This window comes from Lethenteron reissneri, chromosome 50, assembly GCF_015708825.2.
Source record: "Lethenteron reissneri isolate LAM-NWPU_2019-01 chromosome 50, ASM1570882v1, whole genome shotgun sequence".
NCBI classification, from domain to species: domain Eukaryota; kingdom Metazoa; phylum Chordata; class Hyperoartia; order Petromyzontiformes; family Petromyzontidae; genus Lethenteron; species Lethenteron reissneri.
In genome coordinates this window covers 7,411,923-7,556,101 of record NC_083828.1, presented here as the reverse complement: position 1 = coordinate 7,556,101, position 144,179 = coordinate 7,411,923, and the positions used below count along the sequence as shown (strand labels likewise).

The 144,179-nt window shown below is 48.9% G+C and overlaps 3 protein-coding genes and 2 non-coding genes across 5 annotated transcripts; 3 read left to right on the top strand and 2 right to left on the bottom strand.

Annotated features, from left to right (window-relative positions):
* The first annotated feature begins 12,423 nt into the window (after positions 1-12,423).
* On the top strand, positions 12,424-36,393 carry CPLX4 (complexin 4). The gene is made up of 3 exons (XM_061572485.1): positions 12,424-14,068; positions 21,749-21,836; positions 35,402-36,393. Exons 1-3 carry the CDS (start codon positions 13,899-13,901, stop codon positions 35,630-35,632), a joined length of 489 nt encoding a protein of 162 aa, XP_061428469.1. The 5' UTR covers positions 12,424-13,898; the 3' UTR covers positions 35,633-36,393.
* An 18,953-nt stretch (positions 36,394-55,346) lies between these two features.
* LOC133355157 (CBP80/20-dependent translation initiation factor-like) lies at positions 55,347-90,222 on the bottom strand. The gene is made up of 15 exons (XM_061572487.1): positions 89,751-90,222; positions 80,011-80,310; positions 72,644-72,742; positions 72,280-72,339; positions 71,626-71,684; positions 69,599-69,697; positions 68,937-69,006; positions 64,464-64,528; positions 63,694-64,136; positions 62,901-63,103; positions 61,897-61,986; positions 61,460-61,693; positions 60,232-60,387; positions 59,378-59,431; positions 55,347-59,200 (listed from the first exon to the last, which is right to left on the bottom strand). Exons 1-15 carry the CDS (start codon positions 89,787-89,789, stop codon positions 58,982-58,984), a joined length of 2,190 nt encoding a protein of 729 aa, XP_061428471.1. The 5' UTR covers positions 89,790-90,222; the 3' UTR covers positions 55,347-58,981.
* Positions 90,223-93,867: 3,645 nt separating this feature from the next.
* On the bottom strand, positions 93,868-109,514 carry LOC133355144 (alpha- and gamma-adaptin-binding protein p34-like). Its single transcript, XM_061572469.1, has 10 exons — positions 109,321-109,514; positions 106,456-106,649; positions 105,356-105,452; positions 103,899-103,988; positions 103,216-103,296; positions 101,576-101,655; positions 100,887-101,031; positions 100,658-100,765; positions 98,760-98,809; positions 93,868-98,217 (listed from the first exon to the last, which is right to left on the bottom strand). The coding sequence occupies exons 1-10, from the start codon at positions 109,385-109,387 to the stop codon at positions 98,143-98,145; spliced, it is 987 nt and encodes a 328-aa protein (XP_061428453.1). The 5' UTR covers positions 109,388-109,514; the 3' UTR covers positions 93,868-98,142.
* Positions 109,515-111,118: 1,604 nt separating this feature from the next.
* On the top strand, positions 111,119-111,210 carry TRNAY-GUA (transfer RNA tyrosine (anticodon GUA)). The gene is given in 2 exon segments: positions 111,119-111,155; positions 111,175-111,210. It is a non-coding gene; the product is annotated as a tRNA-Tyr (tRNA).
* Positions 111,211-129,314: 18,104 nt separating this feature from the next.
* On the top strand, positions 129,315-129,406 carry TRNAY-GUA (transfer RNA tyrosine (anticodon GUA)). The gene is given in 2 exon segments: positions 129,315-129,351; positions 129,371-129,406. It is a non-coding gene; the product is annotated as a tRNA-Tyr (tRNA).
* Positions 129,407-144,179: the final 14,773 nt, after the last annotated feature.

Here is a 144,179-nt window from a genome sequence, read left to right as displayed (position 1 = left end):
TGCCTTTTAGCGAGCACCTATGAAGGTGCCGGCACGGCACACGACGAGGTGGGTGGCCAGCACCACGCCCGGCCGCCTTTGTCTCCCCCGGTGGAGACGTTTTCACATCACAGCAGTAACTCGCGTAAGGCTGAGTCGACCTAGGGGAAGCTCATGAGCGGATCGGATATTCGTCACCGATGTTGGCCGTGAGCGAGAATCGAACTCGACATCGCCGGGGCTCGTACGGTGCGTAAGAAGTCCAACGTGCATTGCGTACCTCCACAGCGCAGTGCGCTAACCACTGCGCCACCGCTCCGCCACACCGACACACCCTCTACAGCTGTTTACGCGCCGTACCAAGCAAAGGCACGCGGTGTTACCACAGGTGACCTGCTGTTGCTGCTGCTGCTGCTTCTTCCCCCTCTGGGCCAAATTTCTGAGCCGTGTGTCGCATGGCCATTGTTTATAGAAGGAAGGTGGAGCTGTGTGTACGTGTGTACGCGTGTGTGTGTATCTGTGTGTGTGTGTATCTGTGTGTGTGTGTAGGTGTGTGTATCTGTGTGTGTGTAGGTGTGTGTGTATGTGTGTGTGTGTGTATCTGTGTGTGTGTGTGTATTTGTGTGTGTGTAGGTGTGTGTGTATCTGTGTGTGTGTATCTGTGTGTGTGTAGGTGTGTGTGTGTGTATCTGTGTGTGTGTAGGTGTGTGTGTGTGTATCTGTGTGTGTGTGTATCTGTGTGTGTAGGTGTGTGTGTGTGTATCTGTGTGTGTGTAGGTGTGTGTGTGTGTATCTGTGTGTGTGTGTATCTGTGTGTGTGTAGGTGTGTGTATCTGTGTGTGTGTAGGTGTGTGTGTGTGTATCTGTGTGTGTGTGTGTATCTGTGTGTGTGTAGGTGTGTGTGTATCTGTGTGTGTGTGTGTATCTCTCTGTGTGTGTAGGTGTGTGTGTATGTATGTGTGGGTGGGCCTGGTCGCTGGGGAGCGGTGGTGTAGCGGTTAGCGCGCTGCGCAAAGAACCTGGCCGACCCGGGTTCGATTCCCGCTCATGGCAACCACTCGTGGGCCTCCCCTAGGACTACTCAGCCTCAAATGAGTACCCGATGCGGTGTGTAAATATCGTCACTGGGGAGACAAAGGCGGCCGGGCGTGGTGTTGGCCACCCACTCCCTCGTGTGCCGTGCCGGCCTTCATATGTGCTCGCTAACAGCACTTGTCCCAACAGTCTGTTAAGGCTATACGGGGGATCATTGCCTTTGTGTTTTGTATATATATGTGTGTGTGTCAGCGATTTTGTGTGTGTGTGTTGTGGGTGCAAGTGTGGGTGTGTCTGTCTTTCTGTGTGTGTGTGTGGGGAGCAGTGGCGCAGTGATTAGCGCACTTGCACAACGATACCCGGCCACCTGGGTTTGATTCCCACTCACGGCCAACAACAGTGACCGGTCCTGCCGGTCCTGGGCCTCCCCTAGGTCGACTGAGCCTCAAATGACTGTCTGAGTCGGTGTAAACATCGCCACTGGGGAGACAAAGGCGGCCGGGCGTGGTGCTGGCCACCCACCACCACCACTCACACCACCACCACCACTCACACCTCCTCCTCTGGGTTCTCCCCCCCTCCCCCAGCCCCCCCCCCTCTCCCTCTCCCAGCCCCCCCCCTCTCCCTCTCCCAGCCCCCCCTCTCCCTCCCTCCCCCAGCCCCCCCTCCCCCCCCCTCCCCCAGCCCCCCCCCTCTCCCTCTCCCAGACCCCCCTCTCCCTCCCCCAGCCCCCCCTCTCTCTCCCCCAGCCCCCCCTCTCCCTCCCCCAACCCCCCCCTCCTCTCCCCCAGCCCCCCCCTCCTCTCCCCCAGCCCCCCCTCTCCCTCCCCCAGCCCCCCCTCTCCCTCCCCCAGCCCCCCCCTCCTCTCCCCCAGCCCCCCCTCTCCCTCCCCCAGCCCCCCCTCTCCCTCCCCCAGCCCCCCTCTCCCTCCCCCAACCCCCCCCCTCTTCTCTCTCCCCCAGCCCCCCCCCTCTCCCTCCGCAAGCCACGCCTGGAGCTCCGTCAAGAGACGCCTTTCATCCGCCGCCTCCTCGTAAGGGGATTTTTTTGTTGCCGGCATCATCAATGTACGGAACGCGGAGAACTGTGCGCACGCTATTGTTTGAAGAGTGTGTGTCTGTCGGCGTGTGTGTGTCAGTGTGTGTGTGTCAGTGTGTGTCAGTGTGTGTGTGTGTCTGTCAGTGTGTGTGTCAGTGTGTGTGTGTCAGTGTGTCTGTCGGCGTGTGTGTCAGTGTGTGTGTGTCTATCGGCGTGTGTGTCAGTGTGTGTGTGTGTCAGTGTGTGTGTCAGTGTGTGTGTGTCAGTGTGTGTGTGTCAGTGTGTCTGTCGGCGTGTGTGTCAGTGTGTGTGTCAGTGTGTATGTCAGTGTGTGTGTGTGTGTCAGTGTGTGTCTGTCGGCGTGTGTGTCAGTGTGTGTGTGTCAGTGTGTGTGTCAGTGTGTGTGTCAGTGTGTGTGTGTCAGTGTGTGTTGTCAGCGCGTGTGTCAGTGTGTGTGTGTCAGTGTGTGTGTTAGGACGTAGGGGAGCGGTGGTGTGGTGCTTAGCGCGCTGCCCTACGAACCTGGCGACCCAGTGACGATTATTTGAACCGGTCCTGGGTCTCCCCTAGGTCGACTCAGCCTCAAATGAGTACCTGGTGCGGTATGTAGTAAACATCAGTTCTGGGGATACAAAGGTGGTCTGGCGTGGCGCTGGAAACCCATCCCCTTATTTGTCGTTCCGGCCTTCATAGGTGCTGCTCGCTAACAGCACTTGCCCCCATACGGACCGGTGTGTAAACATCAACATCGGGGACACAAAGGCGGACCGGCGTGTACCGCGCCGGCCTTCATAGGTGATCAGCTAAAGCAGCACTTGCCACAACGGTCTGTTGATGCTATTCGGGGGGTCTTTGTATATGTCACGTGGTGAATCTGCCAGTCAATCTCGCTCGATGTTGTGCCCGCAAGCCAGCAGCTGCTGTTGATAGATTAACAACTTAAACGACGATTTTATATCGCGTGAAAGATGATCCGGGCGCAGCCCTGCAATTGCACGCTCACGGCCACTGCCGATGGAAGGGCCTCCACCGGGGTGATCTCTGGGCAGGATATTTGAGGCCAACTCTTCCACGATAGCCAGACGTCTCGAAAGCGTCAAGGAGGTAAAACCCAGTGCCGAATGATCGTAGTAGAAAAAGTAGCTACATATGTAGCTACGGGCCCCGCACTTTCAAGGGCCCCGCGCTAAATGCTTTCAAGCTATCAATTCCGGTTCAGTGATTCTGCACTTGCTCTATTACTATAGTACTATACTGCCTTCAACTTTTATGAACGACTGGGTGTTCAAGGTTAGCGACTTGTCGTATTATCTGGCCGTATGGCAATTGAAAAAAATAACAATATCTTTACCGTGCAATTTATAAATTGGTGTTTTAATATTTGTGTTTTTTTTTTAAATCCTTTATATTAAGTTCACTTGCTTGCTTGCTTGCGCGCTTACGACCGTGCAAATCTTTCGGTCGTTTTTTAACCCACTTCCCGTGATCCAATCGAGCTGACATTTTTCACACAGACTCGTTGTGCGTGACAATTTATTTTCGTGAAAAAATGTTTCCAAAATTTTCCACTTTTTAGAAAAAATAATTTTCATATTTAATTTAAAATACCAATGTGATAAAAATGAAACTCTTACTCAAGAAAAACAGAAATGAATAATAAAATAAAACCGATGCCACGCATATAAAGGATTTATAGTGAAAAACTTTGTTTTTACGGGTTAATTTTTTTTCATTTAGGGCCCCTTCATAACATATGCGCATATAGGCCCGGCACTAACGCTGGGAAAACCCCACACGTTTACCTCACCGCACCTTTGCCCCACCTCTGCCGGCCGATCGGCCTCCTCTGTGCGGTTGAACCCGTGGACGGATTAGAGAGACTCGAATAATCGTTTCACCCACCGCGCCTGGAGATCGAACCACGACAGCATCCCTGATGAATGTTAACATTCAATTACAGTAATTTACCTGGGAGCAGGTGGGGGGTGGGGGGTCACGTGACCTGCGGATGTGACGTCACTCACGTTTGTTTTTATGACAAATCTGTGCGCGTGCCAATCAGTGAGGTCACATGCCGCCAAATATTAATAATTTTGTTACATAACAAGGAACATTGCCTTCTTGCCACGTGATGTATTTCCAAGTTGCACCCGCACCAGTGTCTTGCTTTGTGGCAGATGATTTTAGTTCACGTTGGCCAACCCCCTCGCTATCTCTTCCTTCTTTCCCCTCTGCTCGATATCACAGCTTGGTTTTTTGTTGACATCTGACTTTAATTCACAGTCGCCTCCTCCTCCTCATCATCGTAAATCTTCACCACCATAATCACAAGCGTCTGGCTTTAGGTTTTCTCAACTTTTTTGGCCATCGACCTCTGTGGGCTACTACACTGCCCGTCTCAGTGACCTCACCTCCTCATCCACTCTGCACACCACGAGTCCCACCCATCGCCACCTCCTCCTCCTCCTGATGATGATGATACAGCAAATAACAACGCTGTCCCGCCACGCTCGATTCCCAACCTACAAGTGTCTTACCCCATCCGCACATACCAGCACGGACACACACATACCAGCACGGACACACACACACATACCAGCACGGACACACATACACCTGCATGAACACACACACACAACACGGACACACAGACACCAGCACGGGCACACACATACACCAGCACACACACACCAGCACGGACACACACATACACCAGCACACGCACACACACCAGCACACACGCCAGCACGGACACACATACACCTGCATGGGCACACACACACAGCACGGGCACACAGACACCAGCACGGGCACACACATACACCAGCACACACATACACCAGCACACACACACCAGCACGGACACACACATACACCAGCACACGCACACACACCAGCACACACGCCAGCACGGACACACACACATATATACCAGCACGGACACACACACATACACCAGCATGGACATACACACACGTACCAGCACGGACACACACACCAGCATGGATATACACACACACATACTAGCACGGACACGCACATACATAACAGCAGGGACACACATATGCCTCCCCACAGAGACACACACACCAGCACACACACACACACCAGCACGGGCACACACAAACATACCTCCCCACAGATAGATACACACACGGACACACATCAATCCACCTCTTAAAACGTCCGCGATCCGGATGCAAACTTTTAAATTAGGCCAGGCGAGTTAAGAGAGGAACGCATTTTTGCCCCGCGGCGGGTTTGCCAAAAATACCATCAGAGCTCGTATTTTTAGCAGCAGGAGCGGTGACATCAAAGAGCCTCCCCTCGCAGAATGGATGTCCATGGACACGCGAGGTACAATCGGTAAGAGGGTTCGGATTTCTTCCTCCTCTCCTGCGAGGAAGGAAGCGTCGTCAGTCAAGCGGAACGTGCGGTCAGGTGTCACGCTTCTGCCATACTACTACGCAGACCGCATGTTCAACTTCTTTCGCATCGTACGTAGCCAACCGCGCCGATCGGAGGTGCGGTGGCGGGGGGGAGGAGAGGGTAAAGACGACGAATCTAAAGCACAAAAAGCGGTTCTAAAGAAATGAGTTGTCAATCTGAAATGCCTTGCAGCGCCGCAAGTATTACAATCAAAAAAAGTTTTGCTGGCTGGCTGGCTTCTTGTTTCGTGCGGCTGCTGGTGTGCAAGCAGAGCAACGACGACAACTTTCACATTGCAGGTTGGTCAAAGCCAGCAAGATAAGCACTGCGCCAGGAGTGACGGCAGTGTCGTCGTTGCTGATGCCTCTCATCTTCGCATTTGTGGATCGGGGCATTGTGTCTTCGGACGCACGAGTGGCTGTCGTGAATACTCAACGGAAGATGAAGGGACGCAGCGCTGCAGTTTCTTTCTCATAGATCACTGCCGGCGGGAGGGCCGCCACTAGCGGGAGCTGGCTAGACGACTTGGGAAGAGTGGTGGCAAGTACCCACACTTTATCCCACCACGAGCAACTATCGACTAAACTGGGGGTTCAATTTGTGCTGCTGGGTGGTATGCAATGGGAGGGGATGGGGGGGAATTGAATGGATTTTAAAAAACGTGCCCCATTGTTTCAACTGCCGCGCCGGGAAATCGAATATAAGTGTGCGAACCGTCACACAACAACATCAGCAGCAACAACATCAACGTGAACAACTAAGTAAACCCGTAAAAACAAAGTTTTTCACTATAAATCCTTTATATGCGTGGCGGCTAGAGTCCTCTCGTCCTCTGGCTTGAGATGGCTGCCACCTATGGGTCAGATGATTGTCTGCCACCATTAAGCAATTGGTAATTAAATATTTAATTTGTTTTCCCTAAACAGTGTAAAATTTTGGAATTTTTTTTTCACGAAAATTAATCGTCACACACAACGAGTCTGTGTGGAAAATGTCAGCTCGATTGGATCACGGGAAGTGGGTTAAAAAACGAGCGAAAGATTTGCACGGTCGTAAGCAAGCAAGCAAGCACGCAAGCAAGCAAGCAAGCACGCAAGCAAGCGAACTTAATATAAAGGATTTAAAAACATCAACAAACATCAACAGCAGTTTGTCAATCGTTACGATACGAAAAAAAACATCAAACTATTTTTTATTTTACCAGGTAGGGCCCAGTGAGCTATGTGGCTCTTTATCAGAAGCGACCTGTCTGTCACGAATGATAGCTCAACGAAGTAGTGGCTCGTCATCACGTGACAATTTATAGCAGCAGCCAAATGCTCTCAGCGCATGATGTTGATTTTAAATTGGAAGAGGGAAAACCCCGAGGGACCCGGAGAAAAAGTCCACACGACCACAGGGAGAGAGAAAGAAAGACGCAGACTCCAAATATACAGCAGCAGACGTCAGGATCAGGATCGAACCCACGACCTCCTGTATACCAGGCGAGGTAGTTAACATCTCTACAGGGAGATAGAGAGAGGGATATGCAAACTCCGAATATACATCAGGCGTCAGGGTCGAAATCGAAGTCACGACCTTCTGTATATCAGGCGAGGTAGTTAACATCTCTACAGGAAGAGAGAGAGAGAAGGGACACGCAAACTCCAAATATACAGCAGCAGGCGTCAGGGTCGGAACGAACCCACGACCTCCTGTATACCAGGCGAGGTAGTTTACATATCTACAGGGAGAGAGAGAGGGACACGCAAACTCCAAATATACAACAGGCGTCAGGGTCGGGATCGAACTCACGACCTTCTGTATACCAGGCGAGGTAGTTTATATATCTACAGGGAGATAGAAAGACACGCAAACTCCAAATATACAGCAGCAGGCGTCAAGGTCAGGATAGAACCCACGACCTCCTGAATACCAGGCGAGATAGTTAACATCTCTACAGGGAGAGAGAGAGAGGGATATGCAAACTCCGAATATACATCAGGCGTCAGGGTCGAAATCGAACCCGCGACCTTCTGTATATCAGGCGAGGTAGTTAACATCTCTACAGGGAGAGAGAGAGAGATATGCAAACTCCGAATATACATCAGGCGTCAGGGTCGAAATCGAACCCACGACCTTCTGTATACCAGGCGAGGTATTTAACATCTCTACAGGGAGATAGAGAGAGGGATATGCAAACTCCGAATATACATCAGGCGTCAGGGTCGAAATCGAAGTCACGACCTTCTGTATATCAGGCGAGGTAGTTAACATCTCTACAGGGAGAGAGAGAGAGAGATAAGGGACACGCAAACTCCAAATATACAGCAGCAGGCGTCAAGGTCAGGATAGAACCCACGACCTTCTGTATACCAGGCGAGGTAGTTAACATCTCTACAGGGAGAGAGAGAGGGATATGCAAACTCCAAATATACAGCAGCAGGCGTCAGGGTCAGGATCGAACCCACGACCTCCTGCATACCATGGGAGGTAGTTAACATCTCGCCAACACGTGTTAATAATAAAATGCAAAGGGGAAACGAGCGGGAGAGGGAAGGGAGGCCGGGATTGAATTCCCCAACCACCAAGACGGACAGAGAGGAGGAGGGCACATCTCAAGATGAGCGGCGGGGGGGGAGGAGGCAGGAGGAGCGCCGGGCGGGGATGGGAGGGAGGGGGGCGACCTCCTGTATACCAGGAAAGAGAGTCAACGACAGCAGCTTGTGCCAGGCTGGTGCCAACGCGCGCACGCAATTGCACAGCTGCCAGGAATCAACATCACTGATTGACAGCTCGTCTCATCCTCGCACACCACCGCCGCCTCCCACTCAACCGCCCAGATAACTCGATAAGTTGATAGCAGTGTCAGATTTCTCGCTGTTTAGCAACGGGCGTAGCAGCAAGTGTCTGTGTGCATTGTTCCATCCCAAATGTAAACACTCAGGCGGGACCCGCTGCCAGATGACAATAGTTCTGAAGGGTGCGTGTGTGGAGTGAGGAGCGGTGGCGCAGTGGTTAGCGACGCTGCACTACGATCCCGGCCACCCAGGTTCGATTCCCGCTTACGTCCAACAGCAGTGACGATTATCTGAACTCCCCTAGGTCGACTCAGCTTCAAATTAGTACCTGGTGCGGTGTGCAAACATTGCTACGATGGAGACAAAGGAGGTCGGGCGTGGTGCTGGCCACCCACCCTCTCTCGTATACCTTAATAGGTGCTCGCTAACAACCCTTGCTCCTACAGTCTGCTAAGCCTATAGTTAGCGACGCTACGCTACAATCCCGGATACCTGAGTTTGATTCCCGCTCACAGATGCAGTAACATCGGTGCCGATTGTCAGAGTCGGTCCCCTCATAAGTCAAGAGGTGGGTGGGTGAGTGGGGGGGGGGGAGTTCGGCAACAGAAATAACAAGTTAATCTTTTTTCGAATTTGGTAAAAAATAACACTCAATATTTCAAGAGCCACAATGCCATTAAAGAGCCGCACGTGGCTACAGAGCCGCGGGTTTTTCCTACTCCTGCCCGAAGTCCACTCAGCCTCAAATGAGTACCTGGTGCGGTGTGGAAGCATCCGTACTGGGGATACAAAGGCGGTCGGGCGTGGTGTTGTCCACCCACCCCTCCCCCCCCCCCCTAAAATCTTGACTTAAAGCTTTCGTGACTGCAGGAATTCATATTCTTTGGGTGGTCTTTCGGTAAAGTCACGTAGATAGGTTCAAATAAAATAACAACACAAAGCTATACTCTTAGTTCTTTCGGTAAAGTCACGTAGGTAAAAAATGAAATTAAAATTAATAAAAAATAAAAACAATAAAATCACAACGTTTCGGAGGCGACACAAGCTTCCGTCTTCCGAAACGTCGTGATTTTTATTTTTTTATTTTGTTATTAATTTAAATTTCATTTTTTACCTACGTGACTTTACCGAAAGAACTAAGAGTATGAATCCTTGCAGTCACGAAAGCTTCAAATCTAGAACACAAAACTACGACGTTTCGATCGCAACACAAGCGTCCTGATGACGAACGCTCGTGAAGAGGATATTCGACAGAACATCGCGGATGGTTCGTGCAGACGTAGAGCTTTAGCGTCCCCCTGTGGACGTGAACTTGCGCGTGAAATGGCCTGGGGCCGGCAGTTTGTTCGCGCGGTTCGATTACAGCGGGCCGGGCCTGCCGGCCGCCCTCGTAAATACTGCGGGTTGTTGTTTTGACCGCGACGACGGCACGCGCACGCGGTTTCACGGCGAAGGTCGAAAAATTTCCGCGACGTCAAAAAATGTCCTTCGCAGGAGCGGTGCCAGTGCAGGAATTTGTTAAACCGTTTAACAAATTACACCGCAAATTACCCTTTGATTTAAAGCTTTCGTGACTGCATGGATTCATATTCTTGGTTCTTTCGGTAAAGTCACGTAGAAGGAAAATAATAAAATAATATAAATATAAAACAATCTGGCAAACTGCCAAATCGCTGTCCGTGGTGCTGACGTTAGGAAAAACCACCACTTTTCCAAATTTTCTTTGCTGTGAATTTCACACCTGACGATGATTGCTTGTGTTGCAGTCGAAACGTCGTGAGAATTTTTATTGTTTTCTATTTAGATTATTTCCCTTCTACGTGCCTTTACCGAAAGAACCAAGAATACGCAAATTACTCGTTTGGCATTGAGCAGCAGCTGCAGCAGCAGCAAGCATCGCACCGCAATTGTACGAACGCTCAACAGAGAGAGAGAGCTCTCCTGCAAACGGAGTGATGAGACACAGCGAGGATTTCCTGCATGGGTATTAATCCACACGTCTCTCTCTAAATCAGCTCAAGCATATCGCACTTCACGCTACTCCCGTGTAGCCACCCTCAGCCCACCCCACACACACACTCCTCTCTCACCACTACTGGGAAGACAAAGGCGGCCGGGCGTGGTGCTAGCCACGCCACGGCAATCGTCTGTCTCGTAGCTCTTCATCAGTGCTCGTTGACAGCACTTATCCCAGCAAATCTATGTGTTTGTATGTTGCAGCAAAACCCAGATCTACGCCTCCCCCCCCCCCCCTCTTCATTTTAAGTCGTTTCGCAAACGCGTCGCCGCTTTAGTTACACCGCTACTCGATTCGCGTCGCCTCAACCCCACACATACGCCGCTGACAGCATCATCATCTGTCCCTTTCGCGTCATCCGTCGCCTCTCATCAGCATTCGTCTCCATCCACCACCACCACCTACCGACTTACCACGCGAATCGCTTCGATTTGACGTCGTTTCGATATTCAGGAACGCATCACCGACGTAAAGCGGGGTTTCTAAGGTACGATATGATGTTTATGTACATGCATGTATACCACATGGGCGGAATTTGGGGGTGGGGGGCATGGGGCGTCAATACCCCCTCCCCCCCAAATTAGAAACATTTATTAAATTTATTTTCAGTAGTTTACAATTCATGTTACAAATAAATACGGAAATAATATCATACCGTGTCAACCCATACGGTTCAACCCGTTACAGTATTCTTGTACAGGGGAAATTGAGTTTTCAGGTCCATACGATGTACAGCCGTTTCAATGCGGGCAAAAAAAAAATGTCTCTTTGTGTGTTTCTCTCCTTGTGATGGGATTTTGTAGGATGAACGTTGAGAATTATAAAGGGCACGGGGTGACCAATAAGGTCCGAATTGGTTTGTAGTAAGGTAGGGCACTGACAAGGGGTTGACAGGAATGTTTTCTGCATCCGCGATTCCTAATGCGAGGGACAAAACGAACCCCCACCCACCCCCAAGGTATAAAATACGCGCGTGCACATGGATACAGTTGCATGCGTACGGTGCGAAAGAAGTGCAACGTGCACACACAGCCAACACCAGTGACGATTATCTGAACTGGTCCCGGGCCTCCCCTAGGTCGACTCAGCCTCAAATGAGTACCTGGTGCGGTGTGTAAACATCGCCACTGGGGAGACAAAGGCGGTCGGGCGTGGTGCTGGCCACCCACCCCCTCGTGTACCGTTCCGGCCTTTATAGGTGCTACTCGCTAACAGCACTTGCCCCTACAGTCTGTTAAGGCTATATGGGGGATCTTTGTGTGCGTGTGTGTGTGCACGTGTGTGTGCGCACGTGTGTGTGTGTGCGTGTGTGTGTGTGCGTGTGTGTGTGGGTGTGTGCGTGTGTGTGCGTGTGTGCGAGTGTGCATGTGTGCGTGTGTGCGCGTGTGTGTGCGGGAGCGGTAGTGTAGCGGTTAGCGCGCTGCGCTATGAACCTGGCGACCCGGGTTCGATTCCCGCTCACGGCTAACACCAGTGACGATTATCTGAACCGGTCCTGGGCCTCCCCTAGGTCGACTCAGCCTTAAATGAGTACCTGGTGCGGTGTGTAAACATCGCCACTAGGGAGACAAAGGCGGTAGGGCGTGGTGCTGGCCACCCACCCCCTCGTGTACCGTTCCGGCCTTCATAGGTGCTCGCTAACAGCACTTGCCCCTACAGTCTGTTCAGGCTATACGGGGGATCTTTGTATCTTTTTGTGTGTGCGTGTGTGTGCGTGTGTGCGAGTGTGCGTGTGTGCGCGTGTGCGTGTGTGCCTGTGTGTGCGCGAGTGTGCATGTGCGTGTGTGTGTGCGTGTGTGTGCGTGTGTGTGTGCGTGTGTGTGCGCGTGTGCGTGTGTGCATGTGTGCGTGCGCCGCGTGTGAGTGTGCGTGTGTGTGTGTGCGTGTGTGTGCGCGTGCGTGTGCGCATGTGCGTGTGTGCGTGTGTCGTGTGTGCGTGTGCGTGCGTGCGCGTGTGCATGTGCGTGCATGTGTGTGCGCGTGTGTGTGTCGCGAGTGTTCAGCCCTGTCCGAGAGGGAGAACCCCCCCCCCCCCCCACCAGAAAATCGGATTAAGCCGCAAATCCTTCCCTTAAACAGTTCTAATTTTACCCGACCGTTGATGGTATTACTGGAAACACAACCCATCCTGCGCAGAGCCACACGGAGCCACACGTGGAGAGACACGGAGAGACACACATAGAGAGACACGGAGATACACGGAACCACACATAGAAAGACACACAGAGACACACATAGAGACACACAGAGCAGCACGTAGAGAGACACAGAGACCGTGCAAGAGACAGCCACACAGAGCCACAGAGACAAGATAGAACGACACAAAAAGAGACACACGGAGCTACGCAGAGACACCAAGAGACACACAGAGACACACAGACACACGGATACACACAGAGACACGGAGACACACGCAGAGACACGGAGACAGACACACATAGAGACACAGAGACACACACATAGACACATAGAGACACACGGAGACACGCACAGAGACACACACACAGAGACACACCCTCAGAGACACACACAGACACATAGAGACACATAGACACACACAGACACACACACAGAGACACACAGAGACACACAGAGACACACCATAGAGACACAGACACACACAGACACATATAGACACACACACAGAGACACACAGAGACACACAGAGACACACACACAGAGACACACATAGACACACACACACAGAGACACACAAAGACACGGAGACACACACAGAGACACACACAGACACACACAGACACATAGAGACACATAGACACACACAAACACATAGAGACACACACACAGAGACACACAGAGACACACCATAGAGACACAGACACACACAGACACATAGAGACACACACACAGAGACACACAGAGACACACAGACACACACACAGAGACACACACAGACACGGAGAAACACACACAGACACGGAGACACACACAGACACACACAGACACATAGACACACACAACAACAATACACGTGTATAAACTCGACGGCAAGGTTGTGCAACCTCACAAGTTTGTGAGTTATAACGCGACACAGGAGAAACAACAACAACAACAACAAAAGTCGGAAGAAAATCAACGCGGATCGACTGACTTCGAATCGCATCAACAACAACAACAAACAAACAACAACACACAAACGACAACAACAACCAAACAACAAACAAACGACAACAACAAACAAACCACAACAACAAACAAACGACAACAACAAACAACAAACAAACAACAAACAGACAACAACAAACAACAACAAACGACAACAAACAACTAGAAAAAAGAACAACCAACCGACATCAAACAGACAACAACGAACAGACAACAACAAACAACAAAACCACAAACAAACAACAACCGACAAACAAACCACAACAACAAACAAACAACAAACAACAACAAACGACAACAAACAACAAGAAAAAACAACAACCAACCGATAACAAACAAACAGACAACAACAAACAGACAACAACAAACAAACAACAAGCAACACCAACAAACAACAACAAACAACAAACAAACAACAACAAACAAACAACCAACAAACAAACAACAAACCTCGTCGTCGGTGTTCCATCTTCCTCGCCGTCGGCCCCCTGCGATGGCGTTCATGATCAAGTCGATGGTTGGAGGGCAGCTGAAGAACCTCACGGGGGGAGGAGGCGGCGGCGAGGAGGCGGCCGCCTCCGAGGGAGCCGCGACTCCGGCAGAGGCGCAGGGGATGACGCGGGAGGAGTTCGAGGAGTACCAGAAGCAGGTGGTGGAGGAGAAGTGAGTGAGGGGAGGGTGGTGAGGGGAGGGTGGTGAGTGAGTGAGTGAGGGGAGGGTGGTGGTGAGGGAGGGTGGTGAGGGGAGGGTGGTGAGTGAGTGAGTGAGGGGAGGGTGGTGGTGAGGGAGGGTGGTGAGGAGTGAGTGAGGGGATGGTGGTGAGGGGAGGTGGTGAGGGGAAGTTGGTGAGTAGAAGTGAGTGAGGGGGAGGTGGTGAGGGGAGGTTGGTGAGTGAGAGGAGTACCAGAAGCAGGTGGTGGAGGAGAAGTGAGTGAGGGGAGGGTGGTGAGGGGAGGTGGTGAGGAGTGAGTGAGTGAGTGAGAGGAGTACCAGAAGCAGGTGGTGGAGGAGAAGTGAGTGAGGGGAGGGTGGTGAGGGGAGGTGGTGAGGAGTGAGTGAGTGAGAGGAGTACCAGAAGCAGGTGGTGGAGGAGAAGTGAGTGAGGGGAGGGTGGAGAGGGGAGGGTGGTGAGGAGTGAGTGAGTGAGGGGAGGTGGTGAGGGGAGGTGGTGAGGGGAGGGTGGTGAGGAGTGAGTGAGTGAGTGAGAGGAGTACCAGAAGCAGGTGGTGGAGAAGTGAGTGAGGGGAGGGTGGTGAGGGGAGGTGGTGAGGGGAGGGTGGTGAGGGGAGGTGGTGAGGAGTGAGTGAGAGGAGGTGGTGAGAGGAGTGAGTGAGAGGAGGTGGTGAGGGGAGGTGGTGAGGGGAGGTGGTGAGGAGAGGTTGGTGAGGGGAGGGTGAGTGAGTAGTGAGTGAGGGGGAGGTGGTGAGGAGTGAGTGAGAAGTTGGTGAGGGGAAGTTGGTGAGTGAGAGGAGTACCAGAAGCAGGTGGTGGAGGAGAAGTGAGTGAGGGGAGGGTGGTGGTGAGGGGAGGGTGGTGAGGAGTGAGTGAGAGGAGGTGGTGAGGGGAGGGTGAGTGAGGAGTGAGTGAGGGGGAGGTGGTGAGGGGAGGTGGTGAGGAGTGAGTGAGAAGTTGGTGAGGGGGAGTTGGTGAGTGAGAGGAGTACCAGAAGCAGGTGGTGGAGGAGAAGTGAGTGAGGGGAGGGTGGTGGTGAGGGGAGGGTGGTGAGGAGTGAGTGAGGGGGAGGTGGTGAGGGGAGGTGGTGAGGAGTGAGTGAGAAGTTGGTGAGGGGGAGTTGGTGAGTGAGAGGAGTACCAGAAGCAGGTGGTGGAGGAGAAGTGAGTGAGGGGAGGGTGGTGAGGGAGGGTGGTGAGGGGAGGAGAAGTGAGTGAGAGGAGGTGGTGAGAGGAGTGAGTGAGGGGGAGGTGGTGAGGGGAGGTGGTGAGGAGAGGTTGGTGAGGGGAGGGTGAGTGAGGAGTGAGTGAGGGGGAGGTGGTGAGGGGAGGTGGTGAGGGGAGAAGTGAGTGAGGGGAGGGTGGTGAGGGGAGGTGGTGAGGGAGGGTGGTGAGGAGTGAGTGAGTGAGGGGAGGGTGGTGGTGAGGGGTGGTGGTGAGGGGAGGTGGTGAGGGGAGGGTGGTGAGGAGTGAGTGAGTGAGAGGAGTACCAGAAGCAGGTGGTGGAGGAGAAGTGAGTGAGGGGAGGGTGGTGAGTGAGTGAGTGAGAGAAGGTGGTGAGGGGAGTGAGTGAGAGGGAGGTGGTGAGGGGAGGTGGTGAGGAGTGAGTGAGAAGTTGGTGAGTGAGAGGAGTACCAGAAGCAGGTGGTGGAGAAGTGAGTGAGGGGAGGGTGGTGAGGGGAGGGTGGTGAGGAGTGAGTGAGGGGAGGTTGGTGAGGAGTGAGGGGAAGGTGGTGAGGGGAGTTGGTGAGAAGTGAGTGAGAGGTGGTGAGGGGAGGGTGGTGAGGGGTGAGTGAGGGGAGGTTGGTGAGGAGTGAGGGGAAGGTGGTGAGGGGAGTTGGTGAGGAGTGAATGAGTGAGAAGTTGGTGAGAAGTTGGTGAGGGGGAGGAGTACCAGAAGCAGGTGGTGGAGGAGAAGTGAGTGAGGGGGAAGTGGTGAGGGGAGGGTGGTGAGGAGTGAGTGAGGGGGAAGTGGTGAGGGGAGGGTGGTGAGGAGTGAGTGAGAAGTTGGTGAGGGGGAGGAGGACCAGAAGCAGGTGGTGGAGGAGAAGTGAGTGAGGGGAGGTGGTGAGGAGTAAGTGAGGGGAAGTTGGTGAGAAGTTGGTGAGGGGAGGTGGTGAGGGGAGGGTGAGTGAGTGAGTGAGAAGTTGGTGAGGAGAAGTGAGTGAGGGGGAGGTGGTGAGGGGAGATGGTGAGGGGAGGTTGGTGAGTAGAAGTGAGTGAGAAGTGAGTGAGGGGGAGGTGATGAGGGGAGGTTGGTGAGGAGTGAGGGGAAGGTGGTGAGGAGAGGTTGGTGAGGGGAAGTTGGTGAGGGGAGGTTGGTGAGGAGAGGGTGGTTAGGGGAGGTTGGTGAGTAGAAGTGAGTGAGAAGTGAGTGAGGGGGAGGTGGTGAGGGGGAGGTGGTGAGGGGAGGGGGAGTGAGTGAGGGGAGGTTGGTGAGGAGAGGGTGGTGAGTGAGAAGTTGGTGAGAAGTTGGTGAGGAAAGGTGGTGAGGGGGAGGTGGTGAGTGAGCAGTTGGTGAAGAGAAGGTGGTGAGTGAGAAATTGGTGAGGGGAGGTTGGTGAGGGAGAGGTCGTGAGGGGAAGTTGGTGAGGAGAGGTGGTGAGGGGGAGGTGGTGAGTGAGCAGTTGGTGAGGAGAAGGTGGTGAGGGGAGGTTGGTGAGGGGGAGTGAGTGAGGGGGAGGTGGTGAGGGTAGGTTGGTGAGGGGAAGTTGGTGAGGAGAGGTGGTGAGGGGGAGGTGGTGAGTGAGAAGTTGGTGAAGAGAAGGTGGTAAGTGAGAAATTGGTGAGGGGAGGTTGGTGAGGGGAAGGTGGTGAGGAGAAGTTGGTGAGGGGGAGTGAGTGAGGGGGAGGTCGTGAGGGGAAGTTGGTGAGGAGAGGTGGTGAGGGGGAGGTGGTGAGTGAGCAGTTGGTGAGGAGAAGGTGGTGAGGGGAGGTTAGTGAGGGGGAGTGAGTGAGGGGGAGGTGGTGAGGGTAGGTTGGTGAGGGGAAGTTGGTGAGGGGGAGTGAGTGAGGGGGAGGTGGTGAGTGAGCAGTTGGTGAGGAGAAGGTGGTGAGGGGAGGTTAGTGAGGGGGAGTGAGTGAGGGGGGGTGGTGAGGGGAGGTTGGTGAGGGGAGGTGGTGAGGGGGAGGTGGTGAGTGAGAAGTTGGTGAGGGGAGGTTGGTGAGGAGAGGTGGTGAGGGGGAGGTGGTGAGTGAGAAGTTGGTGAGGGGAAGTTGGTGAGGAGAGGTGGTGAGGGGGAGGTGGTGAGTGAGAAGTTGGTGAAGAGAAGGTGGTAAGTGAGAAATTGGTGAGGGGAGGTTGGTGAGGGGAAGGTGGTGAGGAGAGGTTAGTGAGGGGGAGTGAGTGAGGGGGGGGGGGTGGTGAGGGGAGGTTGGTGAGGGGAAGTTGGTGAGGGGGAGGTGGTGAGTGAGAAGTTGGTGAAGAGAAGGTGGTGAGTGAGAAATTGGTGAGGGGAGGTTGGTGAGGGGAAGGTGGTGAGGAAAAGTTGGTGAGGGGGAGGTGGTGAGTGAGAAGTTGGTGAAGAGAAGGTGGTGAGTGAGAAATTGGTGAGGGGAGGTTGGTGAGGGGAAGGTGGTGAGGAGAAGTTGGTGAGGGGGAGGTGGTGAGTGAGAAGTTGGTGAAGAGAAGGTGGTGAGTGAGAAATTGGTGAGGGGAGGTTGGTGAGGGGAAGGTGGTGAGGAGAAGTTGGTGAGGGGGAGGTGGTGAGTGAGAAGTTGGTGAAGAGAAGGTGGTGAGTGAGAAATTGGTGAGGGGAGGTTGGTGAGGGGAAGGTGGTGAGGCGAGGGTTGGTGGATGTTCTGAGGAGGAGCCGTAGCCCCTGGCTCGCTAGGTAGAAGGCAGTAACAGAGTGTGTGGATCTTCTTGGTTCTTTCGGTAAAGTAACGTAGAAGGGAAATAATAAAATAATAAAAATAAAACATAACAAAATAATTCTCACGACGTTTCGGCTGCAACGCAAGCAGCCGTCCTCAGGTGAAGAAGTGAGTGAGTAGAAGTTTCTAGTAGTTCACAGATGCCCATACGCACACACACAGATCCACTTGTCTTGCAGAGCTGACTTGACCTCACATACACTGACACTGTCTGGGGTGGCCACAGCTCATTGCCCCCCTCCCCCCCATTCAATGTACAAACTACTCATGAGATTATTAAAGACGAGAAGCAGACAAGAGACAGAGGTGTAGCGAGAAGAGAGAGATGCGGAGGAGAAGAGGTGGGGGTGCAGTGAGTTGAAATAAGATGTTTGGATGATACGCAGATGTCGTCACGTGACAGAAGAGAGACGCAGACAATATTTATAGATGAGATTGATTTTCTGGGTTTTTTTTGTTTGTTAATTATATTGTAATGTTAATTCGAATCAAAATTTTTGACTATATCTGGTCCACACCTATCGGTATTGTGAATCATTCTCCCCATCTTAAGCTACTGGGCATCCTACGCTTTTGCTTTTGAGCCATATATGGCTCGCGAGCCATATATGGCTCTTCCGGTGACGGCATATGGCTCCCAGACAATTTTGAGTTGAAAAAAATAAAATAAAAAATCAGTTTGGAACTGATTTTAAAATACTTGTGATATTGCTTAATAATACTGTGTCATTTTAAAGTAAACAGAAATTAGTTTTGAACATAAATTTCACGGGTCACGGGGCCTCAACGCCTGCACGAAGCTCAACCTCACCACGTACGAACCAGACTACAAGGCCATCAGCAAAACCACGCGGCACCAGAAGTCGCATTAAAAGTAATACACATTTAATTTATTATACTATTAAAATACTATATGGCTCTCAATGCAATACATTTAGAAATATTTGGCTTTTATGGCTCTCCCAGTCAAAAAGGTTCCCGACCCCTGGTCTAGCGCCACGGCTGCACGCTCTCACGCTCACAGTCTTGCACTCATTCACACAGTCTCACACTCACCCAGTAGCACACTCACAAAGACAAAGACCCCCCGCATAGCCTGTAACAGACTGTTGGGGCAAGTGCTGTGAGCGAGTAGCACCTATGAAGGCCGGCACGGCGCACTAGGGGGGTGGGTGACCAGCACCACGACAGTCTAACACTCATTCAGAATCAGAAGATTTATTTATACTGAAAGAATCCGATGAGCTATAAACTCATTGTTACAGATATCCAGTCGGGGGGGGGAGGGTCAGAAAGTTACAACAACAATACAAAATCACGATAGGAGCGCAAAGTTTAGCAAAGGTAAGCAAATCACTTTAAAAAATAAATATTACCAGGTCAAGTCCACTGAGCTATTAAGTTATTTTTCAGAAGCGATCTGGCCACAAATGATAGCTCAACAAAGTGGCTTATCATGTGGAAATGTATAGCAGCGACACGCACTCATACGCTCACTCACACTCTCACTCAATGTCACAGGCTTACACACGCACACACACACACAGGGTTGAGTCACGGAGAAAATCCGATGAATTCTTAGCCCTGAAGAGCATTACATGGCATTAGGGCGTTTGTACAGCATCGCCATCATCATCAGCAGCAGCAGCAGAATACTCATCAGCAGACGCATCATCAGCAGAAGGATAATCATCAGCAGCAGAAGCATCATCATCAGTAGCACAATCATCATCATCAGTAGCACAATCATCATCATCATCATCAGTAGCACAATCATCATCATCAGTAGCACAATCATCATCATCAGCCCCGCCTACTTTTACACAGCCACGCCCAAAGGGTCTAACCACTGGACAACCATTGTTTAAATTCCCGCAAAGTGCTATTGTATAGACTAGGTTGTTGCCAGCAACCACTGTTGGCATGGGCTCTCCCTCAGGGCAGCAGTGAGCAGAGCACGGCTCTCCCTCAGGGCAGCAGTGGACAGAGCATGGCTCTCCCTCAGGGCAGCAATGGACAGAGCATGGCTCTCCCTCAGGGCAGCAGTGGACAGAGCATGGCTCTCCCTCAGGGCAGCAATGGACAGAGCACGGCTTTGCCTTACTCTCACTCACCCGTCACTTGCTCGCGGTCACGTGACGCACTTCAACCAATCCGGGGGCGTACATGTTTGGGAAGGGCGCACCTCTGGTTGGCTGCTTGCTCGCGGTCACGTGACGCACTTCAACCAATCCGTGCCGCGTTAATCACAGAATCACAGAGTCACAGAGCTGGGTGTTCATATATTAGTATTTTCTCGACCCCCGTGGGATGATGGGCTGAGTAACCCCCCCCCCCCTTCCTTCCAACTAGACTTTAAAGTCGCAAGCTTCCGATTACGAACCGATTGCTCTACCGCTGAGCCACCGGGCAGAAATGAATCTGAATTTAAATTAAAACTCAACAAAACTATTTCTATGCTACCAGGTAAGGTTCGCTGAGTTATGTAGCTCTTTTTTCAGAAGCGACGTGGCTATCACAAATTATAGCTCAACGAAAGTGGCTTATCACGTGGACATTATAGCAGCCAAATACTCTAAACGCGTGAAGTTGATTCTAAATGTGGAGGGGAAACCCGAAGGACCCGGGAAAAAATCAGAGAGAGAGACACACAAACTCCAAATATACAGCAGGCGTCGTGGTCGAACCCACAACCTCCTGCATACCAGGCGAGGTACAGGAGTTAACATCTCCTAGCCACCGTGGCAACTGAACCCCAATTGACCGCGTCGACACTGACAGCTGCTGGTGCACTCTGGCGCGATGTATTTAAGCGCTTAGCCTGTGTGGTGGTGGTGGGGCTACGCTGCACGTGGCGGTCTGTAATCCAGCACTGGTGGAGGAAGAAGCAGCAGCAGCGGGGGCTAGTGGATCACACACAGATGCTATTGTGGAACTCCTCTTCCTCGTGGGTGGACGGCCAGGAGAAGGCGCTATGGCAAAGTGTGGGCCACTGTCATGTCAGCTGGCCCTTGGGTAGGATGGGATGGAGTGTTGCTCCCTCCCACGCGTGTAATAAACACTCGTTAATTTGATTGGTTCTTTCGGTAAAGTCACGTAGAAGGGAAATAATAAAATGATAAAAATTCAACATACTAAAATACAATTATGGTATTTTTATTATTTTAGTATTTCCCTTCTACGTGACTTTACCGAAATAACCAAGAAGATGAATCCCTGCAGTCACGAAACCTTTAAATCGAAATTTAACTCATTAATTTGCTGAAAGCACTCACTCATTCACCCACCCACTCACTCACCCGCTCACTTACCCGCTCACCCACTCATTCACCTATTCACCCACTAATTCACCCATTCACCCACCCATTCACCCACTCGCTCACCCACTCGCTCGCTCATCCACTCATTCACCCACTCGCTCGCTCACCCACTCATTCTTGGAATTATTGCCTGGTGAAACCAAATCAACATTGAAACGTGAACACAGTTCAAAACCAAACAGTCCGGTGGAAAACTGGGCAGTTGACAACCACGCGTGGTGGATGCTGTGTGGTGATGCTGTGTATTGGATGCTGCGTGATGGATGTTGTGTTGTTGATGGTTATGCTGTGTGTTGATGGTTATGCTGTATGGTGGATGTTGTGTGTTGATTGTTATGCTGTATGGTGGATCTTGTGTGTTTATGGTTATGCTGTGTGGTGCATGCTGTGTGTTGATGGTTATGCTGTATGGTGTATGCTGTGTGTTGATGGTTATGCTGAGTGTTGATGGTTATGCTGTGTGGTGGTGAATGCAGGATGGAGAGGGACGCGATGTATGCGTCCAAGAAGGCTGGGAGGGCGACGGTTCGGGTGGAGCTCCGGAAGAAATACAGACTGCCCAAGGTATAAATACAGACTGCCCAAGGTATAAATACAGACTGCCCAAGGTATAAATACAGACTGCCCAAGGTATAAATACAGACTGCCCAAGGTATAAATACAGACTGCCCAAGGTATAAATACAGACTCCCCAAGGTATAAATACAGACTGCCCAAGGTATAAATACAGACTGCCCAAGGGATAAATACAGACTGCCCAAGGGATAAATACAGACTGCCCAAGGGATAAATACAGACTGCCCAAGGTATAAATACAGACTGCCCAAGGTATAAATACAGACTGCCCAAGGTATAAATACAGACTGCCCAAGGGATAAATACAGACTGCCCAAGGTATAAATACAGACTCCCCAAGGTATAAATACAGACTGCCCAAGGGATAAATACAGACTGCCCAAGGTATAAATACAGACTGCCCAAAGTATAAATACAGACTGCCCAAAGTATAAATACAGACTCCCCAAGGTATAAATACAGACTGCCCAAAGTATAAATACAGACTCCCCAAGGTATAAATACAGACTGCCCAAGGGATAAATACAGACTGCCCAAGGTATAAATACAGACTCCCCAAGGTATAAATACAGACTGCCCAAGGGATAAATACAGACTGCCCAAGGTATAAATACAGACTGCCCAAAGTATAAATACAGACTGCCCAAAGTATAAATACAGACTCCCCAAGGTATAAATACAGACTGCCCAAAGTATAAATACAGACTCCCCAAGGTATAAATACAGACTGCCCAAAGTATAAATACAGACTCCCCAAGGTATAAATACAGACTGCCCAAAGTATAAATACAGACTCCCCAAGGTATAAATACAGACTGCCCAAGGGATAAATACAGACTCCCCAAGGTATAAATACAGACTGCCCAAGGTATAAATACAGACTGCCCAAGGTATAAATACAGACTGCCCAAGGTATAAATACAGACTGCCCAAGGGATAAATACAGACTGCCCAAGGTATAAATACAGACTGCCCAAGGTATAAATACAGACTGCCCAAAGTATAAATACAGACTGCCCAAGGTATAAATACAGACTGCCCAAGGTATAAATACAGACTGCCCAAGGTATAAATACAGACTGCCCAAGGTATAAATACAGACTGCCCAAGGTATAAATACAGACTGCCCAAGGTATAAATACAGACTGCCCAAGGGATAAATACAGACTGCCCAAGGTATAAATACAGACTGCCCAAGGGATAAATACAGACTGCCCAAGGGATAAATACAGACTGCCCAAGGGATAAATACAGACTGCCCAAGGGATAAATACAGACTGCCCAAGGTATAAATACAGACTGCCCAAGGTATAAATACAGACTGCCCAAGGGATAAATACAGACTGCCCAAGGTATAAATACAGACTGCCCAAGGTATAAATACAGACTGCCCAAGGTATAAATACAGACTGCCCAAGGTATAAATACAGACTGCCCAAGGTATAAATACAGACTGCCCAAGGTATAAATACAGACTGCCCAAGGGATAAATACAGACTGCCCAAGGTATAAATACAGACTCCCCAAGGTATAAATACAGACTGCCCAAGGGATAAATACAGACTGCCCAAGGGATATATACAGACTGCCCAAGGTATAAATACAGACTGCCCAAGGTATAAATACAGACTGCCCAAGGTATAAATACAGACTGCCCAAGGTATAAATACAGACTCCCCAAGGTATAAATACAGACTCCCCAAGGTATAAATACAGACTGCCCAAGGGATAAATACAGACTCCCCAATGTATAAATACAGACTCCCCAAGGTATAAATACAGACTCCCCAAGGTATAAATACAGACTGCCCAAGGGATAAATACAGACTGCCCAAGGTATAAATACAGACTGCCCAAGGTATAAATACAGACTGCCCAAAAGATAAATACAGACTGCCCAAGGTATAAATACAGACTGCCCAAGGGATAAATACAGACTCCCCAAGGTATAAATACAGACTGCCCAAGGTATAAATACAGACTCCCCAAGGTATAAATACAGACTGCCCAAGGTATAAATACAGACTGCCCAAGGTATAAATACAGACTGCCCAAGGTATAAATACAGACTGCCCAAAGTATAAATACAGACTCCCCAAGGTATAAATACAGACTGCCCAAGGTATAAATACAGACTGCCCAAAGTATAAATACAGACTCCCCAAGGTATAAATACAGACTGCCCAAGGTATAAATACAGACTGCCCAAAGTATAAATACAGACTGCCCAAGGGATAAATACAGACTGCCCAAGGTATAAATACAGACTGCCCAAGGTATAAATACAGACTGCCCAAGGTATAAATACAGACTCCCCAAGGTATAAATACAGACTGCCCAAGGTATAAATACAGACTGCCCAAAGTATAAATACAGACTGCCCAAGGGATAAATACAGACTGCCCAAGGTATAAATACAGACTGCCCAAGGTATAAATACAGACTGCCCAAGGTATAAATACAGACTGCCCAAGGTATAAATACAGACTGCCCAAGGTATAAATACAGACTCCCCAAGGTATAAATACAGACTCCCCAAGGTATAAATACAGACTGCCCAAGGTATAAATACAGACTGCCCAAGGTATAAATACAGACTCCCCAAGGGATAAATACAGACTGCCCAAAGTATAAATACAGACTGCCCAAGGTATAAATACAGACTGCCCAAAGTATAAATACAGACTGCCCAAGGTATAAATACAGACTGCCCAAAGTATAAATACAGACTCCCCAAGGTATAAATACAGACTGCCCAAGGTATAAATACAGACTGCCCAAAGTATAAATACAGACTGCCCAAGGGATAAATACAGACTGCCCAAGGTATAAATACAGACTGCCCAAGGTATAAATACAGACTGCCCAAGGTATAAATACAGACTGCCCAAGGTATAAATACAGACTGCCCAAGGTATAAATACAGACTGCCCAAGGTATAAATACAGACTCCCCAAGGTATAAATACAGACTGCCTAAGGTATAAATACAGACTGCCCAAGGTATAAATACAGACTCCCCAAGGTATAAATACAGACTGCCCAAGGTATAAATACAGACTGCCCAAGGTATAAATACAGACTGCCCAAGGTACAAATACAGACTGCCCAAGGTATAAATACAGACTGCCCAAGGTATAAATACAGACTGCCCAAGGTATAAATACAGACTGCCCAAGGTATAAATACAGACTCCCCAAGGTATAAATACAGACTGCCCAAGGTATAAATACAGACTGCCCAAGGTATAAATACAGACTGCCCAAGGTACAAATACAGACTGCCCAAGGTATAAATACAGACTGCCCAAGGTATAAATACAGACTGCCCAAGGTATAAATACAGACTGCCCAAGGTATAAATACAGACTGCCCAAGGGATAAATACAGACTGCCCAAGGTATAAATACAGACTGCCCAAGGTATAAATACAGACTCCCCAAGGTATAAATACAGACTGCCCAAGGGATAAATACAGACTGCCCAAGGTATAAATACAGACTGCCCAAGGGATAAATACAGACTCCCCAAGGTATAAATACAGACTGCCCAAGGTATAAATACAGACTCCCCAAGGTATAAATACAGACTGCCCAAGGTATAAATACAGACTGCCCAAGGTATAAATACAGACTGCCCAAGGTATAAATACAGACTGCCCAAGGTATAAATACAGACTGCCCAATGTATAAATACAGACTGCCCAAGGTATAAATACAGACTGCCCAAGGTATAAATACAGACTGCCCAAGGTATAAATACAGACTGCCCAAGGTATAAATACAGACTGCCCAATGTATAAATACAGACTGCCCAAGGGATAAATACAGACTGCCCAAGGGATAAATACAGACTGCCCAAGGGATAAATACAGACTGCCCAAGGTATAAATACAGACTCCCCAAGGTATAAATACAGACTGCCCAAGGGATAAATACAGACTGCCCAAGGTATAAATACAGACTGCCCAAAGTATAAATACAGACTGCCCAAGGGATAAATACAGACTGCCCAAGGGATAAATACAGACTGCCCAAGGGATAAATACAGACTGCCCAAGGGATAAATACAGACTGCCCAAGGTATAAATACAGACTCCCCAAGGTATAAATACAGACTGCCCAAGGGATAAATACAGACTGCCCAAGGTAGAGGTGAAAAGGGGGAGAGAGGAGATTTGGCGGTGGTGGCAGTGATGTTGTGGTGGTGGTCGTTTGGATGTTGGTGGTGCTGATCTTGGTGGTGGTGGTTGTTTGGATGGTGATGGAGGCAGTGATGTTGTGGTCATGGGAATGACAACAGGACCTACTGCGGACCTCTTCTGCCCACTATCGGCTTGCCATCTGTAAGACACCTCTGTGCCATTCTTTCACCGCGGTGATGGGCATCCAACCTAGAACCCCCGCTTATAAACCCACAATGCCCTCGTCTCAGCCTGCTGATGTAAGTTGCAAGAGAGAATGTCATCATCGCTTGCAGCTGGGGTTGGCACCGTCCCCCCATCTCCGCCCTCTCGATGCCGATGAGAAATGGGTGAGGTTCACGTCTGTAGCTCATGCAGCTGCTATGTAAGTACGTATAACTTGTGTCGCATCATACGTAGCAAATCGTGCTAATCGGAGGGGCGGGTTCTCCGGATAGGCATTGGGCCTACCCAGAGAACCCTGGCTGGTGCAGGAGGTGTTCCAACAATCTCATTCTTACTGTCTACAACTTGATGAATCACTGCTGCTGATGCTGATGATGATGTCGCCAACATCCCAACCAAGACTGGATTATGGACCGGGCCAGTGGGCCCAGTGCCTCGGGGCCTCGGACTGCCAGGGGGCATCCAAGCCTCAGGCCGCGTGCGGTGCGTGGCCCAAGACTTACGAGGGAAGTTGAACGCCAGGGCCCTCAGTGCGCACAGCGCAAGCTGACCACTAGGCCCCCTGGGTGCTTATAGCGTGAGCTAACCACTAGGGCCCCTGGGACCCCTCAGTGCTTATGTAGTGGGTTCGAATTAGGTGCACACACACGCAGCTTGGAGGCAACACTATTTAGTAAACGGTAAGTAATATAACACTGTACATGAGGTGGTGACCACCTTCCTCAACTCACTAACACTCTGGGACACGACACAGACTGGACCAGGCAGGCAACGGGCTGCCTGGTCCAGGATGACGACCCAGGAGTTGAGGACCGATGATGTCGTCTTCACTTCGGAGTTCAACAGCCTCGCACTGCGTTCACACCCCGCTTATATCCCCTTCCCAGGCCACGCCTCCCTTCCCCCACCTCACGGGAGGTCTGGGTCCCTCGACCATGTGACCTCCCAGGCACCCCCTTGGGGCCCCCAGCCCTTGTACGGGCCGACACAGTAGTGACGTCCTTTGTCACTACACTTACAATGTGAGGGCCCACGGGCCCCTTGGTGTTTAAAACATAAGCTGACCACTAGGGCCCCCAGTCCCCGCAGCGCTTACAATGTGAGGCCCCTCGGTGCTTAAAGTATGAGCTGACCACTCGGGCCCCCAGGCCCCTCGGTACATTCATCGAGCGTAACACCTGGGGGCCCCTTGGTACACACAGTGCATGCTTAAAACGAAAGCCTCTTGGAGAGTGCAATGCTTCTGTACAACTGAGCCACTGGTTGGTTGACACGCTACAAGATGCTGTGACATGATACAATATTCACCAGCAAGTCAGTTCATTCTGCATAACATGACAGTTTGAAGGGCTTCATATTATGGCAAACCGTTCGTTTGCTTGGTTCTTTCGGTAAAGTAACGTAGAAGGGAAGTAATAAAATAAAATAAAAAAAATGTATTATGATGTTTTATTTTTATTATTTTATGACTTCCCTTCTACGTGACTTTACCGAAAGAACCAAGAAGATGAATCCCTGCAGTCACGAAAGCTTTAAATCGAAATTTAAACCGTTCGTTATTTGACTTACCGTAACTCGCTATCCCTTTATTTAGCTAGCTGCCCAATTTTCCCGAACTAGCTGCCCACGTGATTCAGCTTGTTAACAGAAATTAGTTGGCTAGCTGCCATTTTGAATCCTTTATTAAATCCTTTATATTAAGTTCACGTGCTTGCTTGCTTGCTTAGGACCGTGCAAATCTTTCGGTCGTTTTTTAACCCACTTCCCGTGATCCAATCGAGCTGACATTTTCCACACAGACTCGTTGTGCCAGACAATTATTGTTCGTGAAAAAAAATTCCCAAAATGTTACACTTTTTAGGCAAAAAAAATATATTTTACATATATTCAAATAGAACGCATTCATGGCTTTGGCTGAACGTCAGAGTGTAAGAGCCCAGAGCGTAACCCCTCCACAGGCCGTGGCGGAGTAACGCAGTTGGCAGCGCCCTCGCTTCCCATGCCAAAGGTCGCGGGATCGATCCCCCCGTCCTCCACAGGCGAATATATTTTTTAATCCTTTATATTAAGTTCGCCGCCACGCATATAAAGGATTTATAGTGAAAAACGTTGTTTTTACGGGTTTACTTGTATTAAGTTCGCTTGCTTGCTTAGGACCGTGCAAATCTTTCGGTCGTTTTTTAACCCACTTCCCGTGATCCAATCGAGCTGACATTTTGCATACAGACTCTTTGTGCGTGACAATGCATTTTCGTGAAAAATGTTTTCCAAAATTTGACACTGTTTAGGGAATTTTTTAAAAATATTTAATTACCAATTGTTTAATGCTGCCAGACAATCATCTGACCCATAGGTGGCAGCCATCTCAAGCCAGAGGACGAGAGGACTCGAGCCGCCACGCATATAAAGGATTTATAGTGAAAAACTTTGTTTTTACGGGTTAATTTTTTGCCAGCTAGCTGCCCATACAACCAAGTTAGCTGCACTAAAAAGCCAGCTAGTGAGACCGAGGGCTCATCGTTTGTTGAGAGCTTAGATAATCGTTGCCAAATCAATTATTAAAAATACACCGCGGTTTTGTGAAACATAAAAAAGCTATATTTTTTCATACACTAACGTATATATAAGAGACCCATTACATACTTAAAGATTAAGGAAAACCCCATTAATTTTTCCATAGACTGTTTTTAGATCCATGGAAGTAGATAATGCTAACATTGACTTGCAAATTGTTGACAGCTCTTACGAAATAATTTTTCCCCTCCCCATCGATGGGGTGTGGTCTATGTGCATCATCTCCACCAAGTCATTTCACCGACTTATCAAAAACCTTTGTTGGTTGAATTTCAAGCAATATAATTCTCTCTGTGTCAGGCACGTATACAAGACATTTCTTGGTAGGAAAAGCCACAGGCAGAGATTCTTGTTTTCTTGTTTGGTATGCCACAGTAATATATTCGGAGACTTTTTCATTTTTTTTCTAAAACAGCAGCCTTTTTAAAGGCTATTTCAACAATCCCTCCTAAGGGCTATTTTATGACAGCCTTATTAAAGTGTTAGGGTTATTTTCTTTTACGTGCTTTTCTATTTTTTCTTTAATCTACTCAAAGCTGCCTTTAGGTACAAGTAGACTATAAAATACTACCACTTGATTGTATTTTCCAACAACAGTATTTGAAGGGTGTTGTCATTATTATATATATTCAATTATTACGTAATAAGTATTCATACAAATCGCATACTAGTTCTGAAATATGGACCACAAACATTGGAATAGTGGTGCTTCCAAAAGGAAAGCCAAAAAAGAAAAGGAGGCAAGAGAGGCAGTTTTGCTTCAAAGTGTTCCACTCATTGCCAACTTCTTTCAAAAACCCTCTGCTAATAATAATGATGACAACAGCATTATTGTCAGCTGTGAGCAGAGGTCGCAACCAGGTACCCGATACCCGTACCCTATCCGATACCCGGCTACCCGTACCCGGCCGGGTACGGGTACCCGTTTGCGACCCTGGTGCGGCCGGGTACGGGTACGGGTAGGCCGTGAGTCACTGGTGAGTAACCGCTTGTCACTCATTTCGGGTAGGGAACGGGTACCCGTACCCGGCCGTACCCGGCCGTACCCGTACCCGGCCGGGTACGGGTAAGGAATCAAAACCTGTTTTGCGACCTCTGGCTGTGAGGAAGAAACTAGCACTGGTTCAGTTTCCAGTAATGTTGTCACTCCCCTAGAGCCATTCTTTGAAGGCAAACCCTCAACAGCTGATGGTATACAAGAACCTTCATTTCCACCTCAGGAGCAGTTGGGCAGTTCACAAGAATCAAATCATTAACCAAGCCATTCCTGGTGCTATGAGGTCACTGACCCTGCATCATGGCAAAGCACTTCCAGTGACATTGTTAAGTCGGTGCTTCTTGAAAGAGGAGCAGTCCCCTTACAAAACCGAAATGAAAAATATCTAGCTTCAGTCCGAGATAGAGCGCTTGTTGGAAAGACTAGAAGTTTCAACAATTAACTTCTGTCCTGATTTGAAGCTTTCGTGACTGCAGGAATCCATACTCTTTGGTTCTTTCGGTAAAGTCACGTGGGTAGAAAATAAATCACGACGTTTCGGGCACAACACAAGCGTCCGTCATCAGGTGGGAAAGCATGGTCTGCTGATGAGGCAATTAACTTCTGAACTGTATATTGCCAAATGGGCAGAAGGTTTCTAGATAGTGGCTACTGTACTCACCCTCAACAAGTTGTATGCACTGCTTTGCATGCAAACTGTTCTCCAGCGAGCTCGGTGGCTTGAGTCGGGGGTTTAGTGACTGAAAACACTCTGAAAGAATAGGGGAACACGAAAAGAGTGCAGAGCACAGATCATGCATGCTTGCCTTGCACCAGCGGACAAACGGCAGTGCAATAGATGCAGATCGCATGCAGCAACTTGATGGTGAACGTAAATATTGGAGGGACATTTTGAAAAGAGTTGTAGCAGTGATCAAGTTAAATTTCGATTTAAAGCTTTCGTGACTGCAGGGATTCATCTTCTTGGTTCTTTCGGTAAAGTCACGTAGAAGGGAAGTAATAAAATAATAAAAATAAAACATAATACAATAATTCTCACGAAGTTTCGGCCACAACGCAAGCAGCCGTCCTCAGGTGAAGACCAGGTCTGTCGAGGCGACAGTGATCAAGTTCTTTGGTGAAAGAGGACTTGCGTTTAGGGGAGATGATGAACGGTTTGGGTCAACCCATCACGGTAATTTCCTTGGCAGCCTAGAATTGCTGTCACAATTTGACCCATTCTTAGCTGAACATATTGAAGAGTTTGGCAGAAAATGAAGAGGCACAGTGTCCTATTTATCATCGATAATATGTGAAGAACTCGTTGAGCTAATGGGTCAGAAAACTCGCCAAACAATAGCAGATTAGATTCGAGATGCCAAATATGTTTCAATAATTGTTGACTCCACCCCAGACCTGTCACACGTGGACCAATTGACGTTACCATACATAGCAGGCGTGACCAAAAAGATCTCCAAAATTCTAAACAAACATAAGATCCAAGTCCGATTCAGTACAATGCATAAAATCCGTGATCTGATTCCATCTGTGAAGGATGTCGTTCCTGACTTACAGTATCCTGGAGTCTACAAATTGAGTTGCATTTGTGGTGATTGCTACATTGGAGAAACGAAACGTCATGTTCCTGATCGTGTCCGTGAGCACAAGTCAGATCTGAAACACGGCAGAACTGATTCCTCGGCCGTTGCCGATCATTGCTACAACTCGGTGGGCTCTCATGAAATTGTCTTTTCCGAGACCAAGGTTCTCTGCAAACCTCCTGGCTACCATCAAAGGTTTGTACACGAAGCCATACAAATATACAAACACAGACATAATTTCAACCGTGATGATGGGTACAAACTTAGTAATCATTGGAAAGATGTTATCAACCACGCAAAAAAAGACTTAATTACACATTTTTGGACCATCTTATCTGACAGGCACTATTTTAATTTACTTTACCGAGTGTTAACATCCCCAGTGTTTAACAGTACTCTCTTCATTGTTCAGCCAGCACTGGTATAAACATGAGCATTTTCGTTCTTTTCTATCATGTGTATCAACAGGTGCTTGTACACACACATGTCCACGTACACTTGCACCCCACACTCTCTTTTGGCCTCCACTCCCCCTCTCTGTCCAATACGTTGGCGTGTGCAGCACTAGTTGCTTGCGCACAACCACGTCCACGCCGCCGACTCTCGTGTACCACGTCGTGCATTCTTTTGGCTCCGCCCCCCTCCCCCTCCCGATACGTTCTACGTAGCACTTCGTGCCGTCTTTGAGCCCCGCACCCCTCCCTCCCGATACGTTCCATTCATTGGCTACCACATTCTGATGAGCTCCCCCCCCCCTCTCCTCCCCCCTCAACTTGCATTTAAGGGATTACATCTTGAATCATTGCCTCACTTGATGCAGCAAATCTGGCTGTGACGGTCCCACCTGATGACGGAGACTTGTGTTGCCTCCGAAACGTCGTGATTTTTATTTTATTTTACTTTTATTAATTTTAATGTTTTACCTACGTGACTTTACCAAAAAAACCTAAGAATATGAATCCTTGCAGTCACGAAAGCTTCAAATCTAGAATTAGTTCATATTCCGGTTTGGGCTTAGAACCAATTGAGAGCTACACTGGTAAGAGTTTAGCAGGCTGTGTGACTTTGATGGTGGAGGGCCTTGAGTTTGACCTCTCAAACTGTGGAGGTCAGTCATATGACAATGCAAGCAACGTGTCAGGAAAATACAATGGGCTACAGGCCCACCTGAAACAAAAAAAACCCTCTGATAGAGTCTGTGCCTTGAGCAGCGCATTCACTTAACTTAGTTGGTGTTAACACCTTAGACGGCAGTAGCCCAGAGGCGGCTGACGAGTATTTTTACATGTTGCAGTCAGTGTACACATTTTGCTCTTCATCCACACACAGATGGGGGAAATATTCTTAGGTTTTTTCGGTTAAGTCACGTAAGTAAAACATCAAAATAAAAATAAAAAAATAAAAAATCACGACGTTTCGGAGGCAACACAAGTCTCCATCATCAGGTGGGACCGTCACAGCCGAATTAGCTGCATCAAGTGAAGCAATGATTCAAGATGCTTCACTTGATGCAGCTAATTCGGCTGTGACGGTCCCACCTGATGACGGAGACTTGTGTTGCCTCCGAAACGTCGTGATTTTTTTTTTATTTTGATGTTTTACTTACGTGACTTAACCGAAAAAAACCTAAGAATATGAATCTTTGCAGTCACGAAAGCTTCAAATCTAGATGGGGGAAAGTCTTTCGGAAGACAGATGTCAGACTGACATTCAAATCGTTGTCCAGTACTCGGAGTGCTCAGGCAGAGTCAACCAAGGCACTGTGGAGAAATGACACCCACATTAGAGAGGCCTTCAGTGGTATGTGCAATGATGATAATGAGAAAAGAGATACAGTAAAACCTTGGATTGCGAGTAACTTGGTCTGAGAGTGTTTTGCAAGACGAGCAATTTTTTTTAATAAATATTAATTTGATAAACGAGCGAGGTCTTGCAATACGAGTAGTACGTGCATATGCTTTGTCTGCCGAGCGTCACGTGATCATAACTGATATACGAGTGCTTTGGATTACAAACACGTTTCCAGAACGAATTATGCTCGCAATCCAAGGTTTTATTGGACTCGAATTGAGGCCGCTGGACTATGCGCTAAATTGGACACCTTCTAGATGGTGTTCATGGCACATTTCTGGGACGTCATACTTGACCGGTTCCACGCTACAAGCATGCACCTACAGAAAAGTTACATCTCTGTAGCAGCACAGATTTTGTCTTCGTTGAGAAATTTTGTGGTGGGACAGCGAGACGAGTTTGAGGCTTTTGAAAGAGCAGCCTTAAATGTGACAGGTGTCTCTCAGTCATATAAGCACGATCTTCAGCGAAAGAGGAAACGCAAAACATTTGCAGATGAGAGCTCAGAGCCAGGCGTGACACTTGAGGGGAGGGAGAAGTTAAAAATAGAAACATTTTCTGTGGTCATCGATAAGCTAGTGGCATGCCTTGAACATCGCTTGGACGCTTTCAAGCGTTTGACCAGTCTCTTTGGAGTTGTGCTTATATCAGATCAAGTGTCTAACAGTGATGTCATATTTCGATTTAAAGCTTTCGTGACTGCAGGGATTCATCTTCTTGGTTTTTTCGGTAAAGTCTTGACTTTACCGAGAAGTGCCCAAGTCTTGACTTTACTGAAAGAACCAAGAAGAAGAAAAAAAGTGATGTCATAGTGGAAAAGGCAAATGCACTCTCTGCTGCATGTCCATCAGACCTGGACATGAACTTTGCCAACGAACTCCTCCAATTTAAGAATTTCATGTCCGACTCTGAGGGTGAGAAGTGCACAACTAAATTGCTTGAGACGTTGCAGGCACCTAATCTGCAGTCAGTGTTCCTCAAAGTTTTCGTGGCACTTCGGATTTTTCTAACTTTGCCAGTGACGAACTGCCAGGGTGAGCGGACATTTTCCCTTTTAGGCAGAGTAAAAAATGAGCTGCTGAGTAGCATGTGCCAAACACGTCTCGGCTCATTGTCACTTGTGTCAATAGAGTCAGACCTTGTCAGACAGCGAGATTTTGACGATCTAGTGGATGATTTTGCGAGGAGGAAGGCAAGAAAGACACCAATATAGAAAAGCAGGGGCGGGGGGGGGGGGGCTCCAAAAGACATGTGCCTAGGGGCCTCACGGGACCATGATCCGGCCCTGATCCCAACACTTTCGCGACGTCTCCAACCACCTTAACTCCCCCATTGGATGACGAGGTTAGCTCCTCCCCCACCTCTTCACTCCCTCGTCTGCTTACATGTTCGTGCACTAATCACCTTTAATTTAATTTCAGTAGTTTACAATTAACATTACATATACATTTATTATATGTATATGTAATAGCGACCTCCCCCCCCCACCCTCCCGCCCAAATATAGAAGTCAAACTCCGCCTATGGGTACGCAAACTCCGCCTATGGGTATGCAAACTCCGCCTATGGGTACGCAAACTCCACCTATGGGTACGCAAACTCCGCCTATGGGTACGCAAACTCCGCCTATGGGTACGCAAACTCCGCCTATGGGTACGCAAACTCTGCCTATGGGTACGAAAACTCCGCCTATGGGTACGCAAACTCCGCCTATGGGTACGCAAACTCCGCCTATGGGTACGCAAACTCCGCCTATGGGTATGCAAACTCCGCCTATGGGTACGCAAACTCCACCTATGGGTACGCAAACTCTGCCTATAGGTACGCAAACTCTGCCTATGGGTACGCAAACTCCGCCTATAGGTACGCAAACTCCGCCTATGGGTACGCAAACTCCGCCTATGGGTACGCAAACTCCGCCTATAGGTACGCAACCTCCGCCTATGGGTACGCAACCTCCGCCTATGGGTACGCAAACTCCGCCTATGGGTACGCAAACTCTGCCTATGGGTACGCAAACTCTGTCTATAGGTACGCAAACTCTGCCTATGGGTACGCAAACTCCGCCTATGGGTACGCAAACTCTGCCTATGGGTACGCAAACTCCGCCCAAGCTTGCACCGCTCACCTCCTCTGCCCCCCACGCACCTTCCCCACCTCTCCGCCGACTACATCCGTGGCTCAGAGCGAGCAGGACGAGGCTCAGATCACGATGGCAGGCGACGACGTGGAGCTGCCCGACGAGCTCGCCCGCATGGTTCGCCAGGACGAGGAGGAGGAGGAGGACAAGGAGTCGTTCGCGGGGCGCCTGCATAGCCTCCAGGAGATGGACATCGACACCATCAAGGAGAAGGCCCAGGAGACCTTCAATGAGCTCAAGACCTCGGTGGCCGAGCACAAGTGCCACGTCATGTAAAAAAAAAATGGGGGGGGGGGTCGTGCCGAGTTGCGCTGAAGAGTTTTGTGCCCCCCCTCTCCCCCACTCGTGGTTTCGAAACTTGCCCCCCACCTCCCATCCCTCCCACCTATCCCCACCCCCCTAGCTGGCGGCCACCCTGGTAAATACTGCGCCGCGCGTATTTATCCACCATTACACGCCCCGTCACGCGAGGTTATTCGATTGATATATTTCAACAACAAATTATTGCAACGGTATTGTAGGCCGTGTGCTGGCAGGTGATGGTTCAAATTTGCCGAATTAAAAAAAAATCTAAATCACTTGCAGGGGGCGTGCCTCTGCCCATATATGGAAGAAAGTAAGCGAGACGTGCTTCTGCCCATATATCGTGTTGTTAGAACCCGACTCGAGGTGTCTCTGTAGTATCGATTCCACTCACAGTCCATCTTAGAGCCACGTTGAGTATCGATTCAACATCGAGGCTTAATCATTGCGTCGATTCATTCATCCACGGATCGAGTAGTCCCATTGGTGAGTACAGCGTCGTGTGAAACGTCCACCCCCCTCCCTCATTTTTGATTGGCTAATATTGACGTGACCGCGTGCTTCGCTCGCAGTCCTGTTTTTGTTACTCATCGACAGCGCTGGAGCCGAGGGCCAAAACACGAGCATTCAATTAGCCTCCCTACTTTCCACCCCTGTTCCCTCCACATTAGATGTTGTTATCCTTTTTTCGATTTAAAGCTTTCGTGACTGCAGGGATTCGTCTTCTTGGTTCTTTCGGTAAAGTCACGTAGAAGGGAAATAATAAAATAATAAAAATATAACATAATGAAATAATAAAAATAAAACATAATAAAATAATTCTCACGACGTTTCGGCCACAACGCAAGCAGCCGTCCTCTGTCAGGGAGACAGCGTCTCCCCCGACAGACCTGGTCTTCACCTGAGGACGGCTGCTTGCGTTGTGGCCGAAACGTCGTGATAATTATTTTATTATGTTTTATTTTTATCATTTTATTATTTCCCTTCTACGTGACTTTACCGAAAGAACCAAGAAGATGTTGTTATCCTTGTTTCTACATATCCCATCAGCGGACACATGCCTTCCGTGTAAGTGCATAATCATTCAAAGCGGCGTTGGTTTTAACGGCAAGAAAAAAAAAGTCTGGACCGCTTTTGACATTACAGCGTCGCTCTCAATCAGAGCGTTGGGAAGTCAGGCTCGCTTGAACCAGTCAACGCTGGTGACCTGACAGATCATTACAGGGAGGATCGATGCATCAATAAATATCAAGTCATCAGCTATACCAGGGCTCGGCAAGCCTGCAGGCTCGAAAGCCGCATGCTGGCTCTCTGAGCCTCTCCCTTGCGGCTCTTTGGGCTGCCCCCTATGTGGGCAGCCGTTTACAACAACAAAAAACCCGTAAATCTTAAACGTAACTTAACGTAAAATTAATGTATTAAATATGGCAGGGAATTTGGTCACCGTGGAATGTCTTGGTGGCGACAAAATCTACAGTAAAACGGTGTCTTTAACGAATAACTAAAGGGGGGGGTGGGAACCCTAAATAGACGCAGTTTATTCCATCGCCTATTTTGTTTATTAAAGTCAGAATTTATTTCTCTGCGTGTCATGCGGCTCTCGAACTATTTTGGTCAAAGATAAAAAAAATACTTCTTTGAAGGGTTGCCGACCCCTGGGCTAAATCGATACAGAACATGCACTGCAGCTGGCTGCGGCAATGTGGTTCACTGCGGATGTACGTGTCTCCACCATAACCACGTGTGTGCGCACGACAATGCTACTTGATTCGTGGTCTGTATTCATAGTGTGTTGTAGGCTTCGATTTAAAGCTTTCGTGACTGCAGGGATTCATCTTCTTGGTTCTTTCGGTAAAGTCGCGTAGAAAGGAAATAATAAAATAATAAAAATAAAACATTATAAAATAAATTTCGATTTAAAGCTTTCGTGACTGCAGGGATTCATCTTCTTGGTTCTTTCGGTAAAGTCACGTAGAAGGGAAATAATAAAATAATAAAAATAAAACATAAAATAAATCTCGATTTAAAGCTTTCGTGACTGCGGGGATTCATCTTCTTGGTTCTTTCGGTAAAGTCGCGTAGAAGGGAAATAATAAAATAATAAAAATAAAACATTATAAAATAAATCTCGATTTAAAGCTTTCGTGACTGCAGGGATTCATCTTCTTGGTTCTTTCGGTAAAGTCGCGTAGAAGGGAAATAATAAAATAATAAAAATAAAACATTATAAAATAAATTTCGATTTAAAGCTTTCGTGACTGCAGGGATTCATCTTCTTGGTTCTTTCGGTAAAGTCACGTAGAAGGGAAATAATAAAATAATAAAAATAAAACATTATAAAATAAATCTCGATTTAAAGCTTTCGTGACTGCAGGGATTCATCTTCTTGGTTCTTTCGGTAAAGTCGCGTAGAAGGGAAATAATAAAATAATAAAAATAAAACATTATAAAATAAATTTCGATTTAAAGCTTTCGTGACTGCAGGGATTCATCTTCTTGGTTCTTTCGGTAAAGTCACGTAGAAGGGAAATAATAAAATAATAAAAATAAAACATAAAATAAATCTCGATTTAAAGCTTTCGTGACTGCGGGGATTCATCTTCTTGGTTCTTTCGGTAAAGTCACGTAGAAGGGAAATAATAAAATAATAAAACATTATAAAATAAATTTCGATTTAAAGCTTTCGTGACTGCAGGGATTCATCTTCTTGGTGCTTTCGGTAAAGTCACGTAGAAGGGAAATAATAAAATAATAAAATAATAAAAATAAAACATAAAATAAATTTCGATTTAAAGCTTTCGTGACTGCAGGGATTCATCTTCTTGGTTCTTTCGGTAAAGTCACGTAGAAGGGAAATAATAAAATAATGAAAATAAAACATTATAAAATAAATTTCGATTTAAAGCTTTCGTGACTGCAGGGATTCATCTTCTTGGTTCTTTCGGTAAAGTCACGTAGAAGGGAAATAATAAAATAATAAAAATAAAACATTATAAAATAAATCTCGATTTAAAGCTTTCGTGACTGCGGGGATTCATCTTCTTGGTTCTTTCGGTAAAGTCACGTAGAAGGGAAATAATAAAACATTATAAAATAAATTTCGATTTAAAGCTTTCGTGACTGCAGGGATTCATCTTCTTGGTGCTTTCGGTAAAGTCACGTAGAAGGGAAATAATAAAATAATAAAATAATAAAAATAAAACATAAAATAAATTTCGATTTAAAGCTTTCGTGACTGCAGGGATTCATCTTCTTGGTTCTTTCGGTAAAGTCACGTAGAAGGGAAGTAATAATATAATAAAAATAAAACATAATAAAACAATTCTCACGACGTTTCGGCCACAACGCAAGTAGCCGTCCTCAGGTGAAAACCAGGTCTGTCGAGGCGACAGCGTCTGAATGAAACAGCACACGTGCTTGGAGCATGTATATAAGCTGGGTTGGAAGGGGGAGAAAAAGGGAGCGCCTTGACAAAAGAATATGCTCTTGATATGCATATTCTTTTGTCAAGGCGCCCCCCTTTTTCCCCCCTTCCAAGAAGATGTGTTGTAGGCGTTAGACGTGCAACCAATGCTACATAGAGGCAACATCACTTGGCGAGTCACTCGTTCAAACGTGCGTTAAGTACAGAGAGAGCTGATACTCCCATGTGGTGAAATGATAAAAGTCAAATCTTTCCGATGGTTTCGGACGAGGGTGAAACGTTGTGTGCATCGCTCTACCAACAACAGCACCGGTGGTGCTTGCTAAACTGAAGCGGTCATGAATTGGCCGCCACGTTTGTCCGTCACGTGACAACTTTATTAATTTCGCTGTGTCGGGTGGTGGAGGGTTGTACGACACGCGATCTGACCCAAACAATTGGTGAAATCGTGTTCAGGAAGAGTATCGGTTCTGTTAAGGTCAGAACGCTGAGCCCAGGCATCGCAGATCCTGAGATAAAATTGTTGTATCAATCGCCCGTGACTCATAAGGGACCATCCATTTAGTCCGTACGCATTGAGGGGGGAGGGGGGGGGTTAACCCAAATGCGTAGCTTGCGTATGGGGTGTCTACTGACAATGTAGGTACGCGTAGGAAACGGTGGGGAAGTGAAGCCTCGATAACAATTTGTCTACACTGGCCTTCAAATGAGCCACAGTTCAGTGTCTCCAGCTGTCAGACAACAAGGACTGCCGGGAGAAGTGGGACTGTGGGAGAGGTGTCACTTCGTGTGCCACCGTGGCCCTGACTGCAGCTGTCGCGCAGCTCAGCAAAATAAGTGGCCAAGGTACGCAACTTAATTATTTAATGCAGCCGGCGGTAGACTATCTGTTTGCTTAAACACATGAATATGATTAATCCTTGATCGTTTCTGCGTGGATTAAATATCGGCCGTTCAATAGGATTCGGTGGGGGGGGGGGGGTGCGTCAAGCGTACGTACTCAGATGGGGGGGGGGTGTAAAAAGTCCACGTGCGTACAGGGAGAGTGGGAGGGGTCAAGTTTTGACAGATGTTTGCGTACCTACTAAATGGATGGCCCCTAACGCAGCTGCCCGCAGTCTCGTATACATAATTACATACCCATAGGCTCGTATAGACTGGTTAGGTATTTACCCAGGTTCTAATGTGTAGTGAATTAATGATCTCAGTCCGGTCAACCAATGGCTGCAGAAAATAAATTTACGTCCTGTAATCACATTCAATTTGCTCATACTCTTAATTTGGCTAAATTCCAGACCGTCACGCGATCAACATTACTCTCGTATGGCGGGGTGCGTGGGCAAGTGCTGCCCCCTACTGTGCGAGAACCGATGTGACGTGAAGAATGTACAGGCAGTCTCCGGGTTACGGAATACCCGACTTACGGAATACCCGACTTACAGAAATCCGACTTTACAGAAATGCTCCCCATACATCATGTTAAACACATTCCTGCGGAGGGAGCTGGTAGGAACGTTGGGTTGCTCGGTCAATGGCCAGGGTCAACGGCGGCGTGGTGTATTCCGCAAATATGCCCGACTGTGAGGCTGGGAACAAGCTGGCGTGAGTAGGTTAAACGTTGAGTTTTATAAGGGCACCACGGGGTGACCAGCCCCACCCTCCCCACCCAGCCCCACCCTCCCCACCCAGCCCCACCCCTCCCACCCCCACCCTCCCCACCCAGCCCCTCCCCACCCAGCCCCTCCCCACCCTCCCCACCCAGCCCCTCCCCACCCAGCCCCTCCCAACCCTCCCCACCCAGCCCCTCCCACCCCCCACCCAGCCTCACCCTCTCCCCACCCAGCCTCACCCTCCCCCCACTCAGCCTCACCCTACCCACCCAGCCCCTCCCTGCACGACGGACGGACACAATAATCCCCTGTGGGCTGGTGGAACCAGGTGGTTCCTACCAGTAACATTTTCAATGCAGTAGTGAGTGCGTAAATGTTCGCATGAGTTACGCGAGCGCAAACGGCGCATCGCGGTGGCGAGGTTGCGGATGTATACGGCGCAGCGAGGCGTAAGGTGGGGGCCGCACACTCCCCAAAGCGGTGGTGGTGTCTTTGTATAGCACCGAGTCTCGCCGTTACATTGTTACCGTGGGTAGACTATCCCTAGTCTTAGGTTTTTTCGGTAAAGTCACGTAGGTAAAAAATTAAAATTAATAAAATAAAAATCACGACGTTTCGGAGGCAACACAAGCTTCCGTCTTCAGGTGGAACCGTCACAGCCACGACAGCTGTATCAAGTAAATGAGAGATTACAAGAGATACCACTCCGTATATAATCTCTCATTTACTTGATACAGCTGTCGTGGCTGTGACGGTTCCACCTGAAGACGGAAGCTTGTGTTGCCTCCGAAACGTCGTGATTTTTATTTTATTTTACTTTTATTAATTTTAATGTTTTACCTACGTGACTTTACCGAAAACACCTAAGAATGTGAATCCTTGCAGTCACGAAAGCTTCAAATCTAGAATTAGACTATCCCTGTCACACCGTGGTATTCATAAACAATTGAACGCAGTAGAGTATATGTTCCATTGGTTCAATTATGGGTAGTGTTAGGGTAGATATTCGATCAATTGAAAGACTAATAGTAAGTGCAGAGCGCATGTATATCCATACGATGCAGGTCGCGACAGCGAACGGAGGACAGCGCGATGCAGTACTGAAATAAAACGGTATGGGAGGCACAGACATTTCCGGATATGGGAATTTATCTTGATTTACGGGGTGAAATTGTTCAGTTTCCGATATACGGAAAATTCTGGTTATGGATATTTCTCGGGAACCTAACCCTTCCGTAACGCGGGGACTGCCTGTATCTCAGCATTATCTCTGTAATATCCACTTCCGTGGGTCGATGTCTAACGCTCACGAAGGGTCGCACTGTTCTGCGAGATTTCCGAACGGATTATTCGACTCGTGACGCCGTGACAACCGATAGCGCAATGGAGATAACAAGTATAACCCGTAAAAACAAAGTTTTTCACTATAAATCCTTTATATGCGTGGCGGCTACGTCCTCTCGTCCTCTGGCTTGAGATGGCTGCCACCTATGGGTCAGATGATTGTCTGCAGTATTAAACAATTGGTAATTAAATATTTAATTTGTTTTCCCTAAACAGTGTAAAATTTTGGAAAAAAATTTTCACGAACATTAATTGTCTCGCACAACGAGTCTGTGTGCAAAATGTCAGCTCGATTGGATCACGGGAAGTGGGTTAAAAAACGACCAAAAGGTTTGCACGGTCGTAAGCAAGCAAGCAAGCACGCAAGCAAGCAAACTTAATATAAAGGATTTAAAAAAAAACTGCGGAGGGGTGAATTACATAAAAGGTGAAATTAAAAGACCGACAAAAAATAAATTTGCGGCAGACTTTTCCCGTAACGCGTTTTTTTATTGTCAGCGAAACACAGCAACACAAGAAGTGAGGTCTTTTTTGTTCTCCGTTGAAATAATCATGCGTCTTTATTTTATTTTGTAATGAGGCTAACACAGCATGGAAACTATGTTCATGGTAATGCGGTGTTTACAAAAAAACCTCGGGACAGCATAGAGCACTTGACACAGTCATGAGAAAATAATCGGCTGTACCCCTCCCCCCCTTCCTGGCAACAATAACAACACGGAAGGCGTTAAGATGTCTAAACACCAAATAGACATGCAAACAAACATGCTTTGATGTGTGCATTGTCTTTGAAACTGATTGACCTGATTCCAAGAACACAGGATGAGATGTTACTATCCTTTGTGCAAGCACTTCCAAGAGTTCATGAACAGTGAGCCTGGTGAAATTTGGGGAGCGCATCGTCAGTAGTGTACCTTTGGTTCCTAGGGTGTTTCGGCCTTTCACACTATACACCCTCCCCAAAGGCGGCCAGCGACAGGGTGATCAATCCTACGCTTGCGTCCCATTCCCAATTAGTCATAGGAGTTGCCTTGTTGTTGATAGCCAACATCCCATGGGACTATGCATGGCAGGGGCGTCCTCCTCCCTAAGCCAAGCATTGTTGACTGCATACCTCCTGGCCCTCTCACTTCGGGGCCCAGCTGGGGTCTTTCCTCTTCATTATGGCATTGCCTCACCACCGGTGTTAGGGCAGGAGAACAACGCAAAAAGGCGAACAGCACAAAGGCAGTGCGAATATCAAAACATGAATAGCTCTGGTTGAGCAGCTATTAAGCCATGTTCGTTTGCACGTTTTACAAGCATTGTGTGCGGTTAACGCAGATGCGGTGCCTTGCAATAATCGGTGTCGATGTGGTCAGTTTAAAACGTAGGCCTTTCGCGAACAATATTATCCATGAGGTTTTTGGGTTAGAACGCGTAAATATAAATGTTGTAGTAGTAGGTTTTTACCTTTTAAACTGGTACAAAATCTGACACCTTTATGCAAGGCATCATGTTTGCAATAACCTCAACACAAGAAGTCAAAATGCAAACAAAAAGAAACAACTCTGATGATGGCAATGATATGCACAGTCCTTGAAGTTGATTGGTCCACACCCGAGACAGCTTTCCTGAGAGCCTAGTCTCCATTGGTGCTGGACCAGATTACGCCAAAAGGCGTACAACTAAAAAAACAGTGCACTATCAGAGTATTAAGAGCTCGGGGTAAGCATTTACACGATTTTTTATATCACAGAATATAAATGTTGTTGTGGGTTTACTCTCCAACACACCGGTGTGCTGTACTAGTAACGAATTGGCATGTTTTCTTTACGTGACAAATCTTACTAATTGGCTGCATCGGGTGGTTGGTGGGTTTAACGACACATTTATATTTACGCGATCTAACCCAAAAACCTCTTACGTCTGTGTTGTGTGTTCGAACATGTTAACACCTCTTGTGTTATTGCTGGAAAAGGGGAGAACGGTTATCATTTTTTTCCCATCACCTTGATACCGGCAAAACGATTTCCCAATGGGGTACTGACAGCCAGTTCCGACTCGGATCAAACAATGCGCGCGGTCTCACGAACGCCCCCGTGTGTTCCTCGTGGCTGTGCAACACATTTCGCGTCGGGCAATCCTCTAAAGCGAGCCCGGGGTCCTCTCCGACAAGCACTTGTGTGAAATACGTAAGCAAAGCATACATATGTAAAAGCACCAATGCTTGAATTACAAAAAATAGGCTGTAGTGCTAACTTTAAAGTTAGTGCTAAAGTAAAGCTGCAGCACAAAGATAACGATAACCCAACGTCTAATGCTATCCCTATCACTAACTACCTATAACCCTGACTCAAAGTGTTAATACACGAGCCATATCACTCATGGTAACGGCACTAAGACTAGCTCTCTCACTAACACTAAGACGAGCTCTCTCACTAACGCTAACACTAGCTCTCTCACTAACACTAAGACTAGCTCTCTCACTAACACTAAGACTAGCTCTCTCACTAACACTAAGACTAGCTCTCTCACTAACCCTAAGACTAGCTCTCTCACTAACACTAAGACTAGCTCTCTCACTAACACTAATGACGCGAACCCTAACACTGGAGTCACCACTCACGCTAATCCAGTTACTATCACGAATAATAATAACCGTAAGCCTTTCACTCACACTAATCTTCATCCTAACAGTAACCCTATTGTGAGAATAGGTTTTCCAACCTTTTATCTGGCAACAAAACAGGCGTTAAGTTTCGATTTAAAGCTTTCGTGACTGCAGGGATTCATCTTCTTGGTTCTTTCGGTAAAGTCACGTAGAAGGGAAATAATAAAATAATACAAATAAAACATAATAAAATACAATTCTCACGTTTTGGCCACAACGCAAGCAGCCGTCCTCAGGTGAAGAACAGGTCTGTCAGACGCTGTCTTTCCGACAGACCTGTTCTTCACCTGTGGATGGCTGCTTGCGTTGTGGCCGAAATGTCGTGAGAATTGTATTTTATTATGTTTTATTTTTATTATTTACCTTCTACGTGACTTTACCGAAAGAACCAAGAAGAAGGTGTTAAGTTGTTAAAACACCAAACCGAAACATTTTACAAGGAATCATGTCTGCGTTAACCACAATACTTGTGGTCAGAATGCAAACAAAAAACACACTCTGATAATAAATGCATTGTCTTTGAAACTGATTGGTCCACACCAGAGGCAGCTTTCTTTTGAGCCTCGTCTCAAACGGTGTTAGACCAGAAGACGCAACAAAAGGCGCGCAGCACAAAGACAATGCCACTATCAGAGTAATGAGAGCTCGGGGTGAGTAACCCTATTATAAACACTAAACATACACCCCTAACACCAGAGGTCGCAAACGGGTTTTGATTCCTTACCCGTACCCGGCCGCACCAGGGTCGTGTACGGGTAGCCGGGTATTGGGTAGGGTACGGGTATCGGGTACCCGGTTGCGACCTCTGCCTAACACCAATCGTATTACCAATGATTAACATTCACCATAATACTAACACTATCCCTAAGCCGAACAAGAGCCCTATCCTTAACATAACACGAACTCAATGACTAACCCTGACAGAAATAACACTCGGACCGATCCTAACGCTAACATTCTTGCAAGCAACGTAGCAAACATTTCTCGTTTCATAGTCCCATGTGCTCCGGTGTCCTCTGTAACGCGGGCGCATAGAATCCGTACACAATCGGCACACATTGTAATAAATAACGCTTACAACACGCAGCGCACAACTGGGATGGCTGCATCGTAAGGGCACGAGGCCAGATCTGAACCGACGATTCCGCTGACGGCTGTCTTCCTCTGTCACCAACCACCGCACGAGACTCAACTTTCCGAGGCGCTATCACTCGGCCCGATTGCTACCGCGACATCACTACCTACAACCACAGGTCCCAACGCCAAGCCGATCTTTGTTCTGATCGTAACCCTAACCCAACCCTACCCCCCCTCACCCGCCGGAGCCAAAACGTTTAATGCCACCGCTCCAAGTGCAGTCCCACCACGACTACTCGGTACATTAACTTACACAGCCAACTCTCGATTGTAATCCACGCGCAGAGTTTCCGGCTTAAACGCAACAAACAAAATTGGAATACTAAAAAGCCGGGTCCCTCACTCCAGAGGTCGCAACCGGGTACCCGATACCCGTACCCTACCCGATACCCGGCTACCCGTACCCAGCTGGGTACGGGTAGGCCGTGAGTCACTGGTGAGTCACCGTTTGTCACTCATTTCGGGTAGGGTACGGGTAGGGAACGGGTACCCGTACCCGGCCGGGTGCGGGTACGGGTACCCATTTGCGACCCTGGTGCGGCCGGGTACGGGTAAGGAATCAAAACCCGTTTGCGACCTCTGCCACACTCGTTGGAGTGCCGTCTGTGACGTGACCGACGACGACTCGGTTGGCCACGTGACTGCCTACTGCCCCCCTCCCCTCCCAACGCATTGACCACGAAAGCCGATTACTCTAAGAAGCGATGGACATGGACGGGATGCGTCCAACGGTCCGCCAAGGTCAGCAAATCCACCGAGAAACCGCGGCGATCCACTTTCGGTGGTTCTCAAAGGCGATCCGCGACGATCCCACGGGAAAGCTACGGGGCAAACAACGACCCTGATTTAGCCCCCCCCCCCCCCTGCAATTTAACCACAGACGTGAAGTACCAGCAGCCATCTACGGGTCGGAGGTCGCTGTTTTTGTAAAGTGTTACTTCTTAGGTCGGGGATTTGTTTTGTTGCATTTTCCGTCAGCTGTAACGAAAGTCGTTGCACGCTTGCGCACACCACCTTGTGCGCGCATCCACCCGTGGATTGTGATCCACGTCAACGGAGCAAAACAATAAATACGATGTTATATCATAAGTTACATTTTTATTTTGCATTGGTTTTTGTTGTGTAAATCCTGGAGCCCTCTCTTAGCCCCCGCCTCCGTTTCATGGCCGAGCGGTTAGCGCCGCGTTCGCCGCTCGCTTTCAGAGGGTACGTGGCTCGAGACCGGTGGCCACCCCGGTTAACGGTGCGGCGCGTACCGAACCGAAAGTACCGCACGCAGTCCTGTTTCACGGCGGACGTAAGTTACGGAGGCCGTGATGTTAACACGAGAAGAGTCGGCTTGGCCGTCACGGTCCCGGTTTGATCGACCACGCACAAACTACTCAAAACTGGGGGGCCACGTCGCCACGTCGCTCCCTACTGGCCGACTTTAGGCCCCTGCTTTGTTGGCCGATAGTCCACGTTGTAACACGCAGGGACAGCCATCGGAGGGGGGGGGGGGTCCCTGCCACCGGGCACTCTTAAGATGTTCAGCGTGGGAGGTGCGTTAATTAAATACGAACCGTTTTATGTGTTAATCTTAGTATTATAAGTCCTTATTGTTACGCTCGTTTACCCAGAAAAGACACCAATGAGGGTTTTGCTATATGCGTTTCCAGCCTTGAAGTGATGTGCGGTGTAATAACAAAAAAAATCGGACAAAATTTGGAGCGTGACACCGGCACACAATGACCTGCCTCTTTCTAACGACGTCACAGGGTATGAACCACGAAGCGGACGACGCGTTGTCATGTATGGTTAACCTTTGCCCATTCCGATAACGTACACGTACGAATTGGAAGAATATCTGATGACGTACGCCATGAGTTCCCCCCCCCCCCCCGATGTTGACGTCATCGGAATCGATTCCAAACAGAATCAGAAGTAAAGGGAGGTGGCGTGGCGCAGCTTGGCGCCGGCTATCGTAAAGTGCGGTCATGTCGCTACAGTTCTCTGCGTTGAGCACAGCACGTTTTTACAAACAGCGGCGCTGTCTCTCAATAAAATTAATGCGGAGCCGCTTGTGCGTTCTGAGATTCAGTGGCGAACGGAACAAACACCCTGCAACAGGATTAACCATGGCGCCCTTCTGGATTCGAACTGCGAATCTCTGCGTGCCGGACCGATTATTAATAATTTGACGAAATCGAGAGTTGGCTGTGGAATTATTGTGCGACGCTTACTTTAAGCGACTAAAATCTGTTGTTAATTTTAAAGTTCATAGATGGCTTGGTTTAGGAGACCCGTGTTTTCTTAATCCTTCCGTTTCTTTATTACTACAAAAAAAATATCTGAAAGCTATCAATTCATAAAGCTTAAAAGGTACTGTACATACATACAAAATAGCAGTAAAAATTCAATATACAAAACAAAAACCCCTTCAAACACTTAGGTAACATAATAGAATTCACAATATATGTAAAATATAGTTTATACAAACATCAGCATATCTCATTTTGGAAATAGCAACGTAGTGTTCTGTAGAGACGGCAAATCAAGCTGCAACGTAATTGTTTTTAAAACATACTTCAACTCAAAACCTTACTCGTTTAATCTTCACCACCGCCATCATCATCGTCGTCGCTTTCCTTCCGTCTAATTTGCAGCGCAAAAAAAATATAATTTACAAATTGCTATCGTCTATGGCTCACTCAATAGCACACGAATGCTCACGTATATGCACATACCGGTTATTATTAAATACTGATCTTTCTCAAGCTCCCACAAATCGGGTCCATTCACCGACTCCCCGTTCTCCATTGCATCGACGCGCAAATCGCTCAATTCAAAGAGAATTGACGATAATATTTTTTTAACGATTAAAGGTGCAGCCCTGCAATTGCTCGCTCGCTCGCTCGCTCCAACGTCCGGCCTTAAAGAGTTTTTCGCCCGACTCTTCAACGCTGGGCCGAGAAGTTGTCTATGGAAGAGGTGTGCGAGTACCCACACTTTACCCCCCCACCCACTCACCCTGCGCACGCGGCAACCCGCCCGCTGAGCGACAGCTACAATGTTAGTTTTGTACATTACGGCGTCCATGTAAAATGCCCGTCCACCCCCCACCGCCCCCCCACCCCCGTACGGCTTTTCATTGCACGCGCAGTCACCCGATCCTAGTGGTCAAATCAAAACGAGCACCCCCTCCTCCCCCGCCAGTTAAAAAACCTCATCGCGCTCTGAACCGGTCCCCCAATCACACAAACACCCACAAGCCATTGGAACAGAATCGTCGGGACCGCCGGGGAAGAAAAAAACTAAACGCAAGCGACGACGTTCCGAGACGATGGAAACGCGAACGCACAGAAGACGCGATTGGCACGTAAAGAGAAACGATTATCGCTTTCCTGGATTTCACATCGACAATTAAAAAAAACATAAATATATTCTATATTTGAAGCTTTCGTGACTGCAAGGATTCATATTCTTACGTTTTTTTCGGTAAAGTCACGTAGGTAAAACATTAAAATTAATAAAAGTAAAATAAAATAAAAATCACGACGTTTCGGAGGCAACACAAGCTTCCGTCTTCAGGTGGAAACGTCACAGCCACGACAGCTGCATCAAGTGAAAAACAAAAGACGGAAGCTTGTGTTGCCTCCGAAACGTCGTGATTTTTATTGTACTTTACTATTATTAATTTAAATGTTTTACCTACGTGACTTCACCGAAAAAACCTAACAATAAACATAAATATAGCGGTTGGCGCGATAGAATGGTCCACGATACGACGCAATATCGAATTTCGCGATATGAGGATCATCGCGATATCCGTTTCCGGCGACCTTTCTAATCATGACAATAATACTCGCCCGGAAAGCTTTCGTGACTCTAGGAATTCATATTCTTTGCGTCTTTCGGTAAAGCTACTTAGATAGAACAAATAATGTGATCCCTGACATGCAATATCCCGGTGTCTACAAACTAAGCTTTGTCTGCGGCAGCAGTTACATTGGGGAATCTAAGCGACATGTCTCAGACCGTGTTCGTGAACACAAGTCAGATCTGAAACACGGTAGGACCAATACCTCAGCCGCGGCTGATCATTGTTTTAATGCGGTGGGCTCACACGAAATTAATTTTGCCAAGACGAGGGTACTCTGCAAGCACACTGGCTATCAGCAAAAGATTCGTTCGTGAAGCCATCCATTTATATAAACACAGACACAATTTCAACCGAGAAGATGGGTTACAAACTGAGCAATCATTGGAAGGACGTTATTAACCAGTTTAGGTCATAACTGGCTGCGTTGTTCCCTCCCTACCTACCTATGTTAGCAGTTATTTTCAACTCTCCAAGTTACATTCTAGATTTGAAGCTTTCGTGACTGCAAGGATTCATACTCTTAGTTATTTCGGTAAAGTCACGTAGGTCTTGATGCAGCAAATCTGGCTGTGACGGTCCCACCTGATGACGGAGACTTGTGTTGCCTCCGAAACGTCGTGATTTTTATTGTTTAATTTTTTATAAATTTTAATTTCATTTTTTACCTACACGGTGACTTTACCGAAAGAACTAAGAGTATGAATCTCTGAGTTACATTCACTAACACAGCCACCGTTAGCTGTGTTAGTAAATGGCGGCTTGCTATCCTTGTCCACCTCCATGTGGCGATGGCTCTTTCTGAGCTCTCTCCGAGTTTACAATCACAAGCACATCTCTAACATTGACACGCTAATCTCTCACAATACAATGGCCACCCCCACAGCTTCGTTTGTCAAGATTTCTCTGATCTGACATTTACATGCAAATTTCATCTCTAGCCCCACCCACTGACCCTTGGGCTACACCCATCTCAAACCTTCATAACTCCCTGCCTTTGCAGCTCTCCCGCTATCGTTTTCACCTGATGACGATTGCTTGTGTTGTGATCGAAATGTCACGATATTGTTTTTGTTTTTATTTGTTCTATCTACGTGGCTTTACCGAAAGACCCAAAGAATAATAATACTTGCGTTCGCAATTGAACCCCCAATGATGCCTCGCTGTTTATTTCGCCTAGGGGACCCTTAAAAACCCCCCCCACTGGCAGCTGTCCCTGTGCGGGAGACAAGGTGAACGCACAGCACCCGGCCTGCAAGGTGACATTGTCTGCCAGTAGGAGAGTGGGGACCGGGGGGAGGGCTATAATTTAGTAATTTAATATCGCATTTAATCTTGCAGCGTTTTTTCCTTGTTCCTTGCTGCGCACAGTACCCCCAAGTACACAAACACAACCCATTAAGAGGTCTTCACGACTGCAGTTCACCCGATAAGAGAGCCCTCCCCGATGGCTCCGTTTCATCGTTGCTACTTTGCCATCTGTAGTGCTTATGGACGCGCACGTCACCAGCATCAAACAGCGCGCGAAAATTGAGAGCTGCGAACGCGGCGACATGATAACAAGCAAATGCCAAACCGCCGCCAACTCAAAAAAAAACCGTTTTGTAAATTCCGAACCGTAACTTGTGACGGCTATTATATTTATGAGCACATTCATTTGTGTTTGCTAGTTCATAAAAAAAAGAGTGTCCGGAGATTGAATCACATATTTTCTTTCCAATACGAGCGACGATAAATCGTGACGCGATAACAAAAATTTTTAAACCAAAAAAACACGACGATCGTGGACCTTGCACCGTCTCGACGTATCCAACTTGGAACTTCAATCGCACCGTCGTACGTAGCCAACCGTGCTCATCGAAGGTGCTGCCGGAGGGATCGTGGCCACGACGCGGCTACCCTACGTACACTCCAGGCCTAACGGCGCGGGGAATTGAGGTGACGACCGTGAACCAGGAGGAGGGAAGCTTCTCATCCTTCTCATCCCCTCCGCCATCGCGACTGACAGTCAGCAAAATGCAATCTCGCAAAAGCATCTTTTATATATATAAAGTAAAATCGAGAAATCATATACAGTACTGTGTTATATATAACGCGACAGCATACGAGTGGACATCCCCCCCCCCCCTCCTTCCCCACCCCGGTCGTTGTTTTAATGCTGAAACAAAAACTCGATATATCGTGCGACCGCTAAAACGTAATAACGCAAAAAGCTGCCGACTATCTTTGGGGGTCGGTTACGAATCGTAACCTTCTGTGAAGTGAACGACTCTTAACCGGGCTTAACGCGGTTAAATCGGTCGGCATGCTGCACCCGTTTCATTTTCTTCGACGTCAGGAGGGTCACTCTCCGTGAGGGCAAACTGGTGAGACGTGGGACACTTTGCGGGCGTACAGTAGCAGCACAACCGAGCACATCTGGGACAGCGCTCCGCTACATGTGTGCGATCTCCACCGACACCTCATCCAACGTCTGCCAAACGTTTCAAATAATTGTTTTGCTCAGACGACAAACGATATTCCTCAACGATCAGCGCCGCTCGTCGAAACGTCGCTGGAAACATTTCACTTCGACGTGTAGGCGGGTCGTGCCGCTCGGCACGACGTCCGACATTTCACCGCTAGCTGGCCGCGGCAAAACGTGGCGGCAACACGTCGGGACATCGTGCCGAACGATGCGGGGCGGCGACAGCAGGCACGACCCGTGAACGCGTCGGGAGGGCGATGCAGCAGTAGCAGCAGCGCAGCCGTCAAACCTCGCATCGCCGCAAAAATAACCGCATATCACCGAAAGCGAGAGACTTTGGCATAAAACAAAAGACAAGGCAAACCGTGGCCCCACCACAGATGGCCAAATGTACGAAGGTCCTCTGCACGATTGCGCATTGCAAGCCAACGGATTATACACACACACACACGAGCCACCAGATTAATTATAATAATGGAAAATGTTTGCATCCTTTATTAACCCATAAAAAAATGTCAAAGTGGTTGTTGGTGTCGTCTTTTTTTGTTTAAAGCGTGATCTCGAACTTGAATAACCAATTGTGGAGAAAACTCAGCACGTGTGTGTGTGGGCATATTTGTAATTTTGGACACTGCCTTTCATTTTAAAAATAAACAAAAACCCCAACAAGAAGCCCACCCCCACTGGCATCGTGATTGTCCTTCATGAATTTACTCGTGGAGTTTAAATATTATTTTTTTAAATTAAAACACTTTCAAACTTTTCAGAGAGAAATTAAAATGAGCGACGGTACTTTCGTTTAAACTCGCCGAAAAGGTAAAACCTGAAATAAATACATTAAATTAAAACCGTTGAGCGACGCAACATTAGTGATTTAACTCGGGTAAGGGGGCGAGGAGGGAGCCAGACAGACACAGGCCCACAACTTCATTTCATAAGGTCCACGGGCAGCACACGGCCCCACACACTTCTTCATTCTCATTCCACGCGGCTCAGGGCCACGCCGGCTCTTCCGAGTTTCAAACAACGCCTGAGCGCGTGCGAGGGGCGCACACGGCCCTTCAAGCCTCGTGCGCAAACCATAAACGTTTCCCGAAGAACCGCACCGCCGCTGTCCTAGGTCAGCATCACAACAAATGTGGGTGACCGACCGACGTCAGCGGCGAAGCAGTGATAGGTAACTGCGGACTACTGGCTTCATCAGAATTATGAGTCATCAGCGAAAAAAAGTCACCCATTTTGTGTGTTGGTTGAAACTTCCGGTTTTACAGCCTGCGCTTTTCACCCCAGTCGCGTCGGGACGATTTTTGTCGTCATTCGCGAAATTCCTGGAACGGATTTTTCCGCGCAAATAAAACATTGCAACATTACAACGACAGGACAGAGGTTGACGGCCGCGAATATTGGAAGCCAAACTCCCCCCGCCCCCCCGTGCTGTCCACTCAGGACGTGCCACCCGACACCCAAGGCGTGAGCGAGTGAGCGAGCGGGAGGAAAATAAATAGGAACGGGCATCGAGTGGCCGCGATACGGCCGATCAAGACCACGACGTCAAAGTTTCCCAAACCGCCGATGCCACCGTCACCACCATCATCGCCACCGTCACCACCACCGTCGCCACGGCACTTTCTCGCTGCCAAGGCGTTCTACCGCCCTCCGCCAGATCCAGCGGCTGAAACCGCAACACATGGCAGCGACCTCCAAGATGCGCCCGGACAATTTGAGACACCCGCCACGTCGTTTCGACAGGCGTCGCTGCAGCGGTAGGTGGAGTGCCGTGCGGCTACAACATTCCCTGGTTCGTTCTGCACTCCTCCCGCCCTTGAACCCGCACTTGACCGGCGTTGCGAAGTATAGTCGAATATCCATAATGGCTTCATCAGGCAGTGGGTTCACAAAAACAGGTTGCGGATGTGGTGAACTGGTGGCACGGTGGTGAGCGGTGGTGAGCGGTGGTGAGCGGTGGTGAGCGGTGGTGAGCGGTGGTGAGCGCCGTGCCGCACTATCGACCAGAGTTCGATTCCCAGCTACGGCGGCATCCGAACCACTTCGGAAAACAGTCACCCCCAATTTGCTTAAACCGCGCGGACAAACAAAACGGTGCCCCGTGACCGACGCAGCGTGGAGGAGGCCTTCATCCAGCAGTGGATTGACAAAGGGCTGTACATTACACTATTGTTATTGTTCTGCCTCACTATGGCACATTGCAATGGTTCAAGAAACCCATTTCCAATTCAACACTGCAGACAGGAAACGGTCCGTACATCGTTCACCGAGACCTGGGGATTCATTACAATGAAAAGCCATTACACGCAGCACCGTTAGCCGGCTGACCTTACAATTACGGTGGCATTGCCATTCATTAGGGATGACGCAACTGCAATTATAATCGACCCCCGGTCTGCCCATCCACACCAGCCCAGCGGGTCAGGTCAAGTGCATCAGAATCCTTCACCGTCCTTGTGCAACAGCTTTACACCAACAAAAAATACAACACTTGAGCTCTCTCTACCATGTGCTTTCGGAGCGTACCGCGTGTTGTTGGGCACGACGTCCGACGTTTCGCACCACGTGCCAGGAGCTTTTTTTTTCCTGCGGGAACGGCTCCGTTCCGTTGAGTTTGTCGTTTGCTATTGTTGGGGGGGGTGGGGGGGGGGGGGAACGACGTCCGACGTTTTGCTCCACGTGCCGGCAGCTGCTTCTTCTTCGGGAAATCGGGAAGGCGAGTGGAAGTTCCAGCCGTACGCATCGGAGCATCGTAGCGCGCGTGCCCGGGCGCTGCGATGTCGAGCATCAAAGCACGCGAGCGGCAGGGCGAACACCGGAGCGCGACAAGGCAAACATCATCCCGCGCGACACGGCGGCCCCCCGACACGAACTCCACACCACGTGGGCCCAGCTGTGCGGCACGGCCACGGAAAATCGACGCAGCAAAAGAAGAAGAAAATAACTCCGATTTAAAGCTTTCGTGACTGCAGGGATTCATCTTCTTGGTTCTTTCGGTAAAGTCACGTAGAAGGGAAGTAATAAAATAAGAAAAATAAAACATAATAAATAATTCTCACGACGTTTCGGCCACAACGCAAGCAGGTCTGTCGGGGAGACAGCGTCAGACGCGTCAGACGCTGTCTCCCCGACAGACCTGGTCTTCACCTGAGGACGGCTGCTTGCGTTGTTGCCGAAACGTCGTGAGAATTGTTTAATTATGTTTTATTTTTATTATTTTATTACTTCCCTTCTACGTGACTTTACCGAAAGAACCAAGAAGAAGAAAATAACTCTTCGGTGCAGGCCTCGTTATCGTCTCCCCCTTGTATCAATTCCTTTTTGCTTGCCTTCTTCGGAACAAGCAAGTGCAGTATTACTTCCAACGCAAACTGCCCTCCCAATTGCATAAGCATCTCCCGCTTGGAAGCCCCAACGTCACGAGCTGAGAGTCGTCACCTAAACAACATCGGCCCGGGGAGGAGGAGTGGGGGGCAACGTCACTCTGAGGTTCACAGCCACCGTCCCTCACCCTGAACACCACCGGCCACCCCCCCCCCTCCCCACCCCTTTCCTGAACATCAGGGTCGTTGCTGTGTTCTCCATTGTTGTGTTCTCCATTGTTGTGTTTTCTGTTGCTGTATTTTATGTTGTGTTCTCCATTGTTGTGTTCTCCATTGTTGTGTTCTCCATTGTTGTGTTTTCTGTCGTTGTTTTCTATTGTTGTGTTCTCCGTTGTTGTGTTCTCTATTGCTGTGTTTTATGTTGTGGTGTTCTCCATTGTTGTGTTCTCCATTGTTGTGTTTTCTATTGCTGTGTTCTCCATTGTTGTGTTTTCTGTCGTTGTTTTCTATTGTTGTGTTCTCCGTTGTTGTGTTCTCTATTGCTGTGTTTTATGTTGTGGTGTTCTCCATTGTTGTGTTCTTAATTGTTGTGTTTTCTATTGCTGTGTTCTCCATTGTTGTGTTTTCTGTCGTTGTTTTCTATTGTTGTGTTCTCCGTTGTTGTGTTCTCTATTGCTGTGTTTTATGTTGTGGTGTTCTCCATTGTTGTGTTCTCCATTGTTGTGTTTTCTATTGCTGTGTTCTCCATTGTTGTGTTTTCTGTCGTTGTTTTCTATTGTTGTGTTCTCCGTTGTTGTGTTCTCTATTGCTGTGTTTTATGTTGTGGTGTTCTCCATTGTTGTGTTCTTAATTGTTGTGTTTTCTATTGCTGTGTTCTCCATTGTTGTGTTTTCTGTCGTTGTTTTCTATTGTTGTGTTCTCCGTTGTTGTGTTCTCTATTGCTGTGTTTTATGTTGTGGTGTTCTCCATTGTTGTGTTCTCCATTGTTGTGTTTTCTATTGCTGTGTTCTCCATTGTTGTGTTTTCTATTGTTGTGTTCTCCGGGCACGACATCCTGACGTCTCACTCCACGGGCACGACAACAAGCGAGAACGAACTGAGAGCCGCAGCGGAGAGCCGCAGCGGAGAGCCGCGCTGCGGCGTGACAGGAGGCGGCACAAGGGGCGACGACGGCGGGACGTCGAGACAGAAACCAAATGGGCGCTTGTCCCAGCGAGATCTGACAACCGTGACATTTTCACGCGGGCCGTTTAGTCGGCCGGTGAATGGTTAGAACGGACGGCCTCTGCCCGGAAAGCAACACGGAACCTGCGTCGATGCAGCATGAACGCAGCACGGACGCGTGATGCGTCAACGCGGACACAAAGACGCAACATGCAACGACGCAAGCGTCGATCAACTTTTTTTAAATGACCACTGGTGCACTCCCGGCAACGAACCCCCCCCAGCCCTTCGCCCCCCCTCCCCCCCACTTCTCACCCCCTCCCCCCGCGGTGCGGTACAATTTGGAAGCCGATGATGACACGCTCGTTCCGTGTTTCGGTGACTCCCTACAAAATCCGTCCACGGCGGAGGGGTAACCGCTTCGTGGAGGGTCAACGGTGGCTGTGCATCGGCAGAGGCTCGCCGTGAATGGGAAATGCGCACCGCCTCAATGCTCGCTTGTGTAGGAAATCAGTTTTTTGCCCAAATCAATTATCAATTGACCGGAACGTGACAAGCTCCGGATGGGGTTAGGGTGTGGAGTTAGTTCGGGGTTGGCTGGATCTACAAGTGGAACCGACAACTCCACGGTTATAAAGTAAAAAAAAATGTTGGTGAATAAAAAAGTCCAATCACAGGATGACCTCCCCCGCTTCAGTGTACGGCTGAAATTCACCGGTGATCATTGCACGAAACGGTCGCTTTACCTCCGGGTTACATCAATTCTTTAGTTATAACCGGGACGTAATCGCAGCCGGTTAAACGCAACGGCGACCAGCACCCAGTTTACCTTCAGCTGTGGCCGAGATGGCTAATACCAGTCGCTTGCCACCAGCGACACGCAAAATATTTCCACGCGCCCTGCACACCATATCCAGTACACCTCTTTCGATGGCAGTATAACTACTATTCATGTGTCTACTCCAGAGCATAATCGGTGAGAAACTAAGCCCCGGTTAAGGCAAGATAAAATGACTACCACTGTGGGGAGGGGGGGGGGGGGAGTCAACAGTGGCTTGGGGCTGTAAACGTGAGATGAGCAATGTTTGAACGCTGACTTTTTTCAAATGGAAACGTCACCAATGTGCTGCTCTACGTGACCACCATATCAACTGCTGAAAACATAAGAATGACACGCGAATGTGTGTGATAATTGGTTTTTTACCCTTCTATCTGGCAACAAAACTGACACCTTTTTTACAAGGAGTCATGTTTGCATACACCACAATACCTGCAGTCATAATGCAAACAAAAAACATAACTCTGATAATGTGCACTGTCCTTGAAGTTGATTGGTCCACACCCGAGACAGCTTTCCTTAGAGCCTAGTCTCACATGGGTTGGACCAGATGACGCCAAAAGGCGCACAACTCAAAGACAATGCACCAGATAGAAGGGTAAAAAACCAATTATCATATTTTTTACTGGCAAATGAGGTTCCAATGGTGAGTGTGTGTGTGTTTGGCCTGTGTGTGCGTAGTGGTTAGCGCGCTGCGCTACCAACCCAGCGTCCCGAGTTCCATTACCCGCTCAAAACCAATAACAGTGGAGAATATCTGAACCGGTTTTAGGCCTTGCCTAGGTCGACTCGACCTTAAGTGGGTACCCGCTGTGGTGTGTGTGTGTAAATATCGGCACTGGGGAGTCAAAAGCGGCCAGGCGCAGTATTGGCCAACCCACTCCATCCTGTGCCGTGCCAGTTTTCACGGGTGCTCGCAAAAACACATTTTGTCTTCGTATAAAGCAAATACGATGATGATCTAAAGACACTCCAGACAAAGTGAGGTTAGCGAACGCCTAGAAAGAGATATGGAGATATATGCATAGAGAAACGGCGAGAAATATCTGTATAAATGTGGAGATAGAAAGAGACAGTTAACAATGGGAGGTAGAGAAAGAGGGATGAAGAGTTAGGGGGCGGGTGGGCGCACGAGTTCATGTGCGAGGGGTGGCAGTGTGTGTGGTGAGGGGTGAATTGTAAATGAGTGGCAGGGTGTGTGGTGCGAGGGTGGCAGTGTCGTGGTCAGAGGTGGCAGAGTACGTGTGGGATGTGGTGCCAGGGTGTGTGTGTGGGTTGCCACGGCAGAGTGTGTGCGTCGCGTGGGTGACAGGGTGTGTGGTGCGTGTTAGCGACGCACGTGCGGGTAACCGAGTGCGCGTGTGCACGCGCGTTTGCTAGGGTGCGGCAGTGTGCCTGCGTGACGAACGTTGGCAGCTGGGTGTATCGACACAGGCGTATGGGCGAGCGATGCCAATCTGCGGCGATCGTCATCGTCGCTCGCCGCTGCGGCGCTCCTCACGTGGTGAGCTGCTGCTGCAGCGTGCGCGTGTAGTAGCGCGAGGCGTGCGGAGCCAGGCGGCTCCACCGCGTCGCGTGCAGCTCCACCACCTCCAGGAGCAGCGAGCGGCTCAGCGCCGACTCGGACGGGCTCAGGATCTTGTCGCGCACGAGCGCCAGCGTCTCCGTCATGACCCCCGGAAGCTGCTCCTCCAGCAGCCGCCCGACGCTCTGCAGCTGTTCGAGCGGGGCGTTTGGGGGGGGGGGGGAGGTAGCGGTGAAGAGAGGGCGGTAGACAAGAGCTGTTAACGACACGTAGGGCGACGAGACGCGTTTTCTACGGCGCGATTTGGTCACCGCGGAGACGACTTCGTGGTTGCGCGCGCACGGTTGCGACGCGTTTAAGGGGCTTACCTCCAAACAGCAGCAGAGGACGGCGTCTTCCTTAAACTCCTCGGCCTTGAGGAGCTGCCGGGGAAGCAACGGACAATGGGAGAGCAGGGGGAGGGATAATCAGACGGTACTTTCTTGAAGAACAAAACAACCAAGGTAAAAAAGACAAAGGAATCGGAGGATTTGAGAAACTTGCACCATTCTTTCAACCGCCGCACCAGGAGATCAAATCAAACCGGCGACCTCTAGCTTGGAAGTCCAGCGGTGTTCACCACTACACCAGTGTGGCAGCATCCCTACCCCACCCCCCCTGCGACACTTTCCGTGAAATTCCTAGCATCCACACAGCAACAGCTGTAGCAGCCTCTACAAACAATGCCACGTTTTTTGATGACCGTCCACTGTCCGAGTTCAGCGGAGCTACGCACGGACACCGACAACGCTACCGCATGGCTCCGCGATTGTGCACTTGCCGAATGAATATAAAATAAAATAATTACACGTATGATTGCAGTATATGCGTGTGTGTGTGTGTATGTTGAACTTGTTTTGCACCGTACGTAGGCAATCGGAGATGCAGGGAGGAAGGACAACAAACTAAAAACACAAGAAGCAGTTCTAAAGAAATGAGCTGTCAATCTAGATGATGATGATTTAAAAGCAGCGGCTTCCTAATATCGGAAGGAAGAGCGTTCCAGACGGCCGCAGGAGCGCATCCGAAAGCGCGCGTCACGGTGACATCCTTGCCGGGTCGAACAATATTACGAATCACATCGCGATCCGGTGGACCGTCTTTGTTCGATGGCTGGCCGGGGAGCCGCCGCTGCCGCGAGAATGACCGGGGAAGGAAAGGGAAAAATGCGCGAGTGTGGCACCTCCTGCAGGCAGGTGTAGACAGGGATGGCCAGCACGCGGTACGGCTCCGACGCGCTGCTGCGCATCGTGCCGTACACCTCGCACAGGAAGGTGACGAAGCCCAGCCAGCGCTCCACGTCGCGGCGACGCGTGTCGGCGCGCTGACCGTACTCGCACTGGCCGGGGAAGACAAACACACACGCGCACGCGCAAGGCAAAGAGCCCCCACCGTATAGCGTTAAACAGACTACTCTTTGGTTCTTTCGGTAAAGTCACGTATGAAGATAAAATAATAAATTAAATAATAGCATACTACGACGTTTCGATTGCAACACAAGCAATCATCATCAGGTATAAATGAAATAGCAACAAAAATCTAACCAGAAAACTATAGACAGACATATAAGCAGACAGATATCACAGAGATACATAGAGAGAGAACACACATAGGCACACAGAGAGAGAACGTCTCTGTGACGAGGCCTTTCTGCTTATATGTCTGTCTATAGTTTTCTGGTTAGATTTTTGTTGCTATTTCATTTATACCTGATGATTGCTTGTGTTGCAATCGAAACGTCGTATGCTATTGTTAAATTTATTATTTAATCTTTATACGTGACTTTACCGAAAGAACCAAAGAGTAATTCCTGCAGTCACGAAAGCTCCAAATTAAGGTTAAACAGACTGTTCGGGCCAAGTGCTGTTTGCAGCAGGCCCGGGACCGGTTAAGATAATCGTCACTGACGTTGCCTATGATGGGAATCGAACTCAGGTCACTGGGTTCGTAGCCGAGCGTGCTAAAAGCCTGTTGCACTACCGCTCCCCACACGCACACGCACACACAAGACAAAGATCTCCCGTATAGCCTTAACAGACTGTTGGGGAAAGTGCTATTAGCGGCCAGCACCACGTCCGGCCGCCTTTGTCTCCCAAGTGGCGATGTTTACGCACCGCACCAGGCACTCGTTTTAGGCCGAGTCGACCTAGGGGAAGCCCAGAACTGGTTTAGATAATCGTGAGCGGCAATCAAATTTCAGTCGCCGGGTTCGCAGCGCAAAGCGCTAACTCCGACACTGCCAGGCACACACACACAGACACACACAGACACACACAGACACACACAGACACACACAGACACACACAGACAGAACTCGGCAACGTGCTGCGAACCCGCCACCTGTGGACCCCGTGACAGCTCCCACGCGTGGCGAAACGCGAGCGCCGCCGCTGGCACCACACCTCCCTCACCTGCAGCGCGTTGAGCAGCAGCCCGCGGAACTTGTTCCCGTGCGGCGCCAGCGCCAGCATGCGGCTGCACAGGCGGGCGATGACGGCCGCCACGCTCCGGTTGGCGATGGCGCCCTCGAACAGGGTGCTCACGACGCCGCTCAGCGCCGCCTCGTCCGCCTCCGCGTGGCGCCAGGCCTCGCCCACGACGCGCTCCAGCCTCCCGTCGTCCGCACCGGCGCCGCCGCCGCCGCTCTGCTGGTGCGACGCAGGCGACAGAGCTGCCTTCCGTTTTCCACTTCACCCACGGCGGGTGACACCGGTTGGTACGCGACGAGTCATCCTGTCTATACCCGGTCTATAAATCTCCGCTACGCTGTGGGAACTCCGCGCGGCAACAGCGGACACGTGTGGTGCCGCCCGCTGTTCGACCAGAAAAAACCGTGAACAATTGTCACCTTCATGTCGTCGAGTAGTTGCGAGAGCATGTCGACGCTGTTGCTCAGCGGGGCGTCCGGGCTGGGAGCAAACTCCATCCTCGGCCGCTGCTAAAGGCACACGACAACGACGACGACGTCGATCAAGCAACGCACGTCCAACGCTCGACGCCGCGGCGACGTCATCGGCTCGCCGCAACGGTGCGCTACGACGCGGAGCCTCGCCCCGGCAGTCGCCCGGTGCCAACGCAACCGATTAAGGCGTCGCGCGCTCCTCAAAGCCAATTTAAGGTTGTTGTTTTTTCCGTCACCAATTGAGCTTTCAAGATCACGTGTGGCAGCAGCTGCCCACGGGCGCACAGCCCAGAATTGTCGCTAACAGAGAGGAGCTGTGCTTTTCCGTCGAGCACAAACCCCTCATCGGTCCCACTCGCCGCATTCCCTCACCGTCTGCTGCAGGCGGCACTGCAGCCGCGCTCGTGACGAGTCGAGCAGCGGTGAAGAATGCGGCGTCGCCTTGCCACCACCGCCGCCACCACCGCCACCACCGCCGCCGCCGCCACCGCCGCCCAAACCGCCACCACGCTCACAGTGACTTATCAGCCCCGTCCCCGTGTCCAGCCGCACTTTAGAGGACGCCCCGCAGCCCGGAGAGCCACCCGATGCTCGTGGCTGCTGCTGATAACAGAGAGGGGTGGTGAGAGAGGAGTGGTGGTGAGAGAGTGGTGGTGGTGGTGAGAGCGGTGGTAGTGAGAGAAGGGGGTGATGGTGAAAGAGGGGGATGATGGTGAGAGAGAGAGAGAGGGGTGTGGTGGTGCACGAGGTTTCCGTGCTCGTTCCCCGCGGCCCTCCGACGTGTTCCCGTGTCGCGCCTCGTTGGACGCCGTGCCGAGCGGCGTGCGGTCCACCCCGAGAATACGGCCAAGCGCTGTGCGCGCCGTTGTTAAAAACGGCGAAGCTACGTACACTACGTCCGCACGGCACGCGCACAACAAGTCATCACGGCGGCCCCCGCCCCGCCTCACCTCGTGCCGTGACCCCGCGACCACATCGCGTGAGGAGGGACCCTGGGTAGCAGGGAAGCCCCCGCCGCCACCACCCCCGCCGCCACCGCCGCCGCCCCGTGGCACCGACTGCTCTCCCTCCGGACCCGGCCTCTTCCCCTCCTCCGACTCCTCATCCCGCTTGTCGTTCGCGCCGTTACCGCCGGTCCACTCGCAGCCCGCTCCTGCGCACGGCACCGCCACCGCCGCCACAATCAGCCACTGGTGGTAAGGAGCCTGGGCATCTCCCCTAGGTCGGCTGAGTTGCGAATGGAAATTCCTTCGTCCCACGACGCAACACGCGAAGCACTGTCGGAGAAAAAGCTCGCGCTCGAAGCAAGCACGAACTGGGGCAGGCCGCGTCGCAGCGTGCCTGCGACCAGATCGCCTGCCGTGCGCCCGGTCTCCTCACATCTCACAAAGCTAAGCAGGCGTGAAGGCTGGACAGTGCTTGGACGGGTGACCACCGTGCACAGCGGGTGGCGTAGGCTGCTGCGGGGGCAATGTGTTGTCAGTGTGAGGCAGTGCGGCAACACGTACTAGTATACTCTACTCCGACGCTCCAACATTTGTGCCGACTGGCGTGGTGCAGCATGACAAATTCCACTCATGGCCTGCACGACGAGGGGAGGCCCTCATCCAGCAGTGGATTGACAAATGTCCTCATCCCCCTCCTCATATTCCTCCTCTTCCACCTCCTCTACCCCCTCCTCCTCCTTAACCCTCTCCCCCCCTTCCTCCCCCTGGCTCAACCCACCCCCCTCCCCCTCCTCACCGCGCTCTCTGCTCCCGTGCGCTCCTTCTCCGGCCCCGCCAAGCTGCCCGTTGCTCGTCGGCGCCAGCGCCGCCCGGCCGCCCGTGCCGCCGCCGCCGCCGTCGCCGCCCTTTCCCGCGTCCGTTCCCCTCTTGCCGTGGCGCCTGCGCGGCGAGCCCGCTGGCGCATGGCTGTAGTTCCTAGCGCCACCGCCGTCGCCGCCGCCGCCTCCTCCTCTGCCCTGGTGCTGGTTGCCCCAGCTGTCCCGTCTACCGCCGCCTCTCCGTAACAGCGCAAGCGAGTCCGGAGAGTAGTGCTGCTGCTGCTGCTGCTGTGGTTGCTGTTGCTGATCCTGCTGTTGTTGTTGCTGCTGCTGCTGATAGTGATGGTTCGGCTGGTGTTGATGGTGGTGCCCGTGATGTTGGGTGGCACGGACCCCCGGAGGGCAGTACAGCCTCCTGGAGCTGGGAGGGCAATTGGGGTAGTAAAAACGGGTCATTGGGTCGGAGGGTCGCAAAGGTTTAAAACAAATAACAGATCATGAATTCCAACGGGCTCCCAGCTGGTTAAATGTAAGAATGCCAATCGTGCACTCAAATTCCTACGCTTAACCTGCCGGTGTTGAATCAGATCACAGCGGCAGCAGCCCAAGCCGGAGCCGGTAGACCGAGTTGGTTTGATTGACGCCCAACTCCAGTCATCTCTCCACCGCGCGTTGCGAGATCAGAAATCTGCGGCAGCACCGGCCGCATCACGCGCATTCACACCCCCCCCCCCCCCCCGCATCTCACCTGCGCTCACGTCTCCTGCCCTGGCCGGAGTTCACAGCCCGCGTAGCAGAGTCGCCATCGACGACCTACAGGCACAACAGACAAAGATCACCCGTATAGCCTGCACAACCTCGGGGGAGGGGAGGGCAAGTGCCGTTGACGAGCGTGTTGAACTTCTTTCGCACCGTACGTAGCTGACCGTGTTAATCGGAGTTGCTGATGTGTGCTCACTGAACCAGGTACTCGTCTAAAGCGGCGTCCCTCAAGGAAGCGTGATGCCACTCGCCATTGATGTTACCCGCGACCGGTAAATGATTTGAGGTGACCGGGTTAGTAGCAGTGTTAAAAACTAGTAGACCATGACTGTCCACAAGCGCATATAAAGACACGAGGGTGTGGGTGGCCAACACCAAACCCGGGCACCTTTGTATCCCCAGTGGTGATGTTTATGACACACTGCACCAGGTACTCATTTACCACCACTCTCACCTGTCGTAAAGTGATGATGATATTTACACATCGCAAGCACACACACATGTAAACAACAACAAAGAGACACACACACATGTGCTTGCTCACAAGAACTTTCTTCATACTGCACTTTTTTTCCAAGTGTATATTATAATAATAGATTATTTAGTTTTTACACAGCATTTTCGTTCTTGCAAATTGCACCTCACATTTGCTGAGGAGCCACAAACAAACTGGAAGGCAGCAGCCAGGGAGTGAACCAGCACCGATAAAATTGCCCAAGTTCTTCACTTCTCTATACAGGGACTCCTCAACTTACAAACTTTCAGAGATACGAACAAACCTGACCATACGTCCAGTTGCCTGTTCGGTCCGAGAATCGTAAGTTCAACCGCCGCGCAATATCTAGCGGTGGTGGCATCTACATCTGCGGAACGTGAAGAACCAGTGGCATCTACATCTGCAGAACGTGAAGAAGCAGTGGCATCTACATATGCAGAACGTGAAGAACCAGTGACATCTACATCTACAGAACGTGAAGAACCAGTGGCATCTACATCTGCAGAACATGAAGAACCAGTGGCATCTACATCTGCAGAACATGAAGAACCAGTGGCATCTACATCTACAGAACGTGAAGAAGCAGTGGCATCTACATCTACAGAACATGAAGAACCAGTGGCATCTACATCTGCAGAACATGAAGAACCAGTGGCATCTACATCTGCAGAACATGAAGAACCAGTGGCATCTACATCTGCAGAACGTGAAGAAGCAGTGGCATCTACACCTACAGAATATGAAGAAGCAGTGGCATCTACATCTGCAGAACATGAAGAACCAGTGGCATCTACATCTGCAGAACATGAAGAACCAGTGGCATCTACATCTGCAGAACGTGAAGAACCAGTGGCATCTACATCTGCAGAACATGAAGAACCAGTGGCATCTACATCTGCAGAACATGAAGAACCAGTGGCATCTACATCTGCAGAACATGAAGAACCAGTGGCATCTACATCTGCAGAACATGATGAACCAGTGGCATCTACATCTACAGAACATGAAGAACCAGTGGCATCTACATCTGCAGAACGTGAAGAAGCAGTGGCATCTACATCTGCAGAACATGAAGAACCAGTGGCATCTACATCTGCAGAACATGAAGAACCAGTGGCATCTACATCTGCAGAACATGAAGAACCAGTGGCATCTACATCTGCAGAACATGAAGAACCAGTGGCATCTACATCTACAGAACGTGAAGAAGCAGTGGCATCTACATCTGCAGAACATGAAGAACCAGTGGCATCTACATCTACAGAACGTGAAGAACCAGTGGTATCTACATCTGCAAAACATGAAGAACCAGTGGCATCTACATCTGCAGAACATGAAGAACCAGTGGCATCTACATCTGCAGAACATGAAGAACCAGTGGCATCTACATCTGCAGAACGTGAAGAAGCAGTGGCATCTACATCTGCAGAACATGAAGAACCAGTGGCATCTACATCTACAGAACGTGAAAAACCAGTGGCATCTACATCTGCAGAACATGAAGAACCAGTGGCATCTACATCTGCAGAACATGAAGAACCAGTGGCATCTACATCTGCAGAACATGAAGAACCAGTGGCATCTACATCTGCAGAACATGAAGAACCAGTGGCATCTACATCTACAGAACGTGAAGAACCAGTGGCATCTACATCTGCAGAACATGAAGAAGCAGTGGCATCTACATCTACAGAACGTGAAGAACCAGTGGCATCTACATCTACAGAACGTGAAGAACCAGTGGCATCTACATCTACAGAACGTGAAGAACCAGTGGCATCTACATTTGCAGAACAAGAAGAACCAGTGGCATCTACATCTACAGAACGTGAAGAACCAGTGGCATCTACATCTGCAGAACATGAAGAACCAGTGGCATCTACATCTGCAGAACATGAAGAACCAGTGGCATCTACATCTGCAGAACATGAAGAACCAGTGGCATCTACATCTACAGAACGTGAAGAACCAGTGGCATCTACATCTGCAGAACGTGAAGAAGCAGTGGCATCTACATCTGCAGAACGTGAAGAACCAGTGGCATCTACATCTACAGAACGTGAAGAACCAGTGGCATTTACATCTACAGAACGTGAAGAACCAGTGGCATCTACATCTGCAGAACATGAAGAACCAGTGGCATCTACATCTACAGAACGTGAAGAACCAGTGGCATCTACATCTACAGAACGTGAAGAACCAGTGGCATCTACATCTACAGAACGTGAAGAACCAGTGGCATCTACATTTGCAGAACAAGAAGAACAGTGGCATCTACATCTACAGAACGTGAAGAACCAGTGGCATCTACATCTGCAGAACGTGAAGAACCAGTGTCATCTACATCTACAAAACGTGAAGAACCAGTGGCATCTACATCTGCAGAACGTGAAGAACCAGTGACATCTACATCTGCAGAGCGTGAAGAACCAGTGGCATCTACATCTGCAGAACACGAAGAACCAATGGCATCTAGATCTATTGAACATGACGAACCAGTGGCATCTACATCTCCAGAACAGGAAGAAATAGTGGCATCGACATCTACAGAACACGAAAAACCAGTGGCATCTACATCTGCAGAACGTGAAGAATCAGTGGCATCTACATCTACAGAACATAAAGAATCAGTGGGATCTACGTCTACAGGAGATTAGATAAGTTTTAAAACCATTCCCCGTGTTTAGTGTACATGCTGTACAATGTGTTTGGAATCGACAGGAGTAAAGTTGGACTTACGAACAAATTGACTTACGAACAGACCTCTAGAACGTAACTCGTTCATAAGTAGAGGCGTCCCTGTATATTAGGATGTTTCAGCCAATTAATGATTGTTTAGGAAAAAAAAAATACATGTTTTATCACAATGGCCACTTGCGTGGTCAGACGTGAAAGAAACTGCGACTATTATTAACTTACGGCTGCCATCGTGCTGGGCTAAGGATATTGACATTTTTTTCTAAACCGCCGTAACTTCAGTCTTGCCTCAAACATTCCTCTGGCAGGTCCCAAAAATAAACACTAAATATGGGAGCCTGTCCTTCCACCACGAAGCTCCCAAGAGGTGGTTTTTGATGGCTCAAGAGCTTCGAGTGCTGAATCGGCGGGCACCGATAGTCTGGGTTCGAATCGGGGTTCGTCAGCTGCAGCCTACGATTAATCCGGGTTCCCAAGTGCAGCGAGTTGACGGGTCTCAAGCCTGGTCGTTAACGAGTGCACGGAAAATAATCGTGTTAAATTTGCTTCTGTAATTGGCGAAAAATTCCAGCTCTGAAAGTGAACGAAAGTTCGTTTCGACTCGTGCGGCGAAAACACGACTCTGTGTGGCAGTGCGGCTGGGAAAGTGCCATCTTCTTGTATGTGACCCGGATGTCACCTGAAGGAGGGATTCTCGGAGGTAGCTCTGTGACAACCGCTTCCGCGGACTGTTCTCGAACAACACGAAGCATCGCGCCGCCCCGCGAGAACTCCAAAACGGATTCTTAGTCTCGTTCCTCAACGGCAGAGGTCGCAACCGGGTACCCGATACCCGGCTACCCGTTCCCGGCCGGGTACGGATACTCGTTTGCGACCCTGGTGCGGCCGGGTACGGGTAGCCGCACGTGACTCACTCCAACCAATGAGTGAGAGGGCCGTGAGTCACTGGTGAGTAACCGTTTGTCACTCATTTCCCAACGTCTTGTCTCTTCTCACAATTCAAGTTCCTAGAATCAACCCACCCGCGCCTGTAAACATGGCTTCATCCCAGAGGTCGCAATCGGGTACCCGATACCCGTACCCTACCCGATACCCGGCTACCCATACCCGGCCGGATACGGGTAGCCGTTTGCGACCCTGGTGCGGCCGGGTACGGGTACGAGTGAGGAATCAAAACCCGTTTGCGACCTCTGCTAAACGGCGATTGCGCACTCGCGATAAAATTGTGCGAGGAGTTTTTGTTGTTTAAACGAGCGCAGCACTCACCTGGGAAGATCCGTCGTCCCTCGAGTCGTCCTTGATCGCAGCCTCCGCGTCGCCCACGTTCTGGCATTCGCTGCAAGTCGAGCAACGGTGGTAGAGAAAAATAAAAAAAACTCACGGTTAATTAACCGTGGCCCGGCCTCTTGGTGCTGAACCTCACCCCGGCATGCAGATGTACACGGTGATAACAACAATGACGGTAACCATCATCGCCCAAACCGTTGAAAAAGCGAGTGCGGGCAAGGGCAGGTCGCGTCATGGCCAGAAGGGATGGGCGATGGCCGAGAGGATGGACGATGGTCGAGAGCAATCACGGAGTGGCAGCAAAAGAATGGAACGCGTCCCAGAGAGAGCAGGCCCGCAAGGAGATGGAGCTTTGAAATCTGTTCGTGCGCGTGCAACTGTGTTGTATCGCGGGATCGTGGGAGGTGGTGTCGGCAGCCTGGGGAGGACCTCATGCAACAGTGGATAGATCAAGGCTGATGTTGATGATGATGATAAATAATAATAGACATGTAATGATTCAACCCAACAGAGATTCTACGGATTGTCAGGACGCTGGTCTCGACACTATTGACCCAAGCATCTTTAGTAGCAATGACATCAGTATCAGCATCATCATCATCATCATCGGCACAATCATCATCATCATCACCATCAGCTACCTGTCACCGTGCTCTGTGTGGTTGGGATGCTTCGAGAGGCTTTGATGTTGGGAGGTCGACGTTTCCTGGACGTCTGGCTGCACGTCCCAGCTGCAGCCGCTGGACGCAATACACGACGACCACAACGTGGATTTATACGGCGCCCGACTGTGACCCGCATCCTCGCCGTACAGAAACGGTGGGAATATTTATACCATGGAGATGACAGAGGCGTTCATAGGTCTCCGTGGGAGTCTTATGGGCCTTTTTGTGATTCGATTGGCGTCTGGTGCGAGTCTGTGCAATGCATTGCGGCCGAAATTAGACATCTCAAAGATGGTGTAAACAGTGGCACTATTTATTTGTATAGAGAGATAGAGGCGGTTAGTCAGAGCGAAAACAAGGCAGGTCTGGAGCCTGGATGTGAACTGGGGAAGGGTATTAACAGCAAGGATGGCTGGGGGAAGGGAATTCCAGATTGGAAGTTCCAGATTGAGAGTTCCAGACACAAACAATGTCAACAAACAATAACCGCCATTTGCCACTAAGTGGCGGTGACTTCATGTACACACTCCGAGATACACACACACACTCACACATTAGTACAAATGCTAATTCTAATAAAGACACACACACAGATGCCACCAGATGCAATTACAGACACAAACGCACGGACAAATGCAGTCAGACAAATATACACAACTGCACCACTACTCTTCATAGACAAAAGGACAAAGATCCCCCATATGTCATTTAACCGACTGCTGGGGAAAGTGCCATCAACGAGCACCTATTAAGGCCTGCACGGCACACGAGGGTGTGGATGGCCAACACCACGCCCGGTCGCCTTTGTCCCCTCACCTCCAATTAGCACGGTTGGCTACGTACGGTGTAAAAGAAGTTCAACATTCAAGCACACATACACGAACACACTTGCACAAACCCGAGTACACAAATACATGGATGCACGAGACAAACACGTGAACGCAAGCTGGACCCCGTTCAATCACAGAGGCAGTGCGGCTCACCCGGGTACCCGATACCCGTACCCTACCCGATACCCGGCTACCCGTACCCGGCCGGGTACAGGTACCCGTTTGCGACCCTGGTGTGGCCGGGTACGGATACGGGTAGGCCGTGAGTCACTGGTGAGTCACCGTTTGTCACTCATTTCCCAACGTCTTGTCTCTTCTCACAATTCAAGTTCCTAGAATCAACCCACCCGCGCCTGCAACATGGCTTCATCCCAGAGGTCGCAATCGGGTACTCGTACCCGTACCCTACCCGATACCCGGCCGGGTAGGGTACGGGTAGGGTACGGGTACCCGGTTGCGACCCTGGTGTGGCCGGGTACGGGTACGGGTAAGGAATCAAAACCCGTTTGCGACCTCTGGCCCAGACGCACAACACAACACAACCCTCGCATCTGAATCTTGGCTCAAACGCATCACGCATTCCATCGCGACAATCCGATCGCATATCGTGGCGGCTCAAAAACACAACGAATAAATAAAACCTCTTGTGCTGCCACCGCCGCCACCACCACCACCACCACCACCAAAATAACAAAAGATCCCCCGTGCAGCCTTTAACAGACTCATATTCTTGGTTCTTTCGGTAAAGTCACGTAGAAGGGAAATAATAAAAATAAAACATAATAAAATAAAATTCTCACGACGTTTCGGCCACAACGCAAGCAGCCGTCCTCAGGTGAAGAAACAGAGCTGTCTTTCCGAGAGCTCTTCTTCACCTGATAATTTTATTTTATTATGTTTTATTTTTATCATTTCCCTTCTACGTGACTTTACCGAAAGAACCAAGAATATGAATCCCTCCAGTGACGAAAGCTTTAAATCGAAACTTTAACAGACTGTTGGGGCAAGTGCTGTTGTTGGCGAGTAGCAGCACCTATGAAGCCTGTCATGGCACACGAGGACAAGGATGACCAGTACCACACCCGGCCGCCTTCATCTCCCCAGTGGTGATGTTTACTACACACCGCACCAGGTACTCATTTACCACCACCACCTCCACCACCATACTCTCACCTGTCGTAAGGGTTCGTATTCGCCGCCCATACATCGTACGAAGGGTCTTGGACTCGAGGCTGCAACATGGGAAGGAGGAGGAGAGAAGTGGCGGATTAGAAAACAAGAGAAACTCATGCAGCTTCTGAGTCGTCATCAACATCATCATCATCATCACGAGCCACTGCTGGATGAAGGCCTCACATGGCCCAAGCCAAGCTCTCGCCATCTCCCATGGTGGTCGTGCGATGCAGCAGTCCACCAATCTACGAGATGACCGGGAAGGCGTCCGTACATTAATTCATTCTTCATTCGTCATCGATTAATTCACGGATGTAAATTGGCACGATATTGAGACTGGGGAAGAGTCGGTGGAGAGGTGAGAATGTGTGGAGGCAGGAAAGAGCGTGTGGAAAGCCAGGGAAGAGAGTATGGAGATAGCACGATGTGAGAGGGGGTGAGAGGGGGTGAGAGGGGGTGAGGGGGGGTGAGGGGGGGGTGAGGGGGGGTGAGGGGGGGTGAGGGGGGGTGAGGGGGGGTGAGGGGGGTGAGGGGGGGGTGAGAGGGGGTGAGGGGGGGTGAGGAGGGGTGAGAGGGGGTGAGGGGGGGGTGAGAGGGGGTGAGAGGGGGTGAGGGGGGTGAAGGGGGGTGAGGGGGGGTGAGGGGGGGCCCAACCTTGGGCTGGGGGCCTGTACGGCCTCCTCTGGGCCGTGGGGAGGGACTTCCACGTTGAACCTGTCGCACAGACAAAGCCGGAACGGGCACACACCAGCTAATTCATTCACTCATTCACTCACTCAACATCACATTTCACTACTTTATTCGTTCGCTCAACGATCAATTCCATCGGCCAACTCATACGTTCGTTTACTCACCCGTTCATTCGCTCACTGGCACGCTACGCGACGCTCACCCGCACGCTCATCCGTTCACCCAAGTCGCATGCTCAGTTTCGTGCGGTCACCCGCACGCTCGTACATTCGCCCAAGTCGCATATTCCACTCCGTTCGCTCATTCCGCACGCCCGCAGGCCGCTCACCGGGGGGCTGTTGATCCACCGCTGCTGAATCCGACCTCGGCCTCCTCGCTGACCCTTCCAGGCCCGGGTGCTCCGCTTGTCGCTCCGATCCGAAGAGCCCTGTCGCGGACGACAAAGACAAAGACCGCCCGTGTAGCCTTAACACACTGTTGGGGCAAGTGCCGTTCGCGAGTAGCAGCGCGAAGGCAAACGAGGTGGCCGGCCACCACACCCGACTATCCTTTTGTTGCCTCAGTGGCGATGTTCATGCACCGCACCGGGTACTCGTTTCAGGACGAGTCAACCTAGGGGAGGGCCCCGTACTAGTTCAGATAATTGTCACCAGTGTTGTTGGCCGTGAACAGGAATCGAACTCAGATGGCCGGGTTCGTAGCACGGCGCGTTAAAACGTGTGCACTACTGCTCATACATGAACGCAAACAAAGCAAAGATCAGACTGTTGGGGCAGGTGCTGTTAGCGAGCACCTATGAAGGCCGGAACGGTACACAAAGGGGGTGGGTGGCCAGCACCACGCCCGACCGCCTTTGTCTCCCTAGTGGCGATGTTTACACATCGCACCAGGTACTCATTTGAGGCTGAGTCGACTGAGGGGAGGCCCAGGACCGGTTCAGATAATCGTCACTGGGTCACCAGGTTCGTAGCGCAGCGCGCTAACCGCTACACTACCTCTCCCTACACACAAAGATAAAGATCCCCCATATAGCCTTAACAAACTGTAGGGGCAAGTGCTGTTAGCGAGCACCTATGAAGGCCGGAACGGTACACAAAGGGGGTGGGTGGCCAGCACCACGCCCGACCGCCTTTGTCTCCCTAGTGGCAATGTTTACACACCTCACCAGGTACTCATTTGAAGCTGAGTCGACCTAGGGGAGGCCCAGGACCGGTTGAGATAATCGTCACCGGTGTTGGCCGTGAGCGGGAATCGAACTCGTGTCGCCGGGTTCATAGCGCAGCACGCTAACCGCTACACTATCGCTCCCCATAACACACACGCGCTCACACGCACGCACACATGCACACACGCGGGCACGCACACGCACGCACACACGCGTGGCTTCCACATGTTCGCTGCCAGCATCCCACTTCAAAACACTGCGGACCGCCGGCATGGGAGAAGGGGGTAGAGGACGAAAATTCCTGTGGCCCAGCGGCTCGCAGGAATGTGAAGCATCGCGGGCGGCGTGGCGCGGCATGGCGCGTGGCGCGTGGCATGGCGCGTGTTCATGGCGTGGTGCATGGCGTGGTGTATGGTGCATGGCGTGCAAATGTTTAAAGCGCAAATTGGACGCGGTGCTGGGTAGCGCGAGTAAACCGCGGGCGAAGGGGTGAGGGGCGAGAGGGCTCGCTGCGATGAGCAAAGCGGATGAGCGGAGATTTTACACTCAGCAGGCCAAATAACCAAAACGGATAAGCATACGATACGCGTCTCCCTGCGAAAAACCAAAAAAGAAAATTCCTACACCCCCCCCATCGGCAGCACAGCCTTCTGGGAGCTTTCCCATTCAGCAACGAAGACTGAGGTAAAGCAAATTCTGGAACGGGTTTTTTGGCACGCAGTGTATCCGTCAGCAGCATCAGACTTGCATGAATCAATGCTGGTGAACTCACAGATGTTATTGCCAAGGACCTTCCTTTTAGATCTGAAGTTTTCGTGACTGCAGGGATCCATACTATTTGGTTCTTTCGGTAAAGTCACGTAGGTAGAGAAATAAAATAAATTCAATCACGACGTTTCGATCGCAACACAATCGGCCGTTCATTACCGAAAGAACCAAAGAGTATGACCTTCGATTTAAAGCTTTCGTGACTGCAGGGATTCATCTTCTTGGTTCTTTCGGTAAAGTCACGTAGAAGGGAAATAATAAAAAAATAAAATAATAAAACATAATAAAATAATTCTCACAACGTTTCGGCCACAACGCAAGCAGCCGTCCTCAGGTGAAGACCAGGTCTGTCGGAAAGACAGTGTCAGACGCTGTCTTCTCCGACAGACCTGTTCTTCACCTGAGGACGGCTGCTTGCGTTGTGGCCGAAACGTCGTGAGAATTATTTTATTATGTTTCATTTTTTATTATTATTTTATTATTTCCCTTCTACGTGACTTTACCGAAAGAACCAAGAAGAGTATGACCTTCCTTTGAATATACGGCTCCCATATTCCCTACAACAACGCTCGTGATCATTTTGAGTTGCGTATAATTTTGCGTCCAACTAGAACTCCTATCTGGTAGTTCACCGCCACTAGATTCAAGCAAGCCTGACAATGCTGATGAGACACTACACGTCAAAACCGGTCCACAGTTTGCTTGTACTGAAGCAATGCTTCTTCTTGGTTCTTTCGGTAAAGTCACGTAGAAGGGAAGTAATAAAATAATAAAAATAAAACATAATAAAATAATTCTCACGACGTTTCGGCCACAACGCAAGCAGCCGTCCTCAGGTGAAGAACAGGTCTGTCGGGGAGACGCTGTCTCAGACCTGGTCTTCACCTGAGGACGGCTGCTTGCGTTGTGGCCGAAACGTCGTGAGAATTATTTTATTATGTTTAATTTTTATTATTTTATTACTTCCCTTCTACGTGACTTTACCGAAAGAACCAAGAAGATGAATCCCTGCAGTCACGAAAGCTTTAAATCGAAAAAAAATGAAGCAATGCTGCCAAGATCGTGCTCTGCCAGAAGGGCGTTGGGCGTACACGTGTTGTGTAAGAAATATGAAGGAAACATTGTCCGCTTATCTATTTTGTTAGACCGAGTAGACAAGGAGTCTCTGTTCCGTAACATTTAGACGAAACAGACGTAGTGTATTACTTTAGATTTTACGCTAAGCTGACAAAGGTTGGCTACATATGGTGGGAAAAAATGTCAACGTACATTCAATAACAATAGAAACTCAACACGTGCCATTAAACAGTCCGGCCTTTAACGGAATGAACATGTACAACAGGCGACGTTTTGGCCCATGACCCCCCTTCTATAACACAGCATGTCCACGGCTCTTGTCAACAGACTTCGGTGGACAGAGTGACTTTGGAAGTCCGCAAATCGTGATCGCGGCTGATCCAAGCAGGTAAACACAAACCCTACAACAACGTTAGGAATGACAGCCACTCGGTGCAGCTGCAGATAAGGGTTTTGGGCGCACTTCCAGTTTTGACACCGTGCGAGTACAACATTGGTTCTCGGGGGTCCGTAAAACGCGACATTACCTTGAAATGACGGGAAATGCAAATAAATACCGTGCATTTTTTGTTTGCTATGCTAGCTCTTGCAAAACATAAGACTAGGTCGCAGGTCACTCTTGCCAACGAGACTCACAACCTATTCTCCCGAGTTCTCAGCCGGTTCAACAAAATGTACTTGAATCGTTCTTTCAGATTTTTGGGTCGGATCGCGCGTGGGGTGCGTTGTGCTTTGAGAAACACGAGGAAGTTTCCCCAACGACGAGAACGTTTAAACGGCTGAAGTTTTTGTTTCTTATTATTTTACAACCCTTATTTTATTCAACAAAAATAAACAAAAGCTAGCGTTAAAGTTTCAAAGTTTATTTATTAGGTATAACCCTGTGAGCCATTCGGCTCTTGAATCGGGTGCAACCGCAACAAACAAAAAACAAAAACATGAACAAGAAAACATCTTCAAGTGACTATGTGCAAACAGAAAATCCAAGAAAAAATTGCCGTCGCTTCGCGGTACGCGCTTCACACTGACCGCCCCCCCCTTCACGGGCCCCCCGAGGATCACATGACCACGCCTTCACCGCTGCACACGTGTCCGTTGTCTTTCCCCGTCGTGTAACATTACGCAATGCATTGAAATGTCATGCGTAATATAAACAATATGTAAAAACCCATATACGTGTTATTTGCTGATGTTGCTGCTGCGATGGCAGTGGTGCAAAGGCACAAGTAACAATATATTTTCCAAAGCTCAACACACTGTGTGGCCTTCAAAGAACACATTCCTGCGGAGGGAGCTGGTAGGAACGTTGGGTTGCTCGGTCAATGGCCAGGGTCAACGGCGGCGTGGTGTATTCCGCAAATATGCCCGACTGTGAGGGCGGGCACAAGCCGGCGTGAGTAGGTTAAACGTTGAGTTTTATAAGGGCACCACGGGGTGACCAGCCCCTCCCCACCCAGCCCCACCCCTCCCACCAACACCACCCAGCCCTCCCCTCCCCACCCAGCCCCTCCCCACCCAGCCCCTCCCTCCCCTCCCCACCCAGCCCTTCTCCACCCAGCCCCACCCCTCCCATTTTTGGATGCACGACGGACGGACACAATAATCCCCTGTGGGCTGGTGGAACCAGGTGGTTCCTACTAGTAACATATTTATATAATAGGCAACGTTTTGGACAATGGTCCTTCTTCAAAAGCACATTAAATCAGATATGTGCTTTTAAGGTCGTGTTATTGGCAAATATGTTGAGTGTTATTGTATATGTTTAAAACCTCCACTACACAGCTTAACAGGAGTGCTGGTCTGTGTGTTTTGACAGCGGTGCTGTACAGACTAAGTGGATGCCACCACCGTGGTATGTATGTGTGTGTAAAACTTCTTTCGCACCGTACGCGGTGGAATAAATAGCAAGCTGGACTTGCAAAGAATGGTGAAAGTTTCTTACCCCCCGCCCCCTGACCCGTCGCTAACAACGCCCGCCCAGCAGTAGACGATTACTATTTTTATTTTACCAGGTAAGGCCCACTGAGCTGTGTGTAGCTCTTTTACTAGTAGGAACCTCCTGGTTACACCAGCCCACAGGGGATTATTGGGTCCGTCGTGCAGGGAGGGGCTGGGTGGGAAGGGAGGGGTTGGGTGGGGAGGGGCTGGTGGGGAGAGGCTGGGTGGGGAGGGTGGGGAGGGGCTGGGTGAGGAGGGTGGGGAGGGGCTGGTCACCCCGTGGTGCCCTTGTAAAACTCAACGTTTAACCTACTCACGCCGGCTTGTGCTCGCCCTCACAGTCGGGCATATTTGCGGAATACACCACGCCGCCGTTGACCTTGGCCATTGACCAAGCAACCCAACGTTCCTACCAGCTCCCTCCGCAGGAATGTGTTTTACCAGGCAAGGCCCACTGCACTATGTAGCTCGTTTTCAGAAGCGACCTGGCCACAAATTATAGCTCAACCGAGTGGCTTATCGCGTGGTAATGTAAAGCAGCCACATACTCTAAATGCGTGATGCCGATTCTACAATATGTAAGGGAAAAACGGGAGGACGCGGAGAAACATCCACGTGACCATGGGGAGAGAGTCATGCAAACTCCAAATATACAGGTGTCTGGGATGGGATCGAACCCACGACCTCCTCCATACCAGGCGAGATAGTAAATAACCCTCTACTGCGGCGCCATATGAATAGGCGCACCGCAGTTACGTCGATTGGCAAATCGCGCGTTGGTGGTTGAGTAAAGTGTGGGTGCTCGCCCCTCTTTAGAAACATGCACTGAGAGTATTTCGCTGCCGCTATAAAATTCCACACGACAAGCCACTTCGTTGAGCTATCATCTGTGGCCAGGTTGCATCTGAATAAGAGCTACATTGCTCAGCGGGCTTTAAACTAAATAAATATATTTTAATACTTTATAGTTTACAAGTCGTCTGACCGGCGAGGAAGAGTAGGTCAAAATAACCTAGAAACAGTAGCTCCCTGGAGCTCGCAAGTGCAGAGCTGCACCTATACACACCGCGGCGAATATTTCTGCACTCTCATTTGGTATCCCTAGCGCGCCCCACTCCTCCCCTCCGCCACCCCTACCCCCCTCCCACACCTCCTCGGACACAGCGGCAAATTCTTTCCATCGCAGTTGCGTTGGCCAGCCAAAGAAAGCCGAAGCCCTCTTCGAATAATTCCGAGCGTTCTTGGCATTTGTCGAAAGAAGAAGAAGAAAAAAAATGCGTAGCAGAGCCGTCGAAGAGAGGCACCTCATTCACGCCCAGGGTTTTGGCGAGGGGCGCAGTTGCAAGAGGGATTTCGCTTTTGCAAGTACGGTCGAACAATAACAGTCGTAACGTGGGACTTATACGGGCGTCCAAATGCGACCGCGTCTCAAGTCACCGTACAGAAACGGTGGGAATGTTTACACCGTGGAGATGACGAGAGGCAATCAGTCACAGGTCTCTATGGGAGTCTATGGGTCTCTTTGTGATTCTATTCGCATCTGTGCGAGTCCATACAATAGAATGTGGATATATACGGCGTCGCTGTACAGAAAGCGGGAACATTTATTTTATAGAGAGAGAAAGAGGCAGTCAAAAAAAATGTTCTACACAGGCAGGTCTTGAGGTTAGACTGGAACAGGGGCAGGGAGCCAACAGAACAGATTTCTGAGAAGAGTTACAAAGAGGGCAGCAGATGAGAATGACGAGACTTCCAAAATATGCACAATAAATACACTACAGTCAACTAAAACTTTAACAACTTTTTTTTTATTTTACCAGTTAAAGCCCACTGAATTACGTAGCTCTTTTTCAGAAGCGACTTGGCCACAAATGATATATACTCTTAGGTTTTTACAGTAAAGTCACGTAACTAAAAATAAATAATAAAATAATAGAAATAATAATAGTGATATATTATTTCTATTATTTTTATTATTACATTTTTTTACCTACGTGACTTTACCGAAAAAACCTAAGAGTATGAATCCTTGCAGTCACGAAAGCCACAAATGATATCTCAACGAAGTGGCTTATCATCACATGTACATTCATAGCAGCCAACTACTCTAAACGCGTGTTTCTAAATGTGGAGGGAAAAACCGAAGGACCCGGAGAAAAATCCACGCGACCACGGGAAGAACATGCAAACTCCAAATATACAGGAGTCAGGGTCGGGATCGAACCCATGACCTCCTGTACACGAAGCGAGGTAGTTAACAGCTCGCCACCGTGGGGTGTGCACATTAGAGGCCGACCGAAATTCGGTTTCGGTTTCGGCGCCGAAAGTTGGCAAATGGCCTCTTTCGGCATACTTTCGGTTTCGGTTTTGGCCGAAACCAGAAATTCAGTTTCAGTCGGCCTTTAGTACACATACAGTATACATACAGCACACGTTCCGGGAGGTATGTGCGCTCGCATGTGGCACACCGCATCCCAACTCGGATGCGCCACGCCACACAGCGCCACCCCACAGCGCCACACAACGCCACACAGCGCCACACAGCGCCACACAGCGCCACACAGCGCCACACAGCGCCACACCACGCGCCACCCCACAGCGCCACCCCACAGCGCCACACAGCGCCACACAGCGCCACACAGCGCCACACAGCGCCACCCCACAGCGCCACACCACGCGCCACCCCACAGCGCCACCCCACAGCGCCACCCCACAGCGCCACGCCACGCGCCCACTTGCTCCCTCACCTGCGAGGCGACGGGCGACGAGTCCGAGTCGGGCTGCTCGTCGTCACGCAGCGTCCCCTCCACGCGATACTGCAGCACGCAGCTGTCGATGAACCGCTCCAGCGCCTCGATGTCCGGTGACAGTTTCCCCTCGTCACCCACGCCGCTGCCTGCGTCACCGACGCTGCCTCCACCGACGCTGCCGCCGCCGCCACCGCCGCGACCGCCGCCGCCGCTGCCGCGGCCCTCGGGGGAGGAGGTGAGCGAGGAGTTGTCCCGGTCGGGCGAGACGGCACCGCGTCGATCTGAGCGCGGTGCGGCCTGAGAGCGGCAGGGCCGAGGGTGAGATACCGGGGGAGGGTTACAGTCCGACACGTGGTGAGGGTAAGCTGTTACAGGTTAGCTACAGGGTTATGGGTTAGGGTTGGGATTAGATGAGTACGTAAGTTCAACATACATGCACCAACATACACAAGAGGCAGTGAGTAGGGTTACAGATAAGGTCAGGATTAAGGTTAGAGCACGGAGCCGGCACCGCTGAGAACCTGGGTTTGAATCCAGGTTTAAGTCACTCCCTGTGATTAAACCGGTTTCGCAATGGATACGAGTTGATGGTCTCAGCCTGGTCGCCAAGAATTGTTTTTAAAAACCCATTACTATAACTTTGGTTCCACATTCAATATAGCAAAATTCCATCTCTGAGAAATACAATGTCGCTCTGATTGACCATCATGCGACAAACATCACTCACCATTGGAACCTCATTTGCCAGAAGAAAAAATATGATAATTGTTTTTTTACCCTTTTATCTGGCAACAAAACTGACACTTTTTTTACAAGGAGTCATGTTTGCATTGACTACAATACCTGCAGTCGTAATGCAAAAAAAAAACACAACTGATAATGTATGCACTGTCCTTGAAGTTGATTGGTCCACACCCGAGACAGCTTTCCTTAGAGCCTAGTCTCACATGGTGTTGGACCAGATGACGCCAAAAGGCATTACGACTGCAGGTATTGTGGTCAATGCAAACATGACTCCTTGTAAAAAAGGTGTCAGTTTTGTTGCCAGATAAAAGGGTAAAAAACAATTATCAAACATCACTCATTTGAAGAGCGGGTGGAAAAGTGCTGCCCTCAACTGTGGGTGGCCCAGAGGTCAACTGTGGGTGGCCCAGAGGTCAACTGTGGGTGGCCCAGAGGTCAACTGTGGGTGGCCCAGAGGTCAACTGTGGGTGGCCCAGAGGTCAACTGTGGGTGGCCCAGAGGTCAACTGTGGGTGGCCCAGAGGTCAACTGTGGGTGGCCCAGAGGTCAACTGTGGGTGGCCCAGAGGTCAACTGTGGGTGGCCCAGAGGTCAACTGTGGGTGGCCCAGAGGTCAACTGTGGGTGGCCCAGAGGTCAACTGTGGGTGGCCCAGAGGTCAACTGTGGGTGGCCCAGAGGTCAACTGTGGGTGGCCCAGAGGTCAACTGTGGGTGGCCCAGAGGTCAACTGTGGGTGGCCCAGAGGTCAACTGTGGGTGGCCCAGAGGTCAACTGTGGTGGCCCAGAGGTCACTTGAAGACATCTCAGAATAAGCTCTGTGATATCCGCTTCCGTGGGCCGTTCCCTAAATCGAAGGGATGCATTGCTCTGTAAAAAATGTGAATGGATTATGTGTCTCACTATATGACACCAGTTTAACACGTAGGCTTTCATGACTAATATTATTCATAATCAACGTTTTTGGGTTTAGATCGCGTTATTTATAAATGTGTCGTAACCCTCCACCACCCGACACGGCCAATCAGTAAAAAAGTGTCACCTTGACAAAAGACAAATAGTTCACTGCTTTAACCCACCGGTGAGTTGAAGCATGAAACCACAACATTTACAATTTGAGTACGACATTTCGCTGGTAATTGCATCCAGCATCATCGGGCGAATTGCAATTCATCATCGGGCGAATTGCAATTGGCCGTGTCGGGTGGTGAAGAGTTACGACACATTTATAAACAATGCGATCTAAACCCAAAAACGTTGATTATGAATATATGACACCAACAGCAAAATCGGGATACCATTGGGGGGAAAATGTTAGCTTTTAAAAAATCTAAATTGTGACTGTATTGGAAAGAGCACATTCAACACTGCACCTACCCAACCACGAATGCACTTTGGCTAAACACATTCCTGCTGCGGAGGGAGCTGGTAGAGGAACGTTGGGTTGCTCGGTCAATGGCGACGTGGTGTATTCCGCAAATATGCCCGACTGTGAGGGCGGGCACAAGCCGGCGTGAGTAGGTTAAACGTTGAGTTTTATAAGGGCACCACAGGGTGACCAGCCCCTCCCCACCCTCCCCACCCAGCCCCTCCCCACCCAGTCCCCCCCCCCCCCATGCCCCTCCCTCCCCACCTAGCCCCTCCCCACCCAGCCCCACCCCTCCACCCCCCACCCAACCCCACTCTCCCCACCCCCTCCCCACCCAGCCCCTCCCCACCCTCCCCACCCAGCCCCTCCCCACCCAGCCCCTCCCCCCCTGCCCCTCCCTCCCCACCCTCCCCTCCCCACCCAGCCCCTCCCCACCCAGCCCCTCCACCCCCTGCCCCTCCCGACCCAGCCCCTCTCCACCCAGCCCAACCCCTCCCATTTTGGATGCACGACGGACGGACACAATAATCCCCTGTGGGCTGGTGGAACCAGGAGGTTCCTACCAGTATTAATGCTCTTCATTGCCCAGTCCTGCGTAGTGGTGGTGCTGACAGTGGGTGTGGTCGTGTTGGGAAGTGGGGATTGTGTTGGTAGTGGCAGTGGCGGTGTTGGTGGCACTGACAGTGTGAAGCCGATAGCAGTGGTGGTTGTGGTGGCGGCATTAGCACTGCTGTTGCTCGTAGAGATGGGGGGTCGTGATGCTTGCGGCGTTGATGATGGTGCGGGTGGTGGCAGTGTTAGTGGTGGTACAGGGGGTGGTGACGATAGAGGTGGCGGTTGAGGAGGCGACGGCGATGGCGCTGTTGTTGCCAGTGATGGTATTTTCTGCTGATTAAGACCAGAACACCGCGCATCACTAGACAGTGAAGTTACATCAGCCTGTCTGCTGACACATACACGTCCGTCACTGCATGCTCAGCCCAGCACGCACGCAGACGGGCACACGCCCAAGCCACGCCACGCGTCTGCACCGCCGCTACACACACCCGCTCGTGCGCCGTGTTCTCGCTGTGTCATGGGATTTGGTGCGCTGCAGCTATTCTGCTCTTGGATTTTGGTTCTGAGCACGAGGGCGATAGCACCGAACGCTAAAGTGCCTCAGTCTGGCTGTGCGAGGAACGGGCAATAACACGCAGCCACTGAGAGCAATATGGACCCTATGAATCCTGAGGGTGTGCCTTTGTCCGGCAGTGCAAACGTTGGACAATTACAACACGCGCTGAGAATAGTAAGCGTCCCTTATTCTGACTCTCTCGGCTTGGGGAAATTCACACGGAAACCTTACAAGTGCGAAAAGGTGGCTCCGTCTGGCTCTTTTGGGTGTCAGGAAATAAACAACGAACCCTAAGAACCCTAAAACACAGCCCAAACAGGAAACCGCCACTTAAATCCTGAAGATGCTTTAGTCTGGCAATGCCACGGACCCTCAGATTCCTGAGGGCCTTAGTCTGGCTGTGAGTATTTGGCAATGACAATGAACACTAAGAATACAAAAAAATTACGTAATGTGCACCTCTAAGCATGAGTGCACCAACTGGTGTGTGTGTGTGTACTTATAGGTACTCAGAGATAAACAATGCCACGAGGGAGACAAAGACTTCCATAGGTGCTCCTCGATAACAACACTTGCCCCAACTGTCTGTTGAGGCTATACAAAGGACCTTTGTCTTATTTATGGAATATATATAGTGTTATTTATGTGTTTTTTAAGTGAAACAATTTAATCTTCTTGGTTCTTTCGGTAAAGTCACGTAGAAGGGAAGCGTCTGAAGCCGCTGTCTCCCCGACAGACCTGTTCTTCACCTGAGGACGGCTGCTTGCGTTGTGGCCGAAACATCGTGAGAATTATTTTATTATGTTTTATTTTTATTATTTTATTACTTCCCTTCTACGTGACTTTACCGAAAGAACCAAGAAGATGAATCCCTGCAGTCACGAAAGCTTTAAATCGAAAATGAAACAAATTAAGGCAACGTAAAATTAAGCCAAGGCACCACCGCTTGAACCAGTGAAAAATCACAATCTAATTCTGGAATGCACAATCCAATGCTGGAGTAGTGATGTTCCTGCGGCGAGGACGACGCTAACCACGAGTCAACATTGGCATGCACGCCGTTCAAGCTAAGTTTAGCGGGCGTGCGATTTAAATTTTTTTCTTCCCTTTTTAGGGGTCCCCCTAACAAAACATCCTGTGATACGCGGAATGTCGAGCAAGCACGGACGACCAAGTCCCAGCGCTCGCTCTGCAGCGGTGATGCCCATCCTGTGGGAAGTTGCGGAACTGCTTCAGATGCCATCTTCTTCCACAAAGCCACCAGATTTTAGTTTTTACTGCACGGCGGTCCGCAAACATTACTCAACTACGGTCATCCAGAACCAGACCAGACCGTACAACATAGAACGACGCAATGCCCGATCCACAAATACGAAGGAGAGACATCACAGCGATACACTGCGCTACTCCTGACGCGGTTATCTCGGCTTGTGTGAAACTGTCGTTGTGGCTCTGCATCCACATCAGCAGCCGTACAAAATAAGAAGACTTGAGAGGGTTGACGGTGCTCCCCGACTCCAGAAAGGTTTGGAACCACGGCTCTAAAAGGGGCTCTCTGGCAGAGGTCGCAACCGGGTACCCGATACCCGTACCCTACCCGATACCCGGCTACCCGTACCCGGCCGGGTACGGGTACCCGTTTGCGACCCTGGTGCGGCCGGGTACGGGTAGGCCGTGAGTCACTGGTGAGTAACCGTTTGTCACTCATTTCCCAACGTCTTGTCTCTTCTCACAATTCAAGTTCCTAGAATCAACCCACCAGCGCCTGCAACATGGCTTCATCCCAGAGGTCGCAATCAGGTACCCGATACCCGTACCGTACCCGTACCCGGCCGGGTACCCGTACCCGGCCGGGTACGGGTAGGGTACGGGTACGGCCGGGTACGGGTACCCGTTTGCGACCCTGGTGCGTCCGGGTACGGGTACGGGTAAGGAATCAAAACCCGTTTGCGACCTCTGCTCTCTGGACCTCCCTCGAGTGGAGGCCCTTCTGCCAGCAGTGGCGCGAGCGAGCAACTGCAAGGCTGCGCCTTCACCACCTTGCCCTGTATGCGGGTCACTGTGTATGCGCCCACTGGTAACGTGGAGGAAATGCTGTGTAAACATCTTTTTTAACACGTATGACTGTGGCTCGCTTGGCTCATAATGGGGCCAACTTAACTTTTTGCGAATTAAAATTCTCAACTACAGCTGCCGCCCCAATCAACTTACACATTCACCGGCACCGCCTCAACGCCCCCCCCCCCCTCCCTTCGCCAGGCTGGAGTTTAAAAGCACAAGCCGAGCCTTGAATTGGCGTGGTGAGGCGTGGCACATCTGTAATCGGCAAAAAATAACTCAATGCTGTATTTTACTTTGTCAGCATCACTGGCTGCAAGCAAACTAAGCATGTGGCACCCCGAGAACGACTGTTTAAGAGCGCTTTATACTTTCAAATTATCATTATAAGCCACTTAGTTGAGCTATCATTTGTGGCCAGGTCGCTTCTGCAAAAGAAGTTAATAGCTCAGTGAGCCTTAACTTGGTAAGATAAAAAAATAAAAGTTTCGTTTTATTTGTGGATATACTTTTAAGTATTTTTTCTTACCTTTTCTATACTTTGAACTCCTGTTGTGTTTTTGTATTATTGTTGTAACGTTCTGACCTGCACCTACTTTATAGCCCATCGGATTCCTCAAGTATGAATAAAATATTCTGATTCTGAGATCGGGCCCCAAATAGTTCAAGGGGGGCTCAGATTTATAACACAAATAGGGATGCACCAGGGGTCAATTTCTCACTCTAATTTTCAGGATGGCTTGCATTAGCGATTACCAGCATAAGGCACTACCACAAGAATACAAGGCAGGCCTATCCATAATAATTATTTACTATAAAACCCTATATTCTTATAACCCTATTAACAAGTTTATACGAATTAGATGCAATAACGAGTGGACAGAATAAGGTGAGATGGATGTTCCGTAACAATAATCATTTTAAAAAATGCACTCCGGACTGTTCCGGCTAAAATTAAGCACTGGGGTGCATTAAATATCAGCTTGAATTCACATCCTTAAATCCAAATAACTAACTGTGATATACCAAAGCAACTGTGCTTATCCAGTACAGTCCATCATATTTGTAGTCGGATGAACCCAATTAATAATTTCTGCTTCGGCCCCCCGATGGGTTAGCACCACCACGGCTCACCTGGTTTTCAAGGACATCTGTTTGTGCCATATGTATACGCATCGCTGTTGGGCACATATCCTTGTCTTAATGGTTAAAGTTCATCACGTGCTTCAATCGGCCACCACAAACTTTCACAATCACAAATCTCCACGGACAATCAAGAACTTCCACATACCAAAACAAAACTTTCATTCATCAGCACATGCCTTCGCAGACTATCGAAGACATCTATGAACCATCGGAAACCTCGACAGATAATCAGAGAATTTCATAGACCACATACCTGTCAACCCATACGGTTGAGCCGTATTATTGCACAGGGAAATAGAGTTTTCAGGTGCATACAACGTACAGCCGTTTCAATACGTGCAAACAAATGTGTTTGTCTTTGTGTGTGTTTCTCCCTTCTTCTTGGTTTTTTTGGTAAAGTGACGTAGAATGGAAATAATAAAATAATAAAAATAAAACATTATAAAATAATTCTCACGACGTTTCGGCCACAACGCAAGCAGCCGTCCTCAGGTGAAGAACAGGTCTGTCAGAAAGACAGTGTCTGAATGAGATCCCTGCAGTCACGAAAGCTTTAAATCGAAATGTGTTTCTCCCTTGTGATGGGACTTTGTCGGATGAACGTTGAGATTTTTAAGGGCACAGGGTGACCAATAAGGTCTGAATTGGTCTGTAATAAGGTAGGGCACTGACAAGGGGTTGACAGGTATGAGACCATCAGCCCTACATCTCCAGAGCATCACAAACATCCCCATATACAAAGATAGATCACAAAGCTCCATAGACCATCACAAATGTCCACAGACACCAATGTAGCTAAAACAAAGACGAGGGGGCCTTTGAAAGACAACTCCCCTCAAACCGTACAGAGCCTCCCACCTCAGAGACCTCATACACATCCATTATATATCAACGAATCGATGAATAGCACGCACCCTAGCACAGATCCCAACGGACCACAAACACACCCCCATAGAAATCCCAAAAAAAACCCAAAGCAGATCTCCAGGGGCCATAACCATGTACCGCCACAGATCCCATACAGACATCTACACAAACCACCAGAACCCGGGGAGATCCCATACATACCCGAGACTCCCACAAACCCTATAAACCCCAATAGATATCCCATAAACTACCCCCTATACCGCCACAGCCCCCCATGTACAACAGGCCACCACAGACAAATATGGTCGACACCACTGTCCTACAATTCCCATAGACACCGCCGCACACGAAGAGCCAACCAAACCCCATAAACTCCCAGGGACCCCATGAACAACCCCTATATCCCCAGAGACCCCAATAGTCCCACGGTCAACAAAGATCCCCCGTATAGCCTTAGCAGACTGTAGGGGCAAGTGCTTTTAGCGAGCACCTATAAAGGCCGGCACGGCACACGAGGTAGTGGATGACCAGCACCACGCCCGACCGCCTTTGCCTAACACCCAGCGGCGATGTTTACACATCGCATCAAGTACTCATTTGAGGCCGAGTTGACTTAGGGGAGGCCCGGGACCGGTTAGGATATTCGTCACTGGTGTTGGCCGTGTGAGGGAATCGAACTCGTGTCGCCCGTTGCCAGAGACTCTAAACACCCCTTGATGTCGGATTCGAATAGACCCCACAGACGACACAGAGACCCCAACAGATGCCCACAAGCCTCGTCACAGTCCCCTAGAGACCCCCTTATATCCCTTTAGAGTCCCAAAATAACTTCAGATACCCCCATAGACACGGACACACCCATCACAGCCCAAAACTATACACACACACACACAAAACGGTCCTAAACCACACACACACATTACAACCCAAAACCATACACACCCATTACAATCCCAAACCATACACACACACACAGGTCCTAAACCATACACTCTCATTACAATCCCAAACCATACACACCCATTACAATCCCAAACCATACACACACACACAGGTCCTAAACCATACACACTCATTACAATCCCAAACCATACTCACCCATTACAATCCCAAACCATACACACAACGGTCCTAAACCATACACACCCATTACAATCCCAAGACATACACACCCATTACAATCCCAAACCATACACACGCATTACAATCCCAAACCATACACACACACACAGGTCCTAAACCATACACACTCAATATAATCCCAAACCACACACACCCATTACAATCCCAAACTATACACACACCGGTCTTAAACCATACACACCCATTACAATCCCAAACTATACACACCCATTACAATCCCAAACCATGCACACAACGGTCCCAAACCATACACACCCATTACAATCCCAAACTATACACACCCATTACAATCCCAAACCATACACACCCATTACAATCCCAAACTATACACACAACGGTCCTAAACCATACACACCCATTACAATCCAAACCATACACACACCATTACAATCCCAAACCATACACACCCATTACAATCCCAAACCATACACACAACGGTCCTAAACCACACACACCCATTACAATTCCAAACCATACACACCCATTACAATCCCAAACCATACACACGCATTACAATCCCAAACCATACACACCCATTACAATCCCAAACCATACACAACCATTACAATCCCAAACCATACACACAACGGTCCTAAACCATACACACCCATTACAATCCCAAACCATACACACCCATTACAATCCCAAACCATACACACACCATTACAATCCCAAACCATACACACCCATTACAATCCCAAACCATACACACAACGGTCCCAAACTATACACACCCATTACAATCCCAAACCATACACCCCCATTACAATCCCAAACCATACACACCCATTAAAATCCCAAACCATACACACCCATTACAATCCCAAACCATACACACCCATTACAATCCCAAACCACACACACCCATTACAATCCCAAACCATACACCCCCATTACAATCCCAAACCATACACACCCATTACAATCCCAAACCATACACACAACGGTCCTAAACCAAGCACACCCATTACAATCATAAACCATACACACACAGGTCCTAAACCATACACACTCAATATAATCCCAAACCACACACACCCATTACAATCCCAAACCATACACACCCATTACAATCCCAAACCACACACACCCATTACAATCCCAAACCATACACACACACAGAGTGACCGATCCCAAACGACCCATAAAGACAACGCCCTACAACAGCCCCCTACAAACCGCAGAGGCACCCCCCCCCCACACTCACAAAGACACTCTATAGCCCCCCACCCAATGTAAGAACCCCCTTAAAATCGCACCACCACCACCCCCCACACACACAACACACAACAATCTCTCACCTCTACGAATGCCGCGTCCCTCTGCCCGGCTCGCTCCATGCCCTGCCGCCTAAGGCGCGGCGAGGCGGGCAGGCTGTGGTGGCTGTGCTAGTGGTGGTGGTGGGTCTCTCGTCAAGATACAACAGACGCGATTACTGCTTGACTTCACATTACAACGTCGCTGCTGCTGCTGCTGCCAATGGAGAGTTAATTTTGATTTTAACAAAAAAATGTTTAACGTAAAATTACATTTTATTAACAAGCGCTCATTTACGACGCCAGCAGCAGCAGCACACACAACGAGAGAATAAGAAATGTGAGCGCGATTTAAAACGGCGTGAATTAATTGAGGTAAAATAGCGATGATGATAATAACAGCGGTGGGAAGCGAATTAAAATTACACGCGCGGCGAGCGGGTGGAGGAATTTAAGTTAAAAAAAAAATCTTTAAATAATTTTATAAATTAAGCGACAGCCAGGAGCCGCCTTCGGTCGCAAGGCCCCACACAGACCACGTGTCCGCGTGACGTCACGTGGGGGGCGGACCTCTCGTCGGGGAATCGATTCGTAAACAGCCGCAAGCTAAAGACTGACGATTCCGATTCCTACGCAGATTTCTTTTTAAATCCTTTATATTATTAAATCCTTTATATTAAGTTCACTTGCTTGCTTGCGCGCTTACGACCGTGCAAATCTTTCGCTCGTTTTTTAACCCACTTCCCGTGATCCAATCGAGCTGATATTTTTGCACGCAGACTCGTTGTGCGTGACAATTAATTTTCGTGAAAATTTGTTTCCAAATTTTTACACTTTTTAGGAAATTTTTTTTTATATTTAATTACCAATTGCTTAATGGTGGCAGGCAATCATCTGAGCCATAGGTGGCAGCCATCTCAAGCCAGACGACGAGATGACTCTAGCCGCCACGCATATAAAGGATTTATAGTGAAAAACTTTGTTTTTACGGGTTAATTTTTTATGAGATTAGAAATCGATGGAGTGTTTCTGCGAATCGATTACACGCGTGGTGTATGTGTTGATTGATTAGCTTATCTTATGTAGACTTGTACCGCATAGTGCCTGCGCTAGAGGCGCTTTACAACAATTATAAACATTGCACAGGAAATGATAAGTGGTTAAAATAAAGAGTGGGGTTAAAAAACGTGGTGGTGTTAGTTATGGTGACAGGTGGGAGTGGTTCAGGAGGGGCTGGGTAGTGATAGGGGTTGGGGTAGTGATAGGGGTTGGGGTAGTGATAGGGGTTGGGGTATTGATAGGGGTTGGGGTAGTGATAGGGGCTGGGGTAGTGATAGGGGTTGGGGTAGTAATAGGGGTTGGGGTATTGATAGGGGTTGGGGTAGTGATAGGGGCTGGGGTAGTGATAGGGGTAGTGATAGGGGCTGGGGTAGTGATAGGGGTGGGGGTAGTGATAGGGGCTGGGGTAGTGATAGGGAATGGGGTAGTGATAGGGGCTGGGGTAGTGATAGGGGTTGGGGTAGTGATAGGGGTTGGGGTAGTGATAGGGGTTGGGGTAGTGATAGGGGCTGGGGTAGTGATAGGGGTTGGGGGTAGTGATAGGGGCTGGGGTAGTGATAGGGGTTGGGGTAGTGATAGGGGTTGGGGTAGTGATAGGGGTTGGGGTATAGTGATAGGGGTGGTGATAGTGATAGGGGTGGGGGTAGTGATAGGGGTTGGGGTAGTGATAGGGGTTGGGGTAGTGATGGGGGTTGGGATAGTGATAGGGGTTGGGGTAGTGATAAGGGTTGGGTAGTGATAGGGGTTGGGGTAGTGATGGGGGTTGTGGTAGTGATAGGGGTTGGGGTAGTGATAGGGGTTGGGGTAGTGATAGGGGTATAGTGATAGGGGTGGTGATAGTGATAGGGGTGGGGGTAGTGATAGGGGTTGGGGTGGTGATAGGGGTTGGGGTAGTGATAGGGGTTGGGGTAGTGATAGGGGTTGGGGTAGTGATAGGGGCTGGGGTGGTGATAGGGGTTGGGGTAGTGATAGGGGTTGGGGTAGTGATGGGGGTTGGGGTAGTGATGGGGGTTGGGGTAGTGATAGGGGTTGGGGTAGTGATAGGGGTGGTGATAGTGATAGGGGTCGGGGTAGTGATAGGGGTTGGGGTAGTGATGGGGGTTGGGGTAGTGATAGGGGTTGGGGTAGTGATAGGGGTTGGGGTAGTGATGGGGGTTGGGGTAGTGATGGGGGTTGGGGTAGTGATAGGGGCTGGGGTAGTGATAGGGGTTGGGGTAGTGATGGGGGTTGGGGTAGTGATAGGGGTTGGGGTAGTGATAGGGGTTGGGTAGTGATAGGGGTGGGGGTAGTGATAGGGGTTGGGGTAGTGATAGGGGTTGGGGTAGTGATAGGGGTTGGGTAGTGATAGGGGTGGGGGTAGTGATAGGGGTTGGGGTAGTGATAGGGGTTGGGGTAGTGATGGGGGTTGGGGTAGTGATAGGGGTTGGGGTAGTGATAAGGGTTGGGTAGTGATAGGGGTTGGGGTAGTGATGGGGGTTGTGGTAGTGATAGGGGTTGGGGTAGTGATAAGGGTTGGGTAGTGATAGGGGTGGGTGTAGTGATAGGGGTTGGGGTAGTGATAAGGGTTGGGTAGTGATAGGGGTTGGGGTGGTGATAGGGGTTAGGGTAGTGATGGGGGTTGGGGTAGTGATAGGGGTTGGTGTAGTGATAAGGGTTGGGTAGTGATAGGGGTGGGTGTAGTGATAGGGGTGGGGGTAGTGATAGGGGTAGGGGTAGTGATAGGGGTTGGGGTAGTGATAGGGGTTGACATGGCTGTAGCTGGGGGGTGGGCCAGGGTGTAGCAGTAAGATGAGCTAGGAGAGAAGAGATGATGGGTTATTTGAGAGTAACGGGCGCAGGTTAGTGAAGATGACGTTATTTACTACTATGATGAGCCAATGTTTGTGTGTCCCGTGCGTGACGTCATTCCACGTCGGCCAGCCCCCCTCATTAATAATCATGAGCGGGTGACGTCACTCCACATGGAACCCCCCCTCATTAATAATCATCGAGCAGGTGACGTCACTCCACATCGAACAACCCCCCTCATTAATAATCATGAAGAGGTGACGTCTTCCAAATGGACACACCCCATCATTAATAATTAGCGGGTGACGTCACTCCACATGGGGGGGCGAGGCGCCTCCTCCCCCCTCCTCGGCGTCAACTCACAACCCTCACTACAAAGGCAGAACCCTCACGTCACGTGATCTCCGTAACGCTGTTGAGACATCAAAGTAAAAAGGACGTCATGATGAACAAGGGATTATAACCTTTAAATGAACTAAGTCTGTGTCACCGCGCCCTTACAAATTGCACACGATGTGATGCAATGAATAACACGTCGTGGTCTGATTTTCGCTTGCAAGTTTCAGATTTACTGCAATACACCCGTCCTTGGACGAGCAAAAGGCTAGTTTCTGAATAAGAGCCGTTGTCAGAAATGTAGCCTTTTCTACAGAATTCCCTTTAAGGCCACGGGGTTAATGATAAGCGCACTCGATTTTCGAATAATTTCTTAAATAAAACTCAAACACAATTTGAGTGAAACGTCATCCCATGTTAAAACACATTCCTACGGAGGAACGTTGGGTTGCTCGGTCAATGGCCAGGGTCAACGGCGGCGTGGTGTATTCCGCAAATATGGCCGACTGTGAGGGCGGGTACAAGCCGGCGTGAGTAGGTTAAACGTTGAGTTTTATAAGGGCACCACGGGGTGACCAGCCCCTCCCCATCCAGCCCCACCCTCCCTACCCACCCTCCCCCTCCCATTTATGGATTCACGACGGACGGACACAATAATCCCCTGTGGGCTGGTGTAACCAGGAGATTCCTACCAGTATAAATATTCTGATTCTGAGTTTGACAACTTGTGCCTGATCCACCAAGCATCGCTCCCTCCGGTGTTGGATGTACAAGCCACAGTGGGTAGCCACAACCGCTTGGCGAATGAGATATTAGATTACACCAATACCTGTGGATTCACCACTAAGTGACGGTGACGTCACCACTAAGTGACGGTGACGTCACCACGGCGCCTGTGCCAGGCCAGGTGGGCTTTGAGGCCACGTGAAGTTTTGAGGCCACGTGTGGAAGGCTCGCGAGTGAACACCGCACAGCTTAATACAGTATACACCCTGCTGATCAACGTTTATTTTCAATGTACATAGAAATGTGTACAAAAACTACACGACGTTTGCATCACCACCACCACCACTACATACACAATTCAGTCGACAACCAGTCCTCCACCAACACACACACGCGCATGTAGCTTGATGCGGCCAATCACCAATCCGGCATTCAAAATGATATGGGGCTCCATGAACCAATCACGACGCGTGTGGAGAATGCCGTACTGTGGCGTCACCTGTAGCGAAAGCCGGTTGTGGTTCGAAGTGATCACAAGTGCTTGTGATTTCAAGTCGATTGACGAAACTAGCTACATTAAAATTAATGAGTGTGTATATATATAACTGAAATAAGATTATGCACAACAAATCGGTCCTTCAAATTGGGGACCAGCGGATCACACCTGAGCCCCGAAGGCTCTTTTTACAATTTTCCACTGGCACATCCGAGCCGAGCTGGAACCAAACTACGATATGCTCAGTGGGCCTTACCTGGTAAAATAAAAATAAATGGTTTTAGTTTTTGATATGAATCTGACTGGGGGGGGGGGGGACCAAGCAGGGCCAAGTGGGGGGAAGGTACTAACGACTGCGGGTTCCCAGCGTCACTGCGTCTCGACTATTCGCTGCACGTGACGTCAGCAGCACGGCTCGGCTTGTGCAGTAGAAAAAAAGAGGTTTCGGTGTGTGACCGCATTCAGCTACGGCCCGCCAAGACACTGAGAGATGCAGACGAACCAGATCAAAAGCGAGATAAATACGAGATCCAGTTTAGCGATAGCCGTTACGCACGTAATGTCATGACGCTTTCGCGAAGACATCGCGTTACAATTGATATCACGTGGCCCACCAGAACACACGGCCATTGTATCACGTGGCCTCCTGGAAATTAGCGTTGAAAGAACCCTGCATTACACAAAATACAAAAATAACTTGATTAACATTATACACAATATAGGCCTACGCAAACGATCAAAAACATTAGAATTCACCCAAGATAATTGTACACGCGGAGGAGAGACAGCAGAGTCAACGCAGGAAAGCAAGGTGAGCCAGGAGATGGCGTTACAGCAATACATTCTTGAATCAATCTTTGTGGAGCTTTAGAAACATCATCCCCCTCGTGTGCGTGGTGGGTTTCCTCCAACAAAGCAAAACGCTCATGAACAATGACAATCATTCAACGCCAAACATACTAATGTAGCAGGAACCGCATCAATAACACGTCTTGACACGTCAAGTCAGGCTTTCCTGGTTGAACAAAGAACAGTTAGAATTAATGATCATATTTTTTTTTACCGTAGGCACAACTAGAGACGATGGAATAGGCAGACTTAAGGTAGCATGCTTAGGTTTGTCCACATGGCCTGTTTGTTATTTCAGTAAATTTATCAACATTTTTTTTGCGATGTACATATACAGCTCTTTTTGTCAATTCACTGCTGGATCAGTGATTCCACCCCACGTCTTTGTGGGTATTCAGAGGGGGATTCTTTGACCACACTTCACCACGTTGGTCAGCGCGGGTTGTCTAACGCGTGCAGAATGGGGCCGTCCATAAATGACGTCACGCGAATTTGGACGATGTTGGACGATTTTTGACCACCCCTCCTCGTCACACGCCGTCACAAAAAGTCAGACCCCCTCAAATGTGACATCACAAAGATCTGCCCCCCCCCCCCCAAAAAAAAACCATGCTTCAAATCGCTTTAAACAATTGTCATTGTAGTGCGTATTCAATGTGGCCGCTGCACTCTGATGTTGTAGGAGAAAACATTTATCAAAAAGTAAATTTAATTAAGTAGAACGTGTTGTCTATATTTATTTAAAGTTGCACATTTTGATGTGACATCACATTTCTCACCCCCCCCCCCTCGTCACACATCGTCACAAATGTCTGACCCCCCCCCCCACCCAGGTGGGTGACGTCATTTATGGACGGCCCCCCTACATACCGACTACTTGTTGTGCAGCGGTGGTGCGATCGAGTGCGGGCGCACTGCGAGCGACAATTGTACCGTTTTAAAAAATAAAATAACCCCACGTCGCCTGAGTTACCAACCACCACGGCCACGTATATCGGGTTTCGATAGCTGGCATGAGCAGTGGGATTTACACAAGGAAACTCAACACGACGCAGAGGCAAACAAACAAAGACAAAGCGCTCTATGGTCGCGCCTCCGATAATCCGTAAGAAATCCCGAGCGTGCGATGGTTTGTAAGCCGGGGTGTAGCGTGGTGCGCGTTTCCAATGTGCAGAGCGCTTTGACGTGGCGACACTACGAGGCGTCCGGGGGCGCTGGCTCCAATTGAACGGTGCCGCCTTTGGCGACGCCGAGCGCCTCGCAACGTCACGCAACCGCTCAGCCAATGAGCGGCGCCTCCTCCTCCGATTGGCTGGATTTTGACACGAACCACGCGACGTTCAGCTCCGGTTACGACGAAGCGCTATGGGTAGGGTCGTCGATAGGAAGGGTACGGGACACGGAGAAACCCACCCTGCCACACCTTCAAACTAAACCGGAAGTATCACATCCGACACCGTGACGTCAAAGCGCCCCCCCCCCCAAACGTGGGGCCTGGGGCAGTCGCCCAGATTCGCCGTAGCCCAAGGGACGGCTGTGGGCTAAACAGGCCGTTCAATAGAAGCGCTCTTGCCCACTGTACGCACCCCGGGTGTATTGCAGATGTGGCCATGCACCACAACCTCCGTTTCGTTTTCAGTGTGGTCTGTGACTTGCTGCAGATGCAATGCGAATCCATTACATGAGAAGATCCAAAATCATAGATCACGAGCCTTTTGAGACGGAGGGTGCAGGGCGCAGTCCGTGGCATGGATACCGTGCATGAGAAATTTCTCACGTGCTCATGAAGCGTGCGTGAATCGCGAGAGCGACAGCTATTTTCAACGTGTTGCATAATGACCCCTGCAACCATTAGAGGCACGATATCCAACACAATGTGTACGGCAAGTCCGTCGCTCAACGCGTTTTCGCTTTAACGCAGTTCTTCCACGAGGCAACGTATTTCGCGCGACGCGCCCGTTGTGAAACGGGACGCGCACCGTTACAATGCGGTTCCCGAACGGGTCGACGACAAACTACTTTCTCGAGCTGCGCGACCGAGCGGTGTGATACGGTACGCATAGTGATACAGTAAAATTGCGGCGTGCCCCCAGTTGTTTGTCCCGCCATCTCACTGCGTGGTGTAACGAAGCACAGAAAAACCTTGGGTTGCGAGTAACTTGGTCTGTGAGTGTTTTGCAAGACGAGCAAAAATGTTTAAATAAATATTAATTTGATAAACGAGCGAGGTCTTGCAATACGAGTGCCGAGCGTCACATGATCACAACTGATATACGAGTGCTTTGGATTACAAACACGTTTCCAGAACGAATTATGCTCGCAACCCAAGGTTTGACAGTACGTCGTATTTTGTCAAGATTTTATCGCGACATTATTTACGGGAAAACTGTTTTCGCCGAACGCGCTTAATTAACTTAACGGGGCACTTTTCAGGAACGCATCTACTGCCGCGTTAAACGAGGACTCGCAGTATTTAAACGGCGTCTAAACGAGGCGACATCTCAAGACAGTGGGAATACTTGTTTTACAGAGTAGAGGCAGCTAGGCATAGGCAGAGGCAATTCATGACGTGAGCCTGCACTCAAACCATGAGAGCAGGGAGTCGGCGAGAATGGTGGCTGGGGGGAGAATAGACTTCCTGATGGCTGGGGCAGCAAAGGAGAAGGAGCGACCTCCCCCACTGAGTGAAGGTTGACTCGGGGCTTAGACAGAAAACCTTGGTCGGCGCAGCAGCAGCAGCTCACAGCTCGCAATTAGAAGATTTGAGGGTTCAACCCGCGGTTGTGGTGGGGGGGGGCTGACTCAGCCAATCATCCCTTTGGGGACGATAAAATAGGTATCACTTTGTGGGGGACTCAACAGTGGTTATTCTGTGGAGAGAATCATCCCCTCCGTAGGAATGTGAAATTTCCACCACCGCGGTTCAGGGCTGTAAACACAAGATGAGCACCAATGCTCTCGATGCTTATTTGAGCCGGAAATTACTTAAGACTTTTATTTGACGAGTTGATATCCCCTCCGCATGGTGTTTTGTCTGCTGCAGAGGAACGATTTCTAGCGTGGAGCAAAGATGAACAGCTGCGGGGCGTAGCGTGGGGGGATTCGTTAAAAGGCGTTGTTTTTTTTTTAAAGCAGTTTGCAGGCGATCCTTGCGAAAGCCATAAACCCCTCGTCCTAAGGGGCTCAATCTTCCCCAGATGACAAGCCATCGATTTCATCCAGGTCTCCTCCGATAGCCATCCAAAACGCCTTGGCCACCTGCACAAAGACAAATATCCCCCCGAACAGCTTTTAACAGAATGTCGGGGCAAGTTGTAGTTTGCGGGTAGCACCTATTAAGGCCGGCACGGCACACGAGGCTGTGGGTGGCCACCACAGCACCCCGGCCGCCTTTGTCTTTACCCAATGATGCTCATGTTTACCAACAGCACCTGGTACTCATTTTTAGGCCGATTCGACCTAGGGGAGTCCCAGGACCGTTTCAGATATTCGTTGGCTGCGAGCAGGAATCGAACTCGGGTGGCCGGGTTCGTAGCACGGCGTGCTAACCACTGCACTACTGCTCCCTGTGTGTGTGCGCGTTACCTGCACAAAAACATATAGCACCGATCCTGCGCAAAAGATGGAGAAATGAAATCGGCCCGTGTGAAGACACTCTACGGAACATTCAAATGGCAGGGCCGTGCGAGAGATGGCAGTGGCTCAGAAAGGCCTTCATCATCCAGCAGCGGATCGATCATGGCTGATGACGATGAGCGACGAATGGCACGCGTGCTCTGGGTCAGGTCACATGTCGTTACCTTCTCGGCGTGCACCTTGCGCTGGCCGTGTGGCATCGTCACTGCTCTGTCTGTAACGCAGAGAAACATTCCCGCACGTCTCAGCGGCAGCAGCAATATGCATGCACAGCAAAACCTGGGATGGCGAGTAACTTGGTCTGCGGGTGTTTTGCAAGACGAGCAAATTGTTTAAATAAATATTAATTTACACCATTGTAACCTCATTTGCCAGTAAAAAATATGATAATTGGTTTTTTACCCTTCTATCTGGCAACAAAACTGACACCTTTTTTTACAAGGAGTCATGTTTGCATACACCACAATACCTGCAGCCATAATGCAAACAAAACACATAACTCTGATAATGTGCACTGTCCTTGAAGTTGATTGGTCCACACCCGAGACAGCTTTCCTTAGAGCCTAGTCTCACATGGGTTGGACCAGATGACGCCAAAAGGCGCACAACTCAAAGACACGCATTCAGGAGGACCCGGAGAAAAATCCACACAACCACAGGGAGAGAGACACATGCCAACTGCAAATATTCCAGGCAAAAGAGTTAACATCTCGCCACCACGGCGCCCCAAACATAGCACTCGTAAAATACATTGTTGTGTTGTTGTTACTGTTGTTGTTGAGAATGTGAGACATGACTCGGAGAACTCACAACACCGTGTTCACGGGGCGATCGGTTGCTTGCGATTGGTGACTCTAGACAACCTATTGACGAATCGCAACTCATTATGCATTGCCCTGGAGCATCGTGGGTAAATGCCCATGTAAGCAGAACTCTATCCCTGCGTCTCCAGATATAAATAAAATATTGATTTTAGTCTGACAGCCCAACTGGCTTCCCAGGCCAAGGTTATTGAGCACTTCAACCGAGCAAACTCAGAGGTAGACTTGTAAACAAATTCCCCTGAGTTCCCGGATGTTATTGAGAAGGGCACTTCATATAAACTATAGGACACCATTGAACGCAAAACGCAATACCGTACACACAATCATTGACGGACGATTGAGTTAAATATTTATCAAATCGCCATCGTACGACTGTTGATAAGCTGCAAGATCAGTTTAACACGTACTGCTTTCGCGACCAATATCATCCATAATACAGGTATTTATTTTGTTTGGGTTAGATCGCGTAAATATATAAACGTGTCCTCACTGGCGTTCTTTAAAAGATGCAGAGATTCAAAGGTAATACCACACACAGTTAAAATAACTCACAAATGATGTCAGCAATCTACCCCTCTATTTAAAGAATGAAACAGGATTTCTCCACCAATCTGGCTGTCGCCTGATGAAGCTAGTTGTAATTACTGGCGAAACGTCGTACTCGGATTGTAAATGTTGTGGCTTTGCTCTCCAACACACCGGTGTGCTGTACCAGTAACGAATTGGCATGTTCTGTTTATGTGACAAACCTTACTAATTGGCTGTGTTGGATGGTGGCGGGTTGAACGACACATTTATATATTCATCCAATCTAACCCAAAAAAACCTGTGTTATGGAAGCTACAAGATGTTTGTTTTATCATCATCATCGCTATACTACCATAAAAGCAAATAATGTCCGTCCATCATCCCGCTTATAACTCTCGACATCAAAACTATCTTCTTGGTTTTTTCGGTAAAGTCACGTAGTAGGGAAATAATAAAATACCGAAAAAAACCTAAGAATATGAATATTTATTTTTATTATATTATTATTTCCCTTCTACGTGACTTTACCGAAAGAACCAAGAAGATGAATCCCTGCAGTCACGAAAGCTTTAAATCGAAATCAAAACTATCATCGCACGCACAGGCCTCCGTGTACAGGGTCGCGGTGGTGCGGCCGACAACTGTGAACCACAAGTTCAAGTGGAACCGGAAGAAAAAAAAGGGACAAAAAATATTAAACTAATCACCACCTTTCATCTCGCGCAGCTTCTCGTAGAGGCGCTCAAAGTTCTCGCAGTCGGCAGAGTCGGCCGTGGTGAGCGCCGCCAACTCCTGGATGTCGGTCTGCAGCATCGATTCTGACAGCGAGAGACAACCACGCGATCAAGAGTCTCCAGTCTCTCTCCTTGTTACCGACAACCGCGCTGACACACAACAGCGTCCAGTCTCTGTCGTTGCGTGTTCGTGCCGCCAACTCACCCACGGCCGCCCCCCCCCTGCTCTCGCCATTCGGCTGGGGGGTGACTCTCTCAGCCTCCTGCGACGCCTCCTCCTCCTCTTCCACCTCATCCTCCACCGCGTCACCCTCCTCCTCGTCCTCCTCGTCCTCCTCGTCCTCGTCGAACTGAAGAGAATCGGCAGCACGCAGAGGTGAGCACGCAAGGCAAGCGCGCGTTAACACCTGTGCGAGAGGCTACGACCAAATCACCAAAAGTTTGGCCGTTCTCATCAGAGCTCAGAAGCTGAGCAGGTCTGAGCCTGGACGGTGCTTGGAAGGAAGACCACTTGAGCACAACTCAGGGTGCCACGGTTGCGAGATGTTAACTCCCTTGCCTGGTATACAGGAGGTTGTGGGTTAGATCCCGACACCTCGTGTATATTTGGAGTTTGCAAGTTCTCCCCGTGGTTGCGTGCATTTTTCTCGGGGTGCTCCGGTTTTTCTCCCTCCACATTTAGAAACATGAGTTTAGAGTATTTGGCTGCTATAAATGTCCACATTATAAGCCACTTAGTTGAGCAATCGTTGGTGGCCTCACAGAGTTGTGACGATGCCTCAGGGTCAAACCGTAGGGGTGTCAGCGGGGGCGACGAGGTGGGGGGGAGCCCACTCACCTGCCTGTGTGTGCCGGGACCCACTCACCTGCCTGTGTGTGCCGGGACCCACTCACCTGCCTGTGTGTGCCGGGACCCGCTCGCCTACCCTCCAGGGCCCCCAGCGCACAGCTCAGCATCCCCCCGGCCGTCCGCTCTGCGAGACACGGCCGCAGTGTTTGCAACAGGGGTGGGGAGCGGTGGCATAGGGGGTTAGCGCGCCGCAAGAGGAGCTGTTGGAATCTCATTGGGAGGTTCGCATTTTGTTAACTGGTGGGTGGCGAGTGTCAAGGTAAGTTGATGAACGGTGAGTGGCGAGAGCACTGTTCGGGCACATGTGTAGGAGGATGGACAACAACAGGAACATTTAAAGTGCGCTTTTTGGTTTTTTCGGTAAAGTCACGTAGAAGGGAAATAATAAAATAATAAAATTTAAACGTAATAAAAGGCAATTCTCACCAATTATTTCCCTTCTACGTGACTTTACCGAAAGAACCAAGAAGATGAATCCCTGCAGTCACGAAAGCTTTAAATCGAAATTTAAAGTGCGCTGTTCGGAAAAATGGATTGAACCGGAGGGAGAGGAAGACCTAACAGAGAATGGCTGGATGACGACATAAGAGGTCGGTGCCAGAAAGACGCGGCACCACTTGAGAATATTGGCACAAGACAGAGGAAAGTGGAAACAACAAATGACCAAATGTGCAGTGGACACCTACACGCTATCTGCCCATGGATAGTGATGAAGATGATGAGTGGTGGTGAGTGGTGGTGAGTGGTGGTGAGTGGTGGTGAGTGGTGGTGAGTGGTGGTGAGTGGTGGTGAGTGGTGGCGAGTGGTGGCGAGTGGTGGCGAGTGGTGGCGAGTGGTGGCGAGTGGTGGCGAGTGGTGGTGAGTGGTGGTGAGTGGTGGCGAGTGGTGGCGAGTGGTGGCGAGTGGTGGTGAGTGGTGGTGAGTGCTGGTGAGTGGTGATGAGTGGTGGCGAGTGGTGGCGAGTGGTGATGAGTGGTGGTGAGTGATGGTGAGTGGTGGTGAGTGGTGATGAGTGCTGGTGAGTGGTGATGAGTGCTGGTGAGTGGTGATGAGTGGTGGTGAGTGGTGGTGAGTGGTGATGTGTGGTGGTGAGTGGTGGTGAGTGGTGGTGAGTGGTGATGAGTGGTGGTGAGTGGTGGTGAGTGGTGGCGAGTGGTGGCGAGTGGTGGCGAGTGGTGATGAGTGGTGGTGAGTGGTGATGAGTGGTGGTGAGTGGTGGTGAGTGGTGGTGAGTGGCATTCATAGGATTGGCTGTCCTCGAGTTTTTAATAACCTCACAATTCCATTGGAACCTCATTTGCCAATAAAAAATATGATAATCGGTTTTTTACGCTTCTATCTGGCAACAAAACTGACACCTGGCTCTAAGAAAAGCTGTCTCGGGTGTGGACCAATTTCAAGGACAGTGCATATCATTATCAGAGTTGTCTTTTTTGTTTGCATTATGACTGCAGGTATTGTGGTCTATGCAAACATGACTCCTTGTAAAAAAGGTGTCAGTTTTGTTGCCAGATAGAAGGGTAAAAAATCAATTATCAACCTCACTATTATTCGGACCAATAAATGCACGTCGGGTACTTTGTATGTATGTATGTATAACCTATTTCTTTCCTCTTTGACACCGTATGCAGCCAACCGTGCTAATCGGAGGTGCGATGTGTTAATAAACATAGTGTTTCCCTACCTTTCATCTGCAGGTTAGGCCACACGTGGGCACTCAGGGCCTGAATGATCCTCTTGATGCCAGTCGTCTCTGGAAAGTCATCTACGCACACAAAAACAGAACAACAACAACAACCGCCGTTCACCACCAAGTGGAGGTGACATCACCACCACGGTGCTTGTGCCATGCTAGGTGCATTTTGGTCATGGAATAGACCCAGGTGCCATGGGATAACTGACAGAGATGACTGGCACATGCACCAACTGTGCTCCCCACTGTGGCAATTCTATGCGCTGTAACCGCTCCCCGCTCCGTTCGTTGTTGTGAGCGTCGCTTCTCTGCCCTCCGTTGTTGCTAGAGGGTGACTGCCTCCAACTCTTCAGCAGCATCCTTGACAAACCTCCTCTACGAAGGCCGATCTTAACCGTGCTGATACCGGTCACCGGCAAGCCCAATCAACTAAGCGCATCCTTGTGTACCGCATCGGTCCATCACTTCTCTCGCCCGTGCCACAGAAGTAATGGGATATCCCAAAATCGCAACACATTTTCGGCACGACAGGAAAATCAGCTTGGAGCGTAAAACAGTAAAAACGACGGTCTGTAAACATTTGCTGGCGGTTGACAGTGGTGCACAGAAAGGTTTGGAAAGCCCATCTCTAGACCATGGGGAACAGCAGAAGATGAGGGGGTGGGGGTACTCACCATCCTCATCCAGGGCCTCAAGGGGACTCAACTCAACCAACTCAAATGCCGACTGGATGCACCACTCCTGTGCCTCCCTGCGAGAGACACCTGCAACACGCAAGTAGCACAAAGACAAAAGCTACTCCATATAGACTCTAAACAGACTGACGGGGAAAGTGCTGTCAGCAAGCACCTACACACCCATACAATGACAAAGATCCCCCCTATAGCCTCAATAGACTCTTGCGGCATGTGCTGCTATCGAGCACTTATGAAGGCTGGGCACACCACATACACCTCCGTACACACACTCTACACCACACACACTCTCTACACCACACAGACTCTCTACACCACAACAACAACAACCGCCACTAAGTGGCGGTGACGTCACCACGATGCTTGTGCCAGGCCATGTGCACCTTGAGGCCACGTGAAGTGTCGAACGCATGCTGGCAGGAGGTCACGGGGCAGACCCAGGTGCCACGGGTCGACTGACCGAGATGACCGAGATGACTGGCTGATGCACCACCTGTGCCCCCTACTGTACCAACTTGCTGTGCTTTAGCCACCCGGCGCTCCGCTCGTTGTTGTGAGCGTCGCTCCTCCGCCCTCCGTTGTTGTTGGAGGGCGACTGCCTCCAACTGCCCAATAGCGTCCTTCACGAGCCTCCTCCACTGAGGCCGATCTTGACACCGCTGGTACCAGTCATCGGCAAGTCCACTCAGCTCCACGTCCTCCTGTACCACATCACTCCATCTCTTCTCTAGCCCGTGCCGCGACCGTTTAGCCCCCTCGATCCGGCCGAACAAAAGCTGTTTAGGCATGCGGTGGCTGGGCATGCGGGCTACATGACCCAGCCAACGCAGCCTTGCCTGCCGGAGGAGCTCTACACCACACACACTACACCACACACACACACTCTCTACACCACACACACGTCCATACACACACACTCTCTACACCACACACACCTCCGTACACACTCTACACTACACACACTACACCACACACACATACACTCTCTACACCACACACATGTCCATACACACACACTCTACACCACACACACACTCTACACCACACACACGTCCGTACACACACACACTATCTACACCACACACACCTCCGTACACACTCTACACCACACACACATACACTCTCTACACCACACACACGTCCATACACACACACTACACCACACACACTCTCTACACCACACACACGTCCATACACACACACTCTCTACACCACACACACCTCCGTACACACTCTCTACACCACACACACGTCCATACACACACACTCTACACCACACACACTCTCTACATATCACACACGTCTGCACACACACACACACGTCTGCACATACACACACACTCTACACCACACACTCTCTACACCACACACACACACACGTCTGCACATACACACACACACACACGACAACCCTGGGCAGCGTGCACTGCGGTCACCTTGCTCGTCGACGCGGTCGCACACGAGCACGAGCACCGATGGCGCCCAGTGCTGAGAGAACGACAGCCACTCGGACACCTGCGCCAGCGCCCCCTTCTGCACAAAGACAAAGATTCCACGTGTAGCCTTAACAGACTGTTGGAGCAAGTGCTGTAAGCGGAGTAACACCTATGAATGCTGGCATTGGCAACACTAGGGGGTTGGTGGCCGGTAACACGCCCGGCCACCTTTGTCTCCCTAATGGCGATGTTTACACACCGCACCAGATACTCAGTTGAGGTTGAGTCGACCTAGGAGAGGCTCCACACCGGTTCAGCTAATCGTCACTGGTGTTCAGTGAGCAGGAATCGAACTCGGGTCGCTGGGTTTGTCGAGCCGTGCGCTAACCGCTACACCACCACTCCCCACACACGCACAAACACAGATACGAGAGCTCATGGCAATTGCATTAGTACATCTCTGTAGTCACGTGTCTACTGTGCAGGGTTTGCGGGATCTGACAGAGCATATCAACTAAACAATTTAAAATCAATGCCCACTGAGCTATGTAGCTCTTTTTCAGAAGCAAACTGGCCACAAATGATTGCTCAACTAAGTGGCTTTTCACGTGGAAATGTATAGCGGCCACATACTCTTGATGCAGTAAATTTGGCTGTGACAGTCCCACCTGATGACGGAGACTTGTGTTGCCTCCGAAACGTCGTGATTTATTATTTTATTTCTATTATTACTTCTATTAATTAAAATTTTATTTTTTACCTACGTGATTTTACCGAAAAAACCCAAGAGTATGAATCCTTGCAGTCACGAAAGCTTCAAATCTAGAATACTCTAAAAGCACGTTGATTCTAAAATGTGGAGGGAAAAAAAACGGAGGACCCGGAGATAAATCCACGCGACCACAGAGAGAACATCCGGTGACCTCAACAGCTTTGGCCACGATGACATCTTGACCTTGACCGGGGTGAGAGAGGCCATGTGCGGCAATTCCATCCATCCGTACTCTCGCCGGGGAGTGAAGAAAAAAGATCGCGCGACGGGGAGGCCAAGGATGGGCGACGCGGAAAGACGAGCAACGGTCCGCGAAGCAAAAACCAACCTGGGACGCGTCGAAGTAGGCGAGGAAGGCCTGCACCGATTCGCCAAACTCGCGCGACACCAGGGACTTGCTCCGCAGGGGACAGAGGCGCACGCTGGCCGAGTAGTACTTGTTGTCGATGCGCCACGGGAACGACTCCACACCGTCCTCGCTCGTCACGCTCTCGTCCGCCGAGCCCTCGCTTCCCAGAACCTCTGCGCACAGCGGACAAAAAACCACGCGGTTTTAGCGGCGTAGTTCGTACAAAACCGGAGCGGCAGATGACGCGCCGGCGGATACGGTGCATTGCCCTCTGCCGTGTTGACCTTTTAAGCCCATTGCACAGCTCAGCAGCCTATAATACATGTTATGTATGTATGTATATTGAACGTCTTTCGCACAGTACATAGCCAACCGTGCTAATGCCCCGTTCAAGCACTGTGCAGGTTTCAAGCCTGCTTGAAAATAAAAGAGGTTAAAAACTGCGCTATAGATAAACAATGTGCCAGCAATTTTTTACACAGTAAAAAAAACAGTTTGCAATAATCTTACGTAGTTATAGACTTACGTTAAATTTTACTTATGCAATATTTAATTAGCGTAATGGAAGCCGAACACTAGCTGCCAGAACATACGTTAAAATTTTTGAAAATACTCTACTGTATGTTCCTGTACGGTCCTTTTTTTTATTTAGTTTCTGTCTCCAGGTTGTCACCAACCATTTGATAAGTTGTATTGATCCATCAGCTACGTACCTTCACAACAACACAACTTTATACTAAAACTTCGCTCACATTGGATCATCTTTGCAATTATTATCGTGCCCCCCCCCGCCCCACCCCTTCATGGATGAACAGACGGACGTACGGTGTGAACGTATATAGACGCTGTCACCCTCGGCTGGAAATCTTCATATGAATTACCTGCACAACCCTTTGACGATCTAACCCAGCGGTCTTCACTACTAGGCCCACGGCAGAGGTCGCAAACGGGTTTTGATTCCTTACCCGTACCAGCCGGGTACGGGTACCCGTTCCATACCCGTACCCTACCCGAAATGAGCGTACCCGTTCCCTACCCGTACCCTACCAGAAATGAGCGTTCCCATTCCCTACCCGTACCCGTACCCTACCCGAAATGAGCGTACCCGTTCCCTACCCGTACCCGTACCCTACCCGAAATGAGCGACAAACGGTTACTCACCAGTGACTCACGGCCTACCCGTACCCGGCCGCACCAGGGCCGCAAACAGCTACCCGTATCCGTACCCGGCCGGGTACCGGTAGCCGGGTATCGGGTAGGGTACGGGTATCGGGTACCCGGTTGCGACCTCTCGCCCACGGTCCACTGGCGGCCCCTGGTGGCATTTAGTGCAGCCCCTAAAGTGCAGCCCCCGACAATTAACAACGTGCGGCAAAACCCCCATCATTGTGCTGCTGTCAAACCCCAATGGTTTCAAATGTGTGACGGGCCTCACACTGATGATGTCTTATCGGCGAAAGTGGCACACCCCTCTGAATGTTAGTGAAGAAAACGGGTCTAACCGCTGAAAGAGGCCTCCCCTTGCTTCGCGTATCGTGCCGATTGTTTAACCATTCTTCACCACACAGGGCATTGCGGGTTGGTGAATGCAGGGGATACAAGAGGCGGTAACACAGTACAGTACAACACTACATGTCACATGCACCGCCCCAAACCCCGCAGCCAATAACAACCGAACGTGCATTGCAGTCGCCAATTAAATAATTGTCCAGGTGTATCCTTGCTTGGCTTGACGAGATCTTGACGAAATCGGGGGCATTGCGGGTGCTCTGGCCACGGGCTCGCGTTAAATGCCCGGGTGAGCGGGGTGGGATCCAGCCTGCCATGTGGGAGACGCTACTACACCTGGGGGGGGTTCCACTCACCGCCTCGCACAAAGCAGCATGGAGAGAGAGAGATGCCGGCTTACAAATTACACTTAAGAGACAGAGTGTTGTAACGGTCGACAATGATGATGATGATAAGAGCATAAAATAAAAGTGTGTTGGGCAATTGGGCGCGTTGCTGAAATGGGTTGATCTATAAGCCCGTGGCTGAGAATCGATAATCGCAGGAAATGGAGCGATTTACATCAGCTCGTGTGGAGGTGGATCGATGGATTACTCCCATACCTTAATTCTAGATTTGAAGCTTTCGTGACTGCAAGGATTCATACTCTATGTTTTTTTCGGTAAAGTCACGTAGGTATAAAATCAAATCAAATAAATGAAAACTAAATTAAATCACGACGTTTCGGGCGCAACGCAAGCGTCATTGTGTGTCAGACACACATTTAAGCGGTTATGCTTTCGCTACGTTGTCCCCACCTGAAGAAGGAAGCTTGTGTTGCGCCCGAAACGTCGTGATTTTATTTAGTTGTTTTCATTTATTTAATACTCCCATACCTTTCAACCCCGTATTCTTGTGCAGGGAAAATTGAGTTGTCAGGTCTATACGGCGTACAACCGTTTCAATACGGGCAAAAAAATGTGTTTAGTGACGTAATTTGTATCTATTTGTTTGTGTTTCTCCCTTGTGATGGGACTTTGTAGGATGAACGTTGAGATGTATAAGGGACACGGGCTGACCAATACGGTCCGAATTGATCTGCAATAATAAGGTAGGGCACTGATAAGGGGTTTGACAGGCGTGTGCTACATCACGGATTCGTGAGAGAAGGGGGGAGGCTTTGGGGAGGCCTTCTTGCAGCAGTGGATAGACCATGGCTGACGACAACGAACAGACACCGACCGGCGCTTCCCCCCCCCCCCACCACCCCCGCGTCGCCTACCGAGGAAGGCGCCACTCGCCCGGGCAGGGAAACCAGGCAAGAGCGAGGCTCCTCGAGGCTGCAAACGAACTCACGTTTCACGAGATCCTCCGCCGAAAAGCTGTCGCTGCAACTGACCACGGCGATCGAAGGCAACGCCATGACCCCTGTGGTTTAGTTTGTTGTAGTTGTCGTTGTTTTATTTAAACAAAAATTGACATTGAGTTCAAAATGAAGACGGGGAAACGTTTAGCTTGACGGAGCGGACGCAGAGGGCCGCGCCGTCGGGGTGACGTCACGACGGTGGCCGGTGCGCGTCAAAGACCACGTGGTTCGCGTTTTTTTAAATCCTTTATATTAAGTTCGCTTGCTTGCTTGCGTGCTTGCTTGCTTACGACCGTGCAAATCTTTCGGTCGTTTTTAACCCACTTCCCGTGATCCAATCGAGCTGACATTTTGCACACAGACTCGTTGTGCGAGACAATTAATGTTCGTGAAAAAAAAATTCCAAAATTTTACACACTTTAGGGAAAACAAATTAAATATTTAATTACCAATTGTTTAATACTGGCAGACAATCATCTGACCCATAGGTGGCAGCCATCTCAAGCCAGAGGACGAGAGGACTCTAGCCGCCACGCATATAAAGGATTTAGAGTGAAAAACTTTGTTTTTACGGGTTATACTTATTATTCGTCAGCTGCAGTCGCAGCGGCTATGGTCAATCCACTGCTGGATGAGGGCGTCACACATTTTTGACCAGAAGAAATGGACAATACAGACGTCGTAAGTTCTAAGTGGGTGAAATGTAAAGGTGCAGCCCCTGCAATTGTTAGCTTTGGGAACGTCCATAAATGACGTCACGCGATTTTGGACGATTTTTGACCCCCCCCCCCCTCGTCACACGGCGTCACAAAAAGTCGGACCCCCCCCTCAAATGTGACGTCACAAAGCTCTGCCCCCCCCCCAAACCATATTTTTATTTTGAAAATAAAACATGCTTCAAATGGCTTTATACTATTGTCTTTGTAGTGCGTATTTAATGTGGCGCTGCACTCTGATGTTGTAGGAGTGTTGTTGTAACAATTCTATATTTATTTAAAGTTGCGCATTTTGATGTGACGTCACATTTCTCAAACCCCACACCCCCCTCGTCACACATCGTCACAAATGTCTGACCCCACCCCCCCCCCCTAGGTGCGTGACGTCATTTATGGACGGCCCCTTTGGTTCTTTCGGTAAAGTCACGTAGAAGGGGAATAATAAAATAATAAAAATAAAATAATAAAATTCTCACGACTTTTCGGCCACAACGCAAGCAGCCGTCCTCAGGCGAAGAACAGAGCTGTCGGAAAGACAGCATCCTAATGAACACTGCTAAGCTTGGCAGCGTATTCTATTCGCTTTACGTGATTTTACCAAAAGAACCAAGAATAAGGGCCATCATACTAATAGGGTTTTTCTCCTTTTTACTGGCAACTAAACTGACACCTTTTGCAAGGAATCATGCTTACATTAACCACAATACTTGCAGTCAAATGCAAAAAAAAACCAATACTCTGGTAAATTATGCATTGTCTTTGAAACTGATTGGTCCACACCAGAGACAGCTTTCTTTAGAGCCTAGTCTCATATGGTGTTCGACCAGATGACGCCATAAAGGCGCACAGCTCAAAGACAACGCACTACCAGAGTAATGAGAGCTTGGGGTGAGCAGCTACATCATGGGACCTCCTTTGCCAGTACCAAAATATACTAATAGGGTTTTTCCGGCTACATATGGAGAAGGGCCATTGTCCGAAACGTCGCTCCCGCTGCGTGTTGTTTATTTGAAAGCCACACCGGGGGAGCCTTCCCCTTTGTGAGCGCTGAGTTCGGCGCACTGCTCCATCACCTTCGATAGCTCAGTTGGTAGAGCGGAGGACTGTAGATGAACGCGCTTGGCTGACATCCTTAGGTCGCTGGTTCGACTCCGGCTCGAAGGACGATTATTTTTTTTATATTTTTTTAAATCTACTTTCAACCGGCCGAATGTTGTTTTGCTCGTATAGGCTGGAATTAGCGGCCTCTTCGAGTCTACGGGACGGAATTTGTTAAGTTTGTATCTTAAATGTCGCGTTTGTGTTTTGTTACTCAATGTTTTTTGTTCGGTCTGCTCGTTTTGCCACGAAGACACTGGCGACGCACCGCCCTCTAGCGGACTCTAACCGAATGGTGCAAACTGCAAAGGGAGTGAACACATGACTTCCTCACCCAACGACAACCACACAACACCACGAGACATCATGATCATTGTTTTTTTTACCCTTCTAGCTGGCAACAAAACGGACACCTTTTTTTACGAGGAGTCATGTTTACATAGACCACAATACCTGCAGTCATAATGCAAACAAAAAACATAACTCTGATAATGTGCACTGTCCTTGTAGTTGATTGGTCCACACCCAAGACAGCTTTCCTTAGAGCATAGTCTCACATTTTGGATTCAACCCATGTGAGACTAGGCTCTAAGGAAAGCTGTCTCGGGTGTGGACCAATCAACATCAAGGACAGTGCACATTATCAGAGTTATGTTTTTTGTTCGCATTATGACTGCAGGTATTGTGGTCTATGTAAACATGACTCCTTGTAAAAAAGGTGTCAGTTTTGTTGCCAGATAGAAGGGTAAAAAAAACAATTATCATATTTTTACTGTCAAATGAGGTTCCAATGGTGTAAACCTCGAGACATTGTCAACCAACAACCCTCGACAACGTCACCTCGCCGCGGACTCAAGTCCCGATCCCAATCACTTCCACCATCAACCGCGTCAGAACATCGGCAGGACAACGCGTGCACGTCACCTTCATGAATGAACAAATGAAAGACACGAGCGTGGAGTCACCCCACCTGCAGTCTGCGCTCCTTCCATGGACGAGGGACACGTGTTGTTGGAAGGAGGCTGATTGTCCGCTTTTATATTTTGTTACTGGTAGGAACCTACTGGTTCCACGAGCCCACAGGGGATTCTTGTGTCCGTCCGTCGTGCAGGGAGGGGCTGGGTGGGGAGGGAGGGGCTGGGTGGAGAGGGGAGGTTGGGGAGGGGCTGTGTGGGGAGGGTGGGGCTGGGAGGGGAGGGGAGGGTGGGGAGGGGCTGGGTGGGGCTGGGTGGAGGGTGGGAGGGGTGGGGCTGGGTGGGGAGGGGCTGGTCACCATGTGGTGCCCTTATAAAACTCAACGTTTAACCTACTCACGCCGGCTTGTGCCCGCCCTCACAGTCGGGCATATTTGCGGAATAAAACCACGCCGCCGTTGACCCTGGCCATTGACCGAGCAACCCAACGTTCCTACCAGCTCCCCCTGCAGGAATGTGTTATTTATACATGGTGCTTCCAAAAAATGTTAACACTTTTTGGGGCTATTGTTTTTAATGGAACAAATAGAACCGGCAACACACCTTAACATGATAACAAATGTAATGTTAGTAACTTCAAAAAGTCACAGAGTCTCCACTTGTTTCGCCATCGTTGTCAACGCGTGCAGGGAAACTTCACCAGGTGGTCTCCAGAGCTCGGAGGCAGCACATTTCTTGCGGCATTGTTGCAAATTCTCCGAAGTGTTAACACATTATTGCTGGTTCCTTCGGTAAAGTCACGTAGAAGGGAAATCATACAATAATACAAATAAAACATAATAAAATACAACCGATCCATGGAGGTCCACTTGCTCCGTGTCAACCTGCGCGCGTGTGATTCTTGTGGATGGCGTGGGCGAGGGCTGAAACGAATGAAAAGCGGACTTCCGAACACGAAACGTCGATGCCAGAGGTCTCCTCGTAGCGGCAATGAACGTCCGGAGACGGAGCGAAGTCGGCTCGCGTGCAGGCCGGATACTAAATAGATTGTTACATCCGCGTGATTGGGTTGGAGGTGGAGGCGGAGCCGGCGTGAGAGGGGGGGCTTCATCCAGCGGTGGATAGATCAGGTTCTCACGGCGATGGTGAATTCGTCGAGCAGACGCGTTACTTACCGACTGCTGTTCACACTCTCAAGGTGTTCTTCTGCAAGGGCTCGAATTCAGAGATTTGGCTCAATGATCGTGGCGGCGACTTTGCTTGATAGAACATGATGATTTGATTCTAGATTTTAAGCTTTCGTGACTGCAAGGATTCATATTCTTAGGTTTTTTCGGCAAAGTCACGTAGAAAAAAACCTAAGAATATGATGATTTGATCTCACTCGGTTCTCAGCCTAAAGTTCCACGTTTCTCAAAGTCTCGCGGTAAATGCTCACAAGTTACGCGCGCTGTCATCATCATCATCACCACCACCACCACCATCATCAGGAGACCAATTGACTCTCGCAATGCCCATGATTGCACACCGCACGAGAGCACACGCGTTCGAGGCTAAGTCTAAGCTAGGAAAGGAGGCCCACGAAATGTTCCCGATGCCGCTCACCGCCAAAGCGTGACACCGTGCCCGGAGGGAAATGGAATTCATTTCGCCGGGTTGATGGGCGCAGTGTGCCAACCACTGCGCCACCGCTCCCACGTCAGGCAATCTTCTATTGCTTTGTTACTAAGTTACACTTCGCATGATTGCGTGCAGTGATGATTTGTGTTATTGACGGTCGGTACGTTAACGTAGAACACAACACCCACGCAACCTATCGTATAATCCTCCCTTGTATAAAGGTGTCAGTTTTTGTACCAGATAAAAGGGTAAAAACCTATTACTATACTATGGGGACCTCATTTGCCAGTAAAAATATGATAATTGGTTCTTTACCCTTCTATCTGGCAACAAAACTGACACCTTTTTGCAAGGAGTCATGTTTGCATAGACCGCAATACCTGCAGTCATAAATACAAACAAAAGACATAACTCTGATAATGTGCACTGTCCTTGAAGTTGATTGGTCCACACCCGAGACAGCTTTCCTTCGAGCCTAGTCTCATATGGGTTGGACCAGATGACGCCAAAAGGTGCGCCTTTTGGCGTCATCTGGTCCAACCCATATGAGACTAGGCTCGAAGGAAAGCTGTCTCGGGTGTGGACCAATCAACTTCAAGGACAGTGCACATTATCAGAGTTATGTCTTTTGTTTGTATTTATGACTGCAGGTATTGCGGTCTATGCAAACATGACTCCTTGCAAAAAGGTGTCAGTTTTGTTGCCAGATAGAAGGGTAAAGAACCAATTATCACCTATTACTATATTTTACAACTGGTAAAGGAGGTCTCAGTGTAAATGCTTACCCCGAGCTCTCAATACTCTGATAGTGCACTGTTTTTGAGTTGTACGCCTTTTGTCGTCATCTAGTCCAACACCAATGAAGACCAGGCTCTAAGAAAAGCTGTCTCGTGTATGGACCAATCAACTTCAAGGACAGTGCATATTATTATCATTATCAGAGTTGCTTCTTTTTGTTTGCATTTTGACTGCTTGTGTTGTGGTTATTGCCAACATGATCCCTTGTATAAAGGTGTCAATTTTTGTACCAGATAAAAAGGTAAAAACCTATTACTATCGTATCATCATTTAGCAATTTGTTATATTGCTAATGTTGTGTTGTTGATCTTTTAGATATGCTGTAATGGGGTGTAAATAAAAATAAGCATTAGGGTGCTCGTGCAGAATATCTCTGAGCTACGAAATGAATGATATTGACCGTGGCACGCATCCTTCGACTCAGAACTGATGTCTTTAGAACTGTTTTTTGTGTTTAGTGAGTTGTCCCACCACGCACGCACTTCCGATTAGCCACGGTTGGTTAACGTACGGCGTGAAAGAAGTTCAATATACACTATGATACACACGACACAATACACGACGCTACACTCGACTACACTACACCACTATGAAGAATAGCTAGACCTGTGCTTCACCTGCGGACGGCTGCTTGCGTTGTGGCCGAAACGTCGTGAGAATTATTGTGTAATGTTTTATTTTTATTATTTTATTATTTCCATTCTACGTGACTTTACCGAAAGAACCAAGAAGATTAAAAAAGAAACTCATTTTAATTTCGAACTGCTGTTGTCTTTCCCTCTGCACATTCGACGAGCACGGTACATACATTCCTCCACGTACAAAACAAGAATATTGTTGTCTTCTTGGTTCTTTCGGTGAAGTCACGTAGAATGTAAATAATAAAATTATAAAAATAAAACATAATAAAATAATTCTCACGACGTTTCGGCCACAACGCAAGCAGCCGTCCTCAGGTGGAGACGGCTGCTTGCGTTGTGGCCGAAACGTCGTGAGAATTATTTTATTATGTTTTATATTTTTTATTATAATTATTTCCATTCTACGTGTCTTTACCGAAAGAACCAAGAAGATGAATCCCTGCAGTCACGAAAGCTTTAAATCGAAAAATATTGTTGTTGTTGTTTGTCACAGATCCCATCGGCCACGCGTCCTTCTGCCAGTGAATCATCACAGCAGCATTGCTTCAGCGCGAGCAACCACTGCCTGGGGTTTCGACATTCCGCACTCTCATCAGCAGTCAGGATGTTACACAATACAGTACCGTACATGTGTGCGTGCACGTACGTTCATACGGTATGACAAGCAAAGACACATATCCCCCGTATAGCCTTGAACAGAATTTGGGGGCAAGTGCTACAAACGAGTGGCACCTATGAAGGCCTGCACTGCATACGAGGGGGTGGGTGGCCAGCACCACGCCCGACCGTCTTTGTCTCCCTAGTGGCGATGTTCACACACCAGAGCAGGTACTCATTTGAGGCTGAGTTGACCTAGGGGGCCGCCCTGGAACTGTCGCGAGCGGGAAACGAACTCGGTTCCCTGGCATTGTAGCGCAGTGCGCTAACCGACGCGCCACCGCTCCCCATGTTATATGCAAAAAGAAAAGACAAAGATCCCCCGTATAGCCTTAACAGACTCTAGGGGCAAGTGCTGTTAGCGAGTGGCACCTACGAAGACCGGATCGGCACACGAGGGGGGTGGGTGGCCAGCACCACGCCCGACCGCCTTTGTCTCCCTCGTGGCGATGTTTCCACACCGCACTAGGTACTAATTCGACGCTGAGTCGACCTAGGGGAGGCCCAGGACCGGTTCATGTAGTCGTCATTGGTGTGGGCCGTGTGCGGGAATGGAACCCGGCTGACCAGGTTCTTAGCGCAGCGCGCTCGCCACGACACTTACCGCTCACACACGCTTCATTGGCGAGTGTAAAACTGTCGTTGATTCATCGATTACAATCGATGGGTGGCCAGCACCACGCCCGACCGCGCGCCAAGTTAACGCCCGCTGGTGCAATCAAGTCGGACGAAATAATGTCATCTCACAGAAGACGCCGATCGGATTATCGGACGCGCCACTCGTGCACCGGGCCGGCTTCAAAAGTTGCTCGCGATCAGCACTCGCCCCGACCTTGTACGTGGATTATTTTTTGGGGGGGTCTCTCTATTGACAAATTGTTGTTATTGATATAACATTGAATATGTGTGCCGTTATCAACGATTTGACATTGCCAACTGAATATACATTTACTCTTTCAACAAAGAGGATCAATAATTACAGTAAAAGCTCTTGCGTAATTATGTTTTCTTTTTCTTGGTTCTTTCGGTAAAGTTACGTAGAAGGGAAGTAATAAAATAATAAAAATAATAAAATAAAACATAATAAAAGAATGTTTTATTATGTTATATTTATTATGTTATATTTTTATTATTTTATTACTTCCCTTCTACGTGACTTAACCGAAAGAACCAAGAAGATGAATCCCTACAGTCACGAAAGCTTTAAATCAAAATTTATGATTTCTCTATTTGCAAAATATCACAATGGACCCAGCCACCTGAGTTCGAATCCGGGCCACGGCTAACATCAGTGGCGAGTAGAATCTCAACCGGTCCTGAAACCTCATCGAGGGACAGTGGTCAAACAACTCTCACTCACCAGCGTGGTGAAGTATGGTCAATCCTGCGGGGGGGCGTCATCGATCCAGCAGTGGAGTGACAGAGAGCCTGCACGTGTATAACCGGTCGTACGCACGGAGTGATCACGGCGCACGGCGGTTAGAACGTTGTCCGCGATTTTTTGTCTTTTAATGCAGTATAGAATTACAGCATGCAACACGTGAACATGTGTCCTGTGATGTCGATAATTCTGCAAATGAGATTGATAACAATGCCAATGCTATGCACACACATTTATATATATTCATAAAAAAACATTTCAAATATGCTACGTGATTATAAAAAAGATAATATATTATAATAACGAATCATACTAATAATACGTCTGTAATGTTAGCATATTGTTATAGCCTTTACAATATATAATTGATCGTACGATATTTGTCACAATTTCATGCATTATTTGAACATGTAATATATCATTTACACGTATATCTATATACATAATTATTAATATTCCAGAAATTGATCGTTGCGTGCACGAGCGCTCGCGTCTGTCCACTGTTAGACGAACTGCTCCTTCCCCACGCCGCATGGGGGTCGTTTGACCATACTTCACCACTCTGGTCCATCAGCGCGGGATGGCGAGGTTGGCTAGCATCGTCGCTCGCCGCTGGTGTCAAGCAGTGGCCGCGAATCGAACCCAGGTCGCCGGCGTCGTCGTGAGTCACCGAATACTTTTCGTGTAATTCCTGAGATTTTTACAAAAATAAAAAAAATTTGACTCACTTCATGACATTGATATTGTGGATATAACGGTGATTTTGATGTTACTTCACAGGCCTGTAAATTAAAATACATATAGGTGCATTATATACGCTTCATAAAAGTATAAATATGTTAATAATAAAGGGTTTTTTGGTGAGATCGCGTTAAAAAAACAAAACTTTATTATGAATATTATTGGTCGCGAAAGCCTACGTGTTAAACTCACTAAAAATATATTGTATCTATAATAAGTTAAAGTCATGGAGTTTATATATTATTTAATATTGTTATACTGTAGATATATATGTGCACATACTGTCTATATCATATACATACATACTGAATAACACTATAAATTATACTATACCTGGATATAATGTTGCGTATGCGCAGCGAATTGTGTAAATATGACATCGTCTTCTGCACAATATTTCTAATCAGCAAATTCCGCTGGCTGTAAATCAATATACTGTAATTGGATTCGTAATTAGGGGGTGGTAGGAGGAGGGGGTGTAAATAAAATGTGTGTCGTAAACCTCCCTCCACCCGACACAGGCGTGGAATAAGAGTGCCACATAAATTCAACATGCCAAATTTAATATTGGTCGTTAGACGCCTACACGCTACGCACCACTGTATAATTCGTTTAATGTTCAATCGTAAGGAAATGTTTACAAATACAATAACGTCGTATGAAAATTTAAGAACAGCTTTTACCCGTTTCTGGCAATAAACCCGTACGCGTTAAGATGTTCAAACACCAAGTAAAAACATTTCGCGAGGAATCAAGTACTTCATGAACCACACACGCACACACACACACACTGCTGAACATGCAACATTCTCTGATAATATTCGATGCATTTTTCTTTGAAAGCGATCGCCCTATATACCAAAGACGGCCTCCTTTAGGGTTTCGTCTCACCAGCAGTGTCAGAGCATTTACATACTCTTAGGTTTTTTCGGTAAAGTCACGTAGGTAAAAAATAAAATGAAAATTAATAAAAGTAATTTTAATTTTTTTTTTGCCTACGTGACTTTACCGAAAAAACCTAAGAGTATGAATCCTTGCAGTCACGAAAGCTTCAAATCTAGAATAAAGAAGAGGGCTTTATTACCCTTTCTGACAATGAAACAGGAGCGGTTAAGGGTTTCAAACACCAAATAGAAACCTTTCGCGAGGAATCACGGACCGCATTTACCACACAAAGCTCCATACTCTTTGGTTCTTTCGGTAAAGTCACGTAGATATACAACAAAATAAAATAAATGTGTTTTCTACCTACGTAACTTTACCGAAAGAACCAAAGAGTATGGATCCCGGCAGTCACGAAAACTTCAAAGCTAGATGCACAAAAGGTCACATATTGTAGCTATTCAACGCGAGCTATGTAAATGCTTCTAGATTTGAAGCTTTCGTGACTGCAAGGATTCATACTCTTAGGTTTTTTCGGTAAAGTCACGTAGGTAACGGTTCCACCTGAAGACGGAAGCTTGTGTTGCCTCCGAAACGTCGTGATTTTTATTTTATTTTTATTTAACTTTTATTAATTTTAATTTTTTTACCTACGTGACTTTACCGAAAAAAACCTAAGAGTATGAGCCCTCTTCTTAAACACAATGACCTTGCCTTGTTGCCGTCACTTCACGGGTCCTCTTCGGCGTGTCCAGCGAGTGGAATTGGGGCGACTGCAATCGGCTCCTCGTTGCGCGCCAGGTAAAGGTGTCGGGTGGGTTGGATCCTTATCGACCAGCGGTGGACAGATCATGGCTGGTGCCGATCAAGCCGTTAGAATTGTCTGTGCGTGAGCCAGAGGTCGCAAACGGGTTTTGATTCCTTACCCGTACCCGTACCCGGCCGCACCAGGGTCGCAAATGGGTACCCGTACCCGGCCGGTACCCTACCCGAAATGAGTGACAAACGGTTACTCACCAGTGAATCACGGCCTACCCGTACCCGGCCGCACCAGGGTCGCAAACGGGTACCCGTACCCGGCCGGCCGGGTACGGGTAGCCGGGTATCGGGTAGGGTACGGGTATCGGGTACCCGGTTGCGACCTCTGGCGTGAGCTTGCGTCGTCGTGCATTACGATCGTGTATTTGAACGGAAAATTCTGCAACGTTATTTATATTTCTGGCACTGTATATATATACCAAGCAATATATCTACGTGTGCGTGTGTATATATGTGACGAGCACAACACATCATGCTATAGGTTGACACGTGTATGTCCATGCTATCGAGTAGAGGGTCACCATTGCTCGACTGCCTGTTTTTATGAAACTCCTCAATCTAGCAATGGATCGAGAGCTGTAAATGATTATCGCCACCATCATCATTATTATTATTCACTCGATCACCCCGGACAATATAAACAGCGATCCTCATCGATATCGCCGTGGCCTTCAAAAACGGGCGGGAAACAAAAAAGAGCGGAACACTAGTCGACGTTTCGGGCGATGACCCTTCTTCATAGCGCATTGATCTATGCGCCGTCAAACAAAACAATCAGACTCGACGCGGCATGCATATCCGTCCCTGTGCGCACGAATAAAATATACGGATTATCTTCTTGGCTCTTTCGGTAAAGTCACGTAGAAGTGAAATAATAAAATAATAAAAATAAAACATAATAAAATACAATTCTCACGACGTTTCGGCCACAACGCAAGCAGCCGTCCTCAGGTGAAGAACAGGGCTGTTTTTCCGACAGTGTAGGATGGCTGCTTGCGTTGTGGCCTAAACGTCGTGAGAATTGTATTTTATCATGTTTTATTTTTATTATTATTTTATTATTTCCCTTCTACGTGACTTTACCGAAAGAACCAAGAAGATGAATCCCTGCAGTTACGAAAGCTTTAAATCGAAATTTATAGAGATGATATTTAGTAGTCCAGCAGCGTTGAATACAGGAACGACAACCTCACTCTCCCACCTCGGATCGGTTTCCGACTCGCAGTGTCTCATCAGCAGTGTCGGGCTCACTTCTGTACGTACGTATGTTGAACTTCTTTCGCGCCGTACGCAGTCAACCGTGCACATCGGAGGCGCGAAAACACAGGGCTGGTGGTAGCGCCCGGATGTTTATAGGGATGGACCCTGTCTGTTTTTGAAATGGAGAAGGTTCATTGCCCGAAACGTCGCACTTTTTTTTAGAAATATATTTCCATTTAGGGCAGTATTATTGACTTATTGACTGTGTTAATTTTTCGTTATGTGTGCTGTACACGGTATCACAAAGGTAGTTAATTCTAATTATGTAACTCCAAATGTAATATCGATATCAACATATAATAGATAGATAGATACATTTAACTTTGCATTTGGATTCGCAGTGGAAAATATGCGAATGCACCATCGATGATTGTACGCCTTCTAACTCATGTAGATATTAAATGTTACAAGGTGCTAAATTTAGAACCAGCAGCTGGAATGTTTTAAATGTGACGCATGTATTTGCACGCAGGTGTGTGTGTATGTCCATCTGTCTTTATATGTGTGTGCAGATTGTGTATATGTGTACCTATGTCTACGTGTATTTCTGTGTTGGTGTGTATCTGTATAAAATGTGTGTGTGTATATATGCAATGTGTATTATGTACCAGTGTGTGTGTGTGCTGTATTTGCGTATGACCTGCATGTGTATTTGTCTATGTTTTTATGCGTGCGTAGATTAATCTCTACATATGTATGTATGCCTCTGTGTGGAGCGGTAGTGTAGTGGTTAGTGCGCTGCGTTACGAACACGATGATTCGAGTCCGATTTCTTGATCATATTTTAACCGGTTATCTGAAACGGTTCTGGGCATCCCCTAGGTCGACTCGGCCTCAAACGAGTTCCTGGTGCGGTGCGTAAACATCGCCACTGGGGAGACAAAGACGGCCGGGCGTGATTTTCGACCCACCCCCCCCCTGCCCTCGTGTGCCGTGCCGGCCTTCATAGGTGCTGCTACTCGCTAACAGCACTTGCCCCAACAGTCTGTGAAGACTATACGGAGGAGGGGGGGTCTTTATCTTTGTATATATTTACACTCCGTGGTGTGTTGCGAGCAATGCCGCTGTGTGTGTGGGGGGGGGGTTGTGTGGGGGGGGGGGCTCAGAGTCTGTTGCCCTCACAGCCAGCAGAGGTGGCCAGCCGGCGGCTCTGGACAGGTGCGAGGGGCTGGCTGGTGACCCCCCCCCACCACCACCACCACCTTCATCACCGTGCTCCACCTTCAATGCAATATAAACAGCGATGCTCATCGATATCGCCGTGGCCTTCAACAACGGGCGGGAAACAAAAAAGAGCGGAATAATAGTCGACGTTTCGGCCGATGACCCTTCTTCATAGCGCATTGATCTATGTGCCGTCAAACAAAGCAATCAGACTCGAGGCGGCATGCAAATCCGTCCCTATGCGCAGGAATAAACAATACGGACAACAGAAGACGAAGACCACAACTAACCTTGCGACGGAGGGCCTCAGGGTGGGCCATTGGTGTCGATGACGTCTCGAGGAGACTGAACCCTGCACCACCACCACCACCAGCCCTGCGAGTTTCTCCAGAAACAGCACGAGACCACTGCGACTGGTCACGTGGGGATGTTTGAACGCTGGACGCTGAAGGAGAGGCTGCAATCTCTCTTGTCGGGAGCTGGAACCGTACCGTCTGGACGGCTGTCGACATGACTAGAGGAGGAGGGGGTGGACAAGTCTTCCGCTCGGGAGAAGCCCTTAGCTTCCCCGCGCCTCCGATCAACACGGTGGGCTACGTACGGTGCGAAAGAAGTTCAACGTGCATATATACAGGCAGGCAGCAAACTGCCGAACAACGGGGAGTGGCTCTTCTTCTGAACAAACCAATAAAGGGGTTCATACTCTTAGTTCTTTCGGTAAAGTCACGTAGGTAAAAAAATAAATAAAAATGAAAAAATATATATTATTAAAAATGAAATTAAAATTAATAAAAATACAACAATGTTATTTTTATTAATTTTAATTTCATTTTTTACCTACGTGACTTTACCGAAAGAACTTAGAGTATGAATCCTTGCAGTCACGAAAGCTTCAAATCTAGAATCAATGAAGGGGTGCTGATGGTGTGATGGCGAGGTTTGGGGAGCTTCAAGTTCAAGCTTGTTGTGGGCTCGCCTCCCCGTCAACGGGAGGCGAGGAGTGGTGGTGGTGGTGGTGGCCGCTTCTAGCCCTACCGCCGATGAACATCAGTGGAGGGATTGCGAGGGATGCGAGGCTGATGAGTCAAACGGCTCCTATGACCTCCTGTCGCAGGTGCTGGCTAAAGTTGCACAGGGGATGAACGCCATAATCTGGGTGTCTGTTAGTTGATATAATCAATAAGTATTATCATTAACTCCGTGATAATAAAAAATAGAATCGCTTACTTACACGGCAAAGCTTCGCTGAGTCTCGTGACTCATTTTCAGGAGGGTCCTGCCAAGTGTTCACATGCAGTAGGGTGGGGGCGATGGTTGCTGGAGTAATTTGTGGGTGCATTTTACAATTGTGGAAAATGTGTTATCAAGACTAAACTAAATATTTTTTATTTATTTTACCAGGTAAGGCCCACTGAGCCATGTAGCTATTTGTGAGAAGCGACCTGGTCACAAATGATAGTTCGACAAAGTGGCTTGTCACGTGGTAATTTTATTTCAGTCAAATACTTTAATAAAAGCACATTGATTCTAAACGTGGCACCACGGGGAGAGAGAGAGAGAGAGAGAGCGAGAGAGACACGCAAACTCCATATATACAGCAGGCGTCATGGTCGGGATTGAACCCACGATGTCCTGACTACCAGGCGAGGTGATTAACAAGACCGACGTACACGCGATGGCCCTTGAGCTTGCTAGTGACGCCAGAGGATCTTTATCATCCGCTGCGTAGCGGGGTTTTCTCAGTAGGGGGCGGCAATTGCTGCGTTTCCCAATTAACCCTTTTGTGAAACAAGTGGAGACTCTGACTTTTCGAAGCGATTAACATTACAATTGTTACCATGTCACAGTGTACTATTATTATTATTTTTATCCGTTCTTTTTCCATTAAAGACGATAATCCCATGAAAGTGTTAACATTTTTTGAAGCACCCTGTACATTATTATCGCACTCGACTCTGCCATAGTAATGTGGAGTTTCACAACTTTCACATCGTCATCATCCACATTATCACCACCACCATCATCATCAGTACCACCAACATCATCACCATCATTATCACCATCACTCGCATCATCATCATCACCACCACCAAGCGCAGCTCTCCTGTGTGCTCGGCGTAATGTCCGACGTTTCGCTCCATTTACTGGCAGGGAGCATCTTCAGGATCTCCGCAGCACGTGGATCGAACCGTCGGATAACGGCGCTGAACGATGACGACGCGGCACGAGCCGTGAACCATCCCGGCATGGCAGAGCGCTGCGTGAATGTGTGGTGGGTGTGAGGGGTGTGACGTGTGTGAGATGTGTGGGGTGTGTGATGGGTTTGTGGTGTGGGTGGGGTGTGTGTGTGGTGTGTGTGAGGGGTGTGTGTGGGGTGCGTGGTGTGTGTGAGGAGTGTGATGTGTGTGCGGTGTGTGTGATGTGTGTGCAGTATGTGTGAGGGGTTTGTGGTGTGGGTGGGGTGTGTGTGTGGTGTGTGTGAGGGGTGTGTGGTGTGGTGTGTGTGGGGTGCGTGGTGTGTGTGAGGAGTGTGATGTGTGTGCGGTGTGTGTGATGTGTGTGCGGTATGTGTGAGGGGTTTGTGGTGTGGGTGGGGTGTGTGTGAGGGGTGTGGTGTGTGCGGTGTGTGTGATGTGTGTGCGGTATGTGTGAGGGGTGTGTGGTGTGGGTGGGGTGTGTGTGAGGGGTGTGGTGTGTGGTGTGTGTGTAGTGTGTGTGCGTGCCGTGTGTGTGTGTGTGTGCCGTGTGTGTGTGTGCCGTGTGTGTGCGTGCCGTGTGTGTGTGCCGTGTGTGTGTGTGTGTGCCGTGTGTGTGTGTGCCGTGTGTGTGTGTGCCGTGTGTGTGCGTGCCGTGTGTGTGTGTGCCGTGTGTGTGCGTGCCGTGTGTGTGTGCCGTGTGCGTGCCGTGTGTGTGTGCCCTGTGTGTGTGTGTGCCGTGTGCGTGCCGTGTGTGTGTGCCGTGTCCGTGCCGTGTGTGTGTGCCGTGTGCGTGCCGTGTGTGTGTGTGCGTGCCGTGTGTGTGTGTGTGCCGTGTGTGTGCCGTGTGTGTGTGTGTGTGCCGTGTGTGTGTGTGTGCCATGTGTGTGTGTGCCGTGTGTGTGTGTGCCATCCCCTGGCTCTCAGCCCCTCTCCGTGGGTTCCGCGACTCGGGTCGCGTCTCCTGCTGCTGCTGCAGCAGCACGGAGCATTGAGCGCGCGTGCGTGATTCGAATTAAAAGATGAATTTTTCCTCGGATTAATACCGGATTCACTCGCTCCCGTGTGACCCCGTGTCTCCCCCCCTCCCTACCTCTCTCCCTCCCTCACTCCTTCTCTCCCTCCCTCACTCCTTCCCTCTCTTTTTTACGATCAGAGGAAACAAGAAGATGCTCGGTGTAGTCGGCACTTTGCTTCGTTCATCATTTCGTTTTTTGTTTTTTTTCAATGATTTGCTTTATGCCCCCCCCCCCCGTGTCTTCATCCTTCCCCTCCCCGTGCACCCCCCTCTCTCATCCATGATGTCACCTGAATCCATTTTGGATGGGGTTGGAGTTGAGGGGGGGGGGATCTATGTTTAGTTCCACGAGGCGAGAGGGAAGACAGGGAGGAGGAGGAGGTGGCGGGGGTGGTTGGATGTTGTAATCCTCGTTGCATCACGCTTTCACGCTCTTAATTGGGATCACACACTCAGGAAGCACCGAGCATCGCCACCCCCTCCCTCCTGCGGAAACTCGGCAGGGCCCTCCTGAATCAGAGTCGCGAGACTCAGTGAGACCTCCTCGGGTTAACAAGCGGAATTGTGCACAGCAACACACAAATGCGAAACGCGTCTCGTGGCGCACAAAGTCAAATACCCCCCGTGTGGCCATGAACAAACTTTTGGGGTAAATGCTTGTGAGCCAGCACCTATTAAGTCATTTGAGGCCGAGTCGACCTAGGAGCGGCCCGGGACCGGTTCAGATAATCGTCACTTGTGGTGGTGGCCGCGAGCGGGAATCGAACTGGGATCACGCGCTAACCGCCGCACCACCGCCCCGCACGTCGTGCACACACACAAAGACAAAGATCCCCCGTATAGCCTTCGCAGACTGTTGGGGCAAGTGCTGTTAGCGAGTAGCACATACGAAGGCACACACACCCACACACACACACAAAGTTACACGCAAATGCACGCGATGCATTGAGCAGGAAAGACATACAAATCAGAGATATCACATTGACGTAATCGTTTTCTTTATTTAACACATTTAAAGAGGGAGGGTCATTGCTAGAAACGTCGCCCATGAAATATTTATTTTATTTTAAGGCAACGATGATGTTGTTGACGAATGTATTGCGTGTTGTTGTTGTCGTTGTTGACTGCTTGTGCACCACTGCCAACGCAGCAGCAGCAGTAGCATCACGAAATAATGTGTTTAATGTCCGTGTTTGTTGCGGGCCACGTGCTCACAAACCCGATGTTGTGTCGTACACCTGCTCTCCTTCGTTCGCCCTACAACTGTATTCCTCCGACCGTGTCGGGTGGCGGAGGGCGTACGACACACATTGGCAATTTTTTTGGAATGTTGTACTCGCGCGGCGCTTTGAGCTAGAAAGTAAAAATTTTGTTGCGGACAATTTTCAAGGAAATTAGTTGGGAGGAGGCGTTTGGACCGGACCCAGCGTGAAGACGGCGGAATGAGGACCGATAGGTGAGACAATGAGTCGGTCTACTCAACGACCTCGCCTCGTACACAGGAGGGCGTGGGTTCGATCCCGACCCTGACGCCTGCTGCTGTATATTTGGAGTTTGCGTGTCTCTCTCTCTCTCATCATAATTTCGGTGGCTAGGAGATGTTAACGACCTCGCCTCGTACACAGGATGGCGTGGGTTCGATCCCGACCCTGACGCCTGCTGCTGTATATTTGGAGTTTGCGTGTCTCTCTCTCTCATCATCATCATCACGGTGGCTAGGAGATGTGAACTACCTCGCCTCGTACACAGGATGGCGTGGGTTCGATCCCGACCCTGACGCCTGCTGCTGTATATTTGGAGTTTGCGTGTCTTTCTCTCTCTCTCATCATCATCATCACGGTGGCTAGGAGATGTTAACGACCTCGCCTGGTCTACATGACGTCGTGGATCCGATCCCGACCCTGATGCCTGCTGCTGTATATATGAAGTTTTCGTGGCTCTCTCTCTCTCATCATCACCATCACGGTGGCTAGGAGATGTGAACTACCTTGCCTGCTATACAGGAGGTGGTGGGTTCGATCCCGACCCTGATGCCTGCTGTATATTTGAAGGTTGCGTGTCTCTCTATCTCATCATCACGGTGGCTATGAGATGCTAACTACCTTGCCTGGTGTGCAGGAGGTCGTGGTTCGATTCCGACCCTGACGCCTGCTGTATATTTGGAGTTCGCGCGTGTCTCTCTCTCTTCCCGTGGTCGAGTGGATTTTTCTCCGGGTCCTCCGGTTTTTCCCTCCACATTTCAAATCGACATCGCCACGCGTTTAGAGCATTTGGCTGCTGCACATTTCCAAGCCATGAAGATGATGATGACGATAAGCCACAATGTTGAGCTATCATTGATGATAGCCGGGTCGCTTCTGAAACAGAGCTACATAGCAGCTCAGTGGGCCTTACCATGGAAACAAATTAAATAGTAAAGTACGAAGTAGTGTGAAATAGTCAGAGGAGGCAAAGTACGTCCCCACGGAGATGGAACCGTGAGATCGCTCCGTACGCACGATCGCAAGAGGTGGTGGCGGCATGGGGAGGCCTTCATCCAGCAGTGGACTGATCATGGCCGCTGACGACGATGACGGTGATTATGATGAATAGATTATAAGAATCATGATGTTCGCAAAATGATTATTCCTCTGTGTTCTAGATTGGTGCGTCGAGCTTATGGGGACCCGAGTTCGAGTCCCGCTCACGGCCACCAACACCCGTGACGATTATCTGAACCGGTCCTGGTCCTTTCCTAGGTCGACTCAGCCTCAAATGAGTAACTGGTGCGGTGTGTACAGGCGTGGTGCTGGCCACCCACCCCCTCGTCTGCCGTGCCGGCCTTCACAGGTGCTCGCGAACAGCACTTTCCCCAACAGTTCGTTAAAGGTTACACGGGATATCTTTATCTTTATACGTAAGTTAATGTGTGTATATGTGTAAACATGAGTTTGGTATACTGTGTACTATATGTGTATTTGTGTATATTTTAGTGTGTCTGTGTGTGTATTTATATGTGGACGTATGTCACTATATATCTGTGTGTGTCTGTGCTTGTATGTACACATCGTGTGTGTGTATGTGGATGTCTATTTGTGTGTACACTGTATATATACATATATATGTACATAGTTTAGTGCGCTGTTTATATTTGATTTTGTGTGTTGGTATATTACGTGTAGGTGTATATGTTGCGTTTGTTGGTGCGTAGACACATTTTTTACACGTGTTTTGCTATTTTGTGTATCATTATGTATGCGGCTTTTATTATTTTATTGAAACGAAAATACTAATTAAGTTAACGCGTAATATATTTCCACAGACAATATTACGATTCCTTAAAACAACCACCGTGGCCTTGAAAGTACAAAAATATATAATAGGCGACGTTTCGGTGAACGGTCCGTCTTCGTGGCAAAAAATAAAAGCAAAAAGTCCATTAGAGGCCGTACGGCTGATGGAATGCGTAAATAATGATTTTACTTATCAATGCAGAGAGACAGATTACGGGAAGTAAGCGGCATATTTCGCACTTATTTTAAGATATAACAAATTAATTGGCGAAGCTGCTACACAAGCACAATTCGCCAATAATATTAATAACAACGACGCGACCTTAAAAAGTGAAAAAATATAATCGGCGACGTTTCGGACAAATGGCCCTTCAAAGGATACAAATGAAGAAGGGCGATTATATGCAGAAGGACCATTGTCCGAAACGTCGCCCGCTTACATGTTGTTTATTTAAAGGCCGTACTCCGGTGTTGTTCATCACGTGGGCCTTCCTCTTTGTGAGCGCTGCGTTCGGCCTCAAACTCCACGATCTTCAACAGCTCATTTGGTAAAACCGATGACTGTAGTGATACACAAACACGTTTCGTCAATAATCATAACAACGTGGCCTTTTAAAAAGAGAAAAAATATAATCGGCGACGTTTCGGGCAAATATCCCTTCAAATGACGTAAATGCAGAAGGACCATCAACGTGTGAAAAAGGCCTATTGTCCGAAACGTCGCTCCCGCTGCGTGTTGTTTATTTAAAAGCCACACGGGGAGAGCCTTCCCCTTTGTGAGCGCTGAGTTCGGCGCACTGCTCCATCGCCTTCGATAGCTCAGTTGGTAGAGCGGAGGACTGTAGATGAACGCGCGTGGCTGACATCCTTAGGTCGCTGGTTCGACTCCGGCTCGAAGGACGATTATTTTTTAAATATTTTTTTTTCTGAATACTGACAGAAACTATTTGACTGTAATGGATAACTGTTCATAGAGGCTTAAATGTCAGAATTTTTTTTTTCATCAATGGTTTAAGCGAGCCTGGCTTTGCTGATGAGACGCCGAATATATGCAATATATGCAATGGAAAACGACTGCGTGTGTCACACCCGGCTGACTTTGTCTCCCCAAGTGCCGACGTTTTTAAACGCCGCTGCAAGGTTAAGGCTGAGTCGACTTAGGGGTAGGCCCGGGACAGGTCAGTACACCCACTGGGCGCGAAATGAGAGTTGGTGAGTTGATGAGGAACTGAATGTCGGAGCCGGACCACAGTTTTCCTTGCACTGAACCGCATGGCTGATGAGATGTGTCAAATATATATTAGTAAAAATGTATTTATCTTCTTGGTTCTTTCGGTAAAGTCACGTAGAATTGAAATAATAAAATAATAAAATTTTAATATAATAAAATTTCCATTCTACGTGACTTTACCGAAAGAACCAAGAAGATTTACCCCTGCAGTCACGAAAGTTTTAAATCGAAATTTAATGTATTTATGTTTTGGAGAGACAGATATGGGGAAGGATGTCATCTGCTTGCTTGTTTTGTTATCAATACTAAACATTATCCACCTCGCTCCGTCTTTTCCGCGTTCACCAATGGAATCCTGTACCCCATTCAAATACTTTTACTGGTAGGAACCTCCTGGTTATACCAACCCACAGGGGATTATTGTGTCCGTCCGTCGTGAATCCAAAAATGGGAGGGGTGGGGCTGGGTGGAGAGGGGAGGGTGGGGAAGGGCTGGGTGGGGAGGGTGGGGCTGGGTGGGGCTGGGTGGGAGGGGTGGAGCTGGGTGGGGAGGGGCCGGACACCCCGTGGTACCCTTGTGTATGTTGAACTCTTTCGCACCGTACTTAGCACCACCGTTGGAATCGGAGGTGCGGGGGAAGGACAACAAACTGAACACAAAAATCAGTTCTAAAGAAATGAGTTTGTCGATCTGGATGATGATGATTTTAAAGTGTGCAGCTTCAGTGGCTTCCTAATATCGGATGGAAGAGCGTTCCAGACGGCCGTAGAAGCGCATCTGAGCAGCGCGCGTTCCAGTGGACATCCTTGCTGGGTCGTATTATATCGTGAATTACGCAACGATTAATGTTACAAATTATGTAACAAATTAGCTTACTAATTATATTACGAATGGTATTACGAATTATATTACGATTTGTGTTCCGAATTATATTCCGAATTATGTTACTATTTATGTTACTTGTTATATTACGAATTATATTACTGTTACTTCTTATATTACGAATGATGTTACGAATTATATTTCGAATTGCATTACGAATTATATTACGAATTATATTACGAATTATATAAAGAATTATGTTACGAATTATATTAGGAATTACATAACGAATTATATAACGAATTATGTTACGAATTATATTACGAATTATATTGCGAATTAGATAACGAATTATATAACGAATTATATAACGAATTATATCATGAATTATATTACGATCCACGTCGCTCAATGCAAGTGAAAAGCGCGCGTCTTTTGCTCATTTTTTTCTATTACTCGCAATATTTTATTTTACACAATGTACTTATATATATAATTAAAATGCAATTGTTGCCATTTTGCGTAAAATATAAATGCCAGCTTTTATATAGAAGTGAATTCTTCTTTATAATCGTTACCAGCCCTGTCTCAATCCCCTGTTGGGCGAAGGGGGTTGCTTGTTATTCTTTGGTTCTTTCGGTAAAGTCACGTATAAAGATAAAATAATAAATTAAATAATAGCATACTACGACGTTTCGATTGCAACACAAGCAATCATCATCAGGTATAATGAAATAGCGACATAAAATCTAACCAGAAAACTATAGACAGACATATAAGCAGACAGATATCACCAAGATACATAGAGAGAGTAACACAGGTACAGAGAGGGTTGTTTTACCATACTTCACCACTCTGGTCACTGGGTTGGTAATGTGTGTAGAGGAGAGGGGGGGTAGGGGAGGGGGGGTGGGGGAGAGGGGGGGTGGAGGAGGGGGGGTGGAGGGGAGGGGTCGTTGAATCGAACTGAGGTTGCCAGGTTTGCAACGCAGTGCGCTAACCACTGCGCCACCGCTCCATAGTTGAGTGTGGACTCGTGAGATTGCACCCGGCAGGAGCGATCGTGGTCTATCCACTGCTGGACGAATTCCTCCTTCTCCTCTCCTCGCCCGCCCCTACTGGACATCTGTGAAAAAATGACGTTTTCGCTCGTCGGATTCCTCCGGTGTGAGGACAGATTAATTATCATCCAGATTCCCTCTCCACGCGTTATCTTCCTTTCGATGCGCGCAAAAACTCCCCAACTCCTCAGCCACCTCGCGGTTCCGCACACGCGCCCATTGACGATCCCCGTGGCTCCGTCTCTCTCCGCGGTGGTTGCCGGTGGCATCGTCTCCCGAGCGCCTTCCCGGCCTTGGGCTGCCGTTCCTTCACCGGCCTCGCCCTCACGGCGCGCGGCCCGACCACCAAGGCCACTCGCTTCACTCACTCACTTATCTACCCCCCCCTCGATTTCTCTCTCGATATCTCTCTCGATTTCTCTCTCGATATCTCTTTCAATATCTCTCTCGATTTCTCTCTCGATCTCTCTCTCGATCTCTCTCTCGATCTCTCTCTCGATTTCTCTCTCGATATCTCTCTCGATTTCTCTCTCGATCTCTCTCTCGATCTCTCTCTCGATTTCTCTCTCAATATCTCTCTAGATATCTCTTTCAATATCTCTCTCGATCTCTCTCTCGATATCCCTCTCGATTTCTCTCTCGACATCTCTCTCGACATCTCTCTCGATATCTCTCTAACACACATCTCCCCCCTCCTCTGTCCCGCGCTCTCTCTCTCTCTCGTCCTCCACCGAACGCAACGCTCCTTTGCGCACTCTCCATCACACCCCCCTTGTGTTCCGTCGCCTCTGCCGCTCTACGTTCGGGCGGAGGGGGGGGTCGTTCTCCTAGAACACCCGCGTGATGACGCCCATTGGGGACAACGCCATGAGTGCGTGTTGATTGCGAGCGAGCGGAACTGCGAGCAGCAATAAGCCGCTTGTGCTGCTGCCTCGGCGTAGAGCGTCTTCATCACACGAGGCGCCGGGATGCTGCTGGATGCTTCGAGAAAGCTACCCCCACCCCACCCCACCCACGCGCCTCGGCCTTTCTCCAGAACGGGCCGTGCATATCTCTGATCCGCGCGGATCGTGCCGTGATTCGCGCCGATTGAAAGAAGACACAAAAAAACTCCCTTCGGCACGCGCGTTCACGTGGTAGCTGCTGTACGCTCCATTTTCGGTGATCAAATTGAGGTTTTCAAAAAATTTATTTAACAAAAATAAACTCCTCTATCCTCTTCCCCTCTTCATCTCATCTATTTTTTTTTAATCCCGGACCTCCTTCAATACCCCCCCTCCATCCCTCAGTTGTGTTTTTTTTTTACAATTTTATTTCAATGTAAATGTTTTGTTTGACGTCTCTGTATCGCTATTCACACCTCTGGTTGGCACGGTTGGCTACGTACGGTGCGAAATAAGTTCAACGTACATTTCTACAGGCAGGAAACTGCCAAACAACAGGGAGTGGCTCTTCTTCTGAACAGAAGTTCAACGCGAAATAAAATATTTTTTTTTATCTTTTATTTTTTTTATTTTCTTTACCAACGTGACTTTACCGAACGAACCAAGAGTATGGATCCTTGCAGTCACGAAAATTTCAAATCTAGACGTTCAACATACATGCGCAGCTATTGAATCGTATCGTTGTGCGTGTATATATATATAGGTATGCTCAAAGCACTTGCACCAATAGTTTGTTCATGAGGCTATACGGGGACCTTTATCTTTGTATATATGCGTGCATGTATCCCGATTTAGATTCCTGCTCACGGCCAACATCGATGAAGAATATCGAAACCGAATCTGGGCCCATCCTAGGTCGACTCGGCCTTAAATGAATACCTGGTAAGGTAAACGTTGCCACTAGGGGAGACAAAGGCGGTTGGGCGTGGTGCTGGCCACCCACCCCCTCTTGTGTGCCGTTCCGGCCTTCCACTTGCCCCAACAGTCTTTCAAGGCTATTCGGGAGATCTTTATCTTTGTGTTCAAAGGGTGCTCGCTAACAGCACTCGGCCCAAAATATGTCAAGGCTACACGGGAGATATTTTGTCTTTGTGTATATGTGGATTATCTGAACCTGCCCTAGACTCAAATTAGTACCTGGTGCGGTGTGTAAATATCGCCACTGGGGAGACAAAGGCGGCCGGGCGTGGTGCTGGCCACCCCACTCCCTCGTGTGCCGTGCCGTGCCGGCCTTCATAGGTTAACAGCACTTTGCCCCAAGTCTGTTAAGGCTATACGGGGGATCTTTGTGTTTCGCGTGTATTCCTGCGATGTCGACGTTGTGTCCTCCGCATATGTCAATCGATGCTTGTACCTCCTGAACTTTAACTGCGTCGATACTGAAAGTTGAGTTCAACTAGGACCCCCATAGCGTCAAGAAGGGGTTCTTAGCGAGCAGCAACTGGCAGTCAACCAGCATTGATTCAAGCAAAGCCTGGCTCTGCCGATGATACAATTGTATCGTTGTTAACCGGTCCGGAGTGGTTTTATTTTGCTCGTCTCGAATCGATGCAATTTGAAATGACACGCTCCCAAAAACGATGCCGTGCGGCTGATGGGATGTGTGAAAAATAATTAAATATTTTATTTTATTTTATAAGATAAAACAGACTTCAGAAGGCAAACATGAGTCTGCTTATTTATTTGGTTGTAATTTTTTAAATTCAGAGTAAATTAGCATACACTATATTATTTATGTTGTGGATATGCAGCTGCGTTGGCAGTGGTGCACAAGCACTATGAAGAAGGGGCATTGCCCGAAACGTCGCCTGTTGTATATTATTCCCTTTTAAGGCCACACAGTTGTATATTAGGCTATACTGGGGAACTTTGTTTTTGTATTGTGTATGCATACACAGTATATGTATGCATATAATGTGCGTATGTGTATAAGACGCATGCAAAAATAATGTTATTTATGTGTGTGTGTACATGCATCTATGTGTGTGTGCGTGTGTATATATATGTGTGTGTGCGTGTTTATATATGTGTGTGTATATATATCTGTGTGATGTGTGTATGTATTATACGTGTGTGTGGGTACGTTTAAACAGCTTGCCTGTACGCATATTTACAAATTTTTTGGCGCGTGTAACTGTGTGCATGTCACGTGTCTTCGCGTGCTCGCTTAACAGCCCTTGCCCCAACAGTCTGCAAAGGTTATACACGTGGTGGGAGTCTTTGTATTTGTATTTGTTACGCGTGCCCGACGTTACGAGATTTGCGTGTATATAGCGCAATGCCCAAACCATCGCGCCACCGCTCCTCCCCACGACGGTATAAATGTGTAGCGTTTGCAAATGACAGCAGAAAGAATGGACATTTGCACGCGGTTAACCATATTGTGTACACAAAGCAACACAATTTGTATGCCCATTGGGCTTCTTTCACACCGTACGTAGCCCATTGTGCTCATCGGAGGTTCGGGGGGGGGGGTAAAAAACGATGGGTCTCTGTGTAGTGAGTCTATGGGTCTCTGTGTGGTGAGTCTGTGGGTCTCTGTGTTGTGAGTCTGTGGGTCTCTGTGTGGTGAGTCTGTGGGTCTCTGTGTGGTGAGTCTGTGGGTCTCTGTGTGGTGAGTCTGTGGGTCTCTGTGTGGTGAGTCTGTGGGTCTCTGTGTGGTGAGTCTATGGGTCTCTGTGTGGTGAGTCTGTGGGTCTCTGTGTGGTGAGTCTGTGGGTCTCTGTGTGATGAGTCTGTGGGTCTCTGTGTGGTGAGTCTATGGGTCTCTGTGTGGTGAGTCTATGGGTCTCTGTGTGGTGAGTCTATGGGTCTCTGTGTGGTGAGTCTGTGGGTCTCTGTGTGATGAGTCTGTGGGTCTCTGTGTGGTGAGTCTGTGGGTCTCTGTGTGGTGAGTCTATGGGTCTCTGTGTGGTGAGTCTATGGGTCTCTGTGTGGTGAGTCTGTGGGTCTCTGTGTGATGAGTCTGTGGGTCTCTGTGTGGTGAGTCTGTGGGTCTCTGTGTGGTGAGTCTGTGGGTCTCTGTGTGGTGAGTCTATGGGTATCTGTGTGATGAGTCTATGAGTCTCTGTGTGGTGAGTCTATGGGTATCTGTGTGATGAGTCTATGGGACTCTGTGTGGTGAGTCTATGGGTCTCTGTGTGGTGAGTCTATGGGTCTCTGTGTGGTGAGTCTATGAGTCTCTGTGTGGTGGGTCTATGTGTGGTGAGTCTGTGGGTCTCTGTGTGGTGAGTCTGTGGGTCTCTGTGTGGTGAGTCTATGGGACTCTGTGTGGTGAGTCTATGGGTCTCTGTGTGGTGAGTCTATGGGTCTCTGTGTGGTGAGTCTATGAGTCTCTGTGTGGTGGGTCTATGTGTGGTGAGTCTGTGGGTCTCTGTGTGGTGAGTCTGTGGGTCTCTGTGTGGTGAGTCTATGGGACTCTGTGTGGTGAGTCTGTGGGTCTCTGTGTGGTGAGTCTGTGGGTCTCTGTGTGGTGAGTCTATGAGTCTCTGTGTGGTGAGTCTATGAGTCTCTGTGTGGTGAGTCTATGGGTATCTGTGTGATGAGTCTATGGGACTCTGTGTGGTGAGTCTATGGGTCTCTGTGTGGTGCGTCTATGGGTCTCCGTGTGAGTCTATGTTGGAAAAAATCAGTTCTAAAGAAATTAGTCTTCAAGATAATAATTTGTGTATGCTGAGTATCATCATCATCATAAAACCCACACCATCGCAAGCCCCTGTCTATGCACTGCACGCGTGTACGGTAAATCCTACCACTATTAAAAACACAATCATCTATATGCCCTCGAGTTGACTGGCTGGCTGCTGGCTGGCCTCCTTCCCTACCACCCAGACGATAGCTCTGTCGTAAGTAGCGGTTGCTCTGACCCCCCGTTGCCACCGTAGCTAGCTGGGTAACTGGCTACACCGGATTTGCTTTTGCCGCGTAACAAATTAACATTGCGTTGGGTTCAAACGGCGGACGAAAAAGAATAATAACGACGATAGATTGTGAAGGTGAAGAGATTGGAGGAACGAAGGCAGAAAGACTGACCACGGTTTATTGTTTTTAAATCGTTCCAACTTTTTCAATTAGTGATCCCATTATGAATGTCATTGTTTCCCCAGAAATATCCCTTCAATCCTAGAGAATATAAAACAATCTCATGATACATAATATCTTGGCGTTTGATTATTACGTGGGCGAAAAAACTGATTTTCGTGCTTCGAGTGCAGCAGGAGGGCAGTGAGAGAAGCATCAATTCGATGACAGCTGCCGATTATTTTCCGTCGCATAGCAACGGATTCTCTACTAATTATACAATTAAGAACGTATTTTATTTTACATCGTTACATAGTCGACGCCGCGTTCTAATGGGCGGCGCTGGTGCGCTATACGTAAGATTGCATTCTAATCCGGACTTACTCTATTCCGTTTTGACCTGATGGAGCATCAGCTCCATCTCTATGGAGAAGAGGTGGAGCTCATGCGGTACGGGAGGATGTGGAGCTGAGTGGACTTGCCGATGACCGGTACCAGCGGTGTCAAGATCGGCCTCTGTGGAGGAGGCTCGTGAAGGACGCTTCTTGCTACTGGGCGGTTGGAGGCAGTCGCCCTCCAACAACAGCGGAGGGCAGAGGAGCGACGCTCAAAACAACGAGCGGAGCGCCGGGCGGGTAAAACGCAGCAAAGTTGCCAAAGTGTGGAGCACAATTGATGCATCTTGCCGGTCATCTCAGTCGCTCAACCCATGGCACATGGGACTGTCCCGTGACCTCTGCCAGCAGCGAGCCTTCGACACTTCACGTGGCCTCTAGATGCACCTAGCCTGGCACAAGCACCGTGGTGACGTCACCACCACTTCGCGACGAGCAGCGCTTCTAGATGTTGTTGTGTCTCTGCGTGTGCGTGTGTTGTGTGCTCCAGTGTGCTTGCCCCAACAGCCTCGGTAGGCTATACGGGGGAACTTTGTGTTTGTATGCGCGTGTACGTGTCTGTGCGTGTCTATAGGCCTCTGTGTGCACGTATATATGTGTGTGTGTATATATCGATGTATGTATGTACGTACATCCGTGTGTGCGTATGTCAGTGAGCGAGTACATCTGTATGCGTGTGTATATCACTGTGCGTGTATCTTTGCCTTCGTGTATACCCGGGGAGCGGTGGTGTAGTGGTTAGCGCGCTGCGCTACGAACCCGGCAGACCCGAGTTAGATTCTCGCTCACGGCCAACACCGGTGATGATTATCTGAACTGGTCCTGGGCCTCCCCCAGGTCGACTCGACCTCAAATGAGTACCTGATGCGGCGTGTAAACATCGCCACTAGGGAGACAAAGGCGGCCGGGTGCGGTGCTGGCCACCCAACCCCCTCGTGTGCCGTGCCGGCCTTCATAGGTGCTCGTGAACAGCACTTGCCCCTACAGTCTGCTAAAGGCTACACGGGGGATCTTTGTCTTTGTTGCATAAATATTTTCAATAGTATGTTTTAGTTTTTTCAAATATACATTTTAACATACCTTTTAACGTATATTATATCAGGCACTAATATTATACGCAACGCGTATGGGATGGCGACTGCCTTGACCCACGCGGCAGTGGATGAAGACCGCGCCCGCTGCTGCCATTGACAGACGGGACCGGCTGAGCGAGGAGCCGCGTTGCAGACGATGTTCTCGACGGGGCTACAGAGCCGACAGTCAAGTTTCAAGTCTGCGTGAGTTCATTGGGCTCCCGTTGAGTGTGACCATACAGCCGATAGAGAGCCGGAGAGGGGAGGGGAGGGAGTTAGGGAGGAGCTGTGCTTGACCGCAAATCGCAGGCGAAGGGGTTGATGGTCAAACGCGAGCCGCTTTGAGCGCGGAGACGGCCTTCGTGCAGCGGTGGATTGAGAGAGGACGTGTAACTTCTAGATTTGAAGCTTTCGTGACTGCAAGGATTCATATTCTTAGGTTTTTTCGGTAAAGTCACGTAGGTAAAAAAATTTAAAATTAATAAAAGTAAAAAAAAATCACGACGTTTCGGAGGCAACACAAGCTTCCGTCTTCAGGTGGAACAGTCACAGAACGATAGCTAATACAGCTATCGTTATAGCTGATACAGCTATCGATAGCTGATACAGCTATCGTTATAGCTGATACAGCTATCGATAGCTGATACAGCTATCGTGCTGCTATCGTTATAGCTGATACAGTTATCGATAGCTGATACAGCTATCGTGCTGCTATCGTTATAGCTGATACAGCTATCGATAGCTGATACAGCAATCGTGCTGCTATCGTTATAGCTGATACAGTTATCGATAGCTGATACAGCTATCGTGCTGCTATCGTTATAGCTGATACAGCTATCGATAGCTGATACAGCTATCGTGCTGTGACGGTTCCACCTGAAGACGGAAGCTTGTGTTGCCTCCGAAACGTCGTGATTTTTATTTTATTTTTATTTTACTTTTATTAATTTTAATTTTTTTACCTACGTGACTTTACCGAAAAAACCTAAGAATATGAGGTGTAACTTCATCATCAGGATTACAACGGAGTATTTGTTGCTGTTGATGGTGGTGGTGATGCTTTGGTATTGGTGCACAAGCATCGTCAACAATAACAACCACAGCAACATACAACTGAACACATTCGTAAATGATAATGTGGCATTTAAACAATACATGTATATAACAGGCGACGTTTCGAGCAATGGCCCTTCTTCGAAGCACATAGAGAGGCCAGATAGATATTCCTAACCCCTACGTTTCAACCTCTGTGGCCTCTCCTCTCTACGTGTTACGATCAAGGGCTTTTACCCGAAACGTCGCCTATTGTGCATGTTTGTGTATTAGTTTTAAGGCCTCAACACAGCGTCCTGTGATAATTCCAACATGATGCAACGTCACTAGCCATATATATCCACAGGATAATAATATTACTAATAATAGCAATGTATTTGACGTAGTTGATGAAAAAGCGGTGGTCAAAATTCAAATAGCGTTTAATTATCATTAACATATCATGCCTTTCTAACTAACGCGATCGCATGGACACATCTAGGGGCGCGTGACTTTTAATCGGTGATGCACTAAGATCCTGAAGATTCCTCATCTATTTCGTGTGTGTTCTAGATTTGAAGTTTTCGTGACTGCAAGGATTCATACTCTGTTTTTTTCGGTAAAGTCACGTAGGTAAAAAATAGGTAAATAAAAAAAACTAAATAAAATCACGACGTTTCGGAGGCAACACAAGCTTCCGTGTTGGTGTGTGTTGTGTGATGTGTGTTTACGGCAGACAATGAACGGCACTTTCGTGATTAAGACCAACCCGTGTGCCATGAAGAAGGCCCATTGCCCGAAACGTCGCATGATAATTATATATATTTATTTTTTAATTGTAAGATCACGCGGTGCTGTTGACGGGTTGCGTTGTCCATCACAGTGGTGAGGAGGTTCAGCAGCAATCCACTTTAATTAAACAATTATAATAGGGTGTAATAATATAATACATTATTATAATAGTACGAAATACTATAAATATTATAATAGTATCAACTATATTACAATAATATTATAATATTACATTATATTATCGATATTTATTCTACATATTGTAATAATATAGTAAATTATTAGAAGTCAGCAATTACATTATTATATATTATAAAAGAATAAACTATACGACAATATTACAATATAATATATATTACATTATATATATATTCTATATATAGTAATAATACACATTTCAAAAAATAGTCAGCAATTACATGATTATATATTATAACAGAATAACTATATTATTACAAAAATAAAATATTAAATTCTTTATTATCGATATCTATTATATTAAACATATATTGATAAAACAGTCGGTACCTTCACTATGAGACCTCCTTTACCAGTGGCAAAATATAGTAGTAGGTTTTTACCCTTTCAACTGGTACAAAAACTGGTCCAACACCAATGGAGACTAGGCTCTAAGAAAAGCTGTCTAGGGTGTGGACCAATCAACTTCAAGGACAGTGCATATCGTTATCATTATCAGAGTTCATCTTCTTGGTTCTTTCGGTAAAGTCACGTCGAAGGGAAATAATAAAATAATAAAAAATAAAACATAAAATAATTCTCACGACGTTTCGGCCACAACGCAAGCAGCCGTCCTCAGGTGAAAAACAGGTCTGTCGGAAAGACAGCGTCTGAATGAATCCCTTCTACGTGACTTTACCGAAAGAACCAAGAAGATGAATCCCTGCAGTCACGAAAGCTTTAAATCGAAAAGTATCAGAGTTGTTTCTTTTTGTTTGCATTTTGACTGCTTGTGTTGTGGTTATTGCAAACATGACCTCTTGTATAAAGTTGTCAGTTTTTGTACCAGTTTAAAGGGTAAAAACCTACTACTACTATAGTCGGTACCTTCATTTAGGGAGCGATCGAAGGAAAAATCCCGGAGAGGAATGGGAGACGAGAAAGACCTGGTTCGGGACTCATCAAAAAGTGGACTGGAGTCCCACCAATCCGAGCCGCTGCTACGACTACGGCTCATAAACTCCAGTCCGAGCAGACCCACAACCACCACGCTCCGTCTTTCCGCGTTTACCAATTTATCCCCACCCCCCCCCCCCCCCCCCCCCGGTTCGGATAGAAATTAACTCGCTCCAGCACGGAACGACTTTTAATATAATTAGCATCTGAGGCTTAAAATTGGTAACGCGGTAATGTAGCGGTGAGCGCGCTGCGCTACTAACCCGGTGAATCGAGTTCGATTCCCATTCACGGCCAACACCAAGTGACGCTCATCTGAATCGGTTCTGGGCCTCCCCTAGGTCGACTCAGCTTCGATATGAGTGCCTGGTGCCTATGTGTAAATATCGACACTGGGGAGACAAAGGCGGCCGGGCGTGGTGCTGGCCACCCACCCCCCTCGTGTGCCGTTCTGGCCTTCATAGGTTCTACTCGCTAACCGCACTTGCCCCAACAGTCTTTTGAGGCTACACGGGGGATCTTTGTCTGTGTTGTATTGTAGCAATCCAGCACGATAATGATGAGTTCGTATGAACTGGTAATGTGAGTGTGGATACTCGCCTGAGGAAGCTGTTTGTAATCACCAAGGAAACGTCGTAAACTCGAAATTATAAATGTTGCGGGTTTACTCTCCAACACACCGGTGGGCTGAAAGTCCCGAATTGTTACGTTTCTTTTTACGTGACAAGCCTTTCTAATTGGCTGTGTCGGGTGGTGGCGGGTTTAACGACACACATGTACGCGATCTAAGCACACAAAAAAACTAGATTATAAAATGCATTGTTTGTGACAATTATATTTAAACGTACCATTCATTGTATATTTTTTTAATTGTTACAAGCCGTCTGCGTACATTGATATGATACATAATACACATACACACAGAGACAACATGCGTTATTAGTATTACTACTACCCATGCATAAGTTTATAGACTGTTGGGGCAAGTGATGTTAAAGCCACCTTTGCCTCCCCAACGAAACCAGGTACTCGTTTAAGGCCGAGTTGACCCAAGAGAGACCGTGGCCGGGAATAGAACTCGGGGAGCCGAGGGTGAGTGGCGGTTGAGTCGCGCACCTCCTTGGAGGAGACGGAATTTGGTTCCAATGAGAGCGAGAGCTGACACACGCGCACACATAGACACAAAGACAAAGATCCCCCGTATAGCCTTTAACAGAGTGTTGAAGCAAGTGCTGCTGCTCGCTTACAGCAGCACTTGTCGGCACGGTACACGATGACCAGCACCGCGCCCGGCCGCCTTTGTCTCCCCAGTGTTGACGTGTTCACACCGCACCAGGTACTGATTTTAATGCCGAGTCTACCTAGGGGAGGCCCAGATGCGGTTCACTATATTCGTCACCGACCATGGCTGTGAGCTCGGGTTCGTATCGCTAACCACTATACCACCGTTCCCCACGCAATCACACGCGTACACACATACGACCATACACACACATATACACACACACATATACACACACACGCAAAGACGTCCATAAACGTGCACACACACACACCGTACACACGTATACACACAGCACGTACAAACACAGCACGCGAACACACACAGATCCCCCGTATAGCCTTAACAGACTATGAAGGCCGGAACGGTACACGAAGGGGTGGGTGGGCAGGACCACGCCCGACCGCCTTTGTCTCCCCCACACCGCACCAAGTACTAATTTCGAGGCTGAGTCGACCTAGGGGAGGCCCATGACCGGTTCAGATAACCGGTGTTGGCCGTGAGCGGGAATCGAACCCGGCGCAGCGCGCAAACCGCTACACCACCGCTCCCTACACACGCGTGTGTACACACACGTTCACAAAGATCCCACACACGCACAGACACATACGAACATGTACAGACGCAAACAAAGGCAATGATACACCGTATAGCCTTTAAAATACTACTGGGGCAAGTGCTGCGAAAGCAGACACGGCACACGAGGGGGTGGGTGGCTAGCACACGCGTACTCACACCCACAGACCCACACACACACGCGTACTCACACACACACAGACCCACACACACACACGCGCACTCACACACACACACAGATCCACACGCGTTCACACAGACCCACACACACACGTACAGACACACACACACACGCGCTCACACACACTTAGACCCACAGACACGCGCGTACTCACACACACACACACAGAGCCACACACACACGCGTACTCACACACACACATGTGTACTCACACACACACACAGACACACACACGCGCTCACACACACATAGACCCACATACACGCGCGTACTCACACACACAGACACACACGCGTACTCACACACACACAGACACACAGACCCACACACACACACGCTCACACACACAGACACACGTGCTCACACACACAGACACCCACACACACAGACACACAGACACGCGCGCGCGCGCGCGTGCGCACATCGCTCACGAACCTCACATTGACAATGACGTTCACAATAGCAATGCAGAGGAACCGAGGAGGAATGCTTACAACCGACAAACAAACACCAACAAGCACACGCTGCTCATTTAGCGGAACCAACTAACGACAACCCTATAAGACAAACCAACTGGTATCGCTAAACAAAACCCCTCGCTACGACAGCCGACACCGCTCGTCACATCGCAAAAGACACTCGCTCACGCTATACCGAACAAGGCGACACGTTTTGTTCTTCTTGATTCTTTCGGTAAAGTCACGTAGAAAGGAAATGATGAAATAATAAAACATAATAAAATAATTCTCACGACGTTTCGGAGGCAACACAAGCTTCCGTCTTCAGGTGGATCTTGATACAGCTATCGTGCTGTGACGGCTCCACCTGAAGACGGAAGCTTGTGTTGCCTCCGAAACGTCGTGAGAATTATTTCATTATGTTTTATTTGTACTATTTTATTACTTCCCTTCTACGTGACTTTACCGAAAGAACCAAGAAGATGAATCCCTGCAGTCACGAAAGCTTTAAAGCTACACGTTTTATTCTTCAAATATGCGCGCCGTGAAGCAGGGTCGTTGCCCGAAACGTCGCCCAGTGTGTTTGTGTATTGAGGCCACACACACACACTGTTATAATTGACGAATGCTGTTGTGTGTTGTTGTTGTTGACTATGATTGTGCACCACTGCC

Coding starts and splice junctions, on each gene's coding strand:
- CPLX4 (XM_061572485.1), top strand. CDS start 13,899: ATGGCGTTCATGATCAAGTCGATGGTTGGAGGGCAGCTGAAGAACCTC. Junction 14,069..21,748: donor AAGCAGGTGGTGGAGGAGAA/GTGAGTGAGGGG, acceptor TGGTGAATGCAG/GATGGAGAGGGACGCGATGT. Junction 21,837..35,401: donor AGAAATACAGACTGCCCAAG/GTATAAATACAG, acceptor TCCGTGGCTCAG/AGCGAGCAGGACGAGGCTCA.
- LOC133355144 (XM_061572469.1), bottom strand. CDS start 109,387: ATGGCGTTGCCTTCGATCGCCGTGGTCAGTTGCAGCGACAGCTTTTCG. Junction 101,656..103,215: donor GCCTAACCTGCAGATGAAAG/GTAGGGAAACAC, acceptor CGTGTCTCGCAG/AGCGGACGGCCGGGGGGATG. Junction 98,218..98,759: donor GCAAGGTGCACGCCGAGAAG/GTAACGACATGT, acceptor GTCTTTGTGCAG/GTGGCCAAGGCGTTTTGGAT.
- LOC133355157 (XM_061572487.1), bottom strand. CDS start 89,789: ATGGAGCGAGCCGGGCAGAGGGACGCGGCATTCGTAGAG. Junction 72,743..80,010: donor CGTCGCCCGTCGCCTCGCAG/GTGAGGGAGCAA, acceptor CGTCCGCGACAG/GGCTCTTCGGATCGGAGCGA. Junction 61,694..61,896: donor AACTACTCGACGACATGAAG/GTGACAATTGTT, acceptor TCGCACCAGCAG/AGCGGCGGCGGCGGCGCCGG.